This window comes from Dermochelys coriacea, chromosome 1 (assembly GCF_009764565.3).
Source record: "Dermochelys coriacea isolate rDerCor1 chromosome 1, rDerCor1.pri.v4, whole genome shotgun sequence".
Classification (NCBI taxonomy): Eukaryota; Metazoa; Chordata; order Testudines; family Dermochelyidae; genus Dermochelys; species Dermochelys coriacea.
Genome location: NC_050068.2, coordinates 114,599,180 through 114,721,971, shown reverse-complemented (window position 1 = coordinate 114,721,971; position 122,792 = coordinate 114,599,180). Strand labels below are relative to the sequence as shown.

At 41.5% G+C, this 122,792-nt stretch overlaps 1 protein-coding gene across 4 annotated transcripts; it reads right to left on the bottom strand.

Moving 5' to 3' along the window:
- Positions 1-8,788: 8,788 nt before the first annotated feature.
- Positions 8,789-98,974, bottom strand: UXS1 (UDP-glucuronate decarboxylase 1). Of its 4 annotated transcripts, XM_038418768.2 has the most exons (15): positions 98,675-98,974; positions 76,397-76,424; positions 72,479-72,527; positions 70,294-70,337; positions 66,239-66,299; positions 58,303-58,483; positions 46,236-46,340; positions 43,917-43,976; positions 39,149-39,270; positions 26,412-26,531; positions 22,092-22,135; positions 19,012-19,072; positions 17,390-17,447; positions 12,245-12,348; positions 8,789-9,602 (listed from the first exon to the last, which is right to left on the bottom strand). In XM_038418768.2, the coding sequence occupies exons 1-15, from the start codon at positions 98,769-98,771 to the stop codon at positions 9,471-9,473; spliced, it is 1,266 nt and encodes a 421-aa protein (XP_038274696.1). In that variant the 5' UTR covers positions 98,772-98,974; the 3' UTR covers positions 8,789-9,470. The 4 variants fall into 4 exon arrangements, with proteins under 4 accessions (XP_038274696.1, XP_043367042.1, XP_043366990.1 ...); XM_043511107.1 differs by lacking the exon at positions 76,397-76,424 and having other exon boundaries at positions 98,675-98,869; XM_043511055.1 differs by lacking the exon at positions 66,239-66,299 and having other exon boundaries at positions 58,303-58,385; positions 98,675-98,857.
- Positions 98,975-122,792: the final 23,818 nt, after the last annotated feature.

Below are 122,792 nucleotides of genomic sequence, written 5' to 3'. Positions count from 1 at the left end.
ACAGCTTGGATACAATCACATTATGCTATTAAAAGGGAACAGAAAGCTATGATCAAAAAATTGTGTCTGAATGAAAATGGTAGCAAATTAATGAAGAAAAACATCCAGGCTAGGAACTTATGGCATACTGGGGCTTGAAGTAAATAAGAATTTCCAACACCGTGCACAAGTATAATATCTTTATGACCGCCATCAAGTCGCCTAAGCTTTACCCTTTATTTATCTTCTGTCTGCAGCCCACCTCAGCAGATGTAGTGTGATGGAGAACCACCCAGCAGCCCAAGCAGTGCACTAGTGCAGGGATGCGCTCCGGAGGCAGATGCTTGGAGATGAAAACAGTTTTTTTAAAAATGCTAGTTAGTTTTCCTTTGCACCTGGACCCACCTATCAAGTGCTTTTATGCAGATGAAAACTGGCTAAACTTGTACACAGAAAATGTTTCCTTTTATATTTTTGGATCATTTGCACATAGGTTCCCAGTCAGTTAAACTAAATTTAGTTAAACTGGTATAACTTTCATGTAGACAAGGCCTTAGCTACCTTTTTACACTGCATTAAGTAGGCTTCTCTTGAAACCATGTCTTACATGAGTGAAAAATGCTAGTTTTGGAAGCTTTTCTCACCCTTCTGTGTCCCTGCTAAAAATCAGAAGGGCTTTAGAACACTCAACTGAAGTTGGTGATTCCCCCTGCAAAATTTCAGACCTCAACATCCAGTGAAAGGAAACATCATGAACAATTACAAGAATATTACATGGTCTTTCTGAACCTCCGTTGACACGAATTTAAACCAAAAAGAAACTATACTGCCCCATTTTTGGTCCTGAGATAAAAGCTTTGGTTTTTAGAATGGATTTTAAACTACATATAGTATTAAAATAAGTTATTATACAAGTCTATGGAAATCCTCAACATTATTTATTTAAACTTCTCCAAAATGGTTCTGGCCAGAAAAAAACAGGTAACAAGAGGCCACATGTTTCCCTCTTCTCATATGCAGACAATATAGATAGCCCATTGGTGAATCATAGAAATGTGGGCCTGAAAGTGACCATGATAGGTCAACTAGTCCAGCCGCCTGCACTGAGGCGGGACTAAGTGTGATGGGTTCGTTCACAGAGATCCCCTTGGGACTGTCGCTTGATGTGCTGGAATTACCTCTGAGCGCGTTTTCCACTGCCAGCTTGGGACTCCAGAACCCTGCCTTGTTGAGCCAGACACGCTAGCCTGCTGCAACACAGACCCAGGTCTGGCCCATGCCTCCAAAGCTGCAGACTTTAAACAAAAACTGCTCAGCAAGTCACCTATCTCCAGTACCCAGACACCCAGTTCCCAATGGGATCCAAACCCCAAATAAATCCATTTTACTCTGTATAAAGTTTATACAGGGTAAACTCATGAATTGTCCACCCTCTATAACACTGATAGAGAGATACACACAGCTGTTTGCGCCTCCAGGTATTAATCACTTACTCTGAGTTTATTAATAAACAAAAGTGATTGTATTAAGTATAAAAAGTAGGATTTAAGTGGTTTCAAGTAACAACAGACAGAACAAAAGTAAGTTACCAAGCAAAATAAAACAAAACACACAAGTCTAAGCCTAATATATTAAGAAACTGCATACAGGTAAATCTCACCCTCAGAGATGTTCCAATAAGCTTTTTTCACAGACTAGACTTCTTCCTAGTCTGGGCCCAATCCTTTCCCCTGGTGAAGTTCTTGTTAGCTCCATCTCAGGTCGTAACTACGGGATTTCTCATGACGGGCAGCCCCCTTTGTTCTGTTCCACCCCCTTTTATAGCTTTGGCATAAGGCAGGAATCTTGTGTCTCTCTGGATCCCCGCCTCTCTTTCTAAATGGGAAAAGCACCAATTTAAGAGGGATTCTGGTTCAGGTGACATGATCACATGTCACTGTAAGACCTCCTTCTTCATTACCTAGGAGCTGGAAGACACCAACACAGGAAGGCTTGCAGGTAAACAAACCCATTCACAGTTCGTTGATTCTGAAGCACCCTTAATGGCTTTCATTTAACATGTTTACAGCAATAATACAAATTTATATCTTATTCTCCTAACTCCAGACATAGAAATAATACATGTAAACAAATAGGATGAACACATGCAGTAGATCATAAGCTTTGTAATGATACTTTACAAGAGACCTTTTGCATGAAGCATATTTTAGTTACATCATATTCACACTTGTAAACATATTTCCATAAAACATATGGAGTGCAACGTCACACTAAGTACCTACCTCAGCCTTGACAGGTGTTTGGCTAACGTGTTCTTAAAAACCTCTAGTGATGGAGCTTCCACAACTTCCCTAGGTAATTTGTTTCAGTGCTTAGCTAACTTAATAGTTAGGAAGTTTTTCATAATGTCTAACCTAAATCTCCCTTGCTGCAATTTAAGCCATTACTTCTTGTGCTGTCCTCAGAAATTAAGGAGAAAACTTTATCAATCACCCTACATAAGAAAATAAAACAGCCATATTGGTCCAGACCAATGGCCCATCTAGCCCCCGTATCCTGTCTTTCAACAATGGCCAATTCCAGGTGCTTCAGAGGTAATGAACAGAACACACAATCATCGAGTGATCCTGTTGTCCACTCAAGCTTCTGACAACAGAGGCTAGCGATACTCAGAGCAGGGTGTTTATCGCTTACCATTTGGCTAGTATCCATTGATGGACCTATTCTCCATAATCTTTTCTGGTTCTTTTTTGAATCCTGTTATAGGTTTGGCCTTCACAACATCCCCAGCAACAAGTTCCACAGGTTGACTGGGCATTGTGTGAAGAAGTACTTCCTTTTGTTTTAAATCTGCTTCCTATTAATTTCATTGGGTGACTCCTGGTTCTTGTATTATGTGAAGGAGTAAATAACGTTTCCTTATTCACTTTCTCCACGCCATCATGATTTTTATAGACCTCTATCATATCCCCCCTTAGTTGTCTCTTTTCCAAACTGAAATGTCCCAGTCTTTTTAATCTCTCCTCATATGGAAGCTGTTCTATACCCCAATTCTTTTTGTTGCCCTTCTCTGTAATCCTGTCCTCCAAAGCGCTTGCACCTCCTCGCATCTTGGTATAACGTGCAAATTTTGTGTATGTATTCACTATGCTATTATCTAAATCATTTATGAAGATATTGATTAGAACCAGATCCAAGAAATTCCTGCCAGAGCATAATTCATGTACCCTTCCAGCTTGATTGTGAACCATTGATGATTACTCTCAGTGTATGCTTTTCTAACCAGTTGTGCACCCATTTCCTAGTAGGTTCATCTAGGCAATATTTCACTAGTTGCCTTATCAGATGGTCAAGTGAGGCAGTATCAACCGCCTTACTAAGATATATCACACCATCTGCTTCCCCACAATGCTTGTTACCCTGTCAAAGGATATTAGATTGATTTGACATAATTTGTTCTTGACAAATCCATGTTGACTGCTGTTTATCGCCTTCTTTTCTTCAAGTTGCTTTGCTCTATTATCTTTCTAACTAGCAGAGTTAAGCTGACTGATCTATAATTCTCTGAGTTGTACTTATTCCCCTTTTGACAGAGAGGTACTACGTTTTCTCTTTGCCAGTCTTTTGGGATCGCTCCCATCCTCCATGAGGTCACAAAGATAATTGCTAAAGGCTCAGAGATCTCTTCAGGCAGTTCCTTAAGTGTTCTAGAGAATAACATGCCTGGCCATCGTGGTTGTTGAAATTACGTAGCTATCCATATAAAATGGAAAAGCAGTCAGTGTTCACTGAGAGCTCCTAAAGAATATGAACAGTTTGGCTGTGAGCCAGCTTTTAATGTTTCAAGACCTGACAAGGTCACATTCCTCCTGCATGCTGAATCAGTAATACAGACCAAGCGGTGGTTCTATGAATTTTCTGAGAAAGTGTACAAAATGCCTGCAGGATCTCACTTCTTTTTCGAAGGTCACCGCTAATAATGAACATGCCTACAATGACTGTTAAATACATCCCCCGCCCCATGTACAGAGAAACATTTTCAACAACTGTCTGTCCATTTCTCCCTCACACAAGAAGCAGGCTCCCAGCTACAGCTGGGCAATATTATTTAAAAAAAAAATAAAATGCAATTTTGGATCAACTGAAACTGTTTGCAAATTCAGGACAAGACATTTTGGCCAAAAGTAAAAAGGGGTGAGGGTAGAGGAGAATTAAAACAAAACAGAATGAAACACTGACTTTTTTTTGAATTTAGCTAGAATTAGCTTTAAATCTTTTTTTTAAAAAAACCCAACTCAACTAAAGCCATTTTTTGTTGTTTTGGCAAGAACCAACACCAAATTGTCATTTCAGGGTGACCCAGCTCAAAATATGTTTCAGAAGTTTCTGTTTTGCCACTGAACTGAAGGGGGGCGGGAAAATCAATTATTCCCCTAGCTCTACTCCTAACCTCCTCTTCACACACCTGGGTCAGCTCATGCCACTCAGCTTCCTTTCCTCTCTGTGGCTCTCTGTGCCTCTCAGGTGCAGGAAGATGTTACAGAGAGCCCCCCTGCACCCACAGATCCCAGTGGCCAAAGACAAGGGGACTCCTGAGCAGCAGCAACTGCCAGCAGATCAAACCATTCTGCCTGGGCTCATGCTCCTCTCTTCCAGGCTAGGTGCCCTTCTCAGACCCAATAAACCTTCCCCTTTTCCCCAGCAGAGTTCCAGTTTCAGACACTTTCTCATGGGCTGCTGTGTAGCAAAGTGAATTTCCAGGGAAAGACAGAGACCCCAGCAAATACGGGGTTAGACACTCAACAGTCCTAGCCTTTATGGTGTTGCTGAGGTTGCAAAATGTGTGGTTCTGCATGAACTCATTTATACTGTTGCGATCTTCCCACGTAGGTGCAGTGGTGCTGGAACACTTTTTAGAATGGGGGTGCTGTACCCCTCCTTATCCCTGTCCACGCCCCGCAGCGCTGGGGCCAGGAGCAGGGCGGTGGCTCCGGAAGGGTGGGGGATGCAGACAGGACTAAGGGGGCTGAGGCTGGGACCGGAGCCTGCCGCATAAACCGGGACCCCGCATAAAACCATGATTTTAATCCCATCACATTTATCACCTCTCTTCTATCTGTTCACCTTTGGGAGGAATTGTTTCACTCCCAATTTGTGTGCAATCATTTTGGATTCAAAATTCAACTGTAAAATTAGGCTTTTCTTTTAAAAAAAAAAAGTGTTAATGAAATGCTCATGCAGCCTTCCTGAATGAATTTCTGTTTATCTACACCACACATAGTAGGCGGTAAGGCTCCCCCCACCCTGCCCAGCCAGCACTTCTAAGCCCTGGCAAGGAGGGAGGGAGGGAGAAGAGACCCCACACACTTTCTGTAGGGATAACAGGGATAGTTTAGTATCTGGGGCTAATGCCAGTTTTGGTCTCCTTGCTGAGTCTGCCAATTAGAGCAAAGTATGGTGGTTTTAAGATGTGCAAACCAAAATGGAGACATGAAGTCCCCTAATAATTGCTCATATTTACATCTTCACAAGTGAAGTTTTCTGTAAAGATGTGTTTATTTAATAAAGTTCCAACCTTTTTGGAACTCATTGTGGCAGTACCTTCCACTCTGCACACACAAGTATCCTCTCTTCCACCTTACTTAGTCATGTTCAAACAAACATCCTAAATGCTGCATCCTATTCATAAAGGGACAGTTCCACTAACCAAAATGCAACAAATATTAATACATTGTACAAATATAGTTCACATTAAAGTATATTTAAATTATCCCAGGTTCCTCACACTAATCCCTCCCTGCCCATGGGTCATGCATGAATAATGTTTGATCTACAACATTGAGAAGCAGCACAGAGCTCTTCCTGTTTTGCTATAGTAGTAGCTGGTGAAGAAACACATTATCCTCCCTGAGGAAAGGTCAGACCATAGATGTAAAGTATTAACAGGGAATGTACTCAGATCTCCGGATCTAAAAGCATGAACCTCTCCCATGTGAGCTAGAAGGTGCAGAAAGGAGACTCAAGTCTCTATGTGATCTAGCCACTACAGAGTTCTACTTCTGACTGTGCCCACAGTGACCATATCCAGCCTCTCTGTTATCTTAGCTGTACATCGTTACATCTTCCCTCGGGTAGGGTGTATGGAAGCTTTGGGCAAGAATAGTTGTGAAGCACACAAATAGTCATAGCAGTCATTGGAAGAGCTGGGTTTAGAACTCATGGGCTGATGGCTTATATCTCAGTGCACCTTCCCCTAGATTGCAGGGTATATTTTGTGCAGGAGTGTCTTTCTGAAAATGCATGATATTTTACCAGATATATGGGAATGACACTCGACTGGTCTGAATTTATTGTCCTGTTTCTGAACATCCATCCTTTTCTGCTGCCCCTTCCCAAATTCATGCCCTGCATCATCACATTCCTCTATATCCAGCCAGGTTCTCATGTGATGACTATAGGACCATCATTTTTACTAGAGCAGCCTGGCTTAAGCCCCATTGCAAATAGTGTGAGAAAATAGCCATCTTTGCTGGGGGCAGCCCCACTTTCACTAGCAAAGCCTTTCGGGAAATGGCTGCCATCTTGTTGAAGGTAGCCTGTGACTTAGTCCCATTAACAGTGTTGGGAGATGGTGGCCATTTTAGGTATGGGGCAAAATGCTTCAAGACTGAAGACAGAAATCAGAAAGCTGTGAGAAGCCTTAAAAAACCCAAATAAGACATTCACACTAAAAATCATGAGTTCTCAATAACCCCTCTGGTGAGTATTGGGACAGACTGGCTCACACTCAGTATGTGCTGTGTGGGCGTTTCAAAATGGGAGCCACAGCTGTGAGGAGAGGAGGAGCAGGGTAGACAGCAGTGGCAGAGCAAAGCCTCAGGACAGCCCCTCTGATCCTAGTTATTGGAGAGCTGAGCAGCTGGATCTGAAATAACCCTGCAAAGATTCTCTCCTGGAAGGAAGCAGGAGCAGCCGGGTTCCTTCTGCCTGGAGCCCTGTTGGAAAAGCAACATGGAATTTTTGTTTGTTTGGCTGAGGGCATGCTCATTTCTGACCCTCATTGTGGTGTCTGGGCTCCTCACTCCCTTCCTTAGTGGCTATGGGAGTCTAACACCAGAAATCCCATCAGACTGTCAGCGAATGACACTTGAAAATAACCCACCGTTTTATTTCAGTTTGGAGGTTTCAGTTTCACTTAGGACTTAAAGGCACCTCAAGCCTGGCATCATGGACCTTTATGGCATGCCTCTGCTTGGTGCACCAGACACTGCAGTGAGAGCTGGGAGTAGGAGTAGAAAACAAAGAACTTCAGCAAACAACAAAACATGAGGTCATCCATGCTGAGATATGCAATGTAGGGCATGCCTTCATTTACCTACAATCTCCAGACTTCCCAACCTCCAATCTGATTAGGTCTGGCATCTTCCTTCCACTGGTGACACTTCGGGGCAGCAGCAGCAGCAGCAGCTAGCTCAGACTTCTCTCTGACAGCTCCCCCCATTCCACCTACTGAGGATGTGTATAACATCTTATAAGTAATGGGGATCACATGGAGCCCCATGTCCTCAATCTCACAGGCATCAGCTCTGTCAAGTCCTAAGTAGACAGCCTAAAGTTATACCTGAATTTCAGTATTAACCATAAACTATGTTGAGCACTACAATGCTGATTTGAAACCACCATAAAGACACTGTTTTCAAATCTATGCTACTGCTACAATCTCAGATTTTGTTTTCGAGCAAGTGTGATGCATGTCATTTTGGCAGAGACAGGGATTGAACCAGGGACCTCCAGAGCTAAAAACAAGAGTTTACAGCTTGAGTTAGAGAGTTTGGCTCTGAAACTCAGAGCTGTAATACACTAATCTTCTCTGCAGATCAAGCACTGAGGACAATACATAACACACGAACCACTGAGTTACAAAAGCACCAGACAGATCTCCTCTAATTCTCATCCCTTTATGAAGACAGACCAGGTAGTGAGCAAACCTAAACAGCATCTTTAATAGCAAATCATTGAGACATCCATTGGACTTTTATCATTATTTCTTTTTTTCTAGACCATTAAGAAGCATGCTTGGTGATTCACAGTACCGACAGAACGTTAGCTCGAGGGTTGGACCACAGCCCTGATTTTTAAAGGTTTTCAGGCATTCCTCTGCTCAGTGTTGCAAAGTGCACAGGATTTAGACGGCTAAGTCCCATTTTCAAAATGGATTTAGGCACTTATGCACTTAAGTCCCACCGACTTTCAATGATACCTAGGTTTTGCAACTCTGAGCAGAGGAATGCCTCAATATCTTTAAAAAAAATCTAGCCTTATGCTTCCCAATACCAGACAGTTGCAATAAGTGCAGATATCCAACAAGTGGGAGATGATGGGATTTAGGTTCCTGTGATGAGATCACAGTTAGTCAGTACAGCGGTATGTATTTCCTGATAAAATCAATAGTAAGTTTTGTTTCTAAATAAACTATGTGATTTCTCTCATGTTGGGGATGCTAAAGTTCTGTTTTGTGTTTTAAAGGCATCGTATACTTTTGCACTGTGACAATCTGGGCCTAATGCAAATAATGAATAAGCTTTAATTATAAAACCTGAGGGTTTATTTATTTATTTGACATGAACATCTTTGAGCCCAAGAATCAGTTAAAGAAAAGTGATTTGAAAAGTGAAAAAAATATCATTATTGACCTTCAAACAGGATGACTTGTTTTTATAAGAGATTATGGATTTTTTTAAAAAAAACAACATTTGAGACAGATAAAACACAAACTATAGAACTATTTTAACTGAAAAACTGAAACCAGTAAGTAGAACTTTCCATATTTTATTAAAATAGCATATTCAACCACTGGTAACCAATAATACATTAACTTTTTTTCCCCAGAATATGCACAACACAGTAGTGATTTAAAATATTCTTATCCATGATATTCAATGAAAACAGTCCAAATTCAAGTGTGCAACTAAAACTGAACCTCTGAAAAAACTCTGATTTAAAGAATACATAAAGCTCTCATACAGAATTTTTATACCCCTATATACTAAATGCCAGTGTTTCACTCACCTGACAATACTGCTAGCTTTTTCTCGTATGCATAGTATAACGTCTCATTTATAGTACCCATTTTATAAATAAATTGGTATATTCCATCCCGTTTATATTCATCTTCAGCTTCACAAAGAAACCAGTAAATAAAACTGTCAAAGACAGTCACAACAAATGATCTCACAGCAAGATATAAAACTTGAAGATACTCAAAAGATTTTTCTACTCTATTTTACATAAAAAGACAGATTTAAAAAGTGCAAGGCAAGATTTGCAGTATTTTTAAATTTTTAGGCACATCCACTTCTTTAAAGCAAGCTTCAGAATGAAATTCCAGTTTGTTCTTCATGAAACCTGTTAAGTCTTTCTTTTTAAAAAAAGAAAAAAATTACATCCTGTCAAATGTAAAGTAGAGAATCTCCTGTCCAACGTAACAGTTTTCAGTTATGTCTTGTTCTTCCTTTTTTTATCCTTGCAGGTTTCGGTTTGGGGATATACTGATTGTTTGCCTGATATTCAAGTTCTTTACGAAAGTAGTGAATTGCTTTATTTAAACCTTCTTCCAAGGGGACCTGTTTAAAAGAAGAAGAGGTGGTCACATCAGCCTAAAATTCTGGCTACTCTCATAATAGTGTATTATGGCTATCTTCCAAGCTGTGAAAACACTGCTCTGAAATTCTTTACTTCTTTATCACTAAAAAGACAGCACCACCCACTGGTTACAGTCTGTCTATGCATTTCTAATGCACACATCACTGTTATATCTAACGCACCCATCACTATTATATCTATCATTTACTAAATTAGAAACCGTCAGTTCAGTCGGGAAATATCACATTTAGTAACAGGCAGTAACACTTAACCCAGTTTATGCCCAAATACAAACTTGGAGAATCCCTTATATGCTTGTAAGAAACAAGAGGGGAAAAATGTTTTTTTGGCTTGTTTTGAATTATATTAAGAGAACATCCTCTAGATAAGCTGTGTAAATGGTGAGGTCTAACCAGGTTTAAAGTAAAATACTTCTTTAAATTGGTCCACTAAGAAATAGCAATGGGGATATCAAACCACGAGGCAAAACTGACAGTTATAACAGTATCCCATTAGGAACTGATCATCTTGCTTTCTTTAAAAGAGTTAATTAGATTCTAATTATGTGTGTGTAGTTAAGAGGAAGAATATTTTCCTCTTCTGTTTCCAGTTTTAAACAGTGTATTTTATACCCATGGGCATAAAAAAACCAGAAATATTTAACTCCTTTTCCAAGTACAGTAATCTCTGTTCTCGCTTATGTCACCAACATGAATTGATACAGTGATGGCACTTTAGAAATGTATACATTAACTACCAGTGCACTTCTCCAATTCACTACCAATCCTTGTTCACCATTGGATACGAGTACAAATGCCTGCATCCCATTAAAGTTGATAGAACATGATCTACTGCCACTGTGCCACTTTTTAAAACGAATTAGGTTCTGAATGCCCCAGGCACACAGGGGAAGAGGAACCTCATTACATCAACAGGTGTTTTTTTTTGTTTTGTTTTATTAAAGGACAGGCTTCCGACCTGCTCATGCTCCAAATGAACCATTTCACACTGATGGAAGGGAAGCTGGCCTAAAAGTGATAAACTAAGCCCCTTGCCCCAATTTTAGATGGGGAAGAGTTGTCTTTGTAATAGTCAAGCTCTTGCTTTCAGCTATGCTCAATGGCACCTGTGTGAGTGAAACATAACCAGGAAGGTTTGGGTGTTTCATCATTAGGATCATCAATCACAGACATACTTTACTTCACAGACCTTAATTCTTAGGGAAACAGCACATCTTTATGTTGATATCACCCGAGTATTGGTTAATTTCCAGGGTTTACTGGAATTCCATGTTGGGGGAGGAGGAGGAGGAGGAGGCTGGGTCATGAAAGGTTGAAGGGTTTGTAGTCATTAATGGTGCACCTACCCTAGAACCAATATCTGTTTTCCAGCAGCACTGTTGTTTTTAAAACAGTTGTCCAGCAAAGTTCTTTAGTGAAATCAAGGCTTAAGAATCAAGGCCAGGTTGCAACACTTGTGCTGGCTATTTGAGTGGCTCTGTGTAGTGTGGCCAGTTAGCCTCAAGGTAACATAGGGAGAAAAGATGTTGTAATGCTGGCTTGGAAGGCCTTTCTTAAGAAAGGGCGATGAGTTGGTGTGTGTGTAGAAGCAGGTATTTAGGAAAGAGTACACATCACTGAGTGATACAATGGTATTATAATACTATCTGTGTTATTCCCAGCCTCTTAATGCAGCACAGGTATTTAATAGCTTTTTTTGGACAGCAACTGTATATTAAGCAAATTTCACTGCTGCCTACAATAAATCCCAGATCTCCCCTAACCTTTACAACTAATTCTGAACCACAGTAAACAAGTAGCTTAATTAATTTGTTCAATATGTATTAACTTAGTTTTGTCTATGGCAAAGTCAGGATGGAATTTCAAAAGTTTTAAATCTGTTCTCTCTGAAGTCAATGATAAAACTCCCATTTACTTCAATGGGAGCAGAGGTAGGCCAACCTGAGTGGGTTCTCAAAATCCCACCGTTAGTATACTACCGCTTTGTCCAACTACCTAGTTTTTATTGGGCTCTTCTGCTACTCCTCTCAAATCCTCCCTTGTGACTAGATTAAGCCTGATGAGTGCAGTGACATTTTCATATCTTTAAAAGGATCTTAAAAACCTTAACCCTTAAATGTTTTTTATTTCATTTTGTACTGATCATCATCCACATCATAAAAGCAAATTTCTCTTTTAATAACAGGATAAGTGGAGGGCTAATTCATTATGTACCACACATTCCAATGTATACAACAGGCATATGAGGGACTATTGCCTTAGTCAGAGCTGTTATACAAATTAGGTTAATTTTTATTACAATGCTTTGTCATGTATTTCATAGGTTGATAGATTTTAAGGCCAGGGACCTGTGATCATCTAGTCTCACCTCCTGCACAATATAGGTCGTAGAACTTCCCCTGTTCACATTTATTGAGCGTCCATGTAAGACTCAAGGCACTTTATAACCTTTACAATAATTGCCCTTGGATACTTTCCTCCACTTCCCCCAATTCTTTAAGATGCTCTAATAACTGCAGGATATCTTCGTTTATAAAGGCAAGACAATCATTAGAAAAACAACAGGTTTATACACAAGACGCTATTAAACTAGCTTTACATACCACAGGTTCCCAACCAAGCAATAACTTGGCTTTCTTGATGTCAGGCCTTCTTTTCTGGGGGTCATCTTGAGCTTCTGAGAGAAACTGGATTTCACTGCCACTACCTGTTGAATAAAATGTTGCATTTTATTATCTTTTCTTTGCTATGCTTTCAACTTACACATTTCCCCAGGGGTGGCATGATGTCCCTCTCAAGCCTATTTAGATTATTCCCAATTTTCCCCATCCTCCAAAATGCCTTACACTGACATGACTGTCCTTCCAGCAAAGGTGGAATGAACCATCCAGGAGTGGTACTGCAAAGTGACTCAAACACTTCCTCCTCCCCAGTACTATCCGTTCCTATTGTCTGTGGAGCGAAGAACCATGTGTGAGTCTTGTAATCAGATCCCTTCATGATAGAACAATAAGAACTTACTTACGCAAGCCCAAAACATTCTGCATTATTGTATACAAATTTAAAAATTTGTGGGCAGAGCAAAACAGAGCTAGTTAGTTAGTGAGCAGCAAATGGAGAGAGAACTTATTTTATCTACCAGGTAGTCTAGTGGCACCATAGTGTTCTACCACAGAAGGAAGCTATGTCCAAAACTGGAGCGTTAAGGGGCTGAGCAAAATCTCAGAGGATTAAGAACATAAGAACGGACATACTGGATCAGACCAAAGATCCATCTAGCCCAGTATCCTGTCTTCCAACAGTGGCCAATGCCAGGTGCTCCAGAGGAAATGAACAGAACAGGTGATCATCAAGTGATCCATCCCCTGTCACCCATTCCCAGCTTCTGGCAAACAAGAGCCTAGGGACACCATCCCTGACCATCCTGACTAATAGCCATTGATGGACCTATCCTCCATGAATTTATCTGGTTTTTTTTGACCCCTGTTATAGTCTTGGCCTTCACAACATCCTCTGGCAAGGAGTTTCACAGATTGACTGTGCGTTGTGTGAAAAAGTACTTCTTTTTGATTGTTTTAAACCTGCTGCCTATTCATTTCATTTGGTGACCCCTAGTTCTTGTGTCATGAAAAGGAGTAAATAACACTTCCTTATTTACTTTCTCCACACCAGTCATGATTTTATAAATCCCTATCATATCCCTCCTTAGTCATCTCTTTTCAAAGCTGAAAAGTCCCAGTTTTATTAATCTCTCTATTTTATAACCCTAATAATTTTTGTTGCCCTTTTCTGAACCTTTTCCAATTTCAGTATATCTTTTTTGAGATGCGGCGATCACATCTGCACGCAGTATTCAAGATGTGGGTGTACCATGGATTTATATAGAGGCAATATGATATTTTCTGTCTTATTTTCTGTCCCTTTCTTAATGATTCCCAACATTCTGTTCATTCTTTTGACTGCCGCTGCACCCTGAGAAGATCTTTTCAGAGAACTATCCACAATGACTCCAAGATCTATTTCTTGAGTGGTAACAGCTAATTTAGACCCCATCATTTTATATGTATAATTGGGATTATATTTTCCAATGTGCATTACTTTCAATTATCAACACTGGATTTCATCTGCCATTTTGTTGTCCATCACTCAGTTCTGAGAGATCCTCTTGTACCTCTGCAGTCTGCCTGGGACTTAACTATCCTGAGTAGTTTTGTATTATCTGCATTATCTGTATTATTGCCACCTTGCCTTTTTCCAGATCATTTATGAATATGTTGAATAGGACTGGGCCCAGTATAGACCACTGGGAGATACCACTAGTTACCTCTCTCCATTCTGAAAACTGACCATTTATTCCTACCCTTTGTTTCCTATCTTTTAACCAGTTACCAATCCATGAGAGACCTTCCCTCTTATCCCAGGACAGCTTACGAGCCTTTGTTTAAGAGCCTTTGGTGAGGGATCTTGTCAAAGGCTTTCTGAAAATCTAAATACACTAGATCCCCCTTGTCCACATGCTTGTTGATCCCTTTACAGAATTCTAGTAGATTGGTGAGGCATGATTTCCCTTTACAAAAACCATGTTGACTCTTCCAACAAATCTGTATGTCTGACAATTTTGTTCTTTAGTATAGTTTCAACCAGTTTGCCCGGTACTGAAATCAGGCTTGCCAGCCTGTAATTGCTGGGGTCACCTCTGGAGCCCTTTTTAAAAATTGGCATCACATTAGCTATCCTCCAGTCATTTGGTACAGAAGCGGATTTAAATGATAGGTTACAGACTACAGTTAGTAGTCCTGCAATTTCACATTTGAGTTCCTTCAGAACTTTTGGGTGAATTCCATCTGGTCTTGGTGACTTATTACTGTTTAGTTTATCAATTTGTTCCAAAACCTCCTCTAATGTCACCTCAATCTGGGACGGTTCCCCAGATTTGTCACCTAAAAAGAATGGCTCAGGTTTGGGAATCTCCCTCCCTCTCAACCGTGAAGACTGATGCAAAGAATTTACTTAGTTTCTCCGCAATGGCCTTATCATCCTTGAATGCTCCTTTAGCAACTGATCATCCAAAGTGGCCCCACTAGTTGTTTAGCAGGTTTCCTGCTTCTGATTTACTTACACATTTTTTTTGCTATTACTTTTTGAGTCTGGCTAGCTGTTCTTCATATACTTTTTTGGCCTTCCTAATTATATTTTTGTACTTCATCTGCCAGAGTTTATACTCCTTTCTATTTTCTTCACTAAGATTTAGCTTCCACTTTTTAAAGAATGTCTTTTTACCTCTCACTGCTTCTCTTATTTTGCTGTTTAACCATGGTAGCACTTTTTTGGTTCTCGTACTATGTTTTTTAATTTGGGATAGACATTTAAGTTGAACCTCTATTATGGTGTCTTTAAAAAGTTTCCATACAGCTTGTAGGGATTTTACTTTTGGTGCTGTATCTTTTAATTTCTGTTTAACTACTATCCTCATTTTTGTGTAGTTCCCCTTTCTGAAATTAAATGCTAAAGTGTTGGGCTGCTGTGGTGTTTTCCCCGCCACAGGGATGTTAAATTTAATTATACTATGGTCACCATTACCAAACTGTCCAGCTATAGTCATCTCTTGGACCTAATCCTGTGCTCCATTTAGGAATAAATCAAGAATTCCCCCTCCTCTTGTTGGTTCCAGGACTAGCTGCTCCAAGAAACAGTCATTTAAGGTGTCAAGAAACTTTATCTCTCCATCCCATCCTGAGGTGATATATACTCAGTCAATATGGGAGTAGCTGAAATCAACCATTATTATTGAGTTTTTTTATTTTAATAGCCCCTCTAATCTCCCTGAGCATTTCACAGTCATTATCACCATCCTGGTCAGGTGGTTGGTAATATATTCCTACTGCTATATCCTTATTATTCGAGCATGGAATTACTATCCATAGAGATTCTAAGGGACAGCTTGGTTCATTTAAGATTTTTACTTCATTTGATTCTACGCTTTCTTTCACATACAGTGCCACTCCCCCACCAGCACCACCTGTGCTGTCCTTCCGATATATTTTGCACCCTGGTATTACTGTGTCCTCTTGCTTATCCTCATTCCACCAACTTTCCGTGATGCCTCTTATATCAATGTCCTCATTTAATACGAGGCATTCTGGTTCACCCGTCTTATTATTTAGATTTCTAGCATTGGTATATAAGCACTTTAAAAACTTGTCACTTTTTAGCTGTCTCCCATTACATGATGTAATTGAATGAGACTTTTTTTTTTTCATTTTGACTGTTTCTCATCAGAACCTACTTGTATTTTATCGTCTTCCATGCTCTCCTGCTTATAGGACATAGAGAATCTCCATTAGCAGATCCTCCTATAAGGGATGTCTTTGTCTGAACCACGTGCTCCTCTGTATCTGTCGGCTTTCCCCCAGCCCTTAGTTTAAAAACTGCTCTACGACCTTTTTAATGTTAAGTGCTGGCAATTTTGGTTTCATTTTGGTTTAGGTGGAGCCCATCCATCCTGTATAGGATCCCCCTTTCCCAAAAGGTTCCCCAGGTCCTAATAAATCTAAACCCCGTCTCCCTACACCATCATCTCATCCATGCATTGAGACCCTGCAATTCTGCGTAACTGGCCCTGCACATGGAGCTTGAAGCATTTCAGAGAAGGCTACCATGGAGGTCCTGGACTTCAATCTCTTACCTAGCAGCCTAAATTTGGGGAAATTTGGGATTCTATAATGCTGTAAAGGCAGCACACACAACAGCAGGAACACAGGGCGAGAGGTAGGGACTGCCAAGTATTCTCAGCATCCCCTCCAGCCAAGTGAAAGGGAGACTAATGGGCGCTGGAATGAATTACTTCTAGCCTCCAGTGGCCAGATCAGTATGGGGGGAGGAGGGGAATGGTCATCGCAGCATGAGGCTCTTGAGGGTGGTAGAGAGAAAAACTCATGGAGAAAATCTGAGGAGGATTCCTGGACGAATCTACCCAAACAGTATTTGTATTTTAGTTCAGGAGATGATATATTTCATTCACATTCAACTCAGTTTAGACTTTTCTCAAGGATTGCATTTACAGCAGGAGTTGGTGTGTGGGTCTTGTACTGAACTTTTAGCTAAAATAGTCAGAGCAGCTCCTTCCTATTGCTACCACCACTTGTGTAGTACACCTGAAAGGGATCATCTTACATTTTCTTTTCTTTCTTAAAAGAAGAAAACCCATGCCTAGAGAAGTCTACCTGGGGTCAGACCAGAATGGAGAGCAATATTCAGAAATAGCTGGTAATCCCTCTGAGAATGGGCATGAATTGCCCTTCCTATCCCTATTTCTTAGTGCTCTTTGCTAAGTTCGTTGCTGGGAGGAAAAGATATACATTCGCCTCTCCCTTGAAGAAAAGGCAACATGTAATGAGGAAGAATAGAACAGACTCTTCATTCATCCACAACGAACCCATTAACTTGCATAAACTATATGCAAGTAACCAGTACATGACAAACTACTACATGAAAATAAATATTCATTTTTTTCTTCATATAATCTTTTATGTATAATTGAAAATCTGAACTAAATTCTAAATTCTTAATTTAATATTTAATTACAGAATCAGTAGACAATTAAATGTCCTTGGTACAACTGCTGTTTAGAAATGGAAAGAAACAGATTTAATTCGTCTTATGTATTATATATACTTTAATGAAGTAATCATCATCTGATAATATAAGTCTTCTATGAATTTCACCCAAGAATTACTTGTCATACTTACCAACAAGTTTTTTAATTAACTGGGCAAATTCTAGGATACTGTGCTCTTCTGGGTTCCCCTAAGAAGGAAGTGGATACAGGTTACAAGAGAAATTACAAAGCATCTCTAAAAATGCGTATTTTGTGATTTGCCAAGAGTCACTACGAGGATAGTAACCAAATATGTGAATGAACTAAAATTCATAGATTACAAGGCCAGAAGGGTCTGACCTCCTGTGTAACAGGCCAGAAAACTGCCCCAATAAAATTCTTGCTTAAATGAGAGCATCTCTTTGAAGAGACATCCAGACTTGATTTAAAAATTGCCAGTGATGGAAAAAGCACCACTAAATTTGGTAAATTGTTCCAATGGTTAATTATCCTCAAAGGGGCACTACATCTCAATTCTACTTTGAAAAGTAACCAGAACCATTTATAAACAAAAATTTTCTGGTCCCCCACATCTTTTAAAACAACATGGTATATAATGCGTTTTCAAAGACACATAAAATGCATTTTCTAGGGTCAGATTTTGAAAAGCATTCATTGGTGGCCTAACTCTGGCTCCCAATGAAGTCAATGGAAATTTTACTATTTCAATAGCAGCAGAGTTAAGCTAACAGAGTGCTTTTGAAAACCCAGCTCCCAAGTTTAATCTATTTAGTCATCCAAAAAAGAAACTGTAGGTTTTCAAAAGTTTCCAGGTGTTTTTTAATTGTGCATGTCCCCCTTTTTTCCATATGCTTCGCCTCATGAGATGCAAATTTTGCTTTCCATGAGAATCCCAAGGGAAAAATCACCACACTTTTTCAAGAACTGACCTCAGCAGTATGCCATATGCTCCTAAATATTGTAATTTCAAGCTGTGACTAGATAAACCACGGATATGTTATAATTGCTTTGGAAATAGCCATCCATATTTAATCTCTATTACTGATGATACTTTAGTACAATTGCCATAAAAGGGGGCAAGAGGCACGTATCACAACAACAACAAAAAATGAAGCTTCTGGAGCAGAAACAGGTTAATAAATTACAATAGTGTGTCACCAATGGTTTCAGATTGCACTTTTGATGTATAGAAACGAGGGTGGTCTTCAACTGCATTTCTGAAGTGTCTTAAAATAATTTACCCCATGCCCCTCCTTTCTAATACAGTAGAACCCCATTTATTTGACTCTCCATTATCCAGCTCTCTGTGTTAACTGGACAACCAGCACACACAGATCTAGAGGGAAGTGATCTCTCCTGTGGCCGCTAGATGGTGCTGCAGCATTGGACTTTCCCATTCTCTGTTTTTTCTGGATTTTTGGTTATCTAATCCGCCCCCAGTCCCAATTAGATCAGATAAACGGGGTTCTGCTGTATTGCATATTGAGCAAAAAGTTTAAATCAATTAAAACTCAAAACGTATTGCAAAATTCTCTTATTCTTGAGACAGTGATCAGATCTAAAGTCTAGGAGCCCAGCAAGTACTATGCCAAATCTCTCATTTGTAAAATGATCATAGGGGTTTTTGCGCATGATGGCAAGTATTTTTGCTGCATTTAATTCTTGTAAAAGTTAACACCAATGACAAGCAAGAAAGCAAAAACTAGACTACTGTGAAGTAAATGTAGCAGAACAACAGAACTGTAGGCTCACCAAGTTGACAGGACTGCTGACATTGCTGTTCATTAAGGCCACCAACCCATTCACAAGGTCACTGTAAAAGGGAAAGAAGGGATTGAGTAGGCATCCATTTCTCTTTAAACAGTCATATTTTATTCAGAGAGATCCATATTGCTAGAATCCCACTGAAGCAACATAATTAGATGATGAATGCAGAAATCAAGTCCTGCAATTAAAATGGATTTTATGCATTTTGTAGATTTCAAGTGGAAGTCCACATTTCATACCAACTGGTAATTTGCTGGCTGATTAGCTCCATAGTTATTCATTTCAATAAATCAAAAACAGTGGAGGACTTGCTGTTAGTTTTAGAGGATAATTTACTGTAGTGAGAGCATTTACATTGGGGAGGCACAAGCTGCAGTTCCTCCACAGTTGTATGAAAAAACAACCAAGAAATATTAATGGATTACTGCTAAACAATTAATACATTATTTCCTCTGGCCTCTAAGCCTCCCACTCATTTAAAATGAGGCAATTGCCAATTTTTCAGATGGATTGTCATAGATTGGCTCAAGATGGTGAAAAGAAGCAAGCACACTGCTGCTTACCAAGTTTTGTCCTTACTTTCAAAAGCTTTAAAAAGACTCTTAAAATAAGTTTACTTTGTAAAAAATGATATCGTGGTGTTACGCACTAAATCCTCCTCCTTGGTCCTAGGTCCAGACTATCAATATGAACAACAAAAATATCAGCTCCTCTCTTTATTACATGTTCAAACTACGTGTGCCAAATCAAAATGCTACAAATTTCTATACCATTTACTAATAATATTACTGCAGTAGGCAGGGGGAGAAGAGATTTTTTTTTTTTTTTTTTTAAGGAGTTTGTCAACCTCCCTCCCAAAAAACCAACCAAACAAAAAACCCAACAACCCTGGCATTTTGGTTTATCTGGCGAGTAAGCCAGGAGATATGGACACGCTGTTCAATAAATATAGGTCACAACCTTGAATATGATCTGCACAGACAGACTCTTGTGTCTGTATAAGTCCCAGCAACTTTGCAAGGGTGTAAGGGTCTGGCCACCAGGATCAGAGCGCAGGACCTCTGATGTAAGCTCCTTGAAGCCAAGGAAGAGCCTACTACTTTCTTAAGTGCCATGCATTTTTATGGCACTATATAAATAATTATAAAGTGGATTTTTGTTGATTAGATAGTAATGTTTCATCAACTCTAATAAACTGAATAAAAGCTCATTTTGAAGTGTATTGTTAACAGTAATTTTGAGGATTTTGGATAATTAACTCATACTGGAGTAAAGGTACAAAGTCCCTTCAACTCCACAGTAGGCTGTATTGCATCACAGCAATGACAAACACAACCATGTGCTTTGCTATAAATGCATCGTAATACTACTACGGTCATTCCCGACCGTCAGTTGCAAACAATAAGTTATCATGCTGCACTATCTATTAGATAATTACATACATCAAACAGTGTTGTGCAATGTATTCTCTTAACCATAAACTGGCATTGTTTATATTAAACCTGTATGTGAAATATATTTATCCTGTATCTCATGCATGAAGTGTTTTTAAAGTGATTTAAAAATGAATGTCAGCAATAAAGATTATTCAAGAGGGCTACTCCTACACCCTTTGCTCATGTGAATGCTCCAATTGAGGACAATAGGATTTTACATTTAAATGTAGGACCAGACCCTAAGTTTTTATAGAAGTTATTAGAGCCCTCAGCTTTAGAAGAGGGGGTCTATATTTTTGGATTAGTTGAGGTCATTTATATAGTGAAGCAGACTTCAAGATGTGTGCGAGGGGATGGGGGGGATAAAAGGGGAATTGTCCTAGATATAAAAAACAGTATGATACAGATAAAAGAAATAATAAACGAAAACCAGACATGCTGTGCCCTTTAAAATTAGTAGTTTTAAATGACTGCTTAAGCTGTATTTTTAGTAAATTAAAGATTTGCCTTATTAGACACGATCCAGTTCTGATCACACTGGTTTTCAGTACCAAAGTAGTCTAATTTTAACATGCGATGAGTAATTATAATACATGAAATAAAGCACTTTTGTCATTTTAAAATAAGGGAAGATTCAAATGATGCCTGAAGGGGGAGGGGGGGAAGTCACCACAAATTCCCAAGGGAATTCTAATCTGTGCTGCAAGAAAACCCTACCATAGTGTTATAGGAACAGTTAATAAAGAGTTGCAAATTTCAAATGAAGATGAAATATGGTTAGACTCTATTCATGGTTACATACAATTAAAAACATTTTCTTTTACTGAGTTCAGAAATACAATCAATGTCTGAAAGGAGATTTAAATTGGAATCACAGATGACGTGCCTGAGCTGAAGTTATGATTTTATTTCTGCTAGACACAAAACAGACATCAAAATTAAAAGCCCCTGAATCTTACTGCTCTGATATGAATATTTCCTAATAAAGACGGTGAAGGACAAACTTAGATCTTGTCTACAAGGGAAATTTTAACCAGTGAAAACTCCTTAGTGTTAGGAGTGTCATCTGTACACTGTGGCTTGCAAGGTGCTACTTCCACAGTAAGCAACACACTGCACTAAATTTAAACTACATCTGCCCTGTATCTATCTAAACTTGGGCTTTATCACAAAGCAGCTCCATGTTGTAGTTTCATCAGTGGCTAAAACCTCATTGTATAAGCCTATTTCTAGAAATCATATTAAAAGCTACATAGACCCCTATGAACACAAGGTGGCAGCAGTGCATTCAGATACAAAGACATGAAACTTGAGATTTCATGAAGCAGAAAAATGATGACAGAACCACTTGTGTCCACTGATGAGGATAACCACAAATTACTAGCGATGTCTGAATTTAAAGTTCTCACCTGGGTAGAGACCATTTATATATTTAACTTCTCCGTGAAAGTAGAATTTGTGTTCTAGAACACTACTTCATATCTAAGAAACAGAACTGTTTGTACATTTCCCATTTTGCTTTACATTTTACTGGCTTGATCCAGTCTATAGAATGTCTGAGACTACCATAATATGATGGCAGGTATCAGATGCTGAAGAAAAGTGCTAGAGAGAACAAGCAAGCCATACCTGACATACTGGAATGCTCTTGTTTGAGTTCCAGGCCCATAGACCTAAAAAACAATGAAAATCAAAGTTACAAGAACATGAAAACATATGGCATGTCTCAACACCACCATAAATAGGCTGTCAGGACCACTTGAGGCATGAAGTTGGGACACAAAATCAAGTTATAATCTGATCTGTCTGCCAGACTGTGAGTCATGAGTGCCAGGCCAAATCCTAATCTTGGCAATTCTTCATACACTACTCTTCTAAGATTCAACCCCTTTTCACTGTCTACAGGTAGAACTCTCCTTATCTTTTGTCTTGAGGATTATAGCTTACTTCTCTCTGGTCTTCCCAGGACCCACCAGTGTCCCTCCTCTGTACTCCATAGAAAACGCAGCTGCTTATATCGCTTTCCAGGCCTGACCGTGACACTCGGCTGTCTGAATCTCTACACTGACTATGCAGTGAATATCTGAGGCAGACCTACTATTTTTCATGCAACAATCACCAAAAATAAAAAAAAACCCTCACATTAAGTGGACATAACTAAGGCATTGCAATGGCTCCACCACAGTACAGATACCTTCAGTTTTTACACAAGTTGGCTGTGAAGTTAAGGCAATAAATCAGTATAAATCAATAACAATTTCCAGTATAAATCAAGAACAATATTTGAAAGCTATGAATAGGCATGTTTAAGGATAAAAATGTGGATACACCTCTTGACACGGGCACTCACTGAATTAGAAAAACTTTTCGGAAGAAGTAGATATAATATTTGTTTTGCTCAGAAAATAGGGACACAATTGATATACATGCCAACATCTGTTTCTGGTTAAGCCTGCTTTAAGGATCTGACCTAAACTCCACTAATCTCAAAGGGAGCCTTCAGTTCAGTGGGCTTTGGATGAAGCCCTAAACATTTAGAGGTCTAATAGAGTTTACTTAATCTTATTCTGAAAGAAATGTGGGAGAGTGCACTGGTGGCTCGACAGTATGCCCCACACAGCTTTCCAGCCTCTGTTTTAATATATTCAATTTTATCTATCTCTAAGAAAGAAAGGGGGCAGAGAAAATTTCACTTTGTGCATGTTTCCTACTCAGTGATCTGTTGCCACATTTTAAAGGCAGTCTTAGAATATGCTGTGTTCCCTCCCCCCCAACAACTTCTCATATAAATACTTTAACAATAAAAACAAGCTGACTGTTTGCATGGGACAAAAACATTTGACTCTAATGAGGAATAATTAAGAGAGATGTTCCATTTTGTATAATTAATTCCCACATTTGAACTTCTCTTTTAAACAACAAGAGCTTTTATCCATTTATTTGTGGGAGGGGGGTTGGATAAAAAACTCATATTTTAAAATAGTTAATGAGAACAGATTTTAATTTTAACACCAAAAGTTGTAAAAAAAAAAATTAAGTTTTTGATTTCTGATTCACTTTTCAGTGTTTTTCTGCTGGCTGTTGATTTATTTTACTGAGGTTGGCCAATTCAACAAAACTTCAGTCTCACTCTTATGCCTAATCAATTTTGCTTTTTGATACTCATGCACTAGTAGTACAGTGACCTTGGGTCAAATTTATTATTATTTTATCTATGGAAAGAGACTTTTACAAATTATAACAAAGAAGTCTACCACAAGGCGTTCTTCAAAGTTTTCCTTGTAATGCTCCTCTGCTGTGATGGCTGCAAAACATCCAGCAATGGTTACGTAACTGATCTGTGCAGCGATTGCTACTTGTTACACTGAACTGAGTTCCACTGTTACCATGTGCTCCCTTTGCCTGCTGCATCCACTTGTTGTCTCATTTTATACTTGGATAGTGAACACTTTTGGGGTAGAGGCTGTCTTTTTGACATGTCAATGCTTAGCACAATGGAGACCTGATCCTTGGTTGGGCCTCTAGGCGTCACTGCAATATAAACAATAGCAATAACTTGCGACAACTTTAAAAATCTGACCACCCATTCATCCAAATGGACAGCTGCATTTCTTGTGCTCCAGTTAACCAATGTCCACCACCTAGTCAGGATGCTGAAGCATCACTGGTACCCTCATCCTCTTCCCTAGTGACTTTTCAGACTCCAAAGAATTAAAGGGAGTCATCATTCAACTTTGGTTGTGCTCACACTAACTTATTTGCTTAAAATTTCCCCGTTGCTCCACAGGTGCAGCTTCAACACCAGGAGCTCAACTATAGATTGGCTGTTGAGAGTTAAAAAAAAAAGAAAAAAAAAACTTAAAAAATTGAACACAGACAAGCCTTCAACTCTCCTCCCAGAGGACAGTACTACTCCAAGCTTTTCTTGATGACACTTTGAAATATCCTGAACTATGAATTGTTTTAAATCTAGATAAATATTCCATATAAACACCTTTTAAGAAAGCTGTCAGTGAATTTTGTGTCTCTGCAATGATTACGTTCTCACAATTGGTAGTTATAAAAAAAGTCAAGGCTCTGTTGGATAAGTCTGAGAAGCTCAGAACTACTACGTGAGGTATTCAGATGCCAAGCTGACATATCAACCACTTGACCAGCATGGTATAAGCAACAGGAGAATGGTCAGATAAATCACACAGCAACATCTGACCTTGATGCTCTATGCAAAACTTCTAAATGCCACCTAGAGAGAGATACTTTGTGCCCTCTGAATATCATCCCAGGAGCATAGAGTACACAGGGCATAATCAGAAAGTACTGGCAAGTAATTGCTTTATTGTGTTTGTATATTCTGATGTAATCAAAAAACCCCACTAGGATCAAAACTCTCCGCCTGAAATAAGTTTTGCCCACCCTGTTTTGCCCACAAAAAATTTGTTCTATGCAGCCAGTCCCAGCTAACCAATTGCAGCTTTTAGGGGTGGAGGATGGGGTGGATAGGAGGGTGAAGGCCCTTTCAAAAGAATTTACAAAAAGTCCTTTGAAAACCCAAACGTTAAATTAATTCTTGGGTGGAGATCGCTGTCTTTTGTGCTACTTTTCTCTGGTTTAACCCCATGTGATAGATGTGGGCATGTTCATAGGGCAGTACAAAGGGAATGACTCACCACAACCATGTAAAATCAGAAGGATTGTACCAAGAAACGACTGGTTTTGGAACATGCCATTGCATAATTTCTTCTATCCCCAGCCCCAAAACACTGCAACCCTTCCCCAGCGCATCTGTATGAAGAACTGAAAGAATAAGCAGTGCTTGGACACTTAGCAGCCCTGCCCTAGGCTGGTCTAGTCATTTTTGAAGGTTTTCTCACAAGGTCAACTCATCCCTCTATCATTATAAATTGGTATTTTTGTTTGTTTTAGTGGAAGAGGGGAAAAAGAGGAACTAGTAATATTGTGTTGAAGTATGAGAAAGAATACTGGCCCCCAACATCTTTCCTGACTGTTAGATACCCTGAAAAAATTGACTTCAGCTCCCCTCTCTTTACTGACTAGGAACTTTTTTTGCCTGAGCAATATTCCTTTCCAAACAAACAGGAGTTTTGCTAGCATGCAGACCACACACAAATTATTACTGTCCATAAATAATGCACTTCAATCTTGGGGTTGTCTACCCAATGCAGCAAAGCCCTCTACAAGGGTGTGCTTTGTAGAGTACTCAAACGTGTTGCTCTCTAACTGTCCCATAAACTCCCTGTGGCACACTTTAAAAAGGTACCTAATTCAAACAATAAAATCCTAGAAAGCCGTTGAGTGATTTCCTAGTACCATTCTTTGCTTCAGACATTGTCTCCAAATTTTATATGTGAAATCTAAAAAGTTGCCATGTATATGAAATTATATATCTCATGATCTCATCCTTTACCTCAAATACCCCTCCACCATCCATTTTTGTATTATGATTAATTTAGGATGTATGCTTCTATCTATATCTTTGGCACTTATAAGGCCCTATTACTGAATTATCTGAGCGCCTCACAATCCTTAACGTATTTCTCCTCACAACACCCATGTGAGGCAAGGCAGTGCTATTATCCCCATTTTACAGATGGGGAACTGAGGCAGAGACACCGTGCCCAAGGTCACAAAAAAAAAGGCTGTGGTATAGTACAGTACTGTGCGCACCCATAAAGTTTTTTAAATACAGGCCAACATTTTCAAGAATGACTAGTTATTTTTGGACACACAGGTTGAGACATTTCGAGGCCTGATATTCAGAGAGTGGAAGCTCAGCATTTTCTAAAAATCTAGCCTCTTTCAAGTGCTTCAGGTTGTGCACCCAAAAGCTAGGGAACTGAAAAAAAATCATCAGTCACTTTTGAAAATCTTGGCCATAGCATTCGTTAAGTGGTTTTGTTCTAAGCCCAGGACCAAGTGCCAATTACTTACCGTTAGAGGTTCTCCCTGAAGAGCCTGTAAGATAAAGTTACTGACAACTCTGCCATCATTCATGTGCATCCGAGGACCAAAGGTATTGAATATTCTAGCAACTCGCACCTCAACCCCTTCCTGTAAGCAAAAGAAAACAAACAAAACTTGTACTTAATGAAGATTCCACAACCCTCCCTCCCCCAACGCCAATCCCTTCAAAGTGCAAATGTCCACATTTAGTAGGTGGTTTTTTTTCCCCAGAAAGGCAGATATTTCTGTAAGTATAAGAATGCTAATATACACTTTTTAAACACATGCTGCTTTCTCACCTTGAGACTCCTGTAACTTCACATAAACCACAGAGCATGTGTTAGGAGAATTTACTCTAATTATCTACATTCATAATGCAATATAACACTGATGGAACATCTGAAGACTGTTCTTTACCCTAATGAATTTTTCTTTTAAGAAATACTTTAACATAATAATACTTTGCAATTCAATAGGGTCTTCCATCAGAGGCTCTAAGGATTTAGCAATGAGACACCAGAAAAGTATTTTCACAGATTGGATAACATCAATCAAGTGACTTTGCCAAGGCCACAGAATAATCCGTGACTAAGCACAGTGAGAAATTTTTATAAAGTGATTTAAAGATTTTTGGGTGCCCATTGTGAGCTCTCTTAAAGGAGCCTGATTTTCAGAGGTGCTGAACTGATGCTTATAATAAAGTGACCGCCTAACCATAGCCATAACATTACTGTTTCACATTAGCCTACATGAAGTTTACGGGCTAGTTTATTTTTCAGATCCCCATTGTTTATTTGCACAACTTCAATACTACAAAAATTTTATTTTAATCTGAGAAATGTTTCCATTATACCCAGTAATGCTTTGTGTGAATGCTATGTAAATCCATCTTCAGATAATCAGTGCAGTCAACTGAGTTTTAGCAAGCAGAACCAAATGTGGTCTATAGATGGTATTGTGATCTTGTGAAATTGCAGGACTGGAAACCATCACTGAGAACAAACTCAGTTTCACTTAAATTCTGCGAGAGCCAAATCCTCAGCCTTCATGGCAAGGAGAACGTTCAGCCATGGTGAACTAATGCACAGGGTTGGCTTTTAATGCACGCGACAGTTCATTGTGACAACATGTAGAAACTTCACCTCAGAAAGTAAACTTCTTACCACTAATTCAAAGGCAGCAGAAGTCACAAGCACAAACTTCTAGGGTTATATAAATCACATAATCTGTTACAATATTCTTGAGTCTTTCAATGAAAACACGGAACTTTAAGTTTTCAAACAGTTTGCCCACAGACTGTGGTTGGTTGCCACTTCCTGGAAAAAGAGGACTTGAAGACATGGTGAAACGATGCTTGTGGAGTTTCCCATTACAAGAGGGGGGATACACATACAGTGGGCTGCACGCACGTTCAGCTTCTCTTCAGAAAACTGCAACCTGTGCTCAACATCCCTCACTTGAGAGACCTCCAGAGAGAATGATTTTCTTGGAAACAGGGTTAGCCTGAAAGTAGCTTCAGCTATAAGAATATTTAACTGCCTGCCCCAGGAACCCAGAATCATTTATAAATAAACAAATTCATCCTTACAGCAGCCTTGTGAAAAAGGTGGGTATTTATTTCACAGACGGGAAAAAAAGGATGAGAGAGAGGCTAACGACTTGGCAACATTATAAAAACATTGTAAAAATTATCCATTGCCCAACAGTACGTCACCAAGGGATGCAGGTGCCCACGGTTCAACTGCAAGAACAAATAAGAACAAACAGTGTTCTGCACCATTTCAGAAACTGTGGGTAAGGTTTAAACAGTGCTGAGCACAGTTTGCCCTTGTTTAAACTTGCAGCTAACCTGTGTTGAGCTTGCACTCACTGTCAATAATAGGAAATTTTTGTAACACAGAAAAGATTGCTGTCTCTTGCCCAAGGTTGTAACAGCAAGTTAGTGTCAGTACTATAAACACAACACAGCTCTCCTGACTTCCAATCCTGTGCTTTACCCCAAAGACCATACTGACACTATCTGAAGGCATGTTCCCTATCCACATCAAGGGACTGGCAATCAGCCACGTGTGCTTTATTGGAAGCACAGTTGTCAACTTTCTCGTGGCAAATAAGCACCTCGACTTCACAATAAGCCAAGAATCAAGCTAATCCCATTTCAAAACAAGGCCAAAACAAGCCAACCCCTAAGAACACCAACACTCTATGTGACTAGATCCCCCCGGCGTGCAGTCTGGCACTGCGGTGGGCCCACTGGGCACCTCTGAATCTCTCCCCCCACCCTTGCCCCTGCTTGCCAGGAACCGATCAAAAAAAGAAGCAACAAGCTACAAGCCAAAAACTAGACAACAAGCAACTCACAAGCCAATTAAGCCAAACACAAGGCCAATTTCTGTGTTTTTCTTAAGGGTTTGGCATGTCTGATCGGAAGCTGTTGAAAGGACTTTGTAATGCAATGTGTCAAGCTTTGTACTTCTAACAGTAGCTTACAGAGTACATTACACCATGTTTATGAATGCCTCCTCAGCATCTGCAAACAGCCCTATCTGGTTTCTCATTCCTTCATGTTCACCACTCCCATTATTCGTAATAGACAAGAGTCTCCAACTGTGGACTATATTTCATGCAGTACTGCACACGTTGGGTCAACTGGCTTCTGTTATCCAATATAGGTTGCAAAATGGCAGTGTGTGCACGACAGTGAAATACACAGAGGAGATAGTGCCTGTCAGCAAGAGCTCACACTACAAGGGCGAGAGGGTACCTAATGATCAAGATTCAAGACACGTTAGGGAAAACCACCATCCCCGTCTCTGCTGGGAGGTTTTTCAAGCTACACAACTGAGTCAAGTAGCTAGCACAGAAGCCAGAGATAGAGTAGATTTAGTTCCACCCACGTCCCAATGGAGTACCATTCCTAAAGTTTATTTTATAGTGTTTTATGAAGCCTCATTTTGAGGTCTCCCAAGAAAATCAGGCCTCCGCCCATTCCCTTGGGAAACTATTAGATCTCAGTGCTGGGAATCTTATCCCAATATTCAGCCTAAATTTCCCCCCTCATTTTCAGCCTATTACTTTTAGTAACCCCCCCTCCATATTCTTCTGGAATAATTTATCTGAGGCATCAAATATTTATAGAATGTTATTCTCCTAGCCATGCCCCATTAGTTTAAACACCTCCAAACCCACGTTGCATTGCTGTGACCTCCCTCCTCATCTCAGGATAGCACACCAACATCTAGGGCCTGGGCAGTTATTTCATGTGTGCTGCTAACTCATAATACTAAACCATGTATTTATTTGCTGAAGCGGGAAGGGGAGAAGGAAGACTCAATCCAGATAGACCCAGCTGCGAGTTGCAAGTTTCCCAGAGCAAAGAAGGTGGTGGGACGAGTCAATAAGGAGGCTACAAGTTTACTGTTCAAACCAAACACTTAAGTTGAAGGCATCCTGATCTGGGGGGCATCCAGAGCCACCTGCAGTGTTGGACAGTTAATGACAGGAGCTGCCTGCTGTCCTTGAATTAAACGGAACAGTGAATGTCACTGCAATTTCCCTGTCTCTTTTAGGGTATGTCTACACTGTGTTATAAAACTCATGGCAGCGAATCTCAGAGCCCAGATCCACAGATCCAAGTTCATGGGGCCCACACAACAGCGCTAAACGTTGCAGTGTAAACATTGTGTCTCAGGCTGGAGCTTGGGCTCTGAAACCCACCCCACTCCTCAGGTTCCCAGTCTGAGCTCCAGCCCAACCCCCAAACTGATGTTTTTAGCATCATAGTGCATGCCCAAGTCTGCAGACCTGGGACCTGAGACTCGCTGCTGTGGGTTTACAGTCCAGTGTAGACGCACCCTTCGACTAACTTTCACTCTTTACCAGGTGAGCCACACCCCAAAGCTGTACAAAGCAGACAACTTGCGCTAATCTTTCAGTTTTAAAATCATGTCTCTGATTTCATTCCTGCCTCCTACAAATCTTAAACCTTTCCCGTTGTCTATATATTTAGACCTGTTTTTCAAACCCTTTAAAATGCCTTCGGTGCTTTTACAAAACTTGAAAAGCACATTGTATATAGACTTTTACATATGTATAAAACAGAACAATAGGTAAGTGAACAGATTCCGGCTTCAGATTTCCAAGGGACGTGTACACAAAGGCATTTATTTTAGGTCTGCTCTACACTAGAAACTTTTGCTGGTACAGCAATATTGGTTAGGGCTGCGTCTTTTTTTTTTTTTTTAAACACACAATATTTCAAATCACAAATGTGTTATACTGACACAGAAATGCTTTTGCTGGTATAGTTTATTTTGCTCATGTGACGGAACCAGTGTAAGTTGTCCCAGCAAAAGCACTTTGTTGATGGCATAAAAACTGCATCTACATTAGGGGGTGTTTTCCAGTATAGCTATACTGGTATATCTATATCGGAAAACCTTTTCTAGTGTAGACTAGGCCTAAGTTATGAAAAATTATACTGACATCTAAAATTTTTGGTGATTTTTATTGTTTTTATTTAATTTTCCCCTTAAACAGATTTTTGTTTAAAAAAAAAGTAATGACAGACAAAGCATAGCATGTACTATCCAACAAATATTGTCAGGGCTCCTATGAAATTATTACCCTGAGCCAAAATTTTCAAAACTACGTGACTAAGGTTAAGCTAATAAATCAGTGGTTTCATTTTCCAAGGTGAGGGTACTCACAACGCCTCACTGAGAGATATAGGGTACACAGCACCTTTGAAAGTTAGGCCACTAATTTAGGCACCTAAGTATGAAGTCAGGAACTCTTAACTGTAGGTACTTATTTTTGAAAAAGTCTTGGCTCCAATAACGTCTACAGCAAGACATGGCAGGATGATATCAATGGATATTTTTCTTAAAAAGAATAAACATGCCATATTTTACATTAATAAATCTACTTTTGGTGAAAGATGCTTGGTCTGCAGAAAATAGATCAACACAGAATGCAACTTAGGAGTGTACAGGTTTCCAATGACTGTTTTAACTGAAACAGCTTCAACATACACTAAGGCTGCAATGCAGAAGCAGGATAACAGGTGAATTATTCTTATTAATTAACTTTAACGCTCACAATTTGCAAATTCATCTACTATGAATCACCAGCCAGTAAGCAAAGGATTAATAAGGAAGAGGAAAAACTACTTGCATGAAACCAGGACAAAAGGAGCTTCAAAGTGACTCTGGCATGTGGGGGACTCACTGGTATCAGAAATCCTAACAAAATGTGTAAATAACCTAACAGGGAAACTCCAGAAACCTGCAGAGCTATCAGTGAGCAAAACTAGGCTAATTACTCTCTTTCAAATAAAGTTACTAAAATTGCTGCCTGCATCCCTTGAAATTCTTTTGACTAGTGTGTGTTATCTGTGTGAAAATCTTGACTAGCAGTCAACTACAAAGGATATAATTGTTGATGTCTAAAATAAACACACATTAAAATTATACCATCTACAATTTTGAACAGTAATCACAGTGCAATTATTTGCAGGCAGTTCATTTTAGAAAATGTCACCGATGGGTCCTACAAATACAAAATCCAATCCTGACTATACCAATATACACAAAGATTTGACTTAATGGCCATGACATTAGCAAATTGGATTCACCCTTGCATGTTACTAACATTTAAGATTGTTTTACACTATGATTTACACTGCCTGGAATGAAGAGTTCAGAGATTTTAAGGCCAGGAGGGACCATTACAATCATCTAGTCTGAACTCCTATATAATCCAGGCCTCAGAATTTCACTTGGTGAAACCTGCATTTATCCCAACTTGTGGTTGAACTAAATTATATCTTTTAGAGACACCTACTCTTGATTTAGAGCAAGTGGTGTAAAATTTCATCTCATCATTTGAAGGACCCTTCCAATGGCTAATTCCCCATACTTAAAATTTTGCCTCGTGTCCACTTTAAATTTTGCTGACTTCAACTTCAAGCCACTAAACCTTGTTATGCTTTTATCTGAGACATTAAGGAACCTTTTAGTATTGCATCTTCTTTTTGCATTGGTAATTATAGATTGTGATCAAGTAGCCTCTTACCTTTCTCTTCAATAAAATAAACTGATTGAATTTTTAGTTTCTTATCATAAGGTTTCCAAACCAAAAATCATTCTCTGAACCCTCTTCACTTTTTTAACATCCTTTGAAAAATATGGACACCAGAACTGCACACAGTATTCCAGCAGTGGTTCACTCATGCCATATTCCAAAGTAATATCACCTCTCTAATTCTGCTCAACATTCCCTTGTTAACACAACCAAGAATTAGCTCTTTTATCACACTGGGAGCTCATGCTCTGGCTACCTTGTTTGTTGATTACAGAACTAAAATGAAAATGGTCATCAATAATTACAAGATTTCTATGGATGGACTGAACTGCATATACACAGACAAAGTGGAAGCTTTGGAGATGAGTAATGAAGATGCACATGCGAGTGGATAAAGCCACAATTACAGGAGATCGTTTGCTTAATAATTTCCTTTTACAGATTCCTCTGATATGGACTATTTCTTCCTGTTATCACCACTCTCCTCACCTTCTAAAAAGCATCTTCTGAAATACCTCCTTCTGAGAGAATAAGAAAAAACCCTCAGTCGTCCCTGAGTCTGGTGACATCATGGTGATTTGTAATATGCATCACGCCATTAGTGGAACTCAACCTAAATTTTACTCCCCACATCATTGCCTTGATAATCAGTAGTAATTTTATAGCACCCAAGCCTGCTATGCACTTTACAGAATAAAAAACTAGGCGGGGAAATCCTGGCTCTACTGTAGTCTGAGAGAGTTTGCCATTGACTTCAGTGGGGCCAGGATTTGATCTAAGGTTCTTGTCCTAAATAGCTTTATCGAATTTTCAACATGAGTGAGAATGTGTTCTGGACAGTATTATACTTACTCATTAATTGATGTGATAGAGCAATTATGGATACATGATTAGACCCTGCCTGTGGTAATGTAAGGAGAGATTTTAACAGCCTAGCAAATTGCCAAGGCCATGGCCAGTAACTGGAATAATCAACTGCAACGTTTATTGCCAAAAGCAGTTAAACTAGTAGGCCTTTGCAGCAACCTTAGCATAACTAGGCAGGCCAGGTGGGGAGCAGAAGTGACCATGAGAATTGAGCATGACCCTGCACCATCCTGCTGGGCTTACTTTTAAACTGCTGATGTATGCAGTTTTGAAAGACAGGAAGTCGATCTATATTTGACTTCTGGTGTGTGTGTTGGGGCCCATGAGTCTGCATGAAACAGCTGTACAACTAATGGCTTGAAAATTCTTGCTTCAGCTGCTTGCTCAGCAGTTATTGGTGACTGACAAGCAGTGACACACTTAACAGCATAAAAAGGGGAAAAGGACTGTGGCATTAAGATGCATGGCCAGAGATTTGTTATGTGAACTGCCTGCCCAGACTGGTGAGCAGTATTCAGTGATCAAGTATACCAATGCTAGAGTCAATGTGCACCTTCATAGATCATAAAGCCTCAAAAGATTTGTGATGGGTTACCTGCCTCACACTAGGCTTTATGGGGTTAATAGAGCCATAGGAAGGCTGTGCAGGAGGCAGCCAACGAGAGAAAGATTGAAGGGAGCAGCCAATCAGAGGCCAGCAGGCCCATAATAAAAGGGAGCTGCAGGACAGAGGAGGGCAGCTCTCTGCTGAGAGTTCAGGGAGGAAGGACTGTCTCTCTGGAGGGCTGAGAGAACTGCCAGCACCCTGGACAGAGCAGTGCTGCGAGCAGGAACCAGGGGAGTGAGAGACAGCTCCTGGCTGCTGGTGTTTCAAGGCTGAGGCCCTAAGGCAAGGACAAAGAGGATGCTGGGGCTACGAGGAAGTAGCCAGACAATTCGCTGAAGTAGCCACTAAGGGGAGTGGCTGGACAGAGTTCTGCAGGTCCCCTAGAAGGGAGGAGCACAGAGTGCAGCACAGCCAGAGGGCTATGTCACTGAAGAGGACGCTGTGGTCCTTAGAGAGATGTGGTTCCTAGAGCAGGATAGAAGTGAGGCACCACCCAAGAGGGCGTACTATCATGCAGAGCTAATTCCCAGGACAGCCAGCAGGAGGCGCCAGAGTGCTGAGTGAACCCTGTTACAGGACCACTCTGATCTTCTAGTCCGATTTCCTCCATATCACTGGCCAGATGTAGGACTTCCCTGAATTAATTCCTGTTTGATTTACAGCATATTTGTTAGAGAAATATCCAGTCTTGATTTAAAAATTGCCCATGATGAAGAATGCACCACAACTCTTGGTAAGTAGTTCCAGTGGATAGACAGTAATGCACCCAACACTGGGCTCTTACAACCCAGATATTAAAAGTCTCATGCACTACTGACTGAACCAGCTGGGCACTCTTGAGTTAACTGGGAACTTTCAGGTCCAGTGTTGAGTATGGCAGAGCTGTACAAAAGGCTTTCAGAAAAACTTTTGATCTGAGCCAATGCCTCACCACCTTCTCTCCTGTATCAGGATCAATAATTAGGATGGCTAACTGCCTGCTCTAAGGAGAGGGCATTTTCCTGTAGCACAGCTATCTCACTTGGCCTGTGATCCACCTAGCTCGCTCTTGGAAATTAAACTCATTTCCATTGCTAATATGAATTAAATGTGATCCTTCACATTACTATGACAATTTTCAGCATTTGTTAGTACTTACTTTTAACTTGATCCATAATCCACAATAATTCTTCTCTGGAATCCTAACGAAGTGTAATTTTACAGTGCTGAAACTTGCTGAGCTCAGGGGGATGTTTTTTCACACCCCTGAGCGAGAAAGTTCCGGTGCTGTGAAGTGCCAGTGTACACGAGCCCTAATTTTGATAATTACTGAGTAATTATACTTAGTGTTACTAATTACAATGTAGTTCTATTAGCAATTTAAATCAACAATTTTCGTTCTCCTTAAATTTTATATATCTCGGCTGCTTATGAATACTGAAACCAACTCAATTTGTGCATTAACAAACAAGGATTACAGAAACAAGTGCAATGCATAAAAACAAAACAGGAAGAGCATTACAAAAAAAGCTGTGTTCACAATATAGTTATTCAACGTTTGCTTTTCTGTTTAAAACCCATGCTCTTTAATCTTTATTTTGTAAACCTCATCTTTTCTATTTAGTTGTCTCTATTTTTCCACCCACTATTTAGTTTTTGCACATTGAGTAGGTCTGATAAAGTTTAAGCAATAAGTAATTTTTTTCTGGGGCTAGGCACAAACCTTCTAGATACATTTAATGATGACAAACAATTCTGTAATACTAAATATCTTGATATGATAATCAGTACATCCAATTTCTTCCAATATATTTGTAGCCAAGTTAGGAATACAGAAATTGTGATTTTTAATTAGAGAATGGAGGTATCCTGAGGCAATTTGGAAGCTAACACTTCACATAAAATAAGGGAAGACTGGATGATTACTTACTAGCACTGCACTTGTGAAACTCCGCAGAGTTTTCATCTGGCACCCACAAGTAATACTGCTCTGCCAATTAAACAGAACCACAAGTAGAAAGGACAATTTAATTGGTATGAAAATGTGGGTTTAAAAAGGAAGATTAATGATCTAGAAATTCACAAGGTCTGAAACAAGACTTCAGGTCACCAAGCAGTAGAGTTTATTTTTTAATTGTAAAAAGAAGAAGTCGGATGCTAACCACACTACATCTTTCAAACAGTGTCAAGGAAAGTGCAAAACTCAGTATTTAACCTAGTTTACATTAACAAAACAATGATTTAGTATAGTATAGTATAGTATAGTATAGTACAGAAGAAAATATTTGGTTCATGTTATGTGAGATAATGGAAAACGAATTCTGAACAGTTGTCAGCTTAAACTGATGTAGTTGGGATGTGCATAATCATATTAGTGTGAGAGATGGCAGGGTTCAAACCCAGGCCCATAGGTCTGCAGGCCGTGCTCAGGCTGTGCCTGCCACACAGCAGCTCACCCAAACCAGAGAAGAAGGGGGCTAGCGAAGCTCTAGCTCACATGAAGCTCCTGACTGGGGGAGACATCCAGTCCCACTGATTGGCTGAGACCCAGTTCTTAAACCAAGAAAGAGGCTTAGAAATTTAGTCCAAGCAACTAGGTGAATCCCGAGCTAGCTGCTACTACAGACCCTGCCTACATGGCCTGACTCCTGCCTTCCTTATTCCAGACACCCATCTGTGCCCAGTTCCTGCTTCGCTCCACGTTGCTGCTCCTATGACCTACCTCTGATGCTGATTCCTGGCTTGACTTGTGACTCTGCCTCCAGCTCTGACCTTTGGCTTGGCACCTGACCTTATCTCTGAACCCTGGCTTGATTCCTGACTTCAGCTCCAGCACCTGACTAACCATTAGGCATGACTGCCCACACCTCGCTTCCTATAATTAGTGGGGTGTCCTACACAACGTCACAGTTCCCATCATAATTCAAGAGACTGAGCACAGGCCGAGAGGCAATTTCCAAACAAAACCAGGAAGCAAACAATGCATTCTAGTGTACATGTAGCGGAAAAAAGCCAGAAAGGATATTTTCCACCTGCCCTGAGAATTGGATAAAAAACATGCTTGCTGAGATTCTTGGAAGTGCAGATGTCATTGAACCTCCAATTAGAGTCTCAGATTACTGCTGTAAATAGGGATACCAAGTAGTTGTGAACACACATTAAAAAAACTGATTGGACACATTACAAAAGTGCCATTTTTATTAGAATGGCACATCTGAACGTATGATTTTAAACAGTAAGACATACCTATCTGCATGTAACTGTGCTTAAGAGTTTGACTCTGCATGGTTTGAATATCTGCAGATACTCCAGTGCAGTTACAAACATTTGTATCACACCAGCAGCATCTGTTTATATTTTTGAGTTTCTTAACCAATACGTGTTTCTCTTGCCCCATTATAAAAAGAGCAGAAAACATTAAAAAATTACTACAAAAGTGAATCACCTCTGTGCAAGAATAATAGCCACAGCAGTAGGCAGTCATTGCAGGGCTGAGAGCTCATTTTTATCACATTGTGAACTTTATCTAACATGCTCTAAAACAAAAGTTGCCTTCACACAATCCTAAGTCATATAAAACTCTCAGAAAAACTTCCAGGGAGTAAAAAGCACACAAAAGACCAATTTCATTGGGGGGTTGGACGGAGAAGACCAGATTTTACAGTCCGTGACGCATTTTTTATGGCCGTGAATTAGGTAGGGCCCTAGTCATAGGACTGCAGTGCTACAAGTATATTACTGTATGTACCATGTAATTGCGGAGGATTCATAATGTTACATGGGCAAGACCTCATAGCAGGATAAAACCTGTTCACAGGTAGATATAACAGTTTGCAAGCCATCATGGAAAGAACTGCTGTGCCAAAGATAATTACAAAACACACCCATCACCTCAATTGCTACTGCTATCTTCATTTTATAGCTTACAACAGGAACTGACCACCTTTGGCCCGTGAGGGAAAGCCGCTAGCGGGCCGAGACGGTTTGTTTATCTGCAGTGTCCGCAGGTTCGGCCAATCGCAGCTCCCACTGGCCGCAGTTTGCCGTTCCAGGCCAATGGGGTCTGCGGGAAACAGCACGGGTCGGACCACCTCTTCCCGCAGCCCTCATGGGCCTGGAACAGTGAACCGTGGCTACTGAGAGCTGCAATCACCAAACCTGTGGACGCTGCAGTTAAACAAACCGTCCCAGCCCGCCGCAGCTTTCCCTGATGGGCCACATGCCAAAGGTTGCTGATCCCTGGCTTACAAGATAAACTTGTGGAGCAAAGCAGACAAGATCCTTTAGATTATTCTCTTTCTGATCCATAACATGACTGGGTTATGCTATAACATACTGGATCACAGAGGTAAGTTAGAATGGCATGAATGTTTTTACTATGTTTAAGTCACAGCTATGCGTTTTAAAATAATGTTAAGAATTTACTCATTGCAAGGGTTTGAAATATTTTGTGTAATGCATTAACATTGGTTTCCTCTGCCACTTTAATCTAAAAATGCCAAACAACAAAACAATAATAAAAAACCAGACATTAGAGAGCTCCATGCATTACAAATTAAAGGGCATTATATAGCTTTTCAGCTTTAAACACTACTTGAACTAAATAAGAAAAGATTCATGCACATAAAGTTAATATTGATTAATGAAGAAAAACACACCCTTAACCATCATCTTTTTCCTTTATAAAAAGGTAAGCTAATAAATCATGTTACAAATACCTCATAAAATTCATCTTTATTCTAGTGCTAAGTTACTGATTTAATTTGTTTGAAATAATTGTTAAATGATCAACCATGCAAATCTTTCATAGAGGCTATAATTATAGCAGCATATTTTCAAGCCTTTTACCAAAAGGGATTTAAAATATGTAGCCCATATCATATTAGTACTAGGGTAACTTGTTGATTTAGATTTCAAGTGTGTTCATCAAGCTGCTCCAAGATAATCATTAAGGTCCTGATCAGCAAAGCATTTTCTTGCAAAGTGTTGTTCACTTGAAACATCACAAAAGATGGGAGCAATAAAACTTCCATGTTAAAGAAAACAGATTTTGCAATTGCAAGAATTCCCTTACTCAAGACATTATCTACCTCCCTCCACCCCTAGCATATATATTTATTCATTCCAGTTTTGTTCTGCATTTGTACTCAGCCTGTAGAGCAAGCCCACTGAATTTGACACCAAATACCTGCTTCATGTAGGCATAGCACATTGTTTCTGCAACTCTCTTTCCTTCATCGTAGCAGGCCCTAGGTCCTATGGGGTTCACGTGGCCCCAGTAATCTTCATTTTGAGGGTGAACCTCAGGATCTATGGAGAGAAACAACACTTGAATGACTCTCTTTCTAGTAACAGGAAGAGGGAATGTAACTCATTTTATATAGGGCTCTTTTGATAGAGCTTGTTTTAGTATGTACAGTGTTAATTTTTCTTGAAGTTATTTATCTGATTTTTAAAATATTAAACTCCAACATCTTTCACTCCAATAGATTCATCAAATAGAATCCCAAAGGTGTAACTATTAAGGACGAACCGAGAATCTATAAAATCCCCAAACTGAGCATATTAAATAGAGCAGCCTCCTCGTTGGATGTGTCTCCTCATAAGAGCCATTACTCACAGCAGTCTGAATTGAATGTTTGTCTGGAAATGAACTTAAAGATGGAATAACTCTAGACGCAAAAACAAGATTCCGATCTAAGATCATTTAATAAAATCATTTAATGCATCTGATGAAGTGAGCTGTAGCTCACGAAAGTTTATGCTCAAATAAATTTGTTTGTCTCTAAGGTGCCACAAGTACTCCTTTTCTTTTTGCAAATACAGACTAACACAGCTGCTACTCTGAAACCTTTAATAAAGATGTTATTACAGGTTATTTAGAGTTCTTTGCTAATTTCTATTTAGTTTGTAAAAGGAGCTAAGAGATCTTGGAATTTAAAAAAGAGCTGGGGGAAAAGAAGCAGAAGGTGGAAATCTAGACATGCCATAAATAATCTGGTTTGGTGAAGGTGCGGGACAGCCTCGCAAACAAAAATGGTGTGTGCGTGCCTTGTTCTTCTCTCAGCCTGATACTCAGGGACCAGCAAGTGGCAGAGAGATTACTTTTTCAGCCAAGATGATTCTGAGTGGATCTAGACAAAGCAAAGGCAACTGAGTGTAAGAAAGGGCTAGGGGCTTTATCTGGAGTTAGTTTAATTTTCCTCTATCCCGCTTACAAAAGAACAGTTACAAGCACGCTGTTCCAGTTCGCTTTCAGCCATGTGTGTATCCCTGGTATGATATACCTGGCGGTGCAGGCCAGGTTCAAATAGATTGGTTAATGGTGGAGGTGGCCAGGACAAACAATATTAAAAACATTCAGCTGAGTCATATATAATAGACAGCTGTCAATACCATCACCACCACCCATGAATATTTAATACAGTGTCAGACTCTCCTCCATGCCACTTACTAGTTCCTTGAAGATTTTGTTGTCCCCACAACCTTTTCTAGTAAGCAACCATTCAGCTCTTGAGTTAACAATCATAAAAACAGATTCTTGCCGGCAGGCCCAGAAGTAAATTATCTTTTTACAACACTTTGACTAGCATTCTAGCCTGGATGAAGGTATCCCTGCTCTGGAAGCATCTTTTTCTTTTTTACTGTTACTATTTGTATTGAATATTAAACACACACTTTAGATTGACTTCCCCTAGTTTCTTTGGTGACCTGTGAAAAGATACCCATAAATCCCAGAATGTTTAGCACTGCTCAGCAGTAAGAGGTATAACCAAGGAAGAAAAACAGGAATGTTACAGATCACAATTCTTATTCTGATCTTCAAGTCCAAATAGATCATAACATTATCATCAGTTGTGCCCAGTTCTCTCTAGATTCTTATTACCCATATAGAGCAGCATGACTGAAAGTGGAAACAATTCCATCTGGATAGGTAATATGCTTGTTTACATATGCAGAGACGGAAAATTACAGTTCTGTCCAAGACTTTTTGCTTTCTGGACGCTACTGTTGAGGATTTAAAAAAAAAAAAAAAAGAGGGAGAGAGAGAGACCTGCTAGAGCAGAGACCTGCACAGACCCTGAGGCTTTTACTGTCTAATATAAAAGGTCCTAAGAGTTTAACGGACCAATATCCAATTCATTCATTTTAAATAACCAGGAGGTGGAGATCTAGACATGCCATAAAGAATCTGATTTGGTGAAGGTGGGGAAAAGCCCCACAAACAAAAAATGGTGTGTGCGTGCTTTGCTCTTCTCTGAGCCTGATACTCAGAGGTCAGCAAGTGGCACAGAGAGGTTACAATTTCAGCCAAGATTCATTCAATTTAAAAATGAATGTTAGTAATATTTGAAAGTTAGTGTTCAAATTGTATTAATCGTTACTCTCTAGAGCTGGCTGGCAGACGGTGAAATAGAACTGTAGCTCCTCAGAAGAAATCTAGTCAGTTCCAGATTTGCTATAAGCATTCAAGAAAACAATGTTCTGGGACATCACATATACCAAAAACAAATAGTTCCACTGACAGAGGAGCATCATTTTCCACCCTCCCACCCCCCTCAATTTGTGGCCTGGATTTCAAGCTTTCCTTTTTAAAAAAATGTTAAGACACTAACAAATAATGGCTTATAATTACAATGCCTCCTCTGCCAGGAGCTACAGCTTTGCCTTTGTCATGCTACAACTTTTTGATGCTTTTTATAAAGGACACTGTATAAAAAGAAATTTTGCATTTCATTTATAGTTCCAAACTAAGGTTCTAACTGATTAAAACTGTTCTCTATGGCCAAATCTCATGGGAAATTTAATTTTTCTTCATAACCTCACTGAAGGCAGATACTGATGTCAGATATACTCAGCCATAATTTTTAGAGCACATCAAAAGACAATGGTTCATGAATCTTTGTATATTATAGACTAAGACAGGATTTTCAAAAGCATCCAAGTGACTTAGGAGAAAATGCCCCACCGAAAGTCAATGAAACTTGTGGTCCCAAGTCATTATTCTTTTTAAAATTGAGCCCACAGCATGGATTACTTTCCCCTCTCCTCCCTTCTCAAGGTCCAAGCCCAGTTCCACACCATCCCTGCTTCAACAATAGAGCTTGATTTCATAAAGAAAAATTATAATTAGAGCAGGATAAAATAGACATGACATAGTTGTTTTACTACAACACCCATTTTATCTGTGCTGTGTTTTTCTCCTCCCTGGGTTTAAAGTTTGCATATATTACCAAACTCCTATTGTTATCCTGCTTCCCCGCTGCTCTACTTTTTTTAGGTCACTGAGTTTTAGTTCTGTATGTTTGCTGCCACTCTAATTTTTAAGCTGTTCTCAGATTCTATCATGGTTAAATTCATGCCAAATGAAACATGTGACAGTGAAAAGACATCAGATGTTTTAGTTGATCATAAAAGCCTGTGGAAACCCTAACGTTGTCCTGGACTGTGTTCAAGTTACAGTGCAGCTTTAATTCATGCAGATGCTTCAATACTCTGACAGAAGCAACTCTGCCAATCACCTGGAAGCACCCTGGAGAACAGTTTGAGAACCACTTTAGGAAGCAGAAACAGCTAAAGAGCATTTTCAAGGGGTTTATCCTGCCAAGAACTCAAAAATAATAACTCCTTTCCATTTAGCTACTATATGAAGGCGGTAGGGCCCTTTGCCTGACTGGATTTTATACATAACGAAGTCTGACAATCTGTGTTTCTTTAAGTTTTCCCCTGCAGCAATCAGGTTGCTGGGGAGAGATGCTGCTCCGGAACTGTTATGCTTGGTCTGCCTGTAGCAATGTTCCATCTTCCGGAAGAGAGAATATGGTTTGCTGTTCAGTTAGGAAGCGTCTCCTGGCCCAGCGCTTTCCCTCTGTAGGAACTGACCCTTGCATAACAGAAATAGGGAGGCAGGAATGTGGGATGAGACACAATCGTGCCATTTGCAGTGACTGCCTCGTCATTGGAGGAGTTCTTGTTTGTGATATTTGTGGTGCAGCTGCTGCCTAAAGTTATTCCATCCAAAAAGTAAACATGAGGGGAGTAAAAAAAGCACATCTCATTCTTTCCGTCTAGAGCAAGAGGGGAGAAATTAGGAACTTTTTAATGAAAAGGTCTTTAGTGTGTTCAGCTATTAGCAACATCATGCTGCTTGCTGTGTTACTTAGATCAGCTCAGTGTTGAAAATGCCTGTACTAATGGTAACCCAGCTACATTAATGTTCCATTAAGCTAGTATTTGTGGAGTAGAAGTGGTGTTCACAGCACATGGAAATTTTTAGAAAGTTTATCTAGCACCAACAAGGCCAATCATGGTCCCTGATGTTACCAAAGAGCATTTTGCTGCATCTGCACTAGTTAAATACTTCTCAACATGATTTAAAGAGGGGAAGGCAGGAAGTAGCCAGGGGCTCATTGCTGATAGTGATATTGTCAGTAGGTCATTCTCCAAGGTAGACAGACCTTTTCTTTGTATGCCCTTTTAGAGCAGGGCCTGTGGCTTGTTCAGCACTGGACACACCATTGTTGCTGCTTAATCATCATAATAATCCAGTTTCCAAACAGTCTGGGGAACAAGAATCAAACTTGCTGCCTGTTTTCCTCCAATGCATTCCCACTATGGCCTCTGGAGTCTAAGAGTTCAACATTTAGAAACTGCCACTAAGACCCCTTTATTACAAAGAATGCTGACATTCTCTTATAGGTCAACTCTTACACACACAGCATTTAGGGCCTGATTTTCATTTACACTTGGGCTGATATATTCCACTCTGGCAGCATAAAAGGGCCTTAAAGTGAAAATTAGCATCTACATTTTAAACATTAAGATGAAAGCTCTAACAAGTCCAAGTATGACAACTACACAAATACTTGATGCTGCCATGCCCCATCCACAGAAGTTATTGTAAATCTTCCTTGATTAGTCACAGCATAGATACTCCAGCTATGCTCATGACTTACCTCCATAGACCTCGGAGGTAGAGGCCAGCAGAAGCCGTGCTCCAACACGTTTTGCTAATCCTAAACATTGAGAAAAAGTAAAACAGTGAATTTTAGTAAATACAAAAAGACTTTCAGTTAAGTTCATTGCTTTATTTAGACCCGACTTTGTCTAAGACACACAACAATTCAGGGCTTCCCTAATCAGTTTCTTTCAGATCTAGCCTCTCTTCTTCCAAGTCTCCAGTACCCAACTTCAAGCTGGAAGGAACACGACTGAGCTTTTCTGCAGCTACTCACATCGCACACCTGGCTAATTGTCAAATCTTACGTAAACTTATTTAATGGATTGAAAGTTACACTGAACTAAAGTGCAGGACTTTTTTCCATAGATCACAAGGTCAGAAGGGACAATTGCGATCATCTAGTCTGATCTCCTGCATAACACAAGGCCATTAATTAATTAATTCCTGTTTGAACTAAAGAATATCTTTTAGGACAACAACCAGTCTTGATTTAAAAACTGTCAGTGATAGAGAATCCACCACAGCCCTCGGTACGTTGTTCTAATGGGTAATCACTCTCCTATTAAAAATTTGCTATATTAAGTCTGGGATTGGGGCCAAAAAAATACTGCTAAACTGAAGGAATAGTTACTGTTTTACGGTCTGATATCCTGTGAACCACAAGGGCTAGAAACATCAATAGGAAGCTGGGTGGGAGCTAAATGGAGCTATGTGGTTTAGGAGAAAAGTGTGTTATATTCCCCATGCAAGTTCATTAGACCTTTGTAGCTCCTCTTGAAACTTAACGCAGTGGGCCTGATTATGCCCAGTATAAGGGAGGAGGGAGGCTTGAGGCTTTGCACTGCTCTGCTGGCATACTGACTCTCAAGATGGCAGAGCTAGTGATAGAAATTTCTCCCCTAGCTAGGGGTACAATTTGATGGCACAGAACTGTGATAATAGCTTTTAAGTCTTCCCTGAACTGTGGCCAGTGCAGCATTTCCTGGTTGGGGAAAAGAAGTGGGGCCAGAGGATCCCCATGTCTCAGCAAACACCCACTACTTCAAAAAATCCCAGGGGCCGCTGGCAACCAGTGCAAGCTAAAGCAGTGACAACTGGATCGAGACTAGAACGTAAAGGGATAATAAAAGAGGCTTGAAGCCACTTTGCTGCTTCCATACCCCGACTCTTAACTGCACTAAATACAAAGTAATATAGCTGAGAATTTGTCCTTGACACTGTATAGGACCTCAGCAGCAGCATAGGACTCTCAGTATTGGCTGGGGGAGAGACCGCCACAATGGGAGATACCAATACTATGGAGCTCTTGCAATTCTACACACAAACGCTCATTATACTGAAATGGAGTCAGCTGTCACTCTGAACACAGGGATGCTCCACAGTCACTGAGACACAACAGCAGCTTTTCCCCCCAAGTTGCACTCTGGTTGTGTGCCTGATTTGCATAATTGTTTCATAGATATTACTCAATAACTGGGACATGAATATGGAAATCCTTGTACTCTGGTTGGCTCCTATGCTCAAGATGGCTCCTATGCTGTTTGTAACTGGCCTCAGCTGAAATACTGAAATGTTCAGATGAAAAGGTAAACGTCCTAGAAAAAAAATGGGGCTTTCAAGGAAAATGAATTTTTTTCTTCGAGTTTTGACTCATTCCCCCTGCCTCCCATCCCTCGGCGAACTCTTCCTTCTCTTGTGCCAGACAAGCAAGGCTCTTTCTTGGTCCTAGAATAGCTGTCAGTATTTTTGTTTACATTAGGAAAATATCAGCTCTTCCTTTCCAGTTCTGTTTTTAATCCAACATGAACAAAGATATATAGGAGTTATTCTAGACAAAGAATGAAGGGGGGAAAGCATACCTTTTTTTAACCGTAAAACCACTTTCTTTCAATACTAACGAGAGTTCTGTTTGCAGATTTAACACTTATTAAATACTGAATTAAAAATGTTAGCGTAACAACAATTTGAACCTTCTTGCTAGCTTGCTAGTAAACAAACTGGGTTAATGAATTCAGTCTTACATGGCACAATAGACACAATGACCTCAGTGCAGATGGCTGTGCTCCAGATTCAGCCAGGTACTTAAACATGTGGTGTCACTATAAAAATGCAAATAGTCCCTCTGATTTTTCATAAACCACTTTAATGGAACTATTCATGTGCCTATCATTAAGCCTCTGCTTAAGTACCTTGGTGGAACTGGGCCTTAAAGTTTAAGTGGAACACAATTGTGAGCCCAACAGTTGTTAGCAGTTCTGTGTATTTCAAGCAAAATGTATGAAGTTAGGGGGGGGAAAAAAAGTTTTCAACTCACCCAACATGTTTAATGTCCCAATAGTGTTGGTCTTTAATGTCTTGATAGGATTATACATGTAATTTGGAGGGGAAGCAGGAGACGCTAGATGATAGATCTGGTCCACTGTGAGATAATGGAGAAAAAAAAATCCCAATATAATAAACTAAATGAAAAAGCAGCAAGGCTGCAGGAAGCTACCACTGCAACAAATGCCTTATGATCAAACTCTTCACCTTCCGTATCTGTCTCCTAACTTCAAACTCTAGTTCTAATACATTGTTCTCTCCAGAGACCATAAATGCAAATCCATAGTAAAAACACAGCAGAATAAAGTTAGAATTAAATAGATTAAGATTTTGAATCATAGCAACACTGTTAGCACTTATAAACACAGATATATAGATGCTCCCAGTGTGTTTGCAGAATGCACAGCCTACAAGTAAAACATTTTACTTCTGCCAGCACACTACAGCCAATGCACAATAGCTGCAGAAGAGCAAGCTATTCTTTATTCTGCCTCTTATGCCATCAAGTTTTCAAAATAACTTACAGTTTCAGACTGTTTTTGACGATATAACATGCCAAAATAGTAGCTCATCTTTCAGATACTAGGAGCTGCCTTTGGTTTTACTGGTTAGAATAGAAGAAAAAAAACTTGTTTTGACTTGTAAACCGTTTAAATTTCATAGTGGTGCATCAATAGTCATTAACATCATGTTTCTATTCAGATAGCCACACTGTGAGAAAACTGTCAATTTTTGCCTTTGCTTCATTAGGTCAAAATTACATTAATCTTCCTTATTGTACCTAGGAAGTCCACTTCACATGGAACAGTACAATCCTTTATAGCTCCATTTCCAAAACATGTAGTGTTAGTTGTTTCTGGTAAGGTGGGTCAAGAGACTTTCAGAGATTAGATAAACAGACGCAATCATGCATGCTTCTGCTCATCTTAGATTTCCTGTTACTGCCCTGATAGGCTATATGACCAAGGTACTGAATAGTGAAGAGTGAAAGTGATGCAGCTGGATTCCACACAGCCTGTACATATTCATATTTTTTTGGGATGGGTATTGGAATCCTTCTATATCAGAGAAGTCTCAGAAATTTCAGAAATTGTAAGAGACTAGCCAGCTCAGGAGAGGAAGTATAATAGAAGCACAAGTCAAAGGAACTGAAGGAAACCTATAACTATTTGTGCAATACAGCAAAATCTGTCATACATTACCATTCAAGGGACCAACATAGACTGGTTTTTAATAAAGGTAAGTGATTTTCCTACTGAAAAATGGAACAAGGATACTTTGGGTGATCTCTTAAGACAAGATGTTGCCTAGTAAGGTTACAGGTTTCACTGAATGAACCAGGCATTTGAAGACTGGAGCTGATGGAAAAAATGGTTTGTTAGCAATAAAACAAAGAATGTTGAGCCTTAACTAAAGATGCCTGTGAAATCCAATGAGAATGATTCAACAAAATCAGGTTCACAAGCTATTCATAATGTAGCAAAGTAATGAAGGGTACATAGAGAGCAGAAAGATAGTTTTCTCTTGTCTCTCACCACAATATGTCTAGAGCACCCTGTATCCTTTTCTTTTTTAAAAAGAGAGACTGTGTATAACAGAGAATGCCAAAAATTAAATGGGAAGAGTTCAATTTGGATGAAAAAACAGATCTCTTACACGGACACCTAAGAAAACACTTAAAGGTTATTTATGAAGGGATAAAACAAAGGGCGCCATGCCTTTTTTGCTTCTTCATGATGTGTAAAGCAAAGCTTAATTTTTTAAAAACCTGCTTGTTTTAAAACCTTAAAATATCAGAAGGATCCAGTCCGGTCCCTGTTTTGCTGATGATCTAGTGGTGTGATGCTATGATGTAAAGCTCTCAATCTTTACCTGAAGGGAAAGGATGTCTAACTACAGGGCTCTTTTTTAAACTGTTTGTTCAGGTGTTTATACTAGACAGGTGATAGCAAAAAACACCACTTCAAAATAAAATGCACTCTTTGCACAGTGAATAAATCTCACTCCATGCTCATTCAGGTTTAACCTCCATGACATCTGCAACATCACTGACTTAGTTCTCCATTGAATCTTCAAGCAAAAATAGGGAAGACAAACGCTGATTCTCAATAATAAAAAAAGCAGAACACCGCTTTCTGGGCATTCTTCATACGTCATAAGCAACAAAAGATGGCGCACACCCATTTCATTACCCTTTCCCTTCAAAAAAAAAAAAAGGACAAAGATGCAAACGTAGAGCCAGTTCACAACCCCCTTTCAATCCACAGTACTGCTGTGCCTCACAGGCACCTCGCACCGGAAGTCTGACCATAGGCAATGTTTCACAAGAACCAGGGTTCACTCAATGAAATTAATAGACAGCAGTTTTGAAACAAACATAAGAAAGTACTTCTTCACACAACCTACAGTCAACCTGTGGAACACATTGCCAGGGGATGTTGTGAAGGCCAAAAGTAGAACTGTGTTAAAAAAAAAATAGGTACGTTCATGGAAGATCGGTCCATCAATGGCTATTAGCCAAGATGGTCAGGGATGCAATCCTATGCTTTGCATGTCCCTAAACCTCTGATTGCCAAAAGTTGGTGCTGAACAACGAGGGATGAATCAGTCAATAACTGTCTTGTTCTGTTCATTCCCTCGTAAGCATCAGGCACTGGCCACTGTTGGAAGACAGGCTACTAGACTAGGTGGACCATTGGTATGGCAGTTATGTCAAATAACCGACTCAAGACAAACAATTCTAGTATAGAATTAGCCATTTTACTGCCATATGAATGGATAAAAGGTCTCATTTAAATATAGCTACCAGTTTAAAGAGTATAAGTTGCATAGCTAATTTTGTTCTACCACTGCATGACTGATGTCAAACAAGCTTACAAACTAAACGGCCAGAATATAAAATCTGCTAGCTGAGGTTGAGAGAGACAATGTCAAAATGGGGGACAAAATGAGTGAGGCAGTATCTTTTATTAGACCAACTTCTGTTGGTGAGAGACCTGCTTTCGAACTATACAGAGCTCTTCTTAAGACCACAAGCCCTCTAGAAATGGGATACTCTTATTTTTTCCATGACAGCAGCACAAAAGGATGTTATGGTAAGTTGCTCTGTGAGCTACTGTACTATAAATTGTTTATTAATCACAAATACAAAATATTAAGGGAAATGTACACTCTTTTTTCTAACACACAAATCAATGCCAAAAACAACCCTGCAACAAGTTAGTGCATTTCCATGGTGCAGGAAAAAATTCAGAGGGAAAACAGGTATAAGGTTTAAGTTTCACTTACTACTTTAAAACACTTAAAAATGAGGCATAATTATTTTGAGCCAAATTTAACTAAATCACAATGATTTTGCTGATTTTCTATTTTTGTGGAAGACAGGACACAAATTTTAAGAGGATTTGCAAGACCCCTGTTATCAGGGCTTTAGATACATAAACTCCCCTCAATCCTTACAGCCCAGAGGCTGGTTTTGCCATTTCATTCTAAGATTATTTTGTGATATTTTAGTGAATTATCTGCCACAAGGACACATTTTTAAAGGCATTTTTGGCATCCAGATAAATGTTACTACTACTTAATGATATTCTGTTGGATGACTAATGTGCATGTTTCTGAAAAGACCTATATGCAATATGGAATTTCCAATATATAACAGCTAGTACAAGTTTAACATGATAATGGCACACTGATGTTCAGAACAGTGGGCCACTAAGAATGAACACTCCTTCCTTGGCATGAGTGAATGAAGATATATTTGAGCAGATACTTATCCATAACTGTTTATAAATGCTAACAAAAAAAGTAACCATATGCAAGAATAAAAAAAAACCACCTCCTTTCAATTACTCAATCTCATTCCAGACAGAAAACAAGGGAAACAGAAGCACCCACAGAGATGGGTCTGGGGACGGATGGGACATGCTCTTATATGACAAGCTCGACATCACAGGCCAACGACACAATATACCAAGCGAAGCTGGTAATTGTGGTACCATAAGCAGATGCAACATTAAAGTGTGTATGCTCATGTATATGCAATCACGGAAGTATCCAATTAAGAGTGATAAAAGAACAACAGTGAAAGAGCTATCCAAATGAATGGCAGGTGTTTGCCATTGACTCACTCTCAGCAGGTGTGGGAACCTGGCTGGGTACCCTGAACATGAAAGATGGAAGTGGACCACCAACCAGAAGAAACTAGGGACAGATTGGTCATAAGGCAGGAAATCTAGGCAGTCAACTCTGGGAAAAGGGCTTAGGCTAGAGTTTACATGTTTACTATCTATGGTTTCAGAGTAGCAGCCATGTTAGTCTGTATTCGCAAAAAGAAAAGGAGGACTTGTGGCACCTTAGAGTGTAACAAATTTATTTGAGCATAAGCTTTCATGAGCTACAGCTCACTTCATTGATGAAGTGAGCTTATGCTCAAATAAATTTGTTAGTCTCTAAGGTGCCACAAGTACTCCTTTTCTTTTTACTATCTATGGGTTACTTTGGGAAATTAATTTTGGTAATTTAGGGTGATTATTAAACAAACATTATGAAAACTGAAAGGGCAAGTCATTTCAGATGTTCAAGGTTTCTTCACATGCATACAGGAGAAGAATGAAATAAGGATAAATGATCAACAGTTATAAACCTGTCAAGCTGATTTTAAAAATAGCAGCTAAATTAAATGCAAACTTAGACTTCACACAAGTTACACCTGATTAACCAAAATCATTTTTCAAATCAATACAAGCCAGGTATAATCAATTTAAGTAAGTTTTTTTTTAAAATAGCTTTAGTTGAAACAGTGCAACTTGTGTGTTTAGACAACACCTTTGTTTAAGAACAGCCAAAATACTCCCAAAGCCCAACAGGCCACAAAAAGTGTGAAGTTCTATAAAATCTTTGAAAGCAAAAGGAAATAGTAGTTCAAATCCGATTCTTAAAAGGCTACCTTCTCAACCTGGAAGTTGGTCAATTTAAAAAGTAAGTTAGAAGTAGTTTGAGGTAGCTACAGGTGCCTATAAGCCCTTGTCAGGTTAGTATTTTTAATCATTAAATACTTTCATTTGCCTCTCCCCCTGCTGCAGTGTTAAAGACACACAAAGAACAGTGGAACTGATTAAACAGAGCAAACAGTGAAACTGACTACACAAAATGCTGTCAAAGGCAGGATGTGAACAAACAAATCTTTTTCTGTCATTGTGATCTTAAGGGTCATTTGCAACAATAGCAGGTAAAAAGATTCCAGAAGGAAATTTATCAACTTTAAAAAAAAAAATCAATGTCCCTTTAAAACAAGTGCCCAGCATCAGCAATAGCTTTTGTCTTTGATCTTCACAGAAGAACAATAACTAGAGTGAAACTTCAGTTGTGCCAATTTTTAAAAATTAAGTATTGAAAAGCCTAGTATTTTAGATTTTAATTAAAACATGAATAAGTGAGGAACATTAAAACCAAATGTCCATATATTATTTAGTCTTCAGTTACGTCTTTAATGCTGAATGAACGTAATCAACCTCTCTGCTTGGGATGCAGATCAACTAGATGATGTGACTTAGAAAAACCTTCCTTGGATGACGGAAGGTAATTAAATGCTATCCACTTTTCCCGCATTTATCACTATGGTATCCGAGTGCCTTCCAAAAAAAAGGCAGAGTTGGGAGAGTAACAATTTATCTGCAATAATCAATGGCTCGTGTCTTCTGGTCCTGCCTTCAACACATCTCAACACTACAAATACGATAAACATTTTATATAAATTACAGCCAACAAATATTAAGCAAAAAGATTAACATTAGTCAGGAACACAGAAACTCCTTGCATCTTAGGTAGATGGGATTCCCCATAAGGCAGCATCTGTACTGAGAATTTTAGCAGTTCTCCCACTGTTGGGCTAGTACAGACATCGCTCAGACAGGGGAAGCCGCAGGTTAGGCTGGGTGCAGGCGCAGTTTGTACAGTGTGAGGTGGTAAAACTGCAAGCTACAGGTTATTTTTTCATTCAAGTTTAATACTATACTGAAATCAAAACCCTTTAAGTTTCAGCAGAATCACTTATACAGTTGGTAAAGCCCTACCAATACCAACCCATAACATGAAAATTTTTTACTTTTGTGCTTTTTTGTGTATGTGTTTAATAAAATGAGACTGACATCACCGATTAGAGCCACGCACCATCTGAACACAGAGTGCTACATTATTCACACTGGTCTCATCTTGATACCTGGCTTGCAACGATCACTATTCCACTACTAGATTCTCCAGAGCAGAAGATTGCTACCTGCCTGAATCTGACCTGGGCCAAAACTCACAAGGTTCGAGGCTATCCCCATAACATTTTCACAGCAGGATCCTTAGAACTGATCCACAGTGCCTCAGGAGCAAGAACTTCTCAAAACACACAATTTATTGTACCTGTGACCTATAAAGCAAGACGGAATGACAGTTCCTAGAACTGAGAAATTAACAAATATTTGTACTGTAGTAGTACCTAGGAGCCCATCATGCTAGGCAATGTACAAACAGAATAAAGACTGCTTTTGTCCTATTGTACTACCTGCTCCCTTAAAATGACCCTAACGCTATCCTAACTTAAGTTACAAACTATTAAGCAGAATAAAATAATTATTTGGAAGATTGGGGGGAAAACAATGGGATAAAACTGAATAAGGATGCAACTACTGAAGCACTGATAACTCTGCTGTATTTGACAAACTGGCCTGAGAAATTCCAGAGCATTCAACAGATCTTATACCAGCTCAATGGCACGTCAGTTGTTTTTGGTACAGCCTCTTCTAGGAAAATATCTAAGGAAAGGAATAAACATGCACTACTAATTTATTTGGTATTTCTCATTCATGAAGTTAACAGCTCAAACTGCAAAAAGATAAAAATTCTCAGCTACTGAGGACACCAGCTTAAAGAATTAAAATCCTTATTTAAAAGGGTCAGTCAACCTAAGCCTTGATCTTGCAAAGCACTTAAGAACATTATTAACTTTAAGAACATGTTTAAATTCCATTTGAGTCAATATTTTAAAAGTACATTGCAAATAAATGCATTTACCTATGCTACTGCCAATATATATATAGTAAAGTGAAAAAACTGAAAATCCATGTACTTGTTACTCCACCCTATTTATGCTGTTTATTTTTGGCATTTCCCCTAATGTTCTCCACGTTCAGGTTCTTAGTGCTACAATAACCCCATCTACCTAAATTCTTATGCCATCATTCAAGCACTTCTTCTACACTTCAGAGAGGGATACATATTTATTGATTATTTTTAAAAAGTTTGTTTTAATTTTGAGCCAAATTTAAGCTGATAGTGTCTTTTAAATGAAAAAAAACCTACCCTTCATATACGCCTACAGAAAATAGATGTGAAATTAATAATTGACCTGCCATGAGTTATGTTCCCATTCTGAAATCATGAAAAATGGCTAGACTGAAAGACTTGTACAGATTTGTAATTAACTCAGAGCACGCCTTCAAATAACCCTGGGAATACAAATGATTAATTAGTCAGGGTCTAAGGTTTCAAACCAACTTCCATGGGATCTTCTTCATACAGGAACTCTGCCTCCTTTAGCTACTTCACGCTATGTAGTGCAGGCAGACACTTTGATTAGATTTTGAAGAGAGTCTCCTTATCTTTGAGAGTCATTCTGGAATTGCTTTTCATTACACGCTGCAAATAGACCACATTTCACGTCCAGACAAGACACAATAGTCACACTAAAACAGATTACAACTTTAACTATGTCCCCCTGGTATTGTTTTACTGAAAGCACCTACCTGTACAGCGAAATGCTGGAGGCCATTAACAAAATTCCTACTGTGCAACCATGCTCCCATGGTATTATGCGCTTGCTGTAATGACAAAGCATTGACCGAGTACTCTGCACTTGTGATTCTGGTAATGAACACTCTATAATCCACTCATTGTTTGGAAAGCGCTGAAGAGAATTGTAATGGATGCTTTTTGTATGGTCGCCCTTGACTATATACAAAAGGGTCACATTTCACACGTGTTAACGGACTGCTGATTCATGCTGAACTCCCTGATATAGTACTGGGATAATATTTATCTGCCTCACAAGAATTCTGTGGGGTTTAATAAATATTGCAAAGTCCACTGAAATCCTTGGATGCTCAAAGATTTACTAGTATTAAACACCATACCGTACCTAAATATTGCAGAGCACCATTTATTTCAGTTTCTATTGCTTTATGGTAGTTTTCCTCATGGCCATCACGTGCACCAGAAAAAAAAACCAACACAACCCACCTTGCGGGGTTTTATACTTCAAAGTCACTTTTTGTCATCCTTACCCACAGCCATCTTGCTTGAGAGGCTGTACTTGCTGGGCATGGAATACAGAGAGAAAGGAGGGGAAGAAAACATGTGCACATCGCCCTGTTCAGGAGCACATCTGAAGCCTTCCCAGGGTACTATTTAGGGAAGGTGGAAGCATGATGGGGCTGTTCTCACAGCTGCCCTCCATTTCTTCTCCAATCCATTTCTTCCAATGGGGTAGACAAGCCAAATGCAGCAACTACCTGAGAAAACATTTACCTCCCTGTGTGCACACACGTGACAGGAGGAGCAGTCTGAAAGCAGCAGCCCTGAACACTGACAGATGCTAACCAGCTTTTAAGAATCCAAACTAGAGTATGAGGGTCATCTCCTGACCCTACCCTGCAATTTACAAAGTTTGGTTGTGACTCAGCGTCATCATTCCACAGATTAAACCTACTGTTGTAATAATGTTGCATCACATAAGCACAATTTATGTAGGTCAAACTTATTTAAAAAAATAAGTTGAAGTGCCTTCTATAGTTACATTGGAATTGGATATATAATCACTACTACTAAGTCTAGGGTCTTGACAAAGACAGTTCTAGATCTTAATGCAATTATGAAAAAGTCACATGTTATTTTCTCCCCACACAGGTTTATACTGGAATTCCATTCAATCTCTTCCAATACAATTCCGATCTATTAACATGGTTTTGTTTAGATCCCAAGGACACAGGTGCTAACCTACCCTCTCACAAGTAATATATAGGGCCTTTATTAGCCATGCAGAGCAGGCAGGATTGCCATTTTTTCTTCCTAAATACCAGCCGTATTAGGATCTTGCCGGCAGCATTCTGAAGAGAGTAAACATCTACAAAATTTTAAAGCGGTGACTCAATTACCATAAAATCAGGTTTGCCCTCCCAGTTTTGTAAGAGTACTGTGCATTTCCAGACAACGTTCTCTGGACTGTTTCAATAATTTGCAAAATTATTTGTTCTAATTTAATTAAAGAAGTAACTGGCCTTAGTTTCCACTTAGACAGAAAGACAAAGGAAAGCTTTACAATTCTGTAAATCTTCTGTTGGAGTTATAGTCAATGAATTTGAAACTGAAGGCAATTCCTGTGTGAAATGATAACCTTGAGCCAAGAAGTTCACAGAACAGAGAACAAAACTAGTGCTTTTAGGCCATCTGCTAGTATCTCTGCATCAGTCAAGGACAGATGCATCCCGAAAAGTTGGGTGTTGCTTCATACTTATGAGAAAATGCTGGTTACCTCTTGGGAATCAAAGAGCTGGACGTCAACACAGCCTTCCCCTAGAAACTTCTGCAAAGCTAATTCCCACTGAGATTCATTTAAACATACACAGAGGATATATATCTGGGGACGAAATTCAAAATCAAATGCAATCAAGAACATATCCTTCTTTCTAGATAAGGAACTAAGTCTCCTGATTAAATAATCACTATACCACCGAAAAGCTATTGTGTTAAACATTCTAAAAATGGTCTAGTATCTTGGAAGGCAGCAAATAAATGGCTGCTCCCTATGCATGGATCATCCTCCCATACTTCTCTTCACCAAACCTGCACTCAAATTCTTTCTTAAAAACCCAATGCTATGCATAATCATCCTAATTTTTAGGGTTCCACCCAGAGATGAAATGTGCCCAAGACAAAAAACCAGGCGACCTTCATACAGTAACTTCTTTTTCCAGGCTTCACCACACCACCTAGTTTATTACTTACACTTACTGTGGCACATCTGATGTTGATTGTAAACTCTTCATGGCAGGGATTAATTTTAAATGTATCCTCTAAACACATCCTAGGTGTATCATAAATAATATCAAAGCAAAATAGTGGAATCTTTTCTTAAAAAAAAAAAGAACTTTACTTTGCCTGTTTGAATTGATAGGATTGGAACACAGAAGAGATCTGGTAAACTGCTCACTGAATACCACACTAAAATGCATGAAACTGCTGGCTGATGTTGTAATTATTCACAGCATAGGAGAGTTAGTAGAAACTTTTCAAAAAGAAAAGGAGTACTTGTGGCACCTTAGAGACTAACACATTTATTTGAGCTGCTCAAATAAATGTGTTAGTCTCTAAAGTGCCACAAGTACTCCTTTTCTTTTTGTGAATATAAACTAACAGGGCTGCTACTTAGAAACTTTTCAGTATTCTCATTCATTAGTGCTTAGTAATTTGTCCACAGTATTAGCAAGATTGCTAAGCCTCTGTAAATATACCAAGTATAATCAGGTAAAATGAAGGTAATACTGGGGGAAGAGATAAGGAAAGCTGACAAGAGTGAACTGGCTGAGGTATCAGCTACTAGTACCTGCAGTAAACACATCCATTTAATCAGATCCTAGTCCCATTAGCCTTCAGTGGAAGCACAGGCTGAAGTAAAACAAGTAACTGAACCAATGCATTGTCAGAACAGAGAACAAGTGCGCATCTACAAAACTATTTTAGCATAACATGCTTTGATATAGTCAGAAGCCCATCACAAGACTTCTGCGGAGATGGATTTACAAGAAATTTTTCTTCAAAGTTCCAGCCATTAGAAATACAGCAAAAGTAGAGCAAACAAGGCTTCCACTACCATTCTTCTTTTAAATATATAACTATTATATAGCTGCGCAGTTTCAAATTATAAAAGGAATGAAAAAAATGCCACTGTGACTAAAATAAAGTTCTCATCACATGCTGCTTTATTCTAAAGGAAATCTGTAACACCACATACATCTTGTGCAATGTCCTGTAATTAACTAAAACATCAGTTTGTTTACAATACAGAACAATGTTCTGCAGCTTATGGTAATTTAGGTGTAGGATTGCTTACACTTTATATAACAAGAGTGGGTTTTTTTGGATAGGTGGGGGATTCAGTGACATCGTGTCCCTACCTCACAGGGGGCGTGCAACAAAATGATTAGGAAGTGTGCATATACCAGAACCAGGGCTCTCCATAACATGACCTCATCAACAAACAAAATATAACTGACAGGTTTCAGAGTAGCAGCCGTGTTAGTCTGTATTTGCAAAAAGAAAAGGAGTACTTGTGGCACCTTAGAGACTAACAAATTTATTAGAGCATAAGCTTTCGTGAGCTACAGCTCACTTCATCCGATGAAGTGAGCTGTAGCTCACGAAAGCTTATGCTCTAATAAATTTGTTAGTCTCTAAGGTGCCACAAGTACTCCTTTTCTTTTTGCAAATATAACTGGATTCAGAAAAGAAATAGGTAAGTTCATAGAGGGTATATCTGTCAATGGCTATGAGCCAAGATGGTCAGGGATGCAACCCCATGCTCTGGGTGAACCTAAACTTGTGACCGTCAGAGCTGAGACTGGATTACAAGGTCACTTAATAATTGCTCTGTTTTGTTCATTCCCTCTGAAGCATCTGGCACTAGCCACTGTTGGAAGACAGGCTACTAGGCTAGGTGGACCCTTCGTCTGACCCAGTATGGGTCATTCTCATGTTATGTAATAATAAATGTTTTTGGAATACACCTCCCATCTAGTCAGGAAGAGAGAGGGCATTCACAACGTGACAACTTCTTTGAACCTCTCTGCGACCCCTTAGAGGTCATAACAACTAGGTTGACAGAGCAGGGTGGACCACACCAGCATAGATCAAGCCACAAAACTGCATATAAATCCAATTTCTAAATGCATTTCTGCTGGGAAAGTGTGATTAAGTGCAGAAATCAAAGCATATCAATGTTTAAGCAGGCTACTCACCTTCAATGTACAGGGGTTCAACGACATCATGATTAATCAGTTCAAAGTTCTCGTGACCAATCCAGTGTTCCACATTTCTTTTCCTGCCCGTAAAGAAGTTGTCCACAACTGTAACCTCATGGCCATCCATCATTAGTTTGTCAGTAAGATGAGAACCCACAAACCCTGCTCCTCCAGTTATCTGCATTAGGACAGTGGGTATGAATTTTTTTTTTCTTTTTACAGAAACACCAGACAAAGTCCACAAACATGAAGACAGAAGAACATTCAGCAGCTTTCAAAACTCTGCTTACCACTGGGGGAACAACTCCATTTCCTTTTTTTTTTTTTTTTTTTTTTTTTTAAATTTCAGGCCCAATACTAGGTAACACAACATTTCAAGAGAAATACTTCACTTGGTTTGAAAATGTTGAACAAAGACCATTGTGGAGAATATTAAAGGATTCATTTTTTTTCTTTCCTGTCTGACACCCTTATTCCCCTTTTAAATTGGGCTTGTGCCCTTCATGCACTAGAAAAAACACACAACATTCCTGATATGACTAAAATTAAGCCAGGTCTTCTCCTGGTTTTGATGGAGGATGTTGTGGGGAGGGGTGGACTTAAAGATATATTCTAGAGTGCTCTCATCTTATTCAAAGGAGTTGAATCTCTTTTCTTCCATATGGCTGTTAAGTGTGAACGTGTGAAAAAAAAACTTGCTCCAAAATGTCTTCTCTCTTTCCCACTGTATTGCTCAGTTTTCAGCTTATATTTCAATCTAGCTAGTAACTCTATGGACGACTGAAGAACAGGATAGACAAGCTCTGAAACTCTATTGTAAAGAAACAAGAAAAAACCTTTGGAAGTTAACTTCCCCCCCTTTTTCAAAAAGTGCTTAAAACTACAAAAAGCCCATTTTTAGCTTTTGCAGCTCACCCTTAAAGAGCAGTGAATCACTGAACACAGTAATTGTATGACTGCTTCAACAAAGAGGTTCAAGTCCCATGTTGCGCGACGTGTTCGAAGGGACATGTCTATGGAAGCAGTTATTTTCTCTAGGCTTCACAAGCAGTTTAATGAATGTATAAGGAAACAGAAGTTGGCCACTGCCAAAGACAGTTAACCAAAATAAATTGACCTGATCCAGTATGACATCTCATATGAAATGTACTATTATGTGACTTTATGATCAAGATCAGGTTTAACAAGGTGATCTAACTATACAGTTACTGTATCATCAGTGCACTTCAATGATTACCAGTGCCCTGCAAACTACACAGTAAAAGGATTTCCTGTAATTGTCAAGAAATGAATCCAACTTCTGGATAATGTGACAATTTGATAAAATGTTATCAGAAGGATAATTCAGATTACTGAAATCCTTTTACTTCTGCTAATAAAAGCCAAAATATTCATTCTCCCCCAAACACTGAATAAAAAAAAGACTGTCATACAAATTTAAAAAAAAAAAAAAAGACAGGGAAAATAATTTTCTATTTGCCTGTGTTATTTGCCTGACAGGTGACCTACAAAGGGAAAATGGTTTCTCCCATTTTCTTCCATAAAAGGCCGGAAAATTCCCCTCCCATTCTCCCACACTTGTTTTACTTCACATTAGAAATTCAGAATTACTGATATGATGGCACAGTAAATAACAACAACAACAGTGAAATCTGAACAACTGAGGAGGAACTTTTAGTTAGATTATTTAAATTTCTTTTTTCTTCTGTTGCTGGCAACTACCGGGGGCCTGGTGCCCAGTGCAGGTAATCATTCAATAAGGGAGCCAGTTCCCAGATAAACTGGAACTGAAAGCAGATTCAGAAAAGGTATCTGTACAAGAAAGTGAGGAATGGGGTTAGGGCTTCTCATGTCTAGTACAGGAAGGAGAGGGCGGTGGGGGTCCCAGCAATGGTACTGGGACTGACAGCAACCTTCCACCAGGTAGAATGAACAAAAAAAGGAGGATGAAGTCTAGTTAAACCACATACCAGGAGTCTTGCCTTTCTGCACTGTGTGAGACAAAAATCTGTTTCTGTGGAAGAAGCCACAACTCATCTCCTTTGACTAAGGTGCAAGAAATCCCTTCTATGCAACAATCCAGAGAAGACTTGACTCAAAATTGCTGATATTTCTTAGGTACAGTGAGAAAACAAAATTTTGAAAAAACAGGCAAGTGTTTAGGCTCTTTTAACATCATAAGCAAGCAAAATAGGGCACAACCCCCCCCCCCTTTTTTTTTTTAAACTTTGCAGTCATCTTGAAATGTTACCAAGGGATGTTGTTATAAATCTAGATTATCTTGATTAATTTATGGCTTCTGTAAAGATTAGATGAAAATTATTTGGAAAAGGAGCTGAATATTTTCCCAGAAAAGTAAACAGTTGTTGAATTAATTTAACATAATTTTAATTCACTTCAGGCTACATCAAAAGGAAGAAAAGGATGATTTTAGCACCCAAATTGTCTATATATAATCTTCCAGCAATCACAGTGCTTGAAAAAACCTAGTGCTTGAGGAGGATACACTAGCACCATCTGAGTAGAATAAATTTACTTTAATAGCATTATAAAATGGTTTATGACTTCAACATTTACTAAAATGCATTAAAAACAACATATAATTCATCTCTATCTGGAACATTTAGAAGTTTGTGTATTTGCCATGCAGGTTCATTTCATAGATTCATAGATACTAAGGTCAGAAGGGACCATGCTGATCATCTAGTCCGACCTCCTGCACAGCGCAGGCCACAGAATCTCACCCACCCACTCCTATGAAAAACCTCACCCATGTCTGAGCTATTGAAGTTCTTAAATCATGGTTTAAAGACTTCAAGGAGCAGAGAAGCCTCCCTCAAGTCAACCATGCCTCATGCTACAGAGGAAGGCGAAAAACCTCCAGGGCCTCTCCAATCTGCCCTGGAGGAAAATTCCTTCCCGACCCCAAATATGGGAATCAGCTAAACCCTGAGCATATGGGCAAGATTCACCAGCCAGATACTACAGAAAATTCTTTTCTGGGTAACTCAGATCCCATCCATCTAATATCCCATCTCAGGGGATTTGGCCTATTTACCCTGAATATTTAAAGATCAATTACTTAGCAAAATCCAATTATCCCATCATACCATCTCCTCCATAAACTTATCAAGTAGAATCTTAAAACCAGATAAATCTTTTGCCCCCACTGCTTCCCTTGGAAGGCTATTCCAAAACTTCACTCCTCTGATGGTTAAAAACCTTCATCTGATTTCAAGTCTAAAACTTCCTGGTGGCCAGTTTATACCCATTTGTTCTTGTGTCCACATTGGTGCTGAGCTTAAATAATTCCTCTCCCTCTCCTGTATTTATCCCTCTGATATATTTCCTTCTCGTTGCAATCATATCTGGTGCTTTCAGTCAGATTCAGGACATCTAATATCCCATGTTGAGATGACATTATATTTTCATTTTATAATTTCATAGGTACATCACATAAAATTTAGAGAGCACATGGTACTGATCCTAAACTGACATCAACCATATTAAGAAATTTTCCAAGAAAGAAAGCAGCCTGCTACCTACCCATCTTCTCAGGAAAAGCATGGGTAAACAGACAGGCCCAGCAGCAAGGCATAGAGTTTAACAGACTTGGGCTCTACTGGACTGGTGCGGTAGTGGAAATGAACTCAGTGAGGAACCCGCCACTGAGAATAAATCGAGTCTTAAATGAACACATCTAGGAGCTGTCAGCTTGAGTATGCTCAACTGATGGGCAAGAGTATGAGCAGAAAGGCAGTCTCTAAGGCACCCAGGATCCAAACCATAAAGAACTTCTTAGGTTTAACACACCTTCAATTGCCTCTGGAGTCAAACTGGGAACATGAGCAGACTCCAGAGTACAGTGGGCACATACAGTCACTGTGAACACCTCACCTCCTTGCTTTTCTTTCTGCACTTGCTCCCCAATGAATTCAATGCCTAGTTTAAGATTTGGGCTCGAATACCCAAAGCAATCCCTATATTGACCTCAGCTGCCTGAAAAAGCACTTCTTCCTCTGGGACCATGTCCCTTCTTGACAGCTATATTCTACCAACACAATGAAACTGTCAGACAACGGAGAGCCTGGTGAGCACAGAAGACCCGACTTTCACAGGAGCTGGACTTACATTATGGAATTCACTGCCACATTATGGAATTCACTCCCACAAATGCTCAAAACTGACTGCAGAGCTCAGGTTTTTCACTTGGCTTTCCCTTTCAGTGATTTCTTCTGCCATGCACAATCAAGCTATTCAGCTATTTCTCCTACAGGCGAGAGAGAAAGGCACTATTCTGCCTACTTTAATTCAGAATTGAACCGAACATCCAACCAATTTTCTTAGTTATTCCATTATCCAATTCTGAAAGACTGCATCTAAAAAGCCCATGCACAACAATTTGAACTGCCTTGACATAGCAGCACACACAAAAACTACATAAAAATTAAGGTTGCAAAATCCCACAAATTGGGAAATGCCTGTGCAGTCTCATGTCAGTCCCACTGTGCAAATGGATTATGAGACAATCTAATTTTTTCAAAGGACCCCATCTCATTCAGTGCACAGAATGCATTGTACTCACTTAATGATCAGCTATTCAATATATTATTTCTCCTCAATGTGTGGCTCCATGTCTTATTTACTGTAGACTCTTCAAACTCTGCACTGAAGACAGGCTTTTCTAAGGTACTCATCACCATAGTATCCGAAGGCTGCGCAAACATTCTTGATCACCAATTTTCACTTCAAAGAAGTGAATTAATTTTCACAGCACCTCTGTGAGATAAGACACTGGTATTATCCCCATTTTGCAGATGGGAAATCAAGGCACAGAGATTAAGGTCAAAAGTATTCATTAATTGTGTGTGTCCAGTCTGTGCACTAAATGAGGAAGAGGCCCTGAGGGAAAAATAGTATGTGGTCATGTAATTAAGGCCAGCATCACAATTACATATGCTGCCAGGGGCAAAACCGTTTGTACCTTAATTCTGGCATTTTCTAATTTTTGAGTGCTTGACTTCGCAACCTTAATGTTCTTTTAAGGTAGATCTCCTTGTGTGGTTTCCTAAGTTTTTCAAAAAGCAAAATGGAAAAACAAATTCCATCCTATGGTATCATATAGAGAACCTTCATCAACAGGGTTGAAACCTGGAGATCCACGGCACAGCTCTCTGCCACTTGAGCTAATGGAGTACCTGATATAGTTGTAGGCGGTTATCCTCTATGTGAACCAGAACCATCAGGGGATGAGACACTTTGCCAGTGGGTTCCACAGATACTTGCTGACAGCAGAGGAATGGTGACACTCAGGACCTCGTGTGCCATTCCAGGCTCTAGAGGGGATTGTGGTCTAGTGGGCAGATTCTTCTCTGCCCATTCTCTCCCAACAATGACCCTTCTGCCCAATCCCCTCCAACCTCTGTCTGTCCTATTCTCCTCCCCCTACCCCTACAAGATCCTTGCCCCAGTCCTATTCTCTTCACCTAGAGTCTCCCAATCTCCACTCCTCAGGCTTCCCATTCCAGTCTCCTTGCCCTAACTCTCCAGATTCCAAGTTCTATTCTATTAAGAGGCAGCAGATTTAAAACAAACAAAATTGGGTATTTCTTCACCCAATGCACAGCCAACATGTGGAACTCTTTGCCAGAGGATGTTGTGAAGGCCAAGCCTATAACAGAAGAAAAAACTAGATAAATTCATGGAGGATAGGGTCCACCAATGGCTATTATCCAGGATGGGCAGGGATGGTGTCCCTAGTCTGTTTGCCAGAAGCTGGGAAGGGCGACAGGGGATGGCTCACTAGATGGTTGCCCTGTTCTGTTCATTCCCTCTGGGACACCTGGCATTGGCCACTGTTGGAAGATGGCTAGATGGACTTTCATCTCACTCAGTATGGCTGTTTTTATGTTCTGTCCCTCACAGCCTCCTTGTCCAGTCTCCTTACCCAGCCAGTCCCAGTTTCCTCCCCTTCCCATCTTCTCAACTGATCATTCTCTTCCCTTCCATGCCTTCTAGTCACCTCCGCATCCATACTCCCAGACCCAATCTGCTTTCTTGGGCTCCTCATCAAATCTCAGTGTCCCCACCGCCTTGCCCCAATTTCTTCGTTCAACCAGTCCCAGTTCTCTCCCTCAACCACTGCACCCTGACTCCTTGTCGGATCGGTCTCTCTTCCCTCCTCACTTTCTTTCTCCAGCCCCCACTGGTTCTCAACCCCAGTCTCTTTGCCCATCCAGCACCACCTGTCCCTCCAGGCTCCTTCTCCTGAACTACTCCATCCTCCCGCACCTCGGCAGGTCTGGATTTTGCCCCCACTGCATTCACATCAGACACTTTCTCCTCTATGCTGCCTGTGCCCAGCTGTATTTGGGTATACTGGCTGTATTTGTTTTTATATCTAATTCTTTAAAACTTCCTATAAAAAACTGAAATGAAGCAGCTATAGAATTTCCTGCGTTATGCACAAGAATCCAAGGATCTTGATGCAAAGCTGAAATCTAGTTTCATGCAGAATACGCAGGGCTTGCAATATAATACTGACAACTATTGGAAGAGATGTTTGCAATAAGGCTGCAGTATCAGCAATGCACTCTTGTTAGCAGATTTGTACAAAGATCTAAAGACAAATACTGCAGGCCTTGGCCATTCTGTCCAAAATCAAGTCAGTCTCTATAGGCCTGATCCAAAGCTGATTAAAGTCAACTGTAGCCATTCCATTTACTGTCACTGAGCTTTAGAGCAGGCCTTGATAATACAGCCCTCAAACCTTTCTACACTTAACTACAGATAGACAACTGTCAAAAGGTGTTGGTTTCAGATCACTGACCTTTTTCTTTGCACAGGCTTTTCTTAACTATTGTTCACTTCTTTATTAAACTTTGCATATACTGAAAAGAGAATAGAGAAGAATTTCTGTTCATATGTAAGCTATTACCCATGCTCTGGGAACTTCATTTTTAATAGCGAAAACAATTTTTGTTTTCATTCCACTGAATTTTCTAAATGGCAAGGAGTTGAGATCAAAGTGAACATTAGACAAGTTAAGCATAAGAGCACTAAACAGAGATCTGGACTACTCTCCGCTCCCTACCAGGGCGGCAAAAACTTGGACCACGTATTTGCACAGACGATACAGAATCTGTTTGTTCTATACCTTCTTAGAATCCACAGGCAAGTTCATCTCTGCTCCACAGCAAGGGCCAGCAAAGGGAACTGAAGAATCTAAGGACAGAGCTCCCCTCCACCTTGTCTCAATGGCATCTATGGGCCATTACAGCAGCACAGATACCCTTGAGCATCAGAATGCCCTGTCACAACATGCCCTCTTCTTCCTGTGATGCACCCCGGAATGTCTTCTTTGCTCTCTAGGATTTCCTAGCACACACAGGTTCCCTGGGCCTGGCGTATTCCTCTATCTTTAATGTTTGTCTGTCTCACGTCTGCTCTATGACGGTGCAAAAGGGACCACAGGGCATCAAGGAATCTGGCCCCATGTTAGGCTCTCTCTCCAAGCCTTGGTCGAACAGGTTTTTCCAACACTTTGCACTTTCTAAACCATTGCTCCTCTTCAGAAGAATCCCAATGTCAGAAAATTTCCAGCAGCTGAGAACATGGACAAGGACCCTTATGAAAAACACACCTTAGAGCTGAGCCAATGTAGTTCCAAGTCAGCAGAAACCCAATTAATGAGTCACACCGCGAATCCAGAGCCCAAGGCTGTTCTCCACATGCTGTGACTGAGCACCTCACCACCACAGGGTGAAAGGAATTAGAGTAGTTGCTCCTGAACCTATGTAGGAGGTATCAAGCTGCACAACAAAATTATAAAAATCTTCTTTTAATTAATCCTGTGACCCTAATTAAGTTTTACACAATTCTAAACCATGCCTCTTATTTCCAGAACATGAGCCCTGATGAAATACTGACTTACCAAAATTCTTTTACGGTCCTTTTCTGATAGAAATTTCACTGGTGGATACTTCTGGGTGAAACTACAGAACATTTCAAAAGGAAGAAGAAAAACTAAATTAAGATTTGTTTAGGTAACTGATGACAACTTTTCCTTCGTGTATCTACTTCGTGAAATCTGTCACAAAAATTAACATTTCATCTCATAGGAGAGAACATCAGGTACTGAAAATTCTCAAAAAGTGTGTTTACTTAGATTTTTAACTTTGTGGCAAAGTTGCTTTCAAATTGCTATCACTTTCCTAAAGAAAAAAAACTGAGTCGCCACAAGAAACTGTTCTGCATTTAGCAAAAATAAGGTAAATCGGGTTGCAAATTAAAAAAAAAAAAAAAAAAAATCTATGGCCCCTTATTTTCTACTTTATGGTGCACAGATTCTTGTTTAAAAAGCGTTTCTTTTCTTGCTTGATTTTGCACTAAAAACTTCAGGGTTTGTGTCTATGGATATCTGGAGAACTGGTGCTGATGACATCACAGAAACCAGAATAACTGCTGCGTGAGAAGTATTTTCAGATGGTTGGTTTTGAATTTTGTTTTTAAATCAAAACTCCTGAAAACCACTTGAGAGACAGAAAAAAAATAAAGAGTTTTGTTAACTACTCAGCACCCTCAACCTCTCACTCTTTTCCTTTACATTTCATTTATGTAAAATTTAAAACCAGAAAGTCAAGGAAATTTTGTTTTTAAATTAGGATAGCCTTCACAGAGCTACATAATGTGAGAGTTAAGGATGTTTTCCCAGCAATGACTCCGAAGACTATCACTGCTTTGGAGGGTTGTGTGTTACCATTTCACATACCATTTTTTGCATCCTTCATCCATAAACACAAAAGGTAGACGTTCCTGGGGTGGGGGAGTGAGAACTAAAATAAAACACATTTGCCAGCAATTCTCATTTTCTGCAAAACTACTAGGCCTGAAAATAGTAAGCTTACAATTGATGCTCAAGAGCATAAAGAATTACGGACAATGAGCTATCACCCCTCAATGATTTTTTTCACCCGTTTATGTGCTGTATTATGGGAATAACAAGTAAGGCTGTGTTGAGATTCAGTTAAGCAGCATTTTAGTCTTGCCAATACTTTAGTAACTCAGGTCATTCTTAAGAAAATGTCATAAAAAGTAACTCAAATATTCATCACCCCTCCTCTCCAGTTAGTTTGCATGCTGCAACTAGTGGATGAGATGAATCAGTAGAGCGAATGGAACTGCATATATGCCAAGAATTCTCCTTGACAGATTACTTTTTCATCCATACACAAACAGAATGCCACTGGATTGCCTCTATGCCCCTGGGTCTGAAGCACCATGCCTCAACTATTTCTCATCTACAACCTTGTCTCAATGGGGATCTCCAAGAGGGAGAGCACAGATGCTGTGTCCTGGAATGGCATCATCAACCCTTCACCCTGAGAGTGCTTGCGATACTATCTTCAGCTTCCTATGTGTGGAAACCAGGCAGCAGCAGAAACCTCAAACGTTCCCATGCCTGGAGGTTGGTTGCAAACTCTACACACAAATACTATTGGAAAACACCTTGATGATGAGGTAACAAAACTTTTTTGATCCAAACGGGGGGATCAAATAAGGTGGCGAAAAAAATGGAATCCATTCCTTCCCTGACCACAAGGATGTCTCCATACGTTTGTCCTCAGGTCACCACTACAGGAAACACAGTTCTGGTTATTTGGATCCTTTAACTGGACATTTTCATGCTTTGAATTAATTGGCTCTTTTTAGGTTTAACTCTGATTTTCCTGATTTCTAGTGATTGTTTTTGATAACTATGCCACTCTGATAATGCTTTAAGTTACTGATATGAACTCCGAAAGTTCACTCCAGACAAATTAATAAAAGTTTCTCAAGGGGCTAAGTATTAAAGAATGCCTTCATTTCCTCTTCCCCAGAACCATGAGGACTGTTACCTTTGGACTGTACAAGATAAGCGCTTTTCACCCACCACAACACCCATAAAACTAGTAGTGAAGAATTAGCTTTAAAGGCTCGCTATTCATTAGCCTCAATCCTCTAACTACAGACTCAGAGGGCCTTGTGTGGCTCTTTATGTCCTTGCAAAGTGAATGTAAAATGCTACCTGATCAAAATTCACCAGGAGATAGCATTTTACACTCCCTTTGTGCGAGTGAGAGTAACTACACAGACACAAGAATAGCGAGTCAGGCTCATCTCTTGTGATTTCATAATGCCAAAATCGGGTGCGTGGAGAGGGGTACATGTATGTATTTTCCCCCTCAATGGCAGACACATAGTAACATCTGAATTATAACCCATTAACAATATACTGCACACATACTCCAAATGCAAAGTCATTCATGTGTGTCCTCACCAAAGGCTAAATAACCTACTGGCTCTGATGCAAAAAGAAATAGATCTCAATTTGACATATTGCACCAAAAGGTAACACTACTAAAAAATTAATACTGATCAAGCCATCGCATCACACAGGCCATCCACGAAGGACAGAACAGACAGCAGTTCAAGTCAGGTAGATAAAAAAACCCCACTAAAACACTTCTGCTACTGTTAAAAATTAAACAAATACAGTGAAACCCCATTTATCCAATCTAACTGGGACCGAGACCGGATCAGATAATGAGAAATATGGATAATTAGAAGAATAGAGCTTCAAAAAGAGCTTCAGCCCAAGGCTGACAGCCCAAGTCGTGCCATCTGGGGCAAAGCGTCAATTACTCATATTCCTTTATGTACACTGGTGGTTTGGTTAATACAGTGAGCTGGATATGGAGGCTCAGATAAACAGGGTTCTACTGTACTTAGTTTCATAACAATCAGTTGAAGACGAGAGAATGTTTAGGACTTTTTTTAAGACATTAATTCATGACTACAGTTTAATAAAAACAGCAGTAGCAGGTACAGTGGTGGCCTACTGGTGGCCACGTTTAGTCAATGTCTGCATGTTGCCAACAAGGTCACCCTGTTTGATCTGTCAAGTCAGTGCTCATATTAGGATTTAGTAAATGAGGGTCACATATTCTCAACAAAAATCGTAAGTGGCAGGTCAGTAAATCTGGAAGTCGGCTGTAAAATAAAACCTGACATCTGTATTTGAGCACAGTATCGTCTGCACCCAAGACAAAGCATGCAGCATCCTGGAAACTCTGCAGGCATTATGTATGATCAGTTTCAGGAGCAGAACACAGTTTCACTCTTTATCCATAGGAGAGGCACAGTGACAGCCAGCATGTCAGGTGCACTCACATGCTTACTGACACTGTACAGCCTGTGGGATATGACATGGGTTCAAAATATGGGATGGGGACAGAACTATCAGCCCTGAGTTCTCTTAAACAAGAACAGTGGTTCATCCAAACTGATGAATGCTGAAAACCTTCCTAAATTCAATTCATCTTTTAGTTCTTCATATTTTTACTTAACTGAACCCTTCGGAAGTTAATAGCAGAGATCTGAACAGGTTTTATTTTTGTATTGTTTTTTAATGAAGGCAAAAAACACACCGTCACCTTAGGGCTTTTCATACAGGCTGTTAATCGGTGCTCAGAGTGCTGCCGACATTTACTGTTATAGGCCTTAGTCCTACAAATCTCTATGCAAGAGCTTAACTTTACAAACAATGAGTATTCCCCATTAACTTCAAAGAGACCACTCCCAATGCACACAGTTATACTGCTGCAGTGTCTACATGGACACTGAGTCACCCTAACTACAGTTACATACGCGCTACGCCTCTTGCGGAGAAAGAATTATTATGTTGGTGCAGTTATAAATGCACTTACATCAGCAGGAGAAAGGCTGCAGTGGGTACACTAACATAATTTAGGTCGACGTAACCTGCCTTATGTCAACCTACCTGTGTAGTACTGATCAGGCCTCAGTGCTTACTAACAAAACAGGAGATGTATAACATTACTGAGCACATAATATTCATGCGAGTTCACTGAAGACCTTGAGACTCATTCAGGACAAAACAAACATAGCTCTGCTGACTGAACCCCAACCCCACAAGAACAGACGCACCTTTTTTCCAGGTCTCTGATTTTCTCTCTTAGTGGTGCAACAGCCTAAAGGAGGAATAAAAGTAATTCTTTAAAGGAAGTTGCAAGAATTTACATCTCAGAAATAAAAACAATGCCTATGCAGACTATTATAAGAGTAAAAGTAGGGGTGGCAATCTTGCATCTCATCTAAATAAATTAATTTAAGACACCAAGATCAGAACAACTTACATTTATAGAGAGTCTTTTGTGCCAATGGATCCCAAAGCATATTACAAAAAAAGGAAGAATCTGCTATAAATACAGGAAATTACTTCATCTACCACTGACATGCAGCACATGTGGAGGAGCTGTTTAAGAAGTATGTAGCAACAGTAAACAGTTTAGGACAACATATGAAATATTCAACTTAAGTTATTGGGGGAAGTTTAGGCAGCCAGAATATAGTTAAATGTACTAGAATATAGCCATCACACCAAGACTAACACCTCTAGCTCTTGTGAAAACTGCCTTTAAACACTAAAAGTTGCGAAGGGCCTCCGTTTTAAAGAGACAATGACACATTACAAAAAATCAAGTTCTAAACACATTTCTTCAACTGGTTTGTTACAACCACCCTGGATTATTAAAGGGAAAGAAATTTAAAAATGCAGTTTATCTACTAATATCTATGCTCTTTGTTTAACTCTCTGCATTTCTCTGAACTTGGACAGTGTTAATGAATAAATGAAATTAGTTTCACTTCCAGATTCTTTATCCTGTAATGCCAGGCTTGAGTTTTAAACAAGGAAGATGAAATCTGAACTTACTTCTTTTGGTTTTAGGCTTTATAAATGCTTTTTACAAAATTTAAATTTGGGGCCAAATATAAGTTGACAAAATCCGATGAAGTGAGCTGTAGCTGACTGAATGCATCCGATGAAGTGAGCTGTAGCTCACAAAAGCTTATGCTCAAATAAATTTGTTAGTCTCTAAGGTGCCACAAGTACTCCTTTTCTTTTTTGTGAACATCTCTTTAGGATCACCTGAAATACTATCACTAGTACTACAGTGCCCTTTAACAAACTGTGGATTTACTTACTTTAAAAAAATATTGACAGGTTCGATTTTGACAACTGAAAGCCTCCAGGAATGGAAATGAACTGTGCATTGTGTTATTCCCTCTATGTACTGTAATTTAGGCTTATTAATTCAATAACTCATGCTGAGTAGTACTTCAACAAGCAGTCCCATTGATTCCAATGGAGAAAGGTATTATACAGTGTGAATTAAGGTGGCATAATTAGGGGCTAGGTACTTTCAGCAAGCTCCAGAGAATTTTTATTTCTCAGGAATTTTACAGTAACTTTTGCATGTTGGGTATTCACAGATTTGTACATCTTACTTTAAAAAAAAAAAAAAAGTTAAAAACAGCATTTCCAAATCCAAAAAACCTATAGCAGTTTTACCCAAAATGAAAAAAAACACAAGACAGACATTAAGAGCTGGTTCCAATGCCTACTGAAGTCAATGAAAAGACCAAGTGAATTTAATAGGCTTCAAATCATGTCTAAAGTAACAGTGGATATAGTTCTCTTGAGATATGAGAGATCTGGTAAATCAAACACACTATTGATTGCCGCACCTAAAAATGAATAGTCAGTCAGTCATAGAACAGTGTCTATATATGCTACTAAACTTTCATTTTTCGGAATTATGAACTGAAACCTAGTACAAATCTATTAGGTTTTTCAGTTGTGCTCATCAGCATAGTATTTCATCGCTAAAATAACTGGTTAATCTGCATAAGAGTTAAGAACAAACAATTTACGTAGGTGGAAATTTTCAAATAGTAAAAATGCTTGTTAAAAGTTAAATACACTTAACTTTTTGGAGGAGTGACAGAGAAAGGAGTTAGTACAGCAGTCCTAAAACTTGGTAACAAAGGCTCAATTCCCAGCATGACTGGGATAGTTAGGAAGATACTGTGGCAAACCGGATTGGATCTTTGGAATTATAATCTTCTAGAGAAGTTTAGGGAAAACAGAGGGAAGCCACTGATTAGCTGTTTGGGTCCGCTGTTTGGGTCCACTCTAATGAAGAATGAGACCTAATGCTGAGGATTACATTAGTGGGAGAATAATAAAGTAAAATATTCTAATTAGAAAGATAATTAATTTAAAAAATAAAGCAGAAATAAAGAGGCATTAACCACTTAATAAACTAACCTCCTCTATCTTACTTTCAACTTTCTGATCCCCATTGTCTTGGATAGACCTGTTGAGGAAAAAGAGCCGTGAAACAGATCAACTAAGCGCCATTTCCAATATGTTCTTAATTTTTTAAAAATTTCCTTTAAAAAGTTTATTACTCCAGAATATGTTCTCTAGCGCTACACAAACACAAAGCAAATGACCACCATGGCCAGATCCAATGCTTACTGAAGTCAACTGGAACCTTTCCATTAACTCTAACGGCCTTTAAATCAGGTCCAAAGTTAGCAGTCTTGATCAATATGGTAGATTCAACATTGTATCCAAAATTCAATACAATGTAAGAAGATAATCTAGTCACTCATCACAGGGTCACTCCCCCAAAAGTATTTTTGTAGTGCAATTCTACTAGGAAACGTGACTAAAATGGCTTCGGAGGGGTCTGTATTTATTGTCTCAATGACTCCATATCAAGTGTACAAATATAATATTTTTTCCAACTGCTGAATTTGCAAACTCAATCTAGGATCAGAGAGTTAAGATAGGTTCCTCATTTCCCACCTGTAATAAAGATTCTACGGACCAAATAATGTCTTCAGCTGAACCTGTGAAATTCCAGTGCAGTTAGTGGGGTGATACAAAAGTGTAACTGACTGGAACATGGTAAACAGTTCTGCAGAACAAGGAACAGTAGAATCCAGCTCACTCTTTCATCTGCGTTGACTCTAAAGCAGCTATCAGGAGTAAACACTTATTTCTGTCAATGGAGCATCAGATCTGACTCTAAATACAGACAAAAAAACCCATCAGTGCAATAGGAAGGTGTCATTTTTACTCAGCCATTTTCCAAAGCATACACTCTGTGTGTCTTAAATATTTGTGAATACAAAGACAGACAAAGAATTAGAATTCCTGTTAGAAAGCACTGAAATTTTTCACTAGATGAGAGCCATGTTCTACAATTATATTTTTGGTTAAATTATCATGATTAAAAAAAACAATTACATTTACAAAATTTAACACACAACTGAAGCAGATTTCCAGTGCTCCATAATAGGAAACTGAATTCCATCAGTCATACTTTGCATCAGACAGAGGCCCCTCTCCTCAAAATAGCAGTCCACACAGATGGCAGGCAATCAACATATTAATGGGACTTAAACAGGAAAACGTATTTCTAACTATGGCTTTGAACTTTTTAAATTAATAAAAAAAGTTTAAGGCAGCTTTGAATTTTTTTAAAAGCAAAATCAGCACACTGAAGACTGTTTTAAGTAACCACACTATGGACAAAAATATACTTAAGCAAAGGTTGCTTAGTAAAGGTGGAGCCATACTAACGTATTTGGGGATACTTCAGGGTAGCCTCTTAAGACAAGGAGGTGCAGAATAAAGCTGGTCTCTTGTACAGGTCTAATTGTAATCTAATTTAGTGTTTAAATGTATATAACATCTCAAGTGATTAGAGATGTTCCTCCTCTAAGCAAGCACTTAGCGTACAAAGTCTTGTGACTAAGGGCTTGCCTACTCTTAAAAGGCTGCAGCTGTACCAGTGTAGCCCTTCAGTGAAGATGGTACCTAAGCCAACGGAAGGGCTTCCCTTGTCAGCGTAGCCACTCCATCTCCCCGAGAGGCGGTACCTATGCTGATGGGAGAAGTCCTCCCATCAACATAAAGCTATGTATACCAGGAGTAAGGTCGGTATAACTGTATCGCTCAGGTGTATGGATTTTCCATATCCTGAGCAATATAGTTATACCAAGATAATTTCCTAGTGTAGCCCAAGCCTACGTGATTTCATTTAAGTTTGCATGAGTTCTTGTTTTAACTTAATTTTCGTTTCAGACAACTTATGGAACTATTCAACATGATTTACAGTGGCAAGTTTTTGCATACTAGAGGTTTCATGGGCAGCCAATGCAAAATGGAGTTCTTTCAAGTAAAACAGAGCTCCTTTACTTGGGACCTGCAGTCATTACACCTAGAGAAACAGAAGGCCGTTTGTTAAACAGACACACACAACACCACAGTGTTAGAAATCAGAACAACAATTCTCCTCACACCATTCTGCAAAAAAAATCTTATTAAGTCAATCAGTCCATCATGCCTTACTCAGGCAAAACTCCCACAGACTTTAGTAGTTTTGCCTCAGGAAGGATTGCAGTATTGAGTAGAACCATTCAGATTCTAGAGACTCTTTTCACAAAAGACAGCCACTTACTGTAAAAGCAGCAGCAAAAACTGACTATAGGTTAACATGCAGCATTAGAATATTATTCAGGAGTAACACTAATTCACAATAGTTACTGTATTAGATATTTTCCTGAAAATAGATAATGCACACAACTTTGAACGTGCATCTGTGGAAAAGAGAATCTTTTCCTTTGTGGTAAGTGATTAAGGAAAAACTTAACAGAAAACAACATATTAAAAGGTTCTTAAAGTAATCTCAAAAGTCAAATCTGTTGTAGTGTGTTCACATGCTGTAGTTTTGAGCACTGACCAATTGCAGCTTTATGTTAAGTGAGTTTTCCCCTCCTTAACATACCAATTTAGATACAGAGGGCGGGTCTGAGCACTCTACTTCTGTGGAGTGAAGCTACACAGATGGTCTCTCCCCTTAAGGTTCATCTCCCTTCCCTTACAACTCTATGGGGATATTCCCACATAAGATCATGCTTTCTCAATTACAATCAGTTTCCTTGGGTTGCCGAGCCACACAGGGAGCCCTCGCTGATTCAAGGCAGGCTTTGAGGGAGTGGCGGCAGGAATCTTCCACACATCTGAGGGTATGCCTTCACCACAGAATTAGCCCAAATAGAGTGTCCCCACCATAAAGCCGTACCTGTGTCAGACCCGTGTGGCTGGGTCCCCAATGGTGCTGTAGTAGCCTATGTGCTGGGATGGGTTTCTGGTGGGTTATCCCATTATTCTTAATGGTCCATTAAACTGGGCCACTCTGTGAATTCATTCACAGGATGCATTCTACCCCCTACCCCTAACATGGAGCTGCTGTCTGTGGCAGTGACATAATAATACTTCATGTAAATAACTTCCAAGAGAAGCTATTCATTATTAATGCAAATAGCTCTGAAGGCATAAGCAAACAGTGTTTGAGAGCAAGAACTTTTAATGGGAAGGTCATTAAGCAATTCAGCTAGCAAACCACAAGTGATTTGTACTGCATTTACTTGGATTGCACCTCTGTTCAAATGCTGTGGAAAATGCAGCAGAAATGAAGCAGGCACATGCAGGGTTAAAATGCTACGCCAATGTATTTGACTTACAGATGAAGCAGGCACATGCAGAGTTAAAATGCTGAGCCGATATACTTAACTTACAGTTCAGTAAAAGGGAGCACACAGACAAGGAAGCACAGGTCAGGTGAAACTGTGGGAAAGCACTGGAGGACTAAAAGCAACTGGGCTTGCTTAGCCTGCAGTCTCATTGCAAAATGAGTGGGTTGCCAGCCTGGGCTGAAAAAAAGCCTATACCTTCAGATGGATCTACTAGCCTACTCTTAAAGCACCCTCAAGCCTTGGATAGAGGTTTTTCCTTGTGTGAACAGAAGATGCATTACAGGCAAAAGTTCATCTAACTCTGCAGTTAAGGCAACGCCTAAGGGTTAAGGAGGTACAAATCCTTTGCTGGTTATCTTGGAATGTCCTTCCACTCCAGTGGAATGAGGACGAGGAAACTCTGCATGTCTTGTCCCCTGCCAGTGAGGATGTTCACAGCCCTATGGTACTTCTCTGATGCTGAAGGCGTTTTTATTACAGGAATGGTGGATTCTACATCTACCATTGTTAAGGGCTGACATTTCAACAACTTTGTGAGCAGCTTTTTCTGATTTCTTCCTATTGTTGCTTGATGGGATGATACTGGAAATAACCTCGTTTCAAATAAAGATACTCGGACAAAATAAAGTATTACCTCATGTTGATAAAGTTGCCCCATACAGCTAAAAAAAAAAAAAGAAAAAAAAAACATTATAGTGCCATTTAACAACAAACTATTACTTATTTCTCAATTTTTATGTCATCCTAAGAAGAAGAAATTTAAAACTAACAAAATTAGACTTCATTAAATCTATACTAAACTTATCTATTCTAAAATCAAGTCACTTTATATATGCCAAGTGATCAGAATCCTTTGTACGAGTCAAACAAAACCGATGAAGTTAGATGAGGCTTTTTCCTGTGCTATAAAAGGGAAAAATTTTGAATCATGCATGTCAAATAAACAAAGAGCATGCTGTATATCAGATTGTGAGATACTCCAAACAGATACATCTGTGATTATCTGAAAAGATGATCAGCTAATATATACTCCCCTTGTATATACCAATCCCACACACTTCATAGAATAGAGAAAACCATATCAGCAGTAACTGAATTACGATTCGTCAAAGTGGGTATTATATAATGCTTTATTCATTAAAGAAACTAGACAACGTGCTGTGACCAAGAAAGGGGTCCTATGGACCCCAGCCTGAAGCGTTGGGTGGTGTGCAGTGAACGTGGCAGCTCGCCATTGCTGAACATCAAAGACAAAGACTGAACAGTTAGCTTCCTTATTTACAGCAGTATTCAACCAGGGCACTGGATGAGGAAAGGATCCTGCATTAAAACCAGCACATGATCACTTACAGACTGAATCGTGGGGAGAAGACTGATTCATCAAAAGTGGCATTTCTTAATTCCAAATGCTTTCCTTGGCAACCTTAACCCTCTTTTTATTTATATACATACGCATATATACACACATATATAAATGAGAAAGAGTGTTTTTAAAGTAATCTCTTTTTGGATATAAGCCACAATACAATGCAGAACAGTGAACAAACAGATGTCAGCTTTTCCATTTCTATAGTGAGATACAGAGATATGGAATATCAGTCTGGTGAAACTATTCACTACTGAAATTGTTTTTTTGAACCTGTTCAGTGCTTATGTGATTATATTGAGTGTCAGGTCCCTTGTATTTTCTTAATACTTTTGTCTAGGAAAGGGAGTGTGAGATGAACTGAGAGAAGAGAAATCCCCCAATTAAGAAGATTGCACTAGGCAATTTTAATTTTTTTGGGACCACTTAACATGAAGGGCAAGTTCCCTCATAAGCAAGACACAGAATCTAATAAAGTCTAAGTCTCTCCAGAAGTCCTTGCACAACAAGCCTCAGGGTAAGCACACAAATGCCTTCATTTGGGGGTGGGAGGGGAGAGAAAAGTCTTGTTCAGTTATGGTATTAGCATATGCCTCTGAGTACAAAAAGTTTCTGCAGTGACCTCAATTGCCTGTAGGCTGCTTTAGTCCTGGAGTGGTGGTTAATGAATTAGTCTGCCAAATAAAGAACACTCAAGTATAACAACCTAGCCTCAGGCTTGTATGTAATTCCTTAGGACTCTTATTTGTTTGTTTACAGCACCCAAGTGTATGAAGGGTGCTTTACAGAGATGTCTAGAAGACAAAGCTTGTAACATTCACAATGCTTTAAGCGCAGCGTTTCTCGCATGTGGATACCAGGGGCTTTTCTTGTGGCCACAGCCTCCTGGGCAGTGGTGTGGGAAGAATCTAAGCAGTGGTCCCTTCCCCAGGGCCACCAGCAGGGGTTGGACAATGCCCCCCTCTGGAGAGACAAATGCTGGAGGAGCAGGCAGTTAGTGAGTTCCCCACCTTCCTGCAGATGTAGGATCTGGCTCCAGCCCTGAGGTGGCAGGCAGCAGGCTCTGGCCACAGGGCTACAAACCCCAGCTGTGGGGCTCACCTCAACATCGCCCCAGCCCCTGCTGCCTTTGCCGGCCCGTTATGCATTCCTCCCCAGCCCTCACATCCCCTACTACTGACCTCCCCATGCAAGGCTTAATTTGTCCCCGGGCTCACTTTTCACAGCAGCAGACTTACTCGCTAGCAAGTCTTTTTAAAAAAGCAATGAAAAAAAAAGAAACAACAAAAAAGAACCTGCAGAGCACCTTATTTGTGTTTCTATTCTGCTACGTCCAGTAAACAATAGAGACAACTGTACATTATTTTTATTGAATCTGCAAAAAGATTCAAAAATGATTTGCAAATATGTGCATATTTATATGTATGTGCATATTTATTTGTTTTTCCTATAGTTAATTAATATTTGAGTAAAAATTGTCAACGCAGCCACCAGCAAGAGTTGGTGGCCGCACTCTGAGGCCACCAAAAATTTTGTTATGAGAACCCCTGATTTAAGGCCTTCCACAGTGATCCACAAGTGGAGACAAAATAAAAAAGGCTGTGGAGAAGGGTTAGTGCAATACTATAATGCAGTTGAATGCGCACCATTGAGGCTCTGACAGGGAAAAATCAAGTGAATCCTTTTGGCAGGAAATACTGCATAAGTGAATTTTTAATAGGAGAGATTTTAAATTAGGACAATGTGATGAACTATGAAATAAGCTCAGAGATGGCATTTTGGGCATGGTGTCAGCATAGATAACTGCACAGGAGCAGGTGTGAGAAAGGAAATTAAGGGGCTATCAAGGCTGGTATTATCTACAAGGTGATGGGATTGGGGGAAAGCAAAAGTAAGAGAAGGGGTCAGAGGAAGGCTGGCAAAGCATCATGAATGATGTTGAAGGAGAGAACAAAGAGGTTTTGGACTATCTCCAAAATCTCAGGACTTTCTGTGGTGCCACAACCAAAGGCATTACAAAACTATAAATAGAATAGGGAAGGAAGTAAGGCTATGTCTTCATTGAAAGAATAGGTGCATTTTTACATTGTGATTACTAGAAGTCCACATTGAGTTAGCTGAGAAAAGGCATTCTAGTTTTTACCTTGCATAGCTATATCGAGGTAGACCCCAGGTGAGAGGTAGGAGGGGCTTAGGGTTGACTTTGACTAACTACACTGGGGTAAAACTACTTGGGTATTATCTTCAATGGAATTTTATAGATAGCCATCTCAATATAAAATATATATATATATATATATATATATATATATATATATATATATTTTTTTTCAGTGAAGACTACAACCAGAGCCAGGCAGGCTGCAGAGAGAAATTTCATGAATTCTTGAGGCACACATTGTCAAAATTCACTTATAATAGAACTCTGTAGATCAGGAAAATGCCCTTTATAATTTAACAATTTGTTTTCAAGTGGCAGAGAGAAACTGAGGTGGCTTGATGAGGAAGGTAGTCAGCTGCAAGGGAAATGTCAAGCTTTTCACTTCCCACTGTAGGTATTCACTGGAGCTACAGTAAGAAACCAACTTTTTAAATGAGACCATGTAAAAATATTGCACGACAACTGACCTAGAAGTAGGATTGTGAACGGAGGGTACATCTACACAGCAAACAAACAATCATGGTTGGCCCAGATCAGGCTCACAGAGCTTAGGCTGTAAACTGCCATGTAAATGTTCAGGCTTAAGCCTTGCAGCCTGAGCCCAGTGAGCCCAAGTCGTTTGGCCTGAGCTGGGTGTGGCCATGCCATAGGTCTTTTATTCCAATGTAGATGTACCCTTGGTGCCCAGAACAAACAGGAAGAGTGGGCACTCAGCACATAACTTCAAATAACTCCACTTTTCTCTCTGCAAAATGCACCATGCTGTGATGTCACAGCTACCAACAAATCCACAGCTATGCAGGTAAATGGCTTTTTTATTAAGTTTATGGCAAAGGTTTCAAAAGCTCTTGTATTAGAAAAAAATTAAAGGCCACAATTATGGATACACAGTAGCAACTCCATACTTAAGGTTGCACTAAGTTACTCCACAACAATCTCCCTTGCACGGGGAGAAACATTTATAAAGTATTCTCTTTAGCCAATGTACATCTGCACATAGTACATGCCTCAATGCTGCTGAGGTGAGAGTTGAGGTTTTGCATTATGGTGCAGATTAGAGTGGGTTTTGTCCATATTGTATTTCTTTGTATGTACAAAGGAGCTTCTGATGGAGGTGCAGAGAACTACCTGTGAAATGGATTAGTGTAATGTGCAGCAGTTAAACTGGGTTAGTGACAATTCCCTTAACTGGCCATTGTTTTGCTATTCAGGGTTTGCAAGGCAGGTTTTGCATTTAAACAAACAACTGTTGATCAGGGCTTGGTGGTAGGGACTGTATTAGGGTTATATTAAGGCATCCGGTTCTGGGAGAAGGTGGGGACTGGAAAGTATTGGCAGTTGGAAGGTTTGGGGGCAGAGGTGTCTAATAATAGTACAACCAAACAAACTCTTTTCAAATGTGGCCTTTGATGCAAGGCTCTGAAAAGAGAACCACAAGACTTCACAACAGCTGAACTAAATGGCTCATGTTTTGGAAATAGGGTGAGGCAAGACAGAAGGACAGCCAAATATCCAACAGACCTAACAGACTCATCCCAATACCTTAGAAGGTACACAGAGATCATATTGCCTTCTAAAACTAGCATAACTAAAGCCCACAAAATTTGAACTGAATGACAGATCTAATGATTACCTCACACACACCCTCTCAAGAAGGAGTGACAGAACAAGGCAAGAGTTTAAAAATATCTGGTTGGCATGTAGGATTCAGGGTTAGAGGAATCAGTCTGACAAAGCCTCTTACACCTGTCTCTGAAGGGCAGTTAACCACCTCTATGAAATGGCTTGTTCTGCTTTCAACTGAGCAGAACAAGAGTTGTAAATGACTTCTTGATCACTGCCAGGAAAGGTCCACAGCTAAGCCCAGAACAGATGCCCATCTAAATTTACCAGACTTGAGCTTCCATTAGTGAGCTCCCCCCACCCGATGAACAATTAAATATTTACACAAACACTTTTCACAGTGTGAAGTAGTGTACTAATGCCAGTGGAATGCTTCATTACAGTAAACTAAGACTATCGGTCTCCTAACTCTCTGAAAGTGTGAACTCTGGGCTATTATTTTTTTAAACAGATTATCTGTTAATCCCATAGGCTTGAAACAAATTCACAGTTTGGCATCTTATTCATGCCATTATTCTAACCAATTGATTTTGGAGAAAAAAAATCAGATCTCCAGACTACACAATGAGCAAGATGAATTCACTCTGCACATTCCTTCCCAATCCCACATGCTTTTCATAAGGAAAAAAATGAGGCACATATACCCCTTTAGTATGAAGTCTGCATAACACTAAATAAAGCGCTGAATCCTACATCCACACAAATGGCTGAACCCTGTTTATCTTTATAAGTTGTGAGGACAGTTCACTTTCCTAAAGGCAAGTTTATTTGTTACTAGAAATGAAAAAAACAGTATATTCACAAAAAGAAAAAGGAGTACTTGTGGCACCTTAGAGACTAACAAATTTATTTATTTGTTAGTCTCTAAGGTGCCACAAGTACTCCTTCAGTTTTCATTTTGAGAATCAAAGTCCATCTCAGGTCCAAAAAAAATCTCCTCATTTGCGGTTAATGGTAAATGTTACATATTACATCAAAATCAGTTCTCCCCCTCCAGGTTGCCAAGTGTCATGCCAGTTCACAGGAGACATACTAGAGCTGGTCAAAAAGCAATACATTTTTGTAAAAGTTGATGTGGTGGTTTTGTTTTTGTTTTTTGGCTGCTGCTGCTGGCCAAAATTTCACAGTCTTGAAAAATTTCAACAATTCTACGGGTCACACACTCACGAATTGGATTCCCTCACCCACCAGTGCTGCAGACAGACAACAGGAATTCCCTAGCAGTTCCTCTTTACAGATTTTTTTTTTCTCTTTGGCAAGGGGAGAAGCGAGGAGGGGGCTGCTCAAGTGCATTAATCAAAGGCAGCCACGCTGTGTCTCTTCATATTCAATGCTTCCCCTTCTGGACTCCAGAAGGACACAATATAGCAGGTGGTGGAAGCCAGGTGTGCAGAGAACACTGCAAAGGTGGGAGGGAGGGTGTGGCAGGACAGAAGGTACAGGCTACCGGGAGATGACAGGGGCTGAAAGGCAGATGATAGAAGGGTAAGAGGCAGACTGAAGTCAGAAGCTGCCTTAGGCTCTCCTAGCTTCTCTCATAACTTCTCTCCAGTCTCCTTCCACCAACCCCTAAGCTCCAACCAGGTTTCTGGTCATGCCTGCTCCTCAGTCCTTCTTCCTTATGGTCAACCTGGCCCCTCTCAGCTCATCCTATGTCCTCTACCATCCCCACCTGCATGTGAGATCAGGTTCATCTCTCTCACCATTGTCCCGCTATTCAGTGATTTGTTCTCACCATCAAGAAGTGTCTCACACTGAGCTGTATAGAATTTGGCAGCCAAAAACATGAATTGCTCCCCATTCAACTGCAGAACAGTATGAAAGGAAACATACAGGAGAGAAAGGCACTGGCAGCTGCGAAAAGAACTGGAGCTAGTAAAATTTCTTATATTATATATGACCCAAAATCAGCAGCAGGTAGGAGGCTGAGTACAGCAACATGGGTAAGAGCAGGGATCTCAAACTCAAATCACCACGAGGGCCACGTGAGGACTAGTACATTGGCCCGTGGGCCACATCAGACACCCCTCCACCTGCTGCTCCCAGCCCTGCCCCACACCCCTCCCCATGGAAATGGCTGGGTCATTTCACATATTGAATCTATTTCCCTACGTTAAGTATCCTCACACCTTCTTGTCAACTGTCTAAATGGGCCATCTTGATCATCACTACAAAAGTTTTTTTCTCCTGCAGATAATAGCTTATCTTAATTAGCCTCTTACAGTTTGCATGGCAACTTCCACCTTCTCTGTATGTGTATGTATCTTCTTACTATATGTTCCATTTTATGCATCCGATGAAGCGGGCTGTAGCCCACGAAAGCTTATGCTCTAATAAATTTGTTAGTCGCTAAGATGCCACAAGTACTCCTGTACTTTCTGCAGTACCTCTGTGACCTATGATGGTATATCTACACTGTAGTAGATCGTTGTGATTCCCAGCACAGGTAGATGGACTTGCACTAGCTCAGCTCAAGCTAGGACACTAAAAATAGCAGTGTTGACACTGCAGCACTGGCGGTGGCTTGAGTTAGTCACCTGAGCTATAGGCACTGGCTTACTCAGGATCCGGGGGGTGTTCAACCCCCTGCTTTGCCCCAGGCCCAGCCCCCACCCAGCCTCTTTCCACCCAGTTCCACCCCCTCCCCTGAGCGTGACCCCTCCCCCTTCCTCCCAGAGCCTCCTGCACACAGTTAATCGTGAGAATTAACTGTAAAGTGCTTTCAAGACTGTCATTCAAGTGCTAATAAATACTAGACACATTATATGTTTAAAGGTTTTAGAGTAGCAGCTGTGTTAGTCAGTATTCGCAAAAAGAAAAGGAGTACTTGTGGCACCTTAGAGACTAACAAATTTATTTGAGGATAAGCTTACTCTAGCTCACGAAAGCTTATGCTCAAATAAATGTGTTAGTCTCTAAGGTGCCACAAGTACTCCTTTTCTTTTTGCGAATACTGACTAACACAGCTGCTACTCTAAAGCCTGTCATTATTTAATTACTTCACCAGGGCAGTGAGGATAATTTATATATATATATATATATATAAGGTGAGGTGCTTAGGTACTATGGTGAGGAGTGCCTTACAAAAATCTGTCAATCGACAAACACTAAATGCACTAAAAGAAAAGGAGTACCGGTGGCACCTTAGAGACTAACAAATTTATTAGAGCATAAGCTTTCGTGAGCTACAGCTCACTTCACTAAATGCACTGTGTACTAATGACGTGCAGACGCTCTTGCCAGGTACAAAAGAATCAGAACATATATCCATAAATGTTTGTTTTTGATTCCAAGTATTTAAAAGGCTGGTATCTTCCTGCTGTAAACAGCATCTACTCAAAGCAGTGATTTGGCAAATATAAGTAGATATCAATTTAATAGTGGACTATTTTTTAAAGTGTGGCATATTTATTATATTCCAGTTTGAGCACTAACTTTTTTACTTTTGAGCCTATAGATCTCATATTTCTTAACTCACATGCCCCTCCACTGAATAAAGTCTCCAAACAGCCTATAATAGCCTTTAATATTAGAACCAAGTGGCAATATCTCTGTTGATATGCATCCGTTAGCATAATTTCAGAAATGGATCCTCCAGGCAAATTTTTTAAAATTCCCAGAGATATCAGCTGCTCAGTAGAAAGAAAACCATCTTTTGTTGGACTGTGCCTTTTGGACCTCCTGTTGATGGCAGCTTATCTGATTCAGTATTTATCTGGAGACGAGAGCCTTTGGTAACTCACCAAATATTATGGCTAGGTGACTACGCTTGATGTATGGTCATGACATTAGTCTTGTTTGTGTTTTTTGCACTTGTGAGAAAACAGCGATTGTGAGCTGGGACTCTTGAGAAACAAGAGTGCTTAACGTTTGGATGTAAAAATTTAAGCAGCTTGGCTGTGTAGAACTGTGATGTCTTGTTTTAGAAACTGCCCTCCTCCCAGCCGCAAGGACCCTCATTGTCACCCCTCATTGCCCCCAAGATAGATAAGGTGGGTTCATGGAATGTTTGCTTTCTGGAAACCGTAACTTTAGACTTCAGACTTTTTTTTTCCACCGAATGCATCCGATGAAGTAAGCTGTAGCTCGTGAAAGTTTATGCTCAAATAAATTTGTTAGTCTCTAAGGTGCCACAAGTACTCCTTTTCTTTTTAAGGAAATGTTATCTTTGTTCCCCATCTATAAGGTAAGAGTGACTTGCCGAATGCCATACAGGAAGTCTGTGCCAGGGCCAGCCCCCACAAGTTCATCCTTCTTCTCGATGTCACCCCTCCCCCGGAATTTTTTTTAAAAAAGCAAGTCAGTCCATTGTGAGGACCTCTCAAGTCTTAAAAAAAAAAAAAAAAAAAACCCAACCAATTAAAAGCAACACATTTAGAATTTCAAATCTTCAACCAATACATTAATTTAAGAATTATAAAAATTCAAAACCAGATATTTTATTTGAGGAATCTCCTCAATTAAAATACTTTGCAAGGACATTGTCCTGATTGTCCTTTGTTGTGTAATTCCAGGTATGAAAGGGGATCACTGATTATATAAAAAAAGATTTCCTTTCTAAAAGGGATACATTCTGTCCATCTGCACCAATGCTGAGTTATGAAAAATCATTCACATAATCTCTAGTCTAAGTGAAATTTAACTGTACATTGGTAATTTCTCCCATCTTGTTGCCCCGTCCCTCCACCTTCCCCAAAAACAACAATCAATTTTTAGTCATTTTTTAGTCATTTTCTAATGGTGCATAGAAGAAACTCTGAACTTAGAGTAACCTGAAATTCTGGAGCAGACCTCTGACAACTGAGTATACAAATGTCTCACTTCATGCTAAGTTCTCCATCCAGGAAAAGATACAAATCAAACTGTTGTGAACATTATTGCAATTTAAAATAAAAAAAAAAAAATTTTTTTTTTTTGGTGCATTGGCATGGTCACTCAGAAGTTGCAGTCACCTGGTAACATCAGGCTATCACAGAGGAGAACTTGACAGACTGGAGAAATACACAAGGAGAACTCATAAAAAATGATAATTAGTATTACAGATACTACCACACATTAAAAGAAGAAACTTATTTTATTCCTTTTGCAGACCTTAAATGTGGAATTAATAGTTATGAAGCAAAGGTTTAGATAATCATCTATGTCTGTAAAGACAGTCTATCAATTACAATGATGTTAAGGAATAACCCCAATCTCAAAAAGTAATATTGTTTTCTAATGCAAGCCTAAAATTATCTTTGTACCATACGAGCACTGTTGTATTACAGTAGTATCCTATTGGATTTACCAATGGCAAAGATAATTATCTATGAATTGCACATGGAGTGACTTTCTCTGCTAGACTGAAGAGTCTATTACCAAATTTCTGCTCCCCATGTAGCTACGTACAAACTGATCAAGTTACTCCTTAACCATCTCTTTGATAAGATAAATAGATTGGGCTCCCCGAGACTTTTTTTTTTTTTTTTAGATTTAATAATTTTATTAAGATAACATTGAAGTAAAAAGGAAACAGTACAGAGTTTAGGCATAGAAGTTTCTGGTTATCAGGGAATAAGGTACAGATTATCAAGGGGTGCGAAATTCAGTTTAGGAGCGGGTGGCGTAAGGAATACATAATCTGCAATCTCTCCAATTGGGGGTAAAAGCTTAACGGGTCAAAGTACAGACATTGAGATATGGGGGTATGTTGTCCATATAATGGCTATGTTCAGGTGTGGAGTATAATGAGCAAGTACGATGATGAGGATGGCTCTACCCTCATTTGGTGGGATTTAATGTTCAGTGAGTTTATGGTTCCAGTTCATATGGTCCAATGGAAAAAAAAAAAAAAGTCTCTCAGTCCCTTTTCCATGGTTGGTGCATGATGTTGTACCGGCTCACACCTCCTGGTACTGTCGGTGGCCGGTGATGTGTTCGATGTAGATGTCCCTGGACCATCGGACTGTGTCCAAGACCTTGAGGCGCCGCATGAGCCGTGCGTACCATCGACCGATCCCATAGGTCCGCAACACACGCTTGTTGCAGGGGTCCCAAGCGCCCAGGGCTCCGAAAATCAGGGCATCCATCTGCACCTCATAGCCCTTCGCTCTCAGGGTGTCGGCCATGGGGGCGTATTTTTCCATCTTACGAGCTCGGGATTCGCGGAAGGCTGGGGTTCTGTTCTCAAAGGAGACCTAAAGGAACGTTGTCCAATCCCTCAATCATTCTTGTGGCTCTTCTCCGAGCCCTGTGCAGTTTATCAACATCCTTCTTGAATTGCATTCACCATAGTTGGACAAAATATTCCTGTGGTAGTCACACCAGTGCCAAATAGAGAGGTAATATAATCTCCTTAATATCTTAATCGATATTCCCCTATTTATACATCCAACGACTGCATTAGCCCTTTGGGCCACAATGTTGCATTTGGAGCTCAAGTTCAGCTGATCATACATCCTTTGCTCCTAATTACAGTATAAACTTTAAAATGGGAAGCCACATGCTTCCAATTGTTTGTGCCAAAGCATATGCAAACCACTTATACCAGATGGGTTAGAGAATTTACATTCCTCCACCCTATATTGCAGGGGTAGGCAAACTTTTTGGCCTGACGGTCACATCAAGGTTCCAAAACTGTACGGAGGGTCGGGTAGGGAAGGCTGTGCCTCCACAAACAGCCTGGCCCTTGCCCCCCTATTTGCCCCCTCCCACTTCCTGCCCCCTGACTGCCCCCTTCAGAACTACTGACCCATCCAACCTCTCCCCTGTTCCCTGTCCCCTGACTGCCCCGACCCCTATCCACACCCCCACCCATCCCCCGGGACTCCCTGCCCCTTATCCAACCCTCTCATCCCCCCCCACTCCCTTACCATGCCGCTCAGAGCAGCAGGAGCTCATAGCCACACCGCCTAGCCGGAGCCAGCCATGCAGCCCGGCAGGAGAGGCGGACCAGAGCGCTGGTGACGCGACAAGCTGAGACTGCAGGGGAGGGGTGACAGCAGGGCAGGGGACGGAGGCTAGGATGGTCCCGCGGGCCATAGTTTGCCCACCTCTGCTATATTGCCACATAACCCAATTATCCCAGAGTTAGTCATCACATAGCAAAAAGGAGGTAGCACTAATTCCCAATCTTCAGGATGCTCCAAGTTACATCAGGAAGACACCTTTGCACGTCTTTCCTCTGCTGTATTACATATTTCTCTGCCTTTGGCAAGGGCCCTTATCGTTTTTTTTACAAACATCACATGGAAAAGTTAGCAACCATGTAAACTTCTACATGCTCCCATGCAACTGTATTTGAGAGATCAACTTTGGAATTAAAGAGAAAGTTGATATACTGAAAAATGTAAGGTAACTTGTATAAGAAGGGATGCTTATGTATAAATGCTTATTATTTTGTCTTGTGATATTATAGTTAGCAATATCATTTAAGGACTGATGTGATGGGACTCATCACTAGATGCATCTCTCTCCAACTCTCCCCGACAATCTTTCTCCTCCCTCATCAATTCTTTCACTTCTTTCCTCGCTTCTCTTTTCCTTTTTGCATGTTCATCCGCCCTTTTTGGTTCCATTTCTTTCCATTTAACCCCTTTGTGCTATGTACTATAACCTACTGCAAGCAGGTTATAGTTCCTTATCAGCTACCAACAATTACAGCCCTGAGCTTTAAATACTCATGTTCTTGTTTACAGACCTTCACACTTTTCAAGTTGAAAAACCATTTACTTTCATCCCAAAGAAGACAGTACATTTCACAATCATGAAGCCACCCCCTAGAACATTTCAAACATACACACTTTCAGACACTTAGGTTCTCTTAACTATGATATTTTAATTTGGATTTTTTGTTGCTGTTTTCAATACCGGATGCATTGCATGCACACTGGCACCCTTTGGACTATCTAGAAGTTATCTGCTATGCCTAATCTGCCTGCAACAAGTTCTCTAACTTTCTCGATCCCAATTCCTCAGGTAGACAGTGTGGGTGTGTCTACAGTGTCACTGCAAACAGACACCCATGGCTGCCCTATGCCAGCTGAGGTGTAGACGTTTGAGTCCAAGCTCTGGGACTCTCCCACCTCTGGGACTCTCCCACCTGAGCCCAAAGTCTACATTGCAATTAAACAGCCCCTTTGCCAGAGCCCTGCAAACCTAAGTCAGCCAACATGGACCAGCCGTGTGCTTTTAACTACAGCACGGACATACCCTGTGAGTACTTTTAAGCATGCATAATTGAAACACCATGTAAACAATTACATACTGAACCATGGTAAACTGATACTGACATCTTGCAATCTAGTCAATTACAGAAGTCACTTAAAGCAACTTCTGATAATTCACTTGCTTCCAAGTCACCCTTTCGATTTTTAGAGGGGTAGCCATGTTAGTCTGTATCCACAAAAACAATGAGGAGTCCAGTGGCACCTGAAAGAGTAACAGATTTATTTGGGCATAGGCTCTTGTGGGTAAAAAAACCCACTTCTTCAGATGCATAGAGTGAAAATACAGATACAAGCATAAATATACTGGCACATGAAGAGAAGGGAGTTACTTTACAAGTGGAGAACCCGTGATAACAAGGCCAATTCAGTCAGGGTGGATGTGGTCCACTCCCAATAATGGATGAGAAGGTTTCAATACCAAGAGAGGGAAAATTGCTTTTGTACTGAGCCAGCCACTCCCAGTCCCTATTCATGCCCAAATTAATGTTAAATTTGCAAATGAATCGTAGCGCTGCAGTTTCTCTTTTAAACCTGTTTTTGAAGTTTTTTTTGTTGAAGGTTGCCTACTCGTTGAACGTTGCCTACTCTGTCCCCATATCTACTCTAGCGACACTATCATAGGACCCAACCACAACAGCCACACCATCACCATCACGTCCTAGCAATGCCCCTCTGCCATGTACATTGGCCAAACCAGACAGTCTCTACATAAAAGAATAAATGGACACAAATCAGACATTAGGAATGGTAACAAACAAATGCCAGTAGGAGAACACTTCGATCTCCCTGGACATTCAACAACAGATTTAAAAGTAGCCATCCTTCAACAAAAAAACCTGTGCACAAAATGCTTATGATGGCAAAACTTCTGTTTCTCGGGGGGGGGGGGTGTTTTTTCACACCTCTCAGTGACAGAAGTTTTGCAGACATAAGTGCTAGTGTAGACATGGCCTTATTGTGTTGTGTTCTTGTGTAGTTTCCACCAACAAGAGAAGCTATACAGAGTGTTCCCCCCTTTCTCTCTCACATGTTCGATCCTACTATTTTGGATTTTCTTTCAGATCAGAGAAGAAATATATGCGAGGCAATTAAAGCCATCACTTTTTTCTTTTTGGTGTCTATGTTGATATAAAATAGTATTACAATTAAGGTATTTGTTAAGGCCACTTAAAATTTTAAAGTTTGTTGTTCAAGAGTTAACAGTTTTTAAAATGAAACAGGGAGTGTGCAAGTTCTTGGCCTTAACTTGGGATCAAACCAATGCTTAGTTTTTACATTTACAAAGTGCTGTATAGATTTTAATCCTCACAAAACTCCTGTGGTAAGCGTAAAAGCTACAGAAAAAACAAACAGGATAAAACTAAAGGGTCTAATCCACTCAAAATAAGCCTCGTACACCTATTTGTCCAGCACATCTCCATAGGCTGCCTGTGCTCTAGGAACACAAAAGCTACTCCATATTCTGTGGAGGTGAAGAGGAAGATGCAGCGCTCTATGTCTAGCAGCTGAGATTTCAGACTAAGGCCACATCTGCACTACACAGTTTTGCTGTCATAAGGCAGCTTACAACTCCACAGTTAGGTTGATGTACACACTGCAATGCTCCTCCCGCTGCTTTAATTCTCCTGCTACGCTGACAATCAAATTACCTTAATGAGAGGTGTAGAGCTTAGGGTGACATAGTTATAGCGAAAAAGTGTCAGGGCTTGTCGACACTTACTAGGGGAATCGACAAGTGGCGATCGATGCATCAGCAGTCGATTTAGTGGGTGTAATGAAGACCCGCTAAATCAACCACAGATTGCTCTCCCGTTGACGTCATGTAGCGTGGACCCCACAGTTAAGTAGATCTAAGTTGCGTCTATTTGAGTTATGCTATTCACGTAACTCAAACTGAGTAGCTTAGATCGAATCTCCCCTATAGTGTAGACAAGGCCTAAGTGTAAACACTGCATTGCTTACACTGACCTAAGTGACCTCCAGAAGGTATCCCACAATGACTGCTCTGGTCACTGTTTTGAACTCCACTGCCCTGTAGCCAGGTAAATGGGTGAACTTGCTCTTCCTGTTTGTTCATGTGGAGAGCTCCCAGCTGAGTATGCTAGCTCCACACAGCAAATGCACTCCTGCCTGGAGTGCACGGGAGGTGCTGGATCTCCTGGGTCTGTGGGGAAAGGAGGCTTTGCAGGAACAGCTCTGCTCCTGCTTCAGGAAGTTGCCCAGGGCATGGAGGGAAATGGCTACGATAGGACACACAGCAGTGCTGCATAAAACACAGAGCTGCGGGCAAGCATAGCAGAAGTCCAGGGAAGTAAACAGTTGCCACTAGTGAAGTGCCACAGACATGCCACTTGTACTAGAAAGGATCTGGGGTCAGGGTAGTGGTGAATAGCGCCCCCGTTGAGCTCCTCTTACAGCCTTGTGTTCATAATGCACAGCACAATACTGAAGGGCAGTGTTGGATCCAGGCTGTCTGACATAGATGGCTGGCTCGCAGGTTACCAGTACAGTTGAAAAGCAGCTGGAATCCTAGTAGGATGTCCATGGAATGTTGGGATTGAGAAACCGGCATCATATGACACTGAACCTGCCCCCATTATGCATTGCAAACCCTTTCCAAAACACCCTGGGGTCAGTTGCACAGTGGGACAGCTACCCACAGTGTACTGCTCTCTGTCAATGCAAGAGCTACTACTGTACATGCATTCCACTGACACAAGGAGAGGAGTATGAACATGGAACAGTGATTTAAGCATAGTGGTGGCAGTACGTCAACATAACTTCAGACAACTGAGGCTATGTCTACACTACAAAGTTAAGTATTTTGTAGCTACTTCTTTCTCAGACAGCACTGTAGTCTTCATTTTTAAAACTTGTTTTCTGAAAGTGACACTGTCAACTGAAGAAATGCATCCGATGAAGTGAGCTGTAGCTCACGAAAGCTTATGCTCAAATAAATTTGTTAGTCTCTAAGGTGCCACAAGTACTCCTTTTCTTTTTGCGAATACAGACTAACACGACTGCTACTCTGAAACCTGTCAACTGAAGGTTGCCCAAAACTTCAGTTTTGTTTCCCAGGCAATACTGTAAGGATACGGGGCACCTCTCTCAGTAGAGGCTCTTGATGTTGGTTGGGTATTACCCACACTGCTCAGAGAACCTTGACAGGCTAACGAAGAGATTGGTAAACTTCCCTGGCAGAATGATCAGTCAGCTGAGGTGAAATTTTGAAGAGGTGAGAGCTCTAACTTTCCAGGTAACAACTTGGCTTCTGTGAAAAGCTTCTGGTGAAGCACTGGAATGGGTTACCTAGGGAGGTGGTGGAATCTCCTTCCTTAGAGGTTTTTAAGGTCAGGCTTGACAAAACCCCGGCTGGGGTGATTTAGTTGTGTATTGGTCCTGCTTTGAGCAGGGGGGGTGGACTAGATCAGTGCAACTCAAAGTGGTGGTCCGCAGACTGGCGCTGGTCCGCGAGCCATCGACTGCCGGTCTGCGCGCACATTGGAAAAAAAAAATGCCGGTCCCTCACATCAGATAGCTTGAGAAGCACTGGACTAGATGACTTCCTGAGGTCCCTTCCAACCCGGATATTCTATGATTCTATGAAAAGAGAGAAAATGCAGCCCAAAGGGTGAACACTTGAGAGATGAGAGTGGGAAGGATGAGACAACCATTATGCCCTTCATAACTCGGATGGGACACACCTCCCGCACAGAACACAACAGTGACTGAGGTGGGAGAGATACAGTTCATCATCTTTCCAGGTAAACATGTTCTTAGGGAAAAAAAATCTTTGCCTCAAGCCCATCTGTGCCTATTTCTAACTCAGAAGTTACTACAGTCCTAGAATTGTAATACATTTCCATGCGCTGCACAGCCAGGAATTGAGACCAATAGTCTGACAATCTGGGAGCAGTGCAAGACAGGAAGCTTATCTGCATGCACCCGCAAATGAAAGGCATCTCCATCAGACCCTCAGCCCGCAAGCAGATGTGTTCACAACACAGCAGGCTGACATGAAAGGTGGCCTAGTGTAATGTCACACAGACCACTATAATCTTGCCTTGTCCAACCTGTATTGGGTCAGTTAGTTGAGGGGGGGGGGGGGAGGCTGAGGATGACCTATGGTACTTCAAAGTCATTTACAACTAGCTTGTATTAATTGTTACACTCCAGATTCTCAAACGCTTAGACGAAGGGTCTGATTCTCCATTACTTTCCGCTAATTCCACTTGGGCACTAATTTTCACTTGTGCAAAGCCAGTGTGAAACTCTGCTAAATGAGAATGGTGGCATTTTACACTCACTTGGAAAACAAGTAAATGACTATACAAGGTGCAAGGCAGTGGAGAATCAGACCCATAAGGAAAATGTTTGACTATCTGGAGGTTATTAATAAAATCTAGTTCTAAATGACTGAGTTATAGGTAGGATAATTTTTATTTTATTTTATTTTCCCCAGGAATTTATCAGTGTTTATTACTACAACAACAAAATACAGGTGAAAATCGGTGGGGAAAAAACTATTAATTTTTCTGGGTAAATATCAGGGTTTATTTTGGTGGACGGAAAGACAGGGGGAAAAGTATTCAGTAGGTTAATGTTTTGATTAATGGAATTCATTGTGGTTTGCTGCAGAACTAAAACAGAACTCAAAACACAATGCCACCCTGGAGTTTAACAATACATCTCTAATCCCCAGATAAAACTATTCATTTGAATAAACAATTTACTGTTGTAGATTTAGAAATATTAGTCTATAAATATTACATTTAATAATTGCGCCACACCATTTGCAGAGCATACATTCAACTTAATCCTTTTCTCCTGTTTGTTTTTTTAACTTTCCAATACTTTGTGTTCTGAAACATATTCTGATGCAGAATTTTGTTTTCTTACATTTTAGTGTGACAGATCTTTAAACTGTTACCTGCTAACAGCTTGTATTTCTGAGGGCATTCTGCACCAAAAACTTAAAAATTTTGCGCACAATATCTTAAAATTCTGCAAATTTTATTTGTCAAATAAATGTGGAGGCTCCAGCATGGCACTGGGGAGCATGATCCACTGGATGCACAGAGGTGGTAGATCACTGTGCAGCTCTCCCACCCAGGACACAGACTCAGCAGTGAGGATGCACCCAACCCTGACACAGCGCAAGGATTGGCCTGCCCCAGAAATACCCCAGGGCCCTGTCCCTCTGTGCCAGGTGCACCAGGTATTGGAAAGCAAGCTCAGCAAGGCAGGATCCAAGTGTAGATGGGAGAATAGGGCTTGTCGGGAGAGGGGGGAATTCTGGGTGTGAGGGGCATGATGCTCAATTGGAGGGCTTGGGCATGAGGGGGTCTGGATGCATGGGGGTTGGGCGGATGGGGGAGCAGCTCCCCATACAGGGATCCCTCCCCCTGAAGTGAAGGAGCGATGGGTGCAGGAAACACGGGGGCGGGGAGGGGGGAGTTTGCAGAGCTTCCTACAGCCAGGGGAGAAATCTAAGGTTCCGTCTGAGAAGTCCCTTCCTCCCCAGACTTGCTGGGACTAGCTGCTGAGCCTGGTGCAGGGCAAGAGCCACCAGCTGGGCCTTCCCCAGTCATGCCCTCTACCCCACAGTGATTTACGTCTCTGCCGGCTGCCCTGGGCAGCCAAAACATACTGCTTGAGGAGGGTCGCATGACCGCTCTTGGGACTTCCCTTTGCTTCCCCGTTCGAAAGTCAGTTTTCTGTGGGGAAGCAAAGAAATATGTGGGGGACATAAATGATGCACACGCGCATTGGCATAAAATTCCCCCAGGAGTAAGCAGCTTAAAATGTGTATGTGGTGGGCATGAGATTCATCAGTACATTCAGATGCTCATGCACTTCAGAGCTTGCATGCATGCCTATTTATTTATTGTTTGCATCTTCTAGACTAATTCATAGCCTATCTTCAACAGGCAGCTTTGCATATACATACAGCCACCCCCGGCGCCCCAACCTTTGATCCCCCCCCGCCCTCCAAACTCCTCGGTCCCAGCCCAAAACACCCTCCTACACCCCAAACCCCTCATCCCCAGCCCCAGCCCAGAGCCCACACACTGCCCCCCCCGTCCCCTCCTGTACCCTGAACTCCTCATTTCTGGCCCACCCCAGAGCCCACACCCCCCAGCCAGAGCCCTCACCCCCTCCTGCACCCCAACCCAATTTCGTGAGCATTCATGGCTCACCATACAATTTCTATACCTGGATGTGGCCCAAAAGTTTGTCCACCTCTGGCTTAACCTGTATCTCACCATCTACAATGCTACATATACCCACACTAGGGAAAGGGGGGCTAAGTGTGTATGTACAATACATGCTGCCAAAAGAGTCTTTCAGGGTAGAGCCATCCTAGAACAATCTCACTCTCTCAGTATTCTTTGGGGGCTTCCACACACATGCCCACAAGCAATATTCCACCAAAATATCACAACTCAAACATGTGAAGCACGAAGCCTTAACTCTATATAAACAATGTTTGGAAAACTTATTAAACATTTATGTCCAGTCTCAATATTGTACTGTATTCCAAATAAAATTCATCCTGTACGGTCAACTCAACATTTGGGAATAGGGAAAAAAACGTGAAGGAGGTCCATAGCCTTCGAACACTTAATCACCACTAAGAGTACTTGAAAAAATTGTGCCAGAACATGCGCCCACTCAGTAGTTCAGTTTTCTCAACTGCCACACTACTTCAGGCTGGCATTATCTGATCACTCCAATGCACTGTGTTGATGAAAGTATATTTGTGGGATATTACTTGAAAGAATGGGGGAAGGGATAGACACCTTCTACAGTAAAGACAAAAAACATTCAGTTTCTCAAGAAACTCAGATCAGTGCAGTATAGCACCTTGTCATACTATACTGAAGATGCAAGAATCAAAACTAACTATTGCAGAACTAGTCAAAAGATTTTGCAGATCTGTCATGTGATTATACTTCTAAAAGCCTCCTCTTACAACTACCTGCAGGATTACACAGCTACCTATCTATTTCATTTCAGGCTACTCTTAATCACATGCAAAACTAGTCTCTCTCTTCTCCCTTATTCATGTGATTCTCAAAGAACGAGCAGATGCAATCTCTGATCCTATAGTGCCATGCAGCAAATGTCCTCACACTGTTTCCCCTTCTCCCTTTATTCCATGCACTAGAAGGTAGACATGAACTGCTGGCTAAAAAAACCCAACCCAGCCAATATTTTACCCAGAGCCAGGAGCCCCTCTAGACAATATAATTATGTGGGTACATAAACCAGAATCGGGTGGCAGTTTATTTTTACACTGCCTATTTAACGGTGCTCTAGACATTACATTTTCATTTTAATAAAGTCTCTAGTTCTTATGACTATGAAGAAAACCTTCAAATTGTTAATGGATATAAAGCAATGTACCAATGCCTGCCCGAGTCTGCAGACAATCTGAAATTACTTTGTGAGATGTGAACTGTCCTATGGAGTCTAATGATAATTATTGTTTGCAACTGAATTATTTTAATGGTCCCATTTTAGTTGAAACAGTGTGCATCACTGGTGTAGCTGCAGCTACTGAGATGCAGTATGGCAGCTAGCTGTTCCAGCAGTTGATGGGGTGGGGAACATGGAAGTTAAACATCTTTTCTCCCAAGATATATATTCACCTCTGCCTGAGAACGAAAGAAGAAATGCATACATCCCATCTCAAATACAAAAGCCTAAAACTACCTCCTGCATACCCAAAACTAAACTAGGTCACATGTCTCTCTGGTGGGTATCAAAAGCTCCCATTGTCCCCAACCCAAATGCTGAAGTCTCCAGCATCATCCCAGCCAACTTCTATGGTGCAGCTACTTGTTGTCAATGGAAAGATCTGCAGCACACTGAAAATAAAAAATGTGGGCTAGCATAAAATAAATTGAATTTAAATACACACAGATTGCCCACAGAAAATTAATAGACTGAACTGGGCAGCCAAGAGGAGAAGACTTGGAAGGAGTCATGTAATTCTGGGGCCTTGCAACTTAATTCAGGTCCAGTGAGCCACCTGTGTTCTTTTCAATAATTATCTTAATATTCTCCCATCTATTTTTATGCTTCTATCCAGGATCTTAGAATCCAACATGCTCAGTACTGCACAAAACACAATTCAAGATCACTATTTGCACTCAAGAGATATTAGGTGCTATACAGACACGAGAAGAGACATGGCCCCTGTCCTCCTGGAGATTTTCTCCCTAGCTATACCCCACACCAGAGATTCTCAACCAGGGTCCCCTGGGGGGCCACGAGCAGGTATCACAGGATCTGCCCAGCAGGGCCAGCATTAGACTTGCTAGGGCTCAGGGCAGAAAGCTGAAGCCCCACCACATGGGGCTGAAGCCCCAGGCTCCGAGCCCCGCCACTTGGGGCTGATTTTTCAAAGCCTGAGCAATTTAGCTTTGCAGGGCCCCCTGTGGTGTAGAGCTCTGGGCAACTGCCCTGCTTGCTACCCCCTAATGCTGGCCCTAGCTGTTATATGCAGAAAAACAGTTGTTGTAGCATAGGTGGACCATGGAGTTTGTACAGCACGTTGGGGAGGCCTCAGAGAGAAAAAGGTTGAGAACCCCTGCCCCACACCAGTTCCAGACCATGAACACATTTGGTCTTACACTGTATTTTGTAGATCACTGAGTAATACAAGCAGCTGAACACAAAAACAACAGAGAAGAAAACATACAAGACAAACATTCAAAAGTTATGTTATAAAGGCTAAGATCAGTAAGAACCCAGGAGTCATGGACAAGGCAGTTTGAACACTATAATTAGGGTCAGGCCCAGCAGAAAAAATGTTGCGCGGGGGTACATCATGTTCCTTGGGGCCCCATTCCCTCCCTCTTCCTTATTGAGGCAGGAATTAGAATTTTTTTGGTGGGTGGGTGGGTGGAGGGGGAAGGTGGCCCCGAGCTCAGGACCCAGTACAACTGTCACCCCACTTGTCAGCCCTGATGAGGTGCCCCCCCAATGCCCAGGCCATCTCTTGTTGGGTTTGATTTGTTTTTAAACACTGTTCCGTGTCAGTTACAAGTACAGCTGCTAAGCGGCTGAGCCATACGTTTGCTGTTCTGCACCATCAGCTGTTTGTAGGGAGAAGGAGAGGTTTTCCTCCAGCACGGCAGGGCAGCTTCAGCTTCAGAAAACAAGCCACCGGCGGGGGCTGGAGGAGGGGGTTCAGCCAGGGACACTGAATTTTTCAAATGCTGAGCAACCTGGCAAACGCGCCTGGCGCTCTCCTGCCAAGGGCACATCGGCCTGCGCCCTGCTTCTGGGGCTCGGGGCTGCCCTCGGCACCCCCTCCCCTGCCACTCTACAGCAGCACTGGGGTCCTACCCGCCCCCCCAAAACTCCTCCAAGGGAGAGTCAAGCGGCTGGGCGGGACCAGCCGGGCTGCAGCGCCGGGCACAGCTGCACGCACCGCGGCCTGCCGCTGCTGGGGAGGGCAGGGGGGCGAGGGGGGGGCGCGGCGGAGACTCCCGGCCGGGGCCCGACGCGAGGGGCAGCGGCAGCGGAGCGCGCCCCACTCACAGGCCACGTAGGCGGCGAGGGCGAGCGCCATGAGCAGCTTCATCCTCCGGCGGTCGATGGCGGTCAGCAGGCGCAGCAGCGGGGCCGAGCTCACCATCCCCGGCGGGGCGCGCGGCGCGAACTCCGCCCGCCGCCGCCGCCGCCGCCAGCCAGTTCCTGCCCCGGCCTGGGCGCAGGCGCAGCGCGGCGGCGCTCTCGGCGAGAGAGGTGGCTCTGCGGGGGGGGAGGAGGAGGCGCGGCTCGTGTCTCAGGGCGCCTGCGCGAGGCGCGCGTAGCGGGGCCGCGTGATCGCTGAGCCGGGGGCGCGCTGCTGGGCGCTGCCCGCTTTGGACCCGAGCTCGCCAATTCCAGCGCCCCCGCTCCCGCCGCGTCAGCCCCCACCCCGAGCCGCTGCTGGGGCATCCCCGCCCTACGGTGCCATGAGGACCTGGGGCTGCCCCCTGGAGCCAGCCTGTCTTGTCCTAGCCCCAGTGATTTTACTGGTTTCAGAGGAGCAGCCGCGTTAGTCTGTATCCGCAAAACGAAAAGGAGGACTTGTGGCACCTTAGAGACTAACAAATTTATTAGAGCATAAGCTTTCGTGAGCTACAGCTCACTTCATCGGATGCATTTGGTGGAAAAAACAGAGGAGAGATTTATATACACACACACAGAGAACATGAAACAATGGGTTTATCATACACACTGTAAGGAGAGTGATCACTTAAGATGAGCCATCACCAGCAGCGGGGGGAACCTTTCATGGTGACAAGCAAGGTAGGCTATTTCCAGCAGTTAACAAGAATATCTGAGGAACAGTGGGGGGTGGGGTAGGGGGGAGAAATACCATGGGGAAATAGTTTTACTTTGTGTAATGACTCATCCGTTCCCAGTCTCTATTCAAGCCTAAGTTAATTGTATCCAGTTTGCAAATTAATTCCAATTCAGCAGTCTCTCGTTGGAGTCTGTTTTTGAAGTTTTTTTGTTGAAGGATAGCCACTCTCAGGTCAGTAATCGAGTGACCGGAGAGATTGAAGTGTTCTCCAACTGGTTTTTGAATGTTATAATTCTTGACATCTGATTTGTGTCCATTTATTCTTTTACATAGAGACTGTCCAGTTTGACCAATGTACATGGCAGAGGGGCATTGTTGGCACATGATGGCATATATCACATTGGTAGATGCGCAGGTGAATGAGCCTCTGATAGTGTGGCTGATGTGATTAGGTCCTATGATGGTGTCCCCTGAATAGATATGTGGACAGAGTTGGCAACGGGCTTTGTTGCAAGGATAGGTTCCTGGATTAGTGGTTCTGTTGTGTGGTGTGTGGTTGCTGGTGAGTATTTGCTTCAGATTGGGGGGCTGTCTGTAAGCAAGGACTGGCCTGTCTCCCAAGATCTGTGAGAGTGATGGGTCGTCCTTCAGGATAGGTTGTAGATCCTTGATGATGCGTTGGAGAGGTTTTAGTTGGGGGCTGAAGGTGATGGCTAGTGGTGTTCTGTTATTTTCTTTGTTGGGCCTGTCCTGTAGTAGGTGACTTCTGGGTACTCTTCTGGCTCTGTCAATCTGTTTCTTCACTTCAGCAGGTGGGTATTGTAGTTGTAAGAATGCATGATAGAGATCTTGTAGATGTTTGTCTCTGTCTGAGGGGTTGGAGCAAATGTGGTTATATCGTAGAGCTTGGCTGTAGACAATGGATCGTGTGGTGTGATCTGGATGAAAGCTAGAGGCATGTAGGTAGGAATAGCGGTCAGTAGGTTTCCTATATAGGTGGTGTTTATGTGACCATCGCGTATTAGCACCGTAGTGTCCAGGAAGTGGACCTACTACAGGACAAAGGGGAAAAAATTCATAGGCAGGAGTTGTAGACCAAGCTGGATGAGCAAGCATCTTAAAAAGGTGATTAAGAAAAAGCAGAAAGCCTACAAGGAGTGGAAGATGGGAGGGATCAGCAAGGAAAGCTACCTTATTGAGGTCAGAACATGTAGGGATAAAGTGAGAAAGGCCAAAAGCCATGTAGAGTTGATCTTGCAAAGGGAATTAAAATCAATATTAAAGGTTTTATAGCCATATAAATAAGAAGAAAACAAAGAGAGAAGAAGTGGGACCGCTAAACACTGAGGATGTTAAAGTTAAGGATAATCTAGGCATGGCTCAATATCTAAAAAAATACTTTGCCTCAGTCTTTAATAAGGCTAATGAGGATCTTAGGGATTATGGCAGGATAACAAATGGGAATGAGGATATGGAGGTAGATATTACCACATCCGAGGTAGAAGCCAAACTCGAACACCTTAATGGGACTAAATCGGGGGGCCCAGATAATCTTCATCCAAGAATATTAAAGGAATTGGCACATGAAATTGCAAGCCCATTAGCAAGAATTTTTAATGAATCTGTAGACTCAGGGGTTGTACCGTATGATTGGAGAATTGCTAACAAAGTTCCTATTTTTAAGAAAGGAAAAAAACGTGATCCGGGTAATTACAGGCCTGTTAGTTTGACATCTGAAGTATGCAAGGTCTTGGAAAAAATTTTGAAGGAGAAAGTAGTTAAGGACATTGAGGTCAATGGTAATTGGGACAAAATACAACATGGTTTTACAAAAGGTAGATCGTGACAAACCAACCTGATCTCCTTCTTTGAGAAGGTAACAGATTTTTTAGACAAAGGAAATGCAGTGGATCTAATTTACCACTATTTTCAGTAAGGCATTTGATACGGTTCCACATGGGGAATTATTAGTTAAATTGGAAAAGATGGGGATCAATATGAAAATGAAAGGTGTATACGGAACTGGCAAAAGGGGAGACTACAACGGGTCATCCTGAAAGATGAACTGTCAGGCTGGAAGGAGGTTACTAGTAGAGTTCCTCAGGGATCGGTTTTGGGACCAATCCTATTTAATCTTTTTATTACTGACCTTGGCACAAAAAGTGAGAGTGTGCTAATAAAGTTTGCGGATGATACAAAGCTGGGAGGTATTGCCAATACAAAGAAGGACGGGGATATCATACAGGAAGATCTGGATGACCTTGTAAACTGGAGTAATAGCAATAGGATGAAATTTAATAGTGAAAAGTGCAAGGTCATGCATTTAGGGATTAATAACAAGATTTTTTGTTATAAACTGGGGACTCATCAGTTGGAAGCAACCCTAGGGGCGCCCTTCCCCTCCTCCCCCCCTCCAGGCCCCACCCCGCAGCCAGGCCAGTGTAGAGCCCAGCCGGGGAGGGGAGCCCAGGCAGTTGTGGTAGCTGTGCATGCAGATCCTCTGCCCACGGTGAGGTGACTGAGAGTAGCCTCCTGCCCGTGTCCCACGCCCAGGGCAGGTGGAGGTGGAGGGGTCCACAACTCTGTTCTGGCTCACCACAGCTGCCAACGCAGCTCTCCCCAACCCAACTCTGGCTGGGAGGAGTCGGGGTGGGGGTGGAGGCAGAGCCTTGGAGCCACAGCTCAGCCATGGTAAGAAATGTGCAAGCAGCTGTGTGGAGCCTTGGTCCCTCCACCTGTCCTGGGTGGGGGACAAGGGCAGTGGCAGGGCTTTGGGGGGGCACTTTTGGGAAAGTTCTGGCGCCCCTGGCAGAGGAAGTTGTGGAAGGCATAAGCAGAACATTACAGGAAAAGTACAAGCAAACCAAGACTGCTGGGAAAGCAGAAGAAATAAAAGCATTGCCCAAAACAGTGAACAAATCAAAAAGAAAGACTGGAAAAGCAAAAGTTCCGGAAAGAAGAGGCTCAACAACTAGAGGCGGTGTCAAGAAAACAATATATGGAAACTATATGAAATAAGGTTAAGTTGTATGGAAACACAATCAGGCCAAAGATTCAAGCAGTAAGAAAGGCTACCAGTGAACAAATGCCAAATGCCAAAGCAGTGCTGGAAGTATGGAAAGAGCTTTTTGACAAAGTACTGAAAGCTATAGTTCATCCATATGCAAGCATTCTATACCTACTAGATGAATGGGGCAGCTTGCAAGGCTGGACCACCATAAGAAGGAGAAATAGAAAGAGCAGTAAAGCAGTTAAAAATGGGAAAGCTGCCAGAACAGTCAATATAACAGCTGAGCTGCTAACGCCTGTGGGACTATCAAGGCATCAGGAAAAATATATAAGAAGGTGTGGGCGCAAGAGGTACTGGATGCCTGGCTAAAAGAAACAGTTGTATCAGTACTGAAGAAAGGAGATCCTACTTATCCAAATACTTATAGAAGTATAAGATTATGATCAATACTAGGAAAAATCTTGATGAAAGTTATTGTCAACAGATTAAGGACAGTAGACAATAGATCCCTATGCCCAATGCCCCTGGACCTGCTATGCCAGGGGTGGGCAAACTTTTTGTCTTGAGGGCCACATCGGGTTTTCAAAATTGTATGGAGGGCCAGTTAGGGGACGCTGTGTCTCCCCAAGCCAGGTGTGGCCCAGCCCCCGCCTCCTATCTGACCCCCCCTGCTTCTTGCCCTGATGGCTCCCCCGGGACTCCTGCCCCATCCAACCCCCACGTCCCCTGATGGCCCCTCCTGGACTCCTACCCCATCCTCCACCTCCTGCTCCCTATGCCCTGACAACCCGACTGCCCCGCTGCTCCATCCAACCCCCCCCTCTCATTCCTGACTTGCCCCACAGGACCCCTGCCCCATCCAACCACCCCTTCTCCCTGTCCCCTGACCACCCCCAGAACCGCTGCCCCTGACTGCCCCCCACCGCCCCATCCAACCCCCCCTCCTTCCTGACTGCCTCCTGGGGCCCCTGCCCCATCAACCTCCCTTTTCCCCATCCTCTGACCACCCCACCCCCTATCCACACCCCTGCCCCTTGACCACCACCCCACGAACTCCCCTGCCCTCTATCCAACCCCCCCCCCCACTCCCTGTCCCTTCCCCCTTACCACTCTGCCTGGAGCACCAGTGGCTGGCAGTGCTGCAGCCGCGCTGCCCAGAGCGCTGGGTTAGGCCGTGGCTCTGCAACTGCGCTACCTGGCTTCCCAGAGCATTGCGCTGGCAGTGCGGCGTGCTGAGGCTGCAGGGGAGGGGAAACAACAGGGGAGGGGCCGGGGACTAGCCTCCTGGGCTACAAGCTCAGGGGCTGGGCAGGAGGGTCCCGCGGGCTATAGTTTGCCAACCTCTGCACTATGCCAAGCACCCCCTGCCCAGAGACCCCTCCCGCTGACCTCCCACCACAACTGCAAAGCACCCTGCACACCGTACCCCCTGCCCAGCTCCCCCACCCACAGATCCCCTATTGTCCAGCTCATTAGGGTGGTACAGATGCAAGGGAGGTGGAGCTTGTCAGGGTGACAAATACCCACCTGCTGAAGTGAAGAAACAGATTGACAGAGCCAGAAGAGTACCCAGAAGTCACCTACTACAGGACAGGCCCAACAAAGAAAACAACAGAACGCCACTAGCCATCACCTTCAGCCCCCAACTAAAACCTCTCCAACGCATCATCAAGGATCTACAACCTATCCTGAAGGACGAGCCATCGCTCTCTCAGATCTTGGGAGACAGACCAGTCCTTGCTTACAGACAGTCCCCCAATCTGAAGCAAATACTCACCAGCAACCACACACCACACAACAGAACCACTAACCCAGGAACCTATCCTTGCAACAAAGCCCGTTGCCAACTCTGTCCACATATCTATTCAGGGGATACCATCATAGGGCCTAATCACATCAGCCACACTATCAGAGGCTCGTTCACCTGCGCATCTACCAATGTGATATATGCCATCATGTGCCAGCAATGCCCCTCTGCCATGTACATTGGCCAAACTGGACAGTCTCTACGTAAAAGAATGAATGGACACAAATCAGACGTCAAGAATCATAACATTCAAAAACCAGTTGGAGAACACTTCAATCTCTCTGGTCACTCGATCACAGACCTAAGAGTGGCTATCCTTCAACAAAAAAGCTTCAAAAACAGACTCCAACGAGAGACTGCTGAATTGGAATTAATTTGCAAACTGGATACAATTAATTTAGGCTTGAATAGAGACTGGGAATGGATGAGTCATTACACAAAGTAAAACTATTTCCCCATGGTATTTCTCCCTCCCACCCCACCCCCCACTGTTCCTCTGATATTCTTGTTAACTGCTGGAATTAGCCTACCTGCTTGTCACCATGAAAGGTTTTCCTCCTTTCCCCCCCCTGCTGTTGGTGATGGCTTATCTTAAGTGATCACTCTCCTTACAGTGTGTATGATAAACCCATTGTTTCATGTTCTCTGTGTGTGTGTATATAAATCTCTCCTCTGTTTTTTCCACCAAATGCATCCGATGAAGTGAGCTGTAGCTCACGAAAGCTTATGCTCTAATAAATTTGTTAGTCTCTAAGGTGCCACAAGTACTCCTTTTCTTTTTGCAAATACAGACTAACACGGCTGCTACTCTGAAACTTGTCAGGGTGAGGGTTTGATGGGGCTGCTTAACAGGGGAGCCCCAGCTGCTGTCAAGGGGATGCTGCATGCTGGGCTCTAGCTTCCCCCATCCCCTTTTCTTCACCATCCCATGCCCCTTCCCCACTGCTCCATCTTCTTCCCAGGCTTGGAAACTGCCCCCAGCACGAGCTGGCAGAGCAGAGCGGGCTGGGTCTGGGTCGCTCCACTTCCTGCCGCCCGATGATTGCAGGGCAGGCCTGACCCTGCAGTCACAGGGTGGCGGGAAGTGGAGTGACTTGGCCCCAGGCCATTCCGCCCTGCTCTTCTGGCTCCCAGCCTTGGGGGGCAGCGTGGAACCGCCCCCCAACACTCACCGGCGGCACAGAGTGGGCTGGAGCCAAGTCGCTGCACTTCCTGGCGCTCGGTGAGTGCAGGGCATGCCAGACCCCTGCTGCAATCCCCTGGGACGTTGCTCAGGGGAAGGGGTGAATGGGGGAGGGTTGGGGCGGAGCAAGGGTGGGAAGAGGCGGGGCGGGGGCAGAATAGGGGCGGAGCAGCTTTCCTGGCCCGCTCAGCCAGCCGGAGGAACAGGCTGGCCAGGGCCCCTTCTGACTCTGGGCCCGGCGTCATGGCACCACTGGCGCCGTGGTAAACCCAGTACTGCCTCCTGAAGATCTCAGGATAGCCACTGGGGCAGATCTTTACTTTCTTCCACACAGGGGTGCAAACCCTGCCCCCAAGGATGGAGGAATGTAGAGGAGGCTCTTCAAGGGCAACCTCACAGAGTTTCCTGCCTCATATTACCACATGAGGGTACGATCTGGCCCTGAGACTTTTATACAATCTTTCCCTCCCATCAGTTCAGGTTTCACTTCCTTGGTATCGGTGATGTCATAATCCTAGTTGTTTTCCATTCAACTGTAGAGTCTTCCAGTAAAAACAGGGTTAACAAGACTTGAACTTCTAATGCAAAACAAGCAAATAAATGCACAAACCCCATTCTTTTTTCCTTGCAGATCACTTTTGAAGCGTTAATACTTTTACTGCTCTTCTGGGCTCTGATCCGGCAAAGACTTGTGGACATTACATAATTTTACTCTTGTAAGTAATCCCTTTGGTTTTAACATTTCCAACAGAACTACTCATATGAGTAAATATACGTACATGGGCCAGACTGCAGGATTGGGGTCATTCTGTGTAACCTTATTCTCTTTTGTGATTATAGTCAAAGGGGGCAGGAGGCAGTTATGCAGCATCAAATTTCAATTTTAAAGTAGGGAGTGGCTAGGAATTTTTTGAAAAATTGTCTGGTTGATGATCAGGTTTTGCCAAGTAAATTTCCATGGCTGCATTTTTAAAGTTAGTTTACGGTGCAAAGTAAACAGTAAATTCACCTGGTGAATGCCTGTTAAATAACTTTACAAGTTTCAATGAACTCACTGTTAAAACCAAAAGGGAAACCCCTTTATCTTTGTTAAATTGGTATAGAACAAGGATCAGCAACCTTTGGCATGCGACCCATCAGGGAAATCTGCTGGCAGGCCGGGCTGGTTTGTTTACCTGCCGCATCCGCCAGTTCAGCCGATCACAACTCCCACTGGCCGCGGTTCACCATCCCATGCCAACGAGGGCTGCGGGAAACGGCGTGGGCAGAATAAAACACTTAGGGTCTGATCCAGCACCTGGGTGTCAGATGGAGCTGTTTGTGCATGAACAATTATAATTATATAATAAATCACCCTGATGCTAACTCTATAGGAGTTTTTTACGAACAAACCCAATATCACACGTGGCAAATTCTTTGCTCTTCTAGACCCTAGCAAAGCTAAGAAAGTGCATAAGTGGATCCTTATTTTGAAAAGTATTTAAGCATGCGCTTAGCTTGGAGCCATTGGGGCTAGAGCTGGTTGGGAATTTTTTGACAAAGTGATACATTCGTTAATACTGAAGCTGTTCATGGGAAAAGGTTGGTTCTGAAAAATTTCCTGTTTTGAAAAAAGTTTTGACATTTTTGAAACATTCCATTTTGACATTTTTAAAACAAAAAAGCTGTTTATCTTTCTAAACCACCCTTTGTTTTGAAACTGAAGTTGATTTACAGTAAAAAAGTTTAAAAGTTTAATTTTTTTAAAAAAGTCAATGAAATGAAAATGAAATATTTTGAAATTATCAGAACAAAATGTTTTGATTGACCCAATCTATTTTTTTTCATATTTCCAGTTTGCAAAAATTTTTGAGAATGACTTTTTGTCCTGATTTGGCATGAGAACATTTTTTCAAAATTTCAAAAATTCTCCTGAGATAAGAAAACTGTTTCCTGCCCATCTCTAAATGGAACTTAAACATGCTTTACTTTAGAAACATGCTAGAGTGTTCTGCTGAATAGGGAAGGACCTGAGTTTGGACCTCAGTCACTAATGCTTGCTAAAAGTACAATTAAAATATATATTTAGGCTGATGATTGCAACAGAAGCGTGGTTCAAGAAAGCAGATCAGAGAATGTCAGTATCCCAGGAGAAATTACTAGGATGCCAGAAGAATGAAATCCAAAAGAAAAATGGAAAGTGAGAGAAAAAAGGGTGAATAAAAGGTGTGAAACAAGGAAACAGTCACTGAATACCATAAAGGAAATGCTGTAATTATTAATATTTCTCACTACAAACACAAGCAAACAGACAAACCCCAAAACAGAACAAAAGGCCTGACAACAATGTCAGGAAATAAAGGATAAAGATCCAAGATAGGATTTAAAGCCTTATTGAAATCCACACCCAATGCTACACAGCATTTATAAAAGGAAGAGAATATTTGTACAGACTGAGAAAAAGAGCCAATTGCATTCATGTTAATGATATACAGAGCTCAATGGAGTTGCACCCACTTTCAATAATAGTGAAATTGAACATGGGGATTCTATTTATTTTGGGGAGCTGGGTCCTAATTTATAACACTTTTCTACAGGCAGTACAGAAGTTATTTCCATTGGCTTTGGTGTGATTGTATTTTTAACACTTCACCTCTCAGTCCCAGCCAATGAGGGATGAATGGATAACATTATAAAAGTAAAGGAGTACTTGTGGCACCTTAGAGACTAACAAATTTATTAGAGCATAAGCTTTCGTGAGCTACAGCTCACTTCATCGGATGCATTTGGTGGAAAAAACAGAGGAGAGATTTATATACACACACACACACAGAGAACATGAAACAATGGGTTTATCATACACACTGTAAGGAGAGTGATCACTTAAGATGAGCCATCACCAACAGCAGGGGGGGGAAAGGAGGAAAACCTTTCATGGTGACAAGCAGGTAGGCTAATTCCAGCAGTTAACAAGAATATCAGAGGAACAGTGGGGGGTGGGGTGGGAGGGAGAAATACCATGGGGAAATAGTTTTACTTTGTGTAATGACTCATCCATTCCCAGTCTCTATTCAAGCCTAAGTTAATTGTATCCAGTTTGCAAATTAATTCCAATTCAGCAGTCTCTCGTTGGAGTCTGTTTTTGAAGCTTTTTTGTTGAAGTATAGCCACTCTTAGGTCTGTGATCGAGTGACCAGAGAGATTGAAGTGTTCTCCAACTGGTTTTTGAATGTTATAATTCTTGACGTCTGATTTGTGTCCATTCGTTCTTTTACGTAGAGACTGTCCAGTTTGGCCAATGTACATGGCAGAGGGGCATTGCTGGCACATGATGGCATATATCACATTGGTAGATGCGCAGGTGAACGAGCCTCTGATAGTGTGGCTGATGTGATTAGGCCCTATGATGGTATCCCCTGAATAGATATGTGGACAGAGTTGGCAACGGGCTTTGTTGCAAGGATAGGTTCCTGGGTTAGTGGTTCTGTTGTGTGGTGTGTGGTTGCTGGTGAGTATTTGCTTCAGATTGGGGGGCTGTCTGTAAGCAAGGACTGGTCTGTCTCCCAAGATCTGAGAGAGCGATGGCTCATCCTTCAGGATAGGTTGTAGATCCTTGATGATGCGTTGGAGGGGTTTTAGTTGGGGGCTGAAGGTGATGGCTAGTGGCGTTCTGTTGTTTTCTTTGTTGGGCCTGTCCTGTAGTAGGTGACTTCTGGGTACTCTTCTGGCTCTGTCAATCTGTTTCTTCACTTCAGCAGGTGGGTACTGTAGTTGTAGGAATGCATGATAGAGATCTTGTAGGTGTTTGTCTCTGTCTGAGGGGTTGGAGCAAATGCGGTTATATCGTAGCGCTTGGCTGTAGACAATGGATCGAGTGGTATGATCTGGATGAAAGCTAGAGGCATGTAGGTAGGAATAGCGGTCAGTAGGTTTCCGATATAGGGTGGTGTTTATGTGACCATCGCTTATTAGCACCGTAGTGTCCAGGAAGTGGATCTCTTGTGTGGACTGGTCCAGGCTGAGGTTGATGGTGGGATGGAAATTGTTGAAATCATGGTGGAATTCCTCAAGAGCTTCTTTTCCATGGGTCCAGATGATGAAGATGTCATCAATGTAGCGCAAGTAGAGTAGGGGCATTAGGGAACGAGAGCTGAGGAAGCGTTGTTCTAAGTCAGCCATAAAAATGTTGGCATACTGTGGGGCCATGCGGGTACCCATCGCAGTGCCGCTGATTTGAAGGTATACATTGTCACCAAAGCCATTACCCTCTGATCCCACTGAGAGTTACCAAAAGAAACTACAGCATTTGCTCAAGAAACTCCCTGAAAAAGCACAAGAACAAATCCGCACAGACACACCCCTGGAGCCAGGACCTGGGGTATTCTATCTGCTACCCAAGATCCATAAACCTGGAAATCCTGGACGCCCCATCATCTCAGGCATTGGCACCCTGACAGCAGGATTGTCTGGCTATGTAGACTCCCTCCTCAGGCCCTTCGTTACCAGCACTCCCAGCTATCTTCGAGACACCACCGATTTCCTGAGGAAACTACAGTCCATTGGTGATCTTCCTAAAAACACCATCCTAGCCACTATGGATGTAGAAGCCCTCTACACCAACATTCCACACAAAGATGGACTACAAGCCGTCAGGAACAGTATCCCCGATACTGTCACGGCTAACCTGGTGGCAGAACTTTGTGACTTTGTCCTGACCCATAACTATTTCACATTTGGTGACAATGTATACCTTCAAATCAGCGGCACTGCGATGGGTACCCGCATGGCCCCACAGTATGCCAACATTTTTATGGCTGACTTAGAACAACGCTTCCTCAGCTCTCGTTCCCTAATGCCCCTACTCTACTTGCGCTACATTGATGACATCTTTATCATCTGGACCCATGGAAAAGAAGCTCTTGAGGAATTCCACCATGATTTCAACAATTTCCATCCCACCATCAACCTCAGCCTGGACCAGTCCACACAAGAGATCCACTTCCTGGACACTACGGTGCTAATAAGCGATGGTCACATAAACACCACCCTATATCGGAAACCTACTGACCGCTATTCCTACCTACATGCCTCTAGCTTTCATCCAGATCATACCACTCGATCCATTGTCTACAGCCAAGCGCTACGATATAACCGCATTTGCTCCAACCCCTCAGACAGAGACAAACACCTACAAGATCTCTATCATGCATTCCTACAACTACAGTACCCACCTGCTGAAGTGAAGAAACAGATTGACAGAGCCAGAAGAGTACCCAGAAGTCACCTACTACAGGACAGGCCCAACAAAGAAAACAACAGAACGCCACTAGCCATCACCTTCAGCCCCCAACTAAAACCCCTCCAACGCATCATCAAGGATCTACAACCTATCCTGAAGGATGAGCCATCGCTCTCTCAGATCTTGGGAGACAGACCAGTCCTTGCTTACAGACAGCCCCCCAATCTGAAGCAAATACTCACCAGCAACCACACACCACACAACAGAACCACTAACCCAGGAACCTATCCTTGCAACAAAGCCCGTTGCCAACTCTGTCCACATATCTATTCAGGGGATACCATCATAGGGCCTAATCACATCAGCCACACTATCAGAGGCTCGTTCACCTGCGCATCTACCAATGTGATATATGCCATCATGTGCCAGCAATGCCCCTCTGCCATGTACATTGGCCAAACTGGACAGTCTCTACGTAAAAGAATGAATGGACACAAATCAGACGTCAAGAATTATAACATTCAAAAACCAGTTGGAGAACACTTCAATCTCTCTGGTCACTCGATCACAGACCTAAGAGTGGCTATACTTCAACAAAAAAGCTTCAAAAACAGACTCCAACGAGAGACTGCTGAATTGGAATTAATTTGCAAACTGGATACAATTAACTTAGGCTTGAATAGAGACTGGGAATGGATGAGTCATTACACAAAGTAAAACTATTTCCCCATGGTATTTCTCCCTCCCACCCCACCCCCCACTGTTCCTCTGATATTCTTGTTAACTGCTGGAATTAGCCTACCTGCTTGTCACCATGAAAGGTTTTCCTCCTTTCCCCCCCCTGCTGTTGGTGATGGCTTATCTTAAGTGATCACTCTCCTTACAGTGTGTATGATAAACCCATTGTTTCATGTTCTCTGTGTGTGTGTATATAAATCTCTCCTCTGTTTTTTCCACCAAATGCATCCGATGAAGTGAGCTGTAGCTTACGAAAGCTTATGCTCTAATAAATTTGTTAGTCTCTAAGGTGCCACAAGTACTCCTTTTCTTTTTGCGAATACAGACTAACACGGCTGCTACTCTGAAACCTGTCATTATAAAAGTGTAAGTAAAACCACTTTTCTATGCTGTCTTTCTCAGTCTAGCCACTTGACCCATGGATAATTTATTTATACCCAGAGGGCATTTTGCACCAAAAAATTAAAAATTCTGCACACAATATTTTAAAATTCTCTAAGTTTTATTTATCACTAAATAAATGCAGAGGCTCCAGCATAGCAGTCGGGAGCACAGGCCAGCGGCTGCACGAAGGGGGGAGATCACTCTGGAACCCCCCCATCCCTCACCGGCGGGACACGGACTCAGTGGTAAGGTTGCATGTGACCCTGACAGAGCACAAGGCCTGGGCCTGCCCCAGAAATATCCTGGGGCCCTGCTCCTCTGCGCCAGGCGCACCAAGTGTGGGGCAGGCAGGCTCAACTCGGTAGGATCCAAGTGTGGAGAGGCTCAGTGTGGGGGCATCCAGGTGTGGGGTGGGAGGATTCTGTGTGGGACAATCTGGGTAAATGCAGCCCAGCAGGGGGGCTAGATGTTGGGGGGGATCTGGATGCACAGAGGCTCGTTGGGAGAGTTCCAGGTGCAGGGCCAATGGGACTCTGTGGGGGCTTCCAGGTGAAGGTGGTTGGGGCTCAGCGGAGGGGTCTGGGTGTGGGGGGGCTCAGCAGGGGGGGTCTGGGTGCTGCGGGAGTGGGGCTTGGTGGGGTGGGGGTCTGGGTGCAGCTAGTTAGAAGTCTGTCATGGAGGGGTCTGGATGTGGGGGCTCAGGGTGGTGCAGGGGGGTGGGCTTGTCAGTGTGCAGGTTTGAGTGCAGGGAGCTCAGTGGGTGGTGGTCTGGGTGCAGGGGTGGGGGTCAGGAGGCAGGGGGTCTGGGTGCAGAAGACTCCAGATGCAGGGATTGAGATTCAGTGAGGTGGGGTTCGGGTATTGAGTTCTGGGTGTATGGGGTGAGGCTTATTATTAGCATAAGTGTCGGTGCTTTATGTATCATTTCCTTGTCTCATGCACTAGCATGGTAGTTCTTTCTGATTGGGTTGTGAGAATGTTTCAATGGGTCAGATGGCAGCTCCTGTGACTCCTGTCCCATGGGACTGGCTGGGCTCACCTCCCTGCTCCAGGCACTGCAACCTCTGGGGTCCCAGCGCCACTTAGGTTTGGCCCAGTCGTCATGATGATGGGAGCCTAAGTAGGCCAAATGTGACTGAGTGGCACTTCAACCCCATGGGCCAAGTCACAACTCCACTCACACAAACTTGGTCAACTCAGAGGGGCAGGGCCAAACCTGAGAGGTGCTGCAAACCTGGAGGTCACAACTCAGAGCAAAACCCAGCCAGCCCCACAGCTCAGGAGGGTCAGAAGCTGCCACTCTGGGATGAATGCCAGGCAGGACCCAAGCTCACTGGGGGCAGGACCAGACCAAAACCACTCCAGGGCCTCTACCCCCAGACTATTTACTGGGTCATGACAGGCCATAAACATTTACAAATGGTTCCTGAGCCCACAAAGGTTGAGAACCACTGATCTAGAGTGCCCCTACAATAACAAAGGCTGGCCATAATAGTATATTACATTTGAAAAACACGTACACTTTTTAAGACAGTAGGTTTCAATGAATACATACGTTAGTAACAAACACACATATACACCCTTAAAGTAATTTGAGTTGAATGCTGTAGCTAGCCCCTCTGAATCCCATGCCAGATATTTTATTTTATTTTTTATTTTTTTTATTGAATGAAGAGCTCCAATTCTTCATCACATATGCACTGACCAATCTTATATAATCAACATACATCTATGTTAAGGCTCTGATGCTGCACTGACATCTGCTAGAGCACATCCCTTTATTTGCCTGGAATCCTAGTGGAGTTACTGGGATTTCGAAGGGCACCAGGGTCAATGATAGACCAAGACCTCGGTTTGTACAACAAATAGGGATACTTTGAGATGAAAAGCACTATTGAACATGCAAGATATATAATATTTATTAGAACTTGTGGGGTCTGGTTTTCCCATCCCATGAGAATTTGAGATTGTGAAATTTCCCTCCCCCTCCTTCCTGAAATGAAAGTTGAAATCTCAAAAATTGTCATGAACTGATAATCTTACATTTCATTTGGGTCAGGGAGTGGCAATGTTTCATTTCTAACTATTTCATTTTGATTTTGACCTTTAGAGTTATTTTTAAACTTTTTTTTAGAATAAATGGAACTAAAATTTCAAAACAAAAAGGCATTTTGATTCAAAACTTCTTGTTTTGTCATTTTTGGAACTTCCCCCCTTTCTAAATCTGGAGATTCATCTAAGATGACCCTTTCCTGCAAACAGTTTTGATTTCAACAGATTGGCATTTTCTGATGAAAGCATTTAATTGGAAAATTCCCAACCAGCTCTAATATTTATAATATTTATGTTTTTGTACAAATTTTAAGCTTGTGCATGTCCCCGACCCTTCCATTTATTGGGAGGAAAATAGCAGAAGTGTTGCATCAATTATAGTGTAGGAAGGACACTCATAGTAATCTGCACAGAGTTATAAATGGTGTCATCTTTCTGCAACTTGACTGGAGTATTATCTGCCCAGACAATGCCAGCTGAGTGTTCGGATAGAAGCAATACTTGTAAAATAGATTAATCTGTCTACTCTAGGAACAACTATACTGGTACTTAGTATTCTAAAGCAATAGATGGGAGTCTGGTTAACTGCCTTCCTATCTCCCCTCTCTTTCCAAGCTTTGTAGCAATCTCCTACCAACTCCCCACCCCTCAAACCCACTCAGAGAGATTGGAAGTATCTTCTCATTGTACCGTCAGCAATCTATGCTCCCAGCCTGCTGTATTACCAGCTTTCCTGCTGGCTTCCTTGGCATGGAGTCATTGTAGGCTCCCTACTGATTCTACCCAGTGCTCAGCCACTGCTTCTTGTGTTAGCTATCTGTCTCCTGATGCTTCTTCGTGAGAGTCAAGGGGTCAGACCCAGGAACAGGGGAGATGAAGGCGGGTAGGAACTAGGAATGCAGAACAAGTAAGGGTTTCTAGCTAGCTAGAGGCATCATGGAGCAGGATTTAGATACACCAGTTATTCCCTCCTCCTCTCATCACAGCTCCCACTAAACACTCTGCTAAACATTAGGAAACTGGTTACCTTGGACAGGGCGCATAAAGTTCATTTTGAACTCAACTTTAGCTTGTAATACTTATCACTGGAAGGCCTACATCCATAACGTTTCTGTATCAGAATAATACATTAAAGATGGATACAAGCTCAGTTACGTGAACTAGTTTCCTAGCAAAAAGGTCCTATGAAGTTATGACATTGTAGAATTGCATTCAGTTTTCTTCTAGAACTTGTTACCATAGAGATTTAAGCCTTTTGAAGAAAAGTCAACTATTCCCAGTGAATCAATTTGGAATGTTAAAATGAAATTACTATTTGTGAATTACATCAAGCACCATACTACAATTATTACAAATAATACTTATATTTCATCCCATACTTGCTAACAGTGAGGCTATTACATACATAAAGGACTGTACAGGATATTAACTGACAACAAAAGATAACCCTAAAATGACCTCTAATGGAGGCTCCCCTTACTTTTCCCCAATCCCCACCTCCTCCATGTTACAAAAACTACATTTGTTTGGGTTTTATGGAGGTAAATTGTCAGTTTTAACAAAAAGCTCAATGAAAATTGTCCATTGAGAAAACAAAATGGTTTTACCAAATGTTTTGAATGAATTTTTGTATCAGTTGCCCTGGAAAGGTCAATCAAAAAAATAGCATCAGTGACTTGGCACTCATTCTTAGCATGCTGCATGTCATCCCATGTGACTAAGATATAACAATATAATATTTTTGTCTAAATCCAGCTTAGGTTGGCATTGACTAAACAAGTCAGTACGTACCTAATATTTCACTAAAGGCGACCTACACAGGAAGATGAATTTTGTTTGTGATGGTGTTTGCTTTCCAACGATGTATAAAGATGCCCTGATTTGTTTGGGGAGGGTTTATCTATTTTTTAATGCTCTTTATAACCTTAGAAAGATCAGGAACATCAAGTCTTGTTTTTCATTGCTTTGCGGAAGGACTTATTGGCGTTTCAGAAAGAAATATGGGGAGCTGCCAGCACTTATAATTGAAAGGGTGGCACTGTTGAATCATTAACAGAGATTGCACTTCTTTCACCTATTTTAGCTAAATAAATGTTTGGTTGTGTTTTGTTTAAAACTCTGGGGTATTGCCATTTTGTTGTTAACAGTCTAACTAAAAACATTTACTTTTACTTAACCAGGTTTAAACATCATTTGTATATATGATGGTCTAATCTTGCCAGGTTGCCAGTTTTCCATAGACTTTTCCAGTGTAAACAAGACCTGGAATTTTATTTAAAAACCAAAAACTTTGTGTGTGGGGGGGGATCGTTTCTGTTCCCCCCCCTTGCCTTCACACATCACCCTTAATTATTTATATTGTTCTGCTATAATTTTGATCAAATTAGCAAAAGGCCAAAATTATAACAGTTGTATTTTACTAAAATGCATGTATTTTGTCAATACAATAAATATGTTCCCACGGTAAGAGCCAGGCTCATCCTTAGCAGTCCTTTTTTGTAGTATACTACCACAGCTTCATGGGGAAAGAAGATAGTGGGAATGGAGTTTGAGATCACAAGGTGTGGAGAAATGCTCCTACCATGTTACCCCTGCCCTTCAATACAACAAAGTTCATATGCACCAAGTATGTGGGGTTGGAATTGGGTGGTGTTGTGATAAATTAAGCCCAATTAGTACAACAGTGGGCAGTGCTAGGGAAGCTACTGCATCCTGAAGAGGAAGAGGCCCTATGAATCTAGCAGCATGAGTAACCGCTTCTACAAGTAGCATTAGCTCCTGCACCACTTCAGAGAGGGGGTTTTGCACAGTTATGGACAGAGAAGCCAATAATAGCTTGGCTTCTGAGGAAACTGTGTGTGCATCCTTGAGCAGACAAGACAGCTGCCAGATCCATTATTGCATTTCCCTACCATACCGGATGTACATTTTGGATAATGGTTTTCTCAGTTAAAAATGCATTAAAAATAAATATAATTGGAAGAAATATACTTTTTTTTTTTTTTTTTTTTTTTGCAGACAGGCTCCATGTATGAAATTCCTTAGCCAATTCCAGAACTGAGAGGAGTGCTGTGGATTGCCACCAACTTCTGACCCGGTACTTACATGGCTCCCCATCACCACAGCATCTGCAGGTCTAATTCACCTTTGCCCTGAACCTTGTGCAGTCATTGATTCAGGGAGTAAAACACTTTCCTTGTGATTTGATAATGACACTTTACCAGAGGTGAAAGTGGGCTGGTACGGGCCGGTACAGAGGACCGGTAAGAAGTGGCCGCCGATACTGGGCAGTATGCAGCCGATGTTAAAGCACTGCCATGGCAGCACTTTAAGGACCCTCTTTAAAGCACTGGTGCAGCAGTGCTTTAACATTGCTGCCCCTTTTGTGTCCCCCCCCGTCTCCCCCACCGTCAGCGGCCCTGTCGGTAGGGACCCTACCTGCAGGGCCTCCGACTGGTTGGGGGAGGGTAAAAGGGGAGCTGCACCGGGCCCTGGCAATTTAAAAGGGCCCGGGGATCCCGGCTGCTGCCGGAGCCCTGGGCAGCATAGACCAGGCAGCACGGATGGGCTGGCTGGGGGAGGCTGATCCCAGCCCCGCCCCTTCCGCCCAAGGCCCTGCCCTTTCCAGGGGCCCGGAACCAGGCCCCTGTACCAGTAAGTCTTCTGTGTTACTTTCACCCATGCACTTGACACTCCTTTTGCACTGGCATAAGTCGCTATACAAGGCATGAGGCAACAGCGAGGAGGGTCCAGAGTGCCTCACAGTACCCCCGAGGAGCAGAGAATTACTAATATTTCAATTTGACAAATGGGGAACTCAGGCACAGAAACATAAAGAGCTATATTCTCCCTCTGTTATTCAGGCTGAGTCATACCTTCCTCCACAAGCACTGCTATTGAAATAGCTGGGGCTACTTATGCAATAAAGGTACTACTCAGCCTGAATAAGCGAGACAGAATATGGCTTTAAGGGTATGTCTGCACTGCAATTATAAACCCACGCTGGCCCATGCCAGATGACTCAGGCTCACAGAGCTCAGGCTAAGAGGCTGTTTAATTGCAGTGTAGACATCTGGGCTTGGGCCAGGGCCTGGGCTCTAGGAGCCTGCTAGATGGCAGGTTCCCAGAGCTCAGGTTGCAGCCAGAGCCAGAACATCTACGCCTCAAACACCGAACCTGGCGATCCTGAGTCAGCTGGCGCAGGCCAGCTGTGGGTGTCCAATTGCAGTGTAGACAGACCCTAAATGGCTTGTCTGACGTTACAGAGATAGTCTGTGGCAGAGCCAGGAATTTAACCTAGGTCTCCTAAGGCCCAATCAAGTGGTGAGAGGCTAGATTCAGAAAAGGACTCAGGCGGTCTGACGGTGAGTGTCACATCACCTAACTTTTAGATGCCTAGAAAAAGCACAGGAATACCGTTGTTATTCACGCAGCCGAGTTCAGCACCTAGGCTGCCTCGGCAATGAATGGGGAGAGACAGGAGTCTAAGAATCTGATCCACACAAGCCAGCACGCTAGTCAGGGAGCTGCCTAAGCTTGTCAATGGGAGATACTGATGACTGAGGTGTGTCCTAAGCCCTGACTTTCTCACTGACAGGGTGCCTAAGTCCAGGCTGCAGGGACTACTTGCATGACCTACTCATAAACAAACTAGGAAAATACAACCTAGATGGGCTACTGTAAGGTGGGGGCATAACTAGTTGTAAAACCATTCTCAAGGAGTAGTTATCAGTGGTTCAGGCATATCATCAAGTGGGGTGCCACAGTTCTGGGTCTGGTTCTGTTCTATATATTCATCAATGATTTGGATAATGGTATACAGAGTACACTTATAAAGTTTGTGGATTATACCAAGCTGCAAGCGCTCTGGAGGATAGGATTAAGATTCAGAAATGATCTGGACAAACTGGAGAAATAGTCTGAAGTAAATAGGATGAAATTCAATAAGAACAAATGGAAAGTGCTTCACTTAGGAAGAAACAATCAATCAATCAATCAATCAATCAGTTGCACACATACAAAATGGGAAATGACTGCCTCGGAAGGAGTACTGCAGAAAGGGATCTGGGGGTCACAGTGGACCACAAGCTAAATGAGTCAACCATGTAACACTGTTGCAAAAAAAAAAAAAAAAAAAAAGCAAACATCATTCTGGGATGTATTAGCAGGAGTGTTGTAAGCAAGACACGAAAAATAATTCTTCTGCTCTACTCCACACTGATTAGGCTGCAACTGAAGTATTGTGTTCAGTTCTGGGCACCACATTTCAGGGAAGATGTGAACAAATTGGAGAAAGTCCAGAGAGGAGCAACAAAAATTATTGAAGGTTTAGAAAACATGACCTATGCGGGAATATTGAAAAAATGGGTGTGTTTAGTCTGGAGAAGGGAAGACTGAGAGGGAACATGAATACAGTTTTGAAGTGCATAAAAGGTTGTTACAAGGAAGAGGGAGAAAAATTGTTCTCAATCTCTGAGGATAGGACAAGAGACAATGGGCTTAAATTTCAGCAAGGGCAGTTTAGGTTGGACATTAGGAAAAACTTCCTAAGTGTAAAGGTAGTTAGCACTGGAATAAATTGCCTAGGGAGGTTATGGAATCTCCATCATTGGAGGTTTTTAAGAGCAGATTAGACTAACACCTGTCAGGGATGGTCTAGATAATACTTAGTCCTCCCATGAGTGCAGGGGACTGGACTAAATGACCTCTCAAGGTCCCTTCCAATCCTATGATTCTATGAGGTGCCTATCTCTGTCAGTGATCCATAAAAGGAGCCCCTCTCCAGCTTAGGTGCCTATGGCATTACTTGTGAAAATTAGTTAGGCAGGCGCCTGCCTCCCATACAGAACCAGAGGCCCAGCTCATAACTTCTTTCCCAGTGTTTAGGGCATTCACGTGAGAGACCTGGGTTCAGTTCCCTCATCTGCCTGAAGGGAAGAAGGATAGGGGTCTCCCACATCTCAGAAGAGATGCACTAACCCCTGAGCAATGGGATTTTATGATATGGGGCTCCTTCACTCTCTTCTGTTGAAACTGTTCCACTTTGGATAAATAAATAAATAGTAGTGGAACAGGGGAACTGGACATGGGCTCTCCCACTTAGATACCCAAACTACTCGGATACACAATCATTCTCTCTCTTCAGTCAGAGATGTAACTAAGGTGCCAAGGAGAAGTTTTACCCTGAACATTTAGGCACTGAATGAGTTAGGCATCTACAGGGGTCAGTGGGAGTTTTATGGATCACTGTGGAGCCTAAAACTGGGACTTAGGCACCTAAATCTGGAGTTTAGGTGTCTAAGTATGAGGTTTGAAATCTAAGTTCCTTTGTGGCTCCAGCCCAACTTCCCTAAGAGCTTTGTAAAAATTCTCAAAATAGCTATGGCCAAACAAACAGCAAATTCTAGGTTCCATTGACCAGCTCCAGCTGCTTTCCATTTTATGGTGTTATATAACATTTCAGCAAATAATCTACACTAGATACATACTTTATTTAAAACCCATGGGTGTGGATTCCAAAGTCACCAGGATTGTGAACTTCTACAACTCCATCTGTTGAACTTAGTTATCCCAAATCTTATGGTTTAGCTAGATTCTGAGCAATTTAAATAATGAGTAACAAGCTATGGCAAATTGCATTTGAGATCACCAGTTTCCAGTTGATAGTTTCCCCTCTTTGCACTTTCCAAACAAGGGTTATCAGAAGAAGGGAAAGCTGCAGAGCAAAGAGGTTGAGAACTTTCTTCTAACATAATCCCATTACATCTTTAGAGATGATTTAGTTGAGTTAAAACTTTTTATTTTGAAGTTCTTCTGAAGAATTCCTTGTGCGGAACTAAATTAGAATAAATGTCAGTTAATGGTAACATTTTGAATCCTCTATCAACACTTTTAGAGTTTTCATTATTTATGTATGATATAGTAGATGCACTTATCTTTTTTTCTAGTGGAGATTATAGTTTATTACAATCTTTATTTTGTTTGTCTCTGGATCTTCCTCCACTGAATTTTCCATCTCTGTTCCTACAGTAGACGGGAAAGCAAATGGTGCTTCTTCAAATTCCAAGCCCTCTTAATAAAAAGGCAGAGTCACTTTGTAGTAAAGCAGCACTATCAATAACGGTCAGTATTAGCACCACTCAGGAAATTGGGTCTTCTGAATAGACTCTGCATGTTGCCATCTCTCTCTGCCAGTCGGCACTAATGAGACTGCTGCTGACCTTGCTGCAGCTAACAGCAGCAACAAAAGTTGCAAGACTATTAAATTAGTAAGTAAGCAGCATACATTAAAAGCTGAGTAAGCCCATTTCTGTTGGGAGAGCATGGTCGCTGGTTGTGATAACAATGCATCCGTCAACAGTTTCTGAACCATTCCAGAATTCTGGCAGAGTAGCAGATGAGTTTTGGAACAGCAGCAGCTTTTAAATGAGTGTTCACTTCAATACCGAGAGCCCTGGTGACAGTCCACCAGGTAATGCTAGTCTGCTGAGGACAGCCAAAGCTTTTAGGTCTTCTCCATACTAGAGAATTTTGGCATTGTCACAACCATCTCTCTCAACCTGCGAAGGCCCAAATGTGGGATGTGATGTATGGCAAAGACCCAAAATGAGGAATGCAAAATAATGACCTGTATTAGGGTTTTATACTGCTGCTCATTGCCATAGTGTCTAAGCATCTTCATTGTAAAATCAATTCCAGTAGCAAAGACCCTAGCGGACCTCAAGAAGTTTCTGGCATTTTCCCTTTTTCAGAGTAAAACTGCTTGGAGTGGAATTTTTATTAATGTTTGCTTGGTAGAGGTTTACTGGGGATGGCAGCATCATTTTTATGATAGAAATGCCTTTCTTTTTTCTTTTAAGAGGAAGGTTTTGCAGCATTTCCTAAAGGACAGACAGACAGAGAGACAGACTGGATTAATCTGCTTTGCTGTAGAAAAGTTTGTTCCTTGGCCAAATCCCCTTAACAGAAAATGTATTGTCCCCAGCTCTCAGGCACTTCATCCTGAGCTTTGTGATCTGCATTGTCCCGGGAGAGTGCAGCTGCTGCAATGGTTCATAGATCGAAATTTGATCCATAATGTAGCTGGGGCTTGAACCTTAATTGTTTTGCTAATTTGTACGGATGTCTTAAGTTGGCATCAGAAGCTAACTGGGAGCCAATAGAGGACCTTGAGCATGGGCCTGATGTGCTCATTCTGTATCTGCTGGAGCTTGTGTATCATCTTCACATTCCACTTTGGATACAGAGAACTATAGTGATGCAGCCTAAAGATGACAAATGCCTGGATCACTGTTGCCAGATCCTCATCCAGAAGGAAAGGATGAAGTTTTCAACCAAGCTGGAGGTGAAAGGAGGCATTTTTGGAAGCTGATGCTACCTGGTCATCCAAACTTAGTGAGGAGTCCAACAGGATCTCCTGAGGCTTCACACCACCCTGACAAAAGCAGGCTGTATGCCTTCAATGGAAGATGGAAACAATGTCCTGAACAGCTCTTCAAAGCATTTCCCCTTTCTGACCAGCATCACTTTGGTCTTGCCTGAGTTCATCTTGAGCCAGATGTAGGTAATTTCCTGTGGGCATTGTGACATTTTAATAGTGATGATGGTTGTATCAGTTAAGAATGAGATATAGAGAGAGGAGTTTCACCAGCACACTGCTGGCAGCTGACCCCATGGCATCTCATGATTTTTTCCAGTGGTCTCATGTAGACGTTGAGGGGAAAAGCGAATAGTATGAATCCCTATGAGACTCTGCAGGCAAGAGTCACTGAAGAGCAGGAGACACTTACCATCACCACTGAGTTCTGCCTGAGAATAACTGAAGCCACTGTAATGCTAGGCCACATTGGTCCACTGTGTCAAAGGATGCAGAGAGGTCCAGAAATATGAGCGTGGAGCTCTTACCTGTGTCCATGGCCGTGCAGAGATGGTTTCTTAGTGCTACTAGATGGGTGTCTGTGCTGTGTCCTGAT

What these genes read in the sequence shown, in the direction of transcription:
- UXS1 (XM_038418768.2), bottom strand. Translation starts at nt 98,771, where the DNA reads ATGGTGAGCTCGGCCCCGCTGCTGCGCCTGCTGACCGCCATCGACCGC. An exon ending in TGGGACATTAAACATGTTGG is followed by an intron (nt 43,977 to 46,235) that starts GTGAGTTGAAAA and finishes CTCAATGTTTAG; the next exon opens with GATTAGCAAAACGTGTTGGA. An exon ending in TCAGCAGTCCTGTCAACTTG is followed by an intron (nt 17,448 to 19,011) that starts GTGAGCCTACAG and finishes CTTCCTTCTTAG; the next exon opens with GGGAACCCAGAAGAGCACAG.